At 37.5% G+C, this 144,179-nt stretch overlaps 2 protein-coding genes across 15 annotated transcripts in view; both read right to left on the bottom strand.

Annotated features, from left to right (window-relative positions):
* Positions 1–71,379, bottom strand: part of GRIA2 (glutamate ionotropic receptor AMPA type subunit 2) — a 101,924-nt gene extending 30,545 nt beyond the window's left edge. For 9 of the 14 annotated variants that reach the window (XR_010388996.1, XR_010388994.1, XR_010388993.1 and 6 more), the window contains exons 1-11: positions 70,960–71,181; positions 70,485–70,625; positions 31,584–31,823; positions 26,804–27,000; positions 22,765–22,818; positions 20,564–20,725; positions 6,638–6,805; positions 6,252–6,356; positions 5,446–5,556; positions 4,090–4,296; positions 3,215–3,585 (exon numbers count right to left, since the gene is read on the bottom strand). Coding sequence is in view for 10 of the 14 variants with exons in the window: in XM_026120205.2 (XP_025975990.1) it covers positions 3,215–3,585; positions 4,090–4,296; positions 5,446–5,556; positions 6,252–6,356; positions 6,638–6,805; positions 20,564–20,725; positions 22,765–22,818; positions 26,804–27,000; positions 31,584–31,823; positions 70,485–70,625; positions 70,960–71,047 (1,844 nt within the window). In the remaining 4 variants the exon portion in view is untranslated. Of the gene's footprint in view, positions 1–3,214; positions 3,586–4,089; positions 4,297–5,445; positions 5,557–6,251; positions 6,357–6,637; positions 6,806–20,563; positions 20,726–22,764; positions 22,819–26,803; positions 27,001–31,583; positions 31,824–32,948; positions 33,147–70,484; positions 70,626–70,959 lie in introns of those variants that run through there. The other 5 variants (XM_026120209.2, XM_026120212.2, XM_026120207.2 and 2 more) reach the window with 3 other exon arrangements.
* A 16,961-nt stretch (positions 71,380–88,340) lies between these two features.
* On the bottom strand, positions 88,341–143,945 carry GLRB (glycine receptor beta). The gene is made up of 10 exons (XM_064510887.1): positions 143,902–143,945; positions 141,869–142,022; positions 129,810–129,916; positions 127,161–127,228; positions 119,643–119,872; positions 116,648–116,730; positions 113,228–113,368; positions 109,756–109,908; positions 102,487–102,779; positions 88,341–91,240 (listed from the first exon to the last, which is right to left on the bottom strand). Exons 2-10 carry the CDS (start codon positions 141,988–141,990, stop codon positions 90,944–90,946), a joined length of 1,494 nt encoding a protein of 497 aa, XP_064366957.1. The 5' UTR covers positions 141,991–142,022; positions 143,902–143,945; the 3' UTR covers positions 88,341–90,943.
* Between the last annotated feature and the right edge of the window lie 234 nt (positions 143,946–144,179).

Genomic DNA, 144,179 nt, shown 5'->3' with positions numbered 1-144,179 from the left:
TTTAATAATTTTCGATATTGAAAAATTAATAGAAAAAAATCATTGCTACTGCCATCACTGTCAGACTTCTCTTTTTTCAATGATCCTTTAAACTTTGTAATTACTTACTACTTTGCTTCCAAACAGGACATTATAGGAAGGAGTATATAATCTTTGGAGATGTGCTTAATTCTTTGGCAGAAATCTGCATGTAGTTGGAAGTCTAGTACTAACGAACTGCAGTAACTTAGGTATATCCTGACGTGTCTCTTCTATGTATCAAGTAAACAAATTACAAATCACTCACCCAGCCCAATTCACACTCTTGTGAATGAGATTTCAAACTAGTTTTGATGAGATATACATTAGATAGATATGTATCACTATATATATATTTTTAAAGTATTCTTTAATTTTAAACACTGAAGATAATTATGTAAAGCTGATGTATTAAACTGGGAACAAAAATAAATGGAACCAATTCTGGACAAATCATTTTTGCTGATTGTTATTGTGAAAAATCTCCATGGTATTTGAAATATGAAAAGACCTATTCCATGCCACAACAAACTCACTAATTCACTCTACTACATTAAAAATCAACAGTCAGATATGGTCCAGATTATGTTATTAAAAAGGACCATAGACAAGAACTTATTTCCAATTCTTTCTAGATTCAAATATATTCTGCAAACATGTTTTTGGTCACCTTTGAAAGAATACACATTTACTTTGGCATGGAGGTTACCTGAGTACACAGTAAGTACATTCTACTACTAAAAGGCTGAATTATATAATAAATATATTTGCAAGGTAAAATCTCTGACAACGTATATTCAATAATATCAGTACTGATTTTATGGTATTTTATATTGTATTGACAAAATTCACTACAAATGACAATTCATAATCTGCAAAGCACAGGATCTATCAGAAAGCAAAACTGGTACCAACTTTGTAAAAAGGGAGTAAGCTCAGCGCCAGCTGAGACGTTATGGTCCTGCATGACATCTTACAAGCAAAATCTTTTTGGGTGCGATTCATGTTCAGAATTTTCCCATAAGGTCTGTCCCAGTTAAATAAATCATTATTTTTTTACATACATTTTGAAAAATTTCTAAAGATGAGTAATAATTATTATATGCCAATAAGAACCCACATCTGTACAAGCACCTCATACATCAGATCATTAAATACTAAAATAACCCTTTGTGTGCACAAATACCTAAATTTGTGCAACACCCTTTATACTTACGAAGGTAGTATAGGGCAGAACTTAGAGTACACTCACATCTCAAAAAATACCAAGGGAATTTAGCTGTACTTTGCCTCCTTTTGCTATCACTTTTTCAATGTCACCCATCGTGGCATCATTGGGATTGTTATGCAGACTGCTTTCCAGACAGTCTAATATTAATCAGAACCACTTCCATTTCAGAGTCAGGAAGCCCTAGGAGCTTGTTTACTCAAGAATTCTTAGTTGTTCCCACTTCTGTAATAGAAATGGTAGTAGTAATAGCGTGAAATACAATTTCGCGAATATATTTTGCTCTTATATGAAGAGATTCCTTTCCACATTCACTTTAATTCATTTGCAGGGAGTTAAAATACCATGGTGATAACTTTGGTATAAGAACAAAAATAACTGAAGTGTTTTTAGGCTTTTACACTTTTACAATAAACAGAGGTAAAACACAACTAACTACTTTCCTCAGAAGTATGCTTGGAATGTAAAAAAAGTGTTGTTAAACATATCACTGACACTGAATCCGCCACTTTAATCTCCAGAATAATTTGAGTTTCAGGCACCTTCTACAATGGTAATTTACTATCATTACTCTTATACCACCTTTCAAATATTATCAAAACAGCACACAACAAGTGTCATGTTTTAACAGCCAGCAAAATGAAAAAAATGTATGTGATCATTATTCTACTATGACCTTGATTCAATAAAAATAATTTTGTAGCTAAAACAAGCTAAAAGTTTTGCTGACAACTAAACTTTTGAAGTGTGTAATTAATACAAAAAAACCCAAAGGACATTAACACAGTTTCTCATTACCTGAAACAATTTGATCTCTCCTCATTGTCTCATTCTTCATATACATATGCCAAAATTTATCACATCTTTCATCATAAAGGCAGCTATATTTTACTGTGTAAACTCCATGAAAACATACAAGTCCTCACAGAACAAATGCTCTGCTATTTCCATAGTAGAACAACCTGAAAATCTACCCTTGTCTTTTGGGTTACAAGACGCAGATATAAGAAATGCTCCCTTCTTCTGATTTATTCATGCATTTTGCAGGATAACCACTAAACTCACTAGAAATTGACCTGCTCCCTATCTTACTTTGAGATATTTAGAAATAAAGTTAACTTACTTAGTATAATCTGGAAGCTCTTCTGATTTGATTTCCTTAGACCCAATTGCCCTATTTCAGTTGTTACTATAGTTCCTTTAAACAGTGAGTACTTACCTACCTACGTACTTACCGCTTTGCTGAATCAAGGCTAGAACTACTTGCACACAAGGGAAATAGAATATTTAATGAGCTGCAAAGGAATTAACTAAAGCGCTTTACAGTTGTTCCTAATAAAGTAGGTGAAAATCCCTCAAGGAACGAGGCATGAATAAATTGGACCTTCAAATTCATTTTACCAATTTACTTTGTGACTTTTATAAAACTAGGCCATAGAAAAACAGCAGTGTTTTACAAATATTCGCAAGAAATTAGAGCCATCGCATTACTTTTATTTCAGCTCAAGGCTCCCCTGTAGAAAGAGTGGGTTAATCACTGGGTGTTATGGTATGTACTGAGTTTTGGAGAGAATATGCTAGTTGTGTAGTTCATGAGTAGTGTGTTACCCTTTTTTCCCATTACAGTTGTTGTGAAACAGATGCACTGTCAACTGTAAAATGGGAATATGCAGCAAAAACACGGTACCCCTCCAAGAAGGCATGGAATGACCGGAACCTTGTGCATTTTACAGTCTTCGCATGGTGTATATAGGTTCACTTGGCAAATGTATGATCGACGTTAAGACAGTATCGATCGAATACACCATTATCCTATGTCAGTGACAACCGCTTTTATTGCAAGGACTTCTGTGATTTTGGGGAGAAAAAAACCAGCAACTCATTTCATCCTGACAGTGAAAATATATGCACCATGAACCTCCGGCTGAGACCAAAAATGCACAAAGTTGAAATGGGCGAGTAACCAACCTTGGCGAAATATCGCATCCTTGCTGCATAAAGGCACCCAGGGAAAACCAGAGACTATTAAATATCCCAAATTCATTAGTTGATTCGTTAGTTTGCGCTTCTCTTCCATCTTCAAATTCCTCAGTGTGCCACTCGTATGGGCTAAATCTGCTGACCAGGAATAAAACTACACTGACCCCAATGTAGGCAAAAACAATGCACATCCAGATTTCATATGCTAAGGGATCAAGAAATGAAAACACTCCTGGCTTGGACTTCTGAGGCTTCTTGATCATTATTGATATCCCCAGGCTCATAAAGGGCTTTGAGAAGTCAATCACCTCTTCTCTCACCAATGTTATTGTTAATGGAGCAATTGCAATATCGGCTTTCTGTAAAGGAAATAAAGCAAAGTAATAATAACTGATACAATAATCAGAGCAAAGAATGGTTTCATTCCTATTGCATTTCACAAATGAAAAATAGGACAGCAGAGATGCTGGCAATAGTCATTTCACTGAGAATGCACTATGGAGAATTTGAGAAATTTTTAGTTGAAACTCTTTTTTCTGAAATACATATAACCATATGGTTGGCTTATTCCAAGCTTCCCTTTTTACCCATACCCTTTTCAAAGTATATGATATTTAAAAGTGTTAATAAAGCATTTTGTCTTTTGTCTGGGCAGATGGATGAAATATGTACTCTTTCCCCCCAGCTTAGTTTGCATTTAAAACCTAATTCCAAGCTTTTCTTTTAATATTTCTTCATAGTAAGACAAGTTATTAATCATCTACAAAGGAACTGCATCAGCTTCCTCCAGGGAGAAAACTAGAGCAAATCCCACTACTTCCATCAGTCAGCTTTAATGGCTTTATTATAAAAAATGTTCTTACCCCATAAACAAGTTCTCCAACCATCCCATTCCAGATTTTCGTGTCTGCATCCCTGGCCCCATACTTGCCATCCCCAACAATTGTGAGCTTATATTTGAATCCACAGTGTTTAGCAATTTCTGTAGCTAAGTCCACACAATAGCCCTCATATCGATCATTTCCTTCAAGCATTTCATGATTTTTCTTCATCATGACGTATGGGGACTCCTGCACAGAAAGAACTTGCCTTAGCTACTTGATAAAGAGACAGATACATCAGCTGTGTACTTCATAGGTGAGTGTGTTACCTTTTATACATGAAAAAAGAGAAAACATAACATCTGTAACATACATTCTATAGTTTATTATATATGTCAGCTGTTTAATTATCAATGTGACATGTCCTGTAAAACATTTCAAAACTACATTTGCCACAGTCATGTACAAATATCAATACTTACAGGTATAATGACTGCCAGGAGTATGTTAATAATGACCATGAATGTTAACAGGACTTATGCTTTCAGAGAAGAGAGAATAAGTTCCAAAATCTGTTTCTTTCTCTCTTACACTTTGGATGGAAGAAGGCAAAGGTCTTAGTTCCTCTGTTGTTGTCTTAATACAAGAAAATTCTTTCCTACTCCAAAACCACAACCCTCCCTGCAAAGACACTTCAGACTCTCCATGCTATATCTTTACTGAATTATTACACAGGAAAAAAAAAAAAAAGATATCTATAACTATGCAGTAAAGTTCTATCATCAGCAAAACTAGTGATGAGTCATATTAAAGGAATCTATCTGCTCTTTGCTCAATTGTCACCCAACTATCCCTGCAACCAGTGAACTTTCTATGCTAGATTGTGACCTATGCAAAGTGATGAAGAAGCCGTGTAAACAAAAAAAAAAATGCTGCTCTACAACAGTACATGACATTATTCTCTAAATGACTAGAGTATAATTCTTAATGTTTTATTTTACACTTTTGGAGAGAAGTTCACTGTTGCTCCAATTCTGAAGTGTAGAACAGTCTTTTTCCTGTTTAGCAAAATCCATTCTCTAATAAGCACAACTGGTTAAAAAGTAATGCTGTGGTTCTGCTGTTCAGACAGTGCTCTTCTTTGAAAGCAGGTATTTTCCTGCTTTCTACATTTAGCTTTCTAGGATGCTCATTTCCCAGTCAATGACCACTTGTTTTCTACAGAACAAAACCGCATACTGAATCACATGTATTTCCTTAATTTCCAGAAATTTTACTCACGTATCATAATTAGTAATGCATCACTACCTCAAAAAATAAAAAGACAGCACATTTAAACTAATATAATGAGGAGAAACAAATTATTGTTGTCTTCTGACAAAATATGAGGTTAATTACCAAAATAGTGGTGACAATAATAGTCTTATTCTCTAGTCCTGAAGATTCATTTCCAAGAGGGCCATCAAGAGGATTCACAACCATTTTGTCCACTTCACTCCAATATCCAATCTAAAAAGAGTTTATAGGATGCACAGACACTGGTGAACATGAACTTTCATAGAAAAGGCAAAGCATATTGTTATTATGCCTTTGATATATACTCACAGAAAACTATTTCAGCTATGGATTTACCAGTCTAAATACCTACATATTACATAATTAAAAAGACTGAGCAAAGAGTAATAACACAGAAATAATAACATCTGTTGCTGTTACTTTGCCTAATACAGGTGTACCATTTTCATTCACGTATTAACAGATTTTCATATGAACATCACATATGGTAGAATTAAAAGGGTTATGAAATACTCCAAATTAGGAAGACAAGAGAAACTGGCTTTTCCTGAAAGGTTTGAGAGAGATAATCACATTTAAAGAACCACTAGCAAAAAGCTGTATTTTGCATTTGTCATTCAGAAGGATATTGTTAACTTTTCCCCAATTTCTGTCTGTTTAGCAATTCAGATCAGAAAACAAAACATTTAATCCACAAAATTGAAAAGTACTTACCAGAAATAAAAATCCATATTTATTAGAAACAAATAGCACATATTTTTACTTTGTTCAGCAAAACTATCATAAAATACACCTACGAATACTTACCATCACAACTCACTCTTTACTTATCTGTAGTGTTTCATTACCTACCTTAACACGTTGCTTAGCATGGTAAAACCTTTAAAAACACTTAGAATTCAAATTACCTTCCGAGGACCAGTACTTTTGAGCTCCATGACGTTTATGGTAAAATTGATTCTCTTTCCATTCTGATCAAACTTTATATTCCCTGTTAGACCTTCCACCTGAACCTATACAGATGAAGATGAAAGCAGTAACAGAATCAATTTTGCTCCTTTTTACAAAAGGTATTTTATATTTCTGTAACTGAATATTAATTTGTTAAAAACATTCAGTCTAGACTCTTTTCCATACCAAACAGTTTATCTCAGTAAAGAGATACATTTCTGAGGAGTTAACTTCCACATTAATTGCAGTGTGATCCAGGTTAGGAGACTGGAAGGTCCTTTTCAAGCATTTACAGAGCATTTCTCACATGCACTCATCCCAACGTTCATTCTAGGGAGGCTACCTGTTTCAATGCCCTTTCTATTTCTACACCATGACCCCAGGGCACAGCTGGATTTGCAAGACAATCTCCAGCATTTCCTCTTCTGGAGATCTCAATCCTCTGTTTACGTAAATTACGGAAAGCTTCTGTCATCACTTGAACAGCATCATAGGTGAGAGCTGATGTATACTGAAAAGGAATGAAAAGATTTCAGTAAAAAGTAGTTACAGCTTCACCACTCCATTACTGCCTTATTAATCTATTAAAGACAGAAATGCATTAAAAATAAAGAAGACAGTAAAACATTCTTTAAATCAGACCAATCCATCTTTTGTTTCGAGACCACTACCCTCTTAGGGGAGTTCATGCAAATTAACAAAGTGTGCTCTGCATCAGGAGAGTAGAGGACAGCGCTAAACTAAAACTGAAGTCTAAACTAAAAAATTATAGCTGTTTTCATGGTGTGAATGCCTTTCCTTTCTCACTACAATCGTGTAACACTTCTGTGCGCAGATATGGCTGGAAATCCACAGAGGTGAAAGGGGGCAAAGAAATCCTGTTTAAGTCGAGTTAACATCAGTGACTAAGAAAGTGTTCCTCTGATTACACTCTTCATGAAAGTGCAGCTATATACAGATCAAAACCTATATTGCCTCTCTGGATACCCACATCTCCTCACCCATATATATGCACACAAACAAACAATACATATTTGTATATATATGCTCAACTTTTACCCGATAAATAAAAGCTCAATGGTTTTCAAGTATGCACTATCTTAATGACAAAAAGTAAGCAAAAGTGGCAAAAGTAAGTTTTGGGCTGAGAAGTGTGGAGGAAGGAGTAGTGTCCCAAAAGGATAATACAGACTGAGGCCGGAGGGGGGAAAGCTTCCCATGTTTCTAATCTGACGCAGACTAAGGAGCTTTAAACTTTACAACTTTTGAGACACTGAGGAAGAATCCAGCAATCACCTGCATTCAAAACTGGGGCTAAACAGTCACAAGCAGTTATCTTCAGTGACTGAAAAATTTTCCATCTTAACTGAACAAAAACCACACGTGCATATACACTGAGGACTTTGTTGGAGGGGCTTTATGAGTCCGGAACATTGCAGTTATGCCAAATTTAAGGGCCACTTTTGGAAATATGAGGCAAAATATAACTACTTACAGCCTTATGAATGAATGCAACGATCCCTATGAAGGCTATTAGATACTGAAAATATAAACACTGTAAAACAGTGAGAAATGATGTATAGGCTCTCTGCTTCAATTGTTCAGACTTTAATGAGAATTTTAATGAGCTAGCTCAAGTCATGCAGAAGACTGCTGCAATTGTAACCAAGGCAGGCTTCAGAACTGAGGTCATTTTTGTATGCAACAATTAGACCTTGCAGAGGAAGAAAAGGAAGGTGGAACTCTTTCTCCAGATACAAAAACTTACAGGAAGATTAATGTGAATTTTCTCAAGGAATTTCTCTCTGTGACTTTTACTGAAATCTTTAAGTAATCAGGACAACAGAAGAGGGAAGTGAAAGACTGAGTGGAGTTGATATCGCTGTCTACCACTAGAATAGCAGTGATTATATTCTTGTTGGGGGCATGGTTTTGGATTTGGAAGTGAGAAGAAGGTAACAGGGGGAAAAGGCTCCTGACTCATTTTTGTAGGACTGACTGGCAATACTACTTTTACTGTAGCTCTTCAAAGTACAAAAATATGTTTTACTACACTGCAGGATTTTGAAAAACTTCAAATACAACATTGTCATTAAGTACTGACACACAGTTTGGACAGCTGATGACATAAGAGCTTACTGAGAAGCTGTAGTATTATCTAATTCAGTTATCCTATTTGTTTCATTTGATCAGTGGGGTATATTAAAGGTTTTATCTCTAAGAATACAATTCGTATAGTATATAATTACTGAGATGAATATTCAGAACTCGGTAATATTTTTAGTTTGTATAGGGCTTTGCCTATTAAAAGCTGTCTGTGTAGACATGATATCACATACATAAAATCCACATATTTTTATTTAGGTTAAATCAGCTTTAATCTAAGGATCTCAATATGTCTTACAAACATCTTACACTTCCACATTACCATTAAAGCAAACAGCCCATTCATTATTTCTTACTGCTTTATTTTGCATATACTTTCAGCTCCTAATAACCTTCATAAGGTTCCTTACATTCATTCACTAAGCTGTAGGTAGTTTTAATTTTGGCAAACTGAAACAAAGAGAACTTATAACTATAAACTGGAGATGATTGTTAGACAGATAACCTGCTCATGCAGATGGGTGTGGGGGGGGGGGGGGTGAGTGGGTGGGTTTGGGGGTGTACATTCTGCATGAGTTAAAGGGTGCATTAGCTCTGTCCTGATTCACTTTATTTTATACTGGAGCTTCATTCAGGTTGTGATCTGCACTATTAAAATCAATGGAATATTCTTTGCTGGAGGTGGGGTGGGATCTTACAGCCCACTACTTTTACAGCAGTGTGAACCTCCTAACAGCAGCATGTTAGTTATATTTTATTTTAGGTGATAAAATACGCAACTTTAGTATAAAATCTTATTTGTACATGAATGATCTACATTAATTAGAGCGTGGCAAAGAATATGCAAAGAATATACTTTGCTTCATCATAACTCTAGTATATGATAACAATATGATAATATGAATTACAGTATTATGAATTAAAGTACAGAAGGATTTTACGTTATTTGCCATGAAACATGTTTACATGCCTGTGACCTGAATTTTTTTTTCTCCAAATATCATGGTGTAAAACACCCTGTCAAAAAGAGATAACATAAAGACTATATACAATTTTGCTCATCTTAAATTTAGAATGTACTATATAACTGAATAAAACTTGTGAGCTGCAATTACCCAAGGTGAATTCAAAAAATAAAGATAAAACAAAGCCATCTGAGGATAAACAGAAGATATTAATTATGTGCTGTCCAAGAAAAATCAGCAAGTAACCTTTGTAACTTGAATGGCTGTCCAGTCATTCGCAAGATATCAGTAATCCTGATCCAGCATCCTCTTTTGTAGATATTATCAGTGACTGAATTGTCTAAAGCTGATGAGACCTCAGAGAACACCCCATGAAGCACAATAGGGTTTTTTTCCATAGATTTTAAAGGTGTGAGATTTATAAAAAGATTTAGTAAGATCACCTGCATATCACAGGTCACAAAAAGTTAGCATTTCAGACCTGTATTTAACCTAATGTCTGTCCATTTGCTACTTGCTGAAGACACAAAGTTCAGAGGTGTCCTCAGAGATTCGAATTATGACATAAATATAAAAAAAAGGAATATACTTGAGCAGTAGAAAAGAAATGAAAATGTAATAGGCAAATATTCTGAACCACAAGGAGTGGAATTCATGTTCTCTAGATTTGGACATCTGCAACAACTAGATCTACCCTTGATATACTAGTTTTCTTTTATAGTCAGCAGAGAGATACAGGCATTTTTAGGGTGTGATTCTTTTGACCTGTTTTAGACTCTTCCTTTAGGATGAAATTACTTTTGCCTTAGATTCTATTAACTTGATCTCCAGTGACTTCTCCTGTGACTATTAAATGACTTTAGGGAGACAAGCTCAGACACAAATGTCTAAGCTATAGACATCTATACTCAAACAAATGAAACCACTCAAGAGGACTGTGAACTAGTCATTCAGTCCCAGTCTAAGACATCAGTGAGAGACACAAATGAAACAGTAGGATACTTTGGGCAGAGACTTTACCAGCAGAATCAAAGACAGTACTACCTTACAAGACACTAGGGAGACCTCATCTAGAATAGTGTATACAGCTGAAGCAGTGTTCAAGGACCAATTCAGACTGAAACAGATACATAAGAGGGTTCCTTACCAGGTATAGGGGGTGCTACTGGAAAAGCAGGAGAAGGGACATTGCATCAGTAACAGGGGTTAAGAGAAAGAAGGCCTAAAAGCAGATATGAATGTTTTCCTTGAAGGGAGGTAAGATTCAAAGACAGATGGCAAGGGAAATGTTCTTTGTTGTGAGACTAAGAGAATATAATCAATGGGTATAAACAAATGTTCAACATTCTCCCCTATATTTAAACAATTTAGGTACACTGAAATACAAACAAATATGTATGAAAGTAAACAAATATACAACAAAGACTCAGTCTGTGTGTCCCTCATACAGAATCAGACCAAATTTCATTTTAATGATGATTGTTTTTCAAATGCAATTCCAGTGCTGTATGTATACAGAACAGCCAAACAAATAACAAGTATTTTTGCTCTGAAATGCCCACATCTTTTGGGCAGAATGATGGATGCAAAGATCATCTTAAGCAAGTTTTAGATAGATTTAAGTGTTCAGGTCCAAAACGGCTATCCAGAAAAACTGCTGACTGTGCTGTGTTGAAGTTCTTTAGGTACATCCTTGTTTGGTTTAGAAAGTCTGTTTTCTGGACACACCAGAAGAGCTTTGGTTTATATTCTAGTAGCTAGGCACCTGCCTAAGCCTACATCTCTGGAAGTCCAAGCCCGATCTGAAAGGCAGGCTCAGAGCACATCCAGCAGAGACGGACAGCACTGGGGCACTTAAAGAATTGTCCTAACCCCTTCACTGTAGGATATTTACACGGGAAAGCGGCCTTCTTTTTTTCCTTTTAAAACCAAACAAGGCAAAGGTCACAAGATCCACGGCCCCTGAGGCGCCTAACCCTTCCACCTGTTTCATCTACTACTCTAACGGGACAGAGAGATGGAGATTCCACAAGAATTTCCATTATTCACGAGAATCACCTAAGGTGCCAATTCAGTAGAAAAAGAGTGTAGATACCTGCATTTTGGAGGGTTTCGGGGCGGGGGGGGGGGGGAATTTTACACTGGGGTTAAAGTGTTTTTTTTTTATTATTATTAGATCTAATGCAATGGCCAATACAGAAAAGGAAGTGCTACTGTAAAACAGATGTTTCTTCAAAATATTAGGACTATGGCAGAGAAGAAAAAAGGATGGATCTGGGTAAAAAAGTCTTAGCAACAAAGGGAAACCTTTGTCTTCCAAAAGAAAGCAGAACTGTGCTACATCTTATTAGAAATACTGGGATCTGGATTTACAAAAGTTCCAGACCTCTTTCCTTCAAAAGAATAGACAGTTAACATGTGATACTGTTTTATAATTTTTCTAGAGTCAGAACTTAATGCAGAAGTTGTTGGTGGGAATTTATCACTTCCGTTATGCAGAAAAGAGCTGCACCACGTTAGACGTCTTAGAAAACCTCAATCTTTGTCTCAACTGAGCCAGCTCTGCCCACAGGTAGATGAACTGATGTCTTCAGAACTGTGCTGTCACTTATTCCAGGTCCATCATGTTGTTTTGTCTTAACTTTCATTGATCATGCAGAATGGATCTAAAACATACAGCTGGTGAGATGATTTAATATTATTTGCTCAGAGAGCAGTTGGTAACCAAGTTATAATACAATATGCTGCTGTACTAGGTTTTTATTGCTACTATAGTCATTTGTAACCAATTTAGAGTCAAAGAAATATTGAAGCAGGTACTAAGTTCTACAAGATGTTCTCCTAGCCAATGCAGTTAAAACAAAATAGCAGTTTTATGCTGGTATTAAAAAAGTTCATGTCTGTAGCCTGCTTTCTAAATCTATCATGCTAGGCTGCAATACCAAAATATTCACCTGCCTTAAACACTTCTTAATGAAAAAGAATAATTAAACTTTTAAAACAAGGTCTAGAAAAGGAGCACTGTAGTTTTTAATACCTATCTTCTTGCTGCACATTTTTTTCCACCTTCAGCAGGTTTATGAAAACTGCTGCAAATTGAGTCTTCCTCCTCCTTTGAAAAATCCTAAATAATTAAAAAAAACAAATAAAAAAAAGGAGGACACCTAATCTTTTCTTACAGCAAAGGCAGAATCAACTCTACACTATACCTAGTTTACATATTTGTACTAATGCAAATTGTACCTTTATTATATTGTGAAACTTGTTCTTAGAACATCAAATCATGGAGGTTCTTAAAGTCTCCGGTAATTACTCAACGGCTGAAAAGTTTACTATCTAAACTAATTTCCTCTTACTAAGTTCCTTAATAAGCCTATTAATTCTTGCTGTATTCTCTTCTACTTTTCTAAAAGTTTTATATACCTTCCTAATTCTCAAACCAGAAGCACACTCCTGGTGAACTTTCTATCACTAGAAAACATACGGAGCTTGACAGAAAAACTAAAACCAATTATTTGGATGTGAACTCACTGAGCTTGACAGAAAGACTAAAACCAATTATTTGGATTTGAATCTACACCATTTTTCTTATGGAAAAAGATGTTGTTGTCTTCTAATCCATGCCGCTGCCTGTGGAAAATATCCATAATGACAAAATAAGTAAGATTTTACAATTATTTGCATAATCTTACTTCTAAATTTAAATAGAATGCACTTGCAAAAACAGCAATGCTGCTAATGATAAAATCACCTCTAATTTACTGTAAAGCACAAAGAACATCTGCCTTTTTAATCATCGCCACATGAATGCATAAAGCCTTTTTTCTTCACGACTGAGCTACTGAACACTATGTCATTCCTTATACTGTTAAAAAAGGGCATGACCCAACAGCAAGCACTGCAGCCTATGCACGTAACAGTGAAAAACAGACAAAATAGAAACACTTAAAGCAGACGATGAGACTAAAATGTAGAAAGAGAAAGCCAAATTACTTCTCCGAAAAATCATGCTGTAGGAAATGGATTTGAAAGAGCTGACGTGAAGGTTAAAGTGTAAATATAATAAATGGGAAAATTAAAACCAATTGTTCCACATGAGAACAAACTAGATCAATATGCACATGTAAACAACTTTAAATAGGAGCAACAATGAAACTACACTCTATTCCTAAATATGAGCCAGTGCACTCTGAAGTGCCTTTATCTACAGTGACTTTCCTGTTTGTTGGCAGTTAAAGAAATTTTATATGGACTTTAGGCAAGATTAAGTCTAGAAGCAATAGAACACAGAATCAAGCTTTTATTCTATGGAAAGGTCTTTAATTAAGAAACAAAGACTAGTGTAGCACCTTTTTGTCCACTTTTGTCTATCGGTTACAATGAGAACCTCTTTCTAGCCATTCTCAAAGCAAACATATAGTAAGAGGTTTTTATCAGCACTTGCTTTAGCAGAATATTATACTTAAATCTCTCAATTCCTATGTTCTCCCACAAGAATCAACCCCCCCAAAAAATTAACATTAAATTTGCGTTTGTAAATATAAAATGCTCTTTTACTAAAATACAGTCTTCAACCACTGCTCTTTTTATGATAAAAATTACCATCCAAGCATCACTGAATGTGGATCATGTCATTGGTAAGTTAGACTGTTTTTCAAGACAAAGTTATTCAAGTGATCATAAAAATATTTTCTACATCATTTTCTAGAAGAATAATGCATGCTAAGAGCAATTAATGAAGATAGTAGAAGAAAATATAATTTATCATTAGAGAATAGATCAAATATTTTGTCTTATAAAATGGCTGATGCTATGTGAATGATAAGAATCTGTTAAAATTCCATCAGGCTCTTTATTATTTTTACTCACAGTTGATGGCAAGTCCCATATAGATTAATGGGAGCAAGTTCTAGCAATGAGGTACTAGAAGCGAAACAACACTGGAGTAGAAATGATTCTAAAATGGAATTTCATATGAGGATTATTTAGATCAAAATCTTAGATTAAACTATTGAATAATGGCAGAGTAAATGATTTGTAAGTTCAGTTTTAATATATTCTGATTCACCCTCATTCCCTGCAACAATCTATTGGAGGACTGTAGAAGGCACCTCGGCTTCATATTACAATATACCTTCCACACATTCAGTTACCAGGAAAAAAAAACCCCAACAACAACAACAACAACGAGACTTCAAAGTTCTCAACACACACTGCAGTGATCTAAAAATGTCCAAAACCTGCCATTTAATAGTAATAATAATTCAAATATTAAATATATTAAAAAAGCAAAGTCTGCCTATCACCAATTTTCATCCTTTCTACTCCAACAAGTACTGGGTTTTTTTTGTCTATTATCTCCAGTGGAAATACTTTCTTCTGTTTGCTCCAATCTAAATCCAAGTTAAATACTAATAGAATTAATTGTCTTGCCAGATTGCCAATTTTATGAAGAAATCGTTATTGCCAGAGAAAAACAAACACCTAATGATTGCTTTTCCACCACCCCTGGATTCTGGCTAAATACAGGCAGCTACCCACTTTGATTAGTCCTCAGCACCAGGCTGCTGCCTGAAAAAAGTGAGAAACAGTTTCCAGGCAAACTGCATTCTGTTGGCTGAGGATCCTTAAACACCGATAATTATTAAGAATAGGTGGATTCAAAGTCAAAGAAATGGAGCAGCATAGGTACATCAGGAACTGGCTCTGCAATTTTCTTCCGAAGTCTCACAAATACCTCTGCTTTGACACAGTTCAGCTACTTTTGCTAGCAGGATGGAAGGATCTGGGTCAACGGGCCCTTCGTACGCCTGGGACAAATCTACGGATATTGCCTCACCACCCCCCCCCCCCCAATGCTTTCATTGATAATTGTTCCATTTTTTAATTAAGTTTTCTTAAAAAAAAAAACCCTATACTGGAAAGAGTGATTACTTATGGAAGGGAGCCATAAGCTATTAGAAAGAAGCATGTAGTTTGATGCTGAAATTTCTTTAGTATGCATATTTTATGTATGTTTTTGCAAATAGAAAAGCTTCAATGTTTGGGTTCAAAAGCCAATTGTGCAGTAAAATCAGGTAGCTAGACAGCCAACTGCTGGATGTGTATTTTTATGCACAGCAACCTGATTGGGAAACAAAGAGAATGAAAAATATAAGCAAAAAAATCTCACGAATGCAAGACAACAGTTTTACAAGGACATTTCTAAAAAAATATGACTCCAATTTCTGATTAAATCAAATTATAAATACTAAAATTAAGTAATTCATTTTCTTATAGAAACCATTATAATCTCTGTGGAATTACTTGAATTTAGGCACAATCAATCACATTTTTCCATTAAAACTGTAGCAGGTACAACAGAATATCACTTATAATGTTTATTAAAATGCCTGATATTATAAAACCACTTTCCAAGATGGTGAAGCATAAGAAGCACGCCCTAAAATACTGGTGTTGTCTAATTCATAAATTGCACATTCATTTTTGGGCTTAGTAGTTTAAATCTAGACTGAATGCTCTGAACTTCTAGTCTGAAGAAAAGTTTTCGCTGTTCTCTTCTTTGTACCTTCTTATTAGTGAGTTATCTAAATTTTAATTATTTCTGCAAGCTAAAATGTACTTTCATATTTGTCTGCAAGTGTGCTGTGTATTCCATCCTTGAGGCAAACTAGCACTGCTAGAGTTCAAACACCAGCCTTGCATTACAAGCTTCATTCTTCCTAATTTACCAGTTTGAGATTGGCAGTTTTCAATTCTTGTGATTTTATCATAAACAGCACGCTATTTACTACTATATAAACATTCCAAATTGTAAAACCACATGATCATCACAAAATATACATCTCATAATGATTTCTAAGAGGCTAGATGACTTGATTGTAAAAAGCTGTGAAAATGTGAAACTACTAAAGACAAAATCAAGAGGCAAAAACCATTTTGTTATTTTAACTATACATTGACTGGGGGAAGGATTTATGAATCCTGAAATATAATCTTATGAATTCTGAACATCTGAAACGTACCATACTAGCATGAAGCAATTTATGCCATTGACAATGGCTGCAGTGAGTACTGGGTTCTTATCTCCCAACATAATGGTATTCACTGTGCATCTCAACTGCTTTAGTTTTTCAACCAGGCTGCCCCAGATTCCCTTCTACATGCTGCACATAGTTTCTGTACATGTATGATATTTATACCCACTTCTTGCATACACCAAGCTTAGGAAAGCTCATCACAGGCTATGATAGCTTGGTATCTCTCGCCACGTCTCGCTAGCCTTCAAGAAGTATGAACTGGAATTGCACCGAAGGCTGCCCCCAACTGAACAGATTAATCAGATTAGGAAGTCAGAGCAGTTGGCTGTGAATGAATGCATTGCTCTTCAGAGTCCTTTTGCAATAGCAAGAGGTTTGCCTTAAACACAATAGCCTGACACAGTGAGGCTCAGAAGGCCTAGCATATTTGTAAATACACAATAAAGCATCAAAGAGGACTTCAACTTACTGTTATTAGGCCTTAATAAAGTTAAGTGGGGCTTTTGTTTTGCTACGTGGCAAAGAAATTAGCTAGGCTGCTCAGTAGTAGCGTTCAAGTTCTACACATTATTAGCTCTTTAGGATTGTATGCAGACTGAGAAGACCCACAGTTACAACATATAGAGTACACGTTAAACAAGGTAATTCTGGGGTTAACTGAGTATATCAGCTTCACTTCTGAAAGATGAAGTAAAAAGGCAGCAAAGCAGTAGACTAAGTGTCCTACTTAAAAACAACTACAAGATTTAAAGATTATCAGTACAGGTACAGTGCAGTAATAAAATCAGGTGTCATACTCTCATCTACACACTAAGACTGAAAATTCTTTTAATTAATATCTTCATAAATTGTGGAATATACACTTTTAAAACAATTCCATCCAAGTCCTCTTGTGGGCATCTTTGGAACTGGGCTTCAACATCTGTATCTTTTTTTGGCAAGCATGTACCTTTGCAATGCGCATTTTTAGAAAGCTGTGCCTTTATCCACTTTCAAGACTGCACTTGGGTGCTGTGATATGTCATGTCAAATTACGTCAGTTATATTCCATTGCCTTGCATTTTATAGTGTAAAATGAACCTCTATTTCCTTCTGGATTACAAAAGGAAGAGATTACAATGCAGTTTGCAACACTATTGCCTGCAATGAGACAGCATTTGCAATGCCTAGGCCAGGGACACATAACCTCTTTTCAATTGTATAACCATAATACAAACTCCTATCAGTTTTCATGTTGGTTCTGTACAGAATTTGCAGTGATAACTTCGGAATTCTAATTAAATTTTATGATTAAATAACACTCATCCTATCTATCTAGTAGTAAAGGTTCCCTTCTAGGCTCCATGGGAATTAGTGACAAAAGCTCATGTGTAAACAATGACAATTTGGATAACTCCTTCAAAACCAAAGGGGGGAAAGGTTATTTATAAGATTATAGAAGGGACAAATAGGAGAACGGTGGATCAATCTGCTCAAAACTCAGATGTCTAAATACTTTTCCAAGAGGCACAGGACAACTCACATTAATATTAGTATAGAAAGGAACAGCTTGTTCAGGATGGACAGGTAAGGAATGCAATGCAACAAGAATAAATGTAAAACCCCGTACTTTACAAGAATGATTAAGTGCACAGATATGAGATTGGACTGTCTAAATAGGCAGTCCAGGAGAAGCACTGCAGAAAAAGATCTGAAGGTTAGTTAGCGTGTATCTCAGGATAAATATATTTTCAACAGCATTATGATGGTGAGAAAAAGAAGAGTAACATAAAAGGACGTATTGAAAGGAATACTGTCTGCAAGACATGAAGCCATTATTTCCATTTGGACAGCACAGCACTCAGGTAAGGTGCAGGACCCAGTCGGCATTTCAGACAACATAGGTGCCAGTTGGGAAGTTTGTTATTTTCTGGGAAGTTGTACCAGAGTACAATGACTAGTATAATCTGTGAGTAGAAAGTTCAAAGGAAGATGGATTATTTAGTCTATGAAGGAAAAAAGCAAGGAGGAATATGGCAGCAGTCTTCAAATACAGAAGGACAGCTATAAAAGAGAACTTCCTCATATCTATTATAAGCAGCCTAAGAAGTAATGGATTAGGTGATATCAAGGCTGATTTAGGTTAGACAAAAACAGAAAACTAAGACTATTTAAGCTCTGAAATAGATTGCCTGGGGAAGATGTGAAATGACTCTCCATCATTCAGAATTGCACAGGTGGATTTGACCCAGCCTTCAGGCAGGCGAGATGGACTGGATGACCACTCAAGGACCTTTCCTGCACTATTTTCTATGATTCTGCTCTGCCTCTAGCTCCCTCAAGGATGTGAATGAAATACAACATATCTCTGTCCTTACATGTAATGGCAGGCAGAAATAACAAGTAATATGTGAATGAAGTAGAAAGTTACCTGAAGAAATACAGTAACTGACACAAACAATCTCTCCAAACATTGCAATATACATCCACTTTTTCCCCTACCAACACCTCTAGCATGTGTAAATTATCTGATAATTTAAGATATCTGTTAATCTCTTGTATGACTGTTAGCACAATCACGGGTATTCCTTGTACAGACGATATATAAAGGAAGGCAAAAATCAGATCAGGCCTCTTACTGAATTTAAAACTACAGGTACTCTCCAGTTAACATTCAATTCACTTATTTTTCCCATCCACAACAAAATAAACCTCAATAACATAAGTTGTCCCATATGTTCTCCTTCATGTCTTCCAAATTCTAGTATAGCTGGAAGCAGCAATTAGACAGCCTGGAAGAATTAAAGGGAATACCTATGATAAAGTTACAGATTTTAATGCTATAACTGTTACAACCACTTCATCTTACACAACAGGCATGCAATCTCCTCCATACTGTAAGTAATATCAGAGTTCACAGATCCCTCAGCACTGTGTCGCGCTGATTTACTAATCTTTCAAAAAGGAAAACTGCATCTTGGTTTCAGTTAGATTTTTTGGCTTTACTTTTCCATTTCAGTGTGATTATCTCCAAACTAAGATTCTACAACATTAGGAAAGGTAGGTAGATTTGGGTGCTCCAAAGAATCAGGAAGAAAGACACAAGAATTGTATTAATCATCCGCAGTCAAATCATCCCTTCATTTTTTCCTAAATGAGAGCTACACATGCTCTCATTACATATACATGCATGTAATGGCATGATACGGCCTCTAGCTTACTCTGGCAAACATCAGATAAGGAATTGCCATGTTCCGTCTTAAAGATTTTTAAATACAAAATTAACCGCAGAAAAATAATAGCCTTGGCTAAGTCCCCAAAATTTGGCCTCAGAAAAAAAGTAACCTACAACTTTACTTTTTAAAATTTACATTTAGGTCATTGACTTCAGAGAATTTTTGTTCCAGGAATTTACAGAATGGCTCTTCCATTCCTTGCTCAGACATCTTATCCATCTCACTATAAATCAATAGGCTTCATACTCAAATTACACCATAAAAAAAAAAAAAAGTTATGTGAACAACATTTGCCATTCATCTTTTTGTCTTAATACATTTTAGAGTTATTTAAGTATACTCATTCTTAATAATATTTCTGACTATTACTTAAAAGCAAAATTATTTAGTATTAGAATTCCATTATCCTTGTCAATGCCTTGCAAGCATTAGTTGGTCATCATAAAGGTCACATAAGGTAAGAAGATATTATTACTCCAGTTTAAATTGAGGGAAAAACGAGGTAAAGAAGTTTAAGCACTTACTCAATGCCATATCTTGTGCCACTCAAGCCTGAAAGCAGACCATGATTGTGTACCTTAGGTATACTGTTTAATCTTAAAAGTCTTTGTAGGATTTAGGCATCTGTCTCAAAAGAAAATGTCTTACCATTTCTTTGGAAGATTATGTTATACTAGACACTGCTAGATCCGTGCTCCCTGTAAGCATACGTATGACTATATGTCATAGGTTTGCCTTTAAAAGATTTCAAAATATGGAGGAAGAAAAAGCCAACAAATGTCAGTAGCGATATAATATACCATCAAGTCCTAAATAATTGCCTAACAAGCTGCCAGGCACACATGTGGCTGATTTGGTAGGGCTTTCTCTGTCTCCTGGCTTTCTCTTCCAATTCCCTCACTTCCTTTACAGCTGTCACGGTTAAAACAAACGCAAGACATACCTTAATTGTACTGGTGTGTGCACCGGGATATTCTTTTTCCTCCAGTGTTGACCAACGTTGTATAAATTTTGACACCAGAGGATCATCATAGTCAACTATCTGAAATCCTGAGACGTTAGCTCCTCCAAACTGAATTTTTGATAAATCTCCATCAGTAAATCCCTGGGCACAGAAAACAATGTCTGTTATTTCACCAGTTCTGGCAGGTCTCTAAATAGTACATACAAATAAAAAGTTACCTAGGACTTCTACTGCAGAAGTGTAAGCCAACGTTTTCCTCAAACAGGATCCAAGTCTAAATCCTGGACTGAGTCCTCAGCTCTGTGAGCCAGCAATGTCTCTTGTTGCTCACTAGACATACACCTTTAGAGATTAAGGGCTGAAAGGAACTATCCTTGCCATGCTTACTTCCCTAAACAATCCCGTTAACTTCAATGGGACTGCTTAGATGAGAAGGTAAATATTGCCATGAGTAACAGTTAAGCAAGTTTTAGCCAGGAACAGTTACAGCCTCAGTTGCTTCCTCTTTTAATCAGGAACCCTGGAGCATGTGAAAGGACTTACAATTTCCCCTCCCAAATAAAGAAATACTTGTTCTTATGAACAGTTCTCATTCCATCAATTTTGGGAGAGGTAAACATCTGGCTCTTATATCTTAGCTCTTTTTCTTCACCCTAATATTCACTATAAAATGAGAACAGGTTAGAATGAAATAGTTTATTTATCCAAGTTAAATGAGGGACAACCAATTGTGTCAATTACTGTTGACAAATAAGTATCAAATAAACTCATGACTTCAGCGGTCTGATGTTATTGAACATTTTCTCAGCCATTCCACTCAAATCAGCATCATTCTGAACCTTCGCTAAAGATCATTCCGAGGTATTTCCATATATCTACAATGGTATCTGTAACTAAGCTGAAGAGTTGCAGGTTGGTAAACCTCTATCAAGAATCATCTTCAACCATTTTTCCTCTGAAACAGGAATGCCCATCAATTCAGAAAAAGGGAAATAAGAGTTTTGCCAGACTGAGAATAGAGATTCTAACAAAGCCAATGAGCCCAGGATTGGATTTTTATGCCAAGACTGAATGATTTGGTCATATTTCTTGGATAGGTGAATTTTGATGTGGGTTTGCCTTTGTAGCTGCTGACCAGCAGAATATACATTTTCTGTTTCATGTCCTGTATTTAACTTTCCCCAAATAACCACAGTAAGGAATTTAAATGAAATCCTGACTTCAGCTTGAAATACAACCAAAATGAACACTTAGCAGGGGTAAGCAGGGGTTATGCCTTAAGTATGATAGACACACTGTTGCTGTCCTGTTTTCCCAGAGCCCTCAAAGGATCACGGAGAGCAGACTGTAAATTAGGGCACTCTGAGCCCTGCTGAAATTTTTATCAGTCAAACCCTATCACAGGCCAAAAATAGAGGAGAAAAAAATGATTTGAAGATACTTCCACCATGCAACCCTAAACTCTTTTCTGGAACAGCATAAGTGAAAATCAAGCCTGTAGAATTTGGTTTCTTATCTTTACAAAAACATTGGATTAGATTCCCTCACTGCAGTAAATAACTGTTGCTGACCTCAGTAAAATGGCTGTTCACCTCTGGATGCAAGTTCAAAACAAATGACCTTGAAAGAGTTTAGTGAGTTTCCTTAACTTTCTCACTTAGGAACACTATTAGATATACTTTCTGATTACCCATGTTCAAGAAAAGATTAATTCAAACTGACTGCCTAGCCAATCTGAGGAAGGAGGATGTGTAAAGCTGAGACTCGCTGGTCTAGCAGAATGAAGGCTGAGAACTCTAATTTGTAAGTACATCAGAGGTGACAGGGGAAAACATCAGTTACCTGAATGAACAGATTGGTCTATAAGCTGGAACTTTTTTTTTTTCTGATTTCCCTACCTATCCTGACTTTTCTAAAGTATGTAGAAAAAGGGCAGAACATCTGCTGGAGGTGCTGAGCAATCTTCACTGCCATTGACAGGAATGTCACAGGAGGCTTTTAAGCCCTGAAAAGATTCAGCCAAATAAGAACCACAATCTCAACACATGCATTCATTTAGTAAGGATAATGACATTTAGCTTTTATTTTCTAAAATGCATTTAAAACAAAATACCAGTTGGTGTGCTTCCATAAACATTAAAATGAGTAATATGGGTATTTTAAATATTAAATTTGCTTACCAGATTTGCAATGATGTAATGATAACCTTTCACATGTTTACCAATTGTGATAACCTGTAAAAAAAAGAAGAAACATCCCCTTAATTGAGAATGCTGAGCAGATATACGGACTCAGACTAAAAACTACTAAAAGCACTATTTACTCTATGCAATACTGTGTTTGTTCAATGTTTTACTTTTTATTTTACCTAATGCAACACTAACCATACTGTCTGCTTGTGCAAATTAGTCATGTTAGACTCAAGTCTGAGTCACAAGATCTGTCAACAGAGGAGCTACATGCTGATTATGATGCTGTGCATTAAAGGCAAAATCTGGACAGGAGGGAGCGTGTAAGCTGCAGTGGTAGCACCAGAAACACTGTGCCTCAGAGATTTCTGCTTAGATTCTGCTCCTTTCTAACAATCTTTGAACTAGAAAAACAGTTTAAAAGCCCACTGATACTAATGATAACTTCTATGTTATGAAAGAACTTTTTTTAAGTTCAAATTGTTGTTTATTGCACTAAGGCTTCCTTATAATCTTCCCCACAGGCAACTGCTGGTTCTTCAGTTGTCTCCACTGGCAGGCATATACCATGGTCTCTTCTCAGGAATAATCCTAATTAAAAGCTTGGCTGCATGGGGAAGTTTGCATATTGAAGCAAAACACATCTCCATAGAAAGAAGATGGGAGAAAAGAGGACTCTAGAGGTTTCTCCCATCTTTTCAACAGTGAGAACAACTTAAATCAAGCAGGAAGGATACATTTATTCCCTGATTTAACTCATGACATAACTAAAATACTCAGAATAGATATCTTGTAACTTATATCAGGCTAGTAGCTATTGAAATAAGTTCAACATATTACCTTTAATGCAGTCACAGGGATATAACTGAAGGCAGTCTTTAACACTACATATTATATCAATAGAGTTTGAGGCCAAAAGAGATCATATTGAATAAGAACTTACTCGGTTACTCTTGTTTTGAGCTTAATATATACATTATACATGAACTTAATGACTCTAAAACAGCTACTTGGTTTAGACTACTTAAAACTCATTAGTTATTAAATCATTTCGTTATGATGATCATTTCATTATGAGGTTTAAGAACTATGCTGAGATGTATTTCTCATGCAGCTGCTGCTTCCTAACAAATTTTAGTAAACTGAACAGATTAGGTATTCTACCTTAAATGCTTCTTAGTCATTAATATTTGAGAAAACAACCAGTAGCCACAAATCTCTGGATCAATAGTTACTAACTCAGCTGTCAGTGCCATTGGATATTATTTCATTAATCCAGCTTTCTAGAACATTGCCTTGCGCTACTTACCCACATGAACACCAAGGATGCTGCCAGTTAAAACCCTAAGAAGATTCAGTGGTGGTTCCAAAAGGAGCCGGAGGATGGAGGAGCTGTGGATGCAGAGGGTATTCACTGGTCTTCCTAGTTAAGACTAATGACTCAAGCAGGGATAGACAAGAAATGGCAGTACTTGCAGTTGCCTAAATGGTGTTACCAGGAATGAGATTCTGCAAAGGAAGCTAGCTGGCAAGAGATAAAATCTGATAAGAGCTGGTAAACTGAAAATATTTTAAACTTCAGCTTATTTAAATGATTGAAATCTAAAAGAGAAACTCCAACGTGCTCATAGCAGAGACAAGGCCAAGAATGATGATGCAACTTTGCAAACACATTATGTGTCTGCACAAAGATTGAAGGACTACAGAGCATAGCTGGGAGAACCTGAAGTCACCACCATGACTTAGAAAGTTACTGGGATATATTACAGCATTGCAACAAAAGGGTTGTTCAAGAATGAAAATCAAAGAAGAAAATAAAGAAGGTGCTGCTTTATACATCAAGAATACTTTAGTACTGAAGAAAAAATCTGTTCAACAGAAAGCATGTTACATGTCTCTCTGTAAAAATAAATAGAAAAAGAAATGGGACACTGATACAAAGAGCCTACTTCAGGCACCCTCACAAAGAAAAAGAAAATGGATGAGGCTTTTTTGTCAGGAATTAAAATAATTATTTAAAAAATAAATCTGGTAGCAAAGAGCAACTTGAATTATGCATTCTGCTTTTAGAAAAGAAAATCAGAAGAACACACTCAAGAGATACTCACAAGCCAAGAAATCCTTTGTTCAGAATAATGTTTCATTTCAGGAGATGGAGAAAAATTAATGGAGAAACAGCTATTTTAGATTTTTGTTTGGAATTATATTAAATGACCAGTGTGACAGATCCAGCTATCAAGAGTTCTTTGCTGACTTGGAAGTCAAAACAGCAGAAACAAAAGTTTATTCATCTGTTTTAGGAGTTGCACAGGTCTGTGGAGTAAGCTAAGAAAATTTAAGACTCAAAACAAGGTAGACACTATCAATGGGCAACGAGGGCAGCAAACATATTCTAGAGATACAGTCAAAATAGAGGAAGCCAAAGGAAATAAAAGGTCTATTACTAAACGAATAAGGATAGTAAAAATGGGGGGTAACTAAAGTTTAAATAGAGTTTCTATCTTTAAGAAGTGGTAAGAGAAGGTGAAGAAACTCGTAACAGTCAGCCAAATTTTCATATGAGAGATTATAATGAATATTATGTATTTAATTTAAAAGCATCTAGAGGATAATAAGATGATACACAGTCGATATAGACTCACCAAAATCAAAATATGCCAAAACAATTTCTTTCATTTCTCTGACATGAGTACTAGCTTAATAGATAATGAGGGAACAGTGGATATAACATATCTTGACTTTAGTAAGGCTTTTGTCCTGTATAACATCATTACAAGCTCTTAAATGAATCTCAGCAAGACTGAAACCACTGTAAGCTAAGTGAACAACTGTTTGAAAAGCCACACAGAACCAGCTGAAGATGACCTGTAAGCAGTGTTTCCTGCTCTATTCAGTACATTTATTAGTGGCATGAACAGCAGAATTCAGAGAATTTAATTTTAAAAATTGCAGATAGTAACAGAGAGAGGTGGTGAATGCTCTGGAGAACAGAATCAAATTCAAATTGATCTTGAAAATCAGAGAAATGGTTTGTGAATATGAGTTCAGAACAAAATAGAGACAAATATAAAGTACTCTATACTGCTCAGTGCCTGAGCTTCTTCCAAACCACAATCACCTTCATATTGAAGACCAAAATAACAAGCCCTTCAAAAAAGCTTCAAACCAGCACCTGACTAACATAACTCAGCTCACATATCCCTACAGATGCCGCATTGTCTCATGTGGTCAAGCTCCAGCCAGCATGGAGCTATCCTCATAACTTTCTACTGTGCTCTCTAGGCATGAGAAGAGGAAATAAAATACAGAGACAGTATGGAAAATACCCGCCTAGACAGTAGCACTGAAGAAAAGGATTTGGAGATTTTAATAGGCAACACAAGAATTTGAATCAGAACAGTTTGATGCTGTTATAAAAAAAATCATTTTGGAAAATAACTTATTATAATAAAGTTATTAAAAAGGAGGGTTGGAGAAAAGACATTTTCTTGTTCCACTTGAAGTTCAGGAGGCCTCAGCTATGGCAAACAGCATGCAAGGTTGGGTAATGCATTTTACGAAGAAGGCAAACCAAAAGGACATCTGAGGACACTTAAGACTGACAAGCAGGTTAGAAACATGGAACGTAGAAGAGGAGCTGTCAGCACAGCCTTACAATATGAAATTTTTTTTAGCCTAGCTGTAACTATTTATAATGCACTATATATAATAGTATATAAACTATATGTAAGATAATATAATATCCTGACAGGTTGTGAAATAGCCTTAACTAGGAATATTTTTTTTATAATCAGGATAGAAAATAATATGGGATGATCGAGATACAACTATCTTGCCTTTGTGCAGAGAGATGGACTATAGGATTTTTAAACTCTCTTTCTGCCCAATACATATGGGGTCCTCAATACATATCTGTCACTTCCAAATGATGCATAATGATCACAAAAGTAGGATCAAGAGAAATAAACTCGTTATGATTACTTATAGAATATAGCCAACTGCTATCACTGAAAAACTGAGAATAGCAAACCTGATCAACGATGTCATTGACTTTATCTCGCTCGCAGTCCAAAATCACTCGCCTTTCCTTTTTTACCTCTAGATCTTGGAATAGTGAACGGTAAGTTTCATCCTTTCTGTCATTGTTAATATTTCCTACATTGATAGCAGTCACTTGCCATTTCTTTTCAGCCGCAGAATCCAGCACAGCTTGCAATGTTGATAAGCCTAGTGAGTCACAGAGGAAAAAAGAAGGTGTGACTGATAAAGCTTGAGGAATAAAAAGTTTCTAGCATGTGACTTGAGATTACCTATTTAAGATTTCACCATGACTTGTTTGATCTATCACACATTGTTAGGACTCTCCAGAAATGAAGATGTATGTGGGCCCAATCCTGTTCTCATTGCATGAAACTGCTATTTAAACCTCTGCAAGGAATCTGGACAGAGCCTTATTAGGACTATCTTTTGGTTTTGCTTCAGCTTTCTTCAGAAGGGGATGTTATAAGCTTCATTAACCCATTGCTGGAATACTATACACTGGAAAGAGGTCTTTTAGGAGGGGAAAAAAAGAAAAAAAATCCAATTACAGCCACAGGATCAGCTGTTTCTTACTAAATGCTACCAAACTGCTTCTGTTCCCAGTGCTTGAACAGTAACGTATTTAAACCTTGATCCTGATCCCACTGAGATCTCTGGCAAAATTCCCATTTTCTGCAGTGCTGCTAACTGAGCTATTATTTCTTTTGCCTACAATCATATCCCTGATTATGAAAGAAGATGTGCTGAAATATGTTCTTCCATATAGATAAGTAGGCTGAATGCTAACGCCTACAAGTCATCTATAGAAGTTTGCTTTCATTTTACCCTTTTGGCATATTCCTGCCAGGAAGCTGTAATGTCTGCACAGCTGCAACTGCCTACAATACATTGTAAAATCAGTGAAGATTTTACTTGACTGGTTTTCCCTTTTAAGGATTAAATAACAGACTACAGAAACATGAAAATTACTTCTGGAAACGAATTCCTGCCATACAACAAATACCATTTTAACAATTTCCAGCATTACAGGAGTGAGACTCATTATGTTTAAATTCCTTCCAGAGAATTCTAGAGAGAGCAGTTTTGAAGACAGCAGGTAATATTATAAAAAATATTAGATCATTTCTCACAAGCCAATTGATATTTTTGCATAGCTCATCTCCCTTGAAACCACAGAACAAAAGAAGTCATTTCTCTGAATCAGATTTCTGATCTGGTATGAACAGGAAGCTTCATGTATTGCTCTCATGAGAAATAACAGTGATTATACCTATAAACGTAGGAAGAAAACACTAAGAATTTATTTGGCTCATAATTTGTAAATGCCCCATTAAATTAAGATTGGTCAGTGTTTAGCAATTCAGCTTTATCAGTGAAAATGGTAATGACATATAATGATATACAAGATTGGTCACCAGCAAAGGCAGAAAATGGCAGGTTTCCAGAAGCATAAATTCAATGATTATCTCAAACAGTTGTGGATTTCCACATCGCTTATAAAAAGGAATGATAGGAAATTTTATATTTCATGAAATGCGTATTTACTTTAAAACACTAGATAACTATAGTCCAAGGGCAGATATAAACTATTTATAACATGTTAAAGATAGATGGGAAGGATTCCTGTATATATGAATGCGTATGTTTGCACCAGGCTAGTCTGGTGGCTTAGTCTGATATGGGCTGTGTTTTGAAATCTCTTTTTCATTTACATAAGCTAAATGTTACAGTCTTTCATTATACATTAATGTTTGCTTTGCTTCATTTGGATATTCTGCAATGAAATATCAGCTTTCCTACTAGTAGTTCAATACTCGGGACCCTAGAAAAAATCCAATATATTTTGCAGTACATACTATTGCCTCTTCAGTTTGCATTTTGTTCTTTTGTTTAACAATGCTGCTTCTTCCCCCTTCAAAAAAAAAATTTAAAAACCCAAAAAACTAAAATGGATCAGAGCAAAATATTAAACATAAATCTGAATCATTGCTCCAGGTCTCATGTAGTAGATTTCAGGTCCTCCCGTTTGTCTTTATATATTTCCTATGAGCCTAATGGAATCTCAATTAAGACGCGAGTTAATAGAGGCTATTAATGTTAATACTATCCATTGCAAAGGCTTTCTATATTTTTCCTCTCTAATCTCCCAGTTTTCCTGGGGAGTCCCTTTTTTGGAGTGCCCTCTACGGAGATGTCAAACGGCTGCCTGGATCTCTCATTTTATTGGTGGGAGATTTGTCATCCTCATACAACTGAATTTATTCTGACAGCATCACAGTGGAAAAGACTGAAAAAAGCATCCACAGCAATACCTCTGTGCATTTGCAATTATTGGGGCAGTGGTAAAGGTAGCTGGACTCTCCAGTGGAGAAAACTCTAGCAACTCCAATTGCTTTTTTAGAGCAGAATACTTCTGCTTGGGAGTTTCATGTGCCTGAATCACTTGTGGTTATGACCAGACAAACTGTTAATTCAGCGAGCTTTGAAAAGCAGGACTGAATAGAGGCAAGTGAATTAGCAATTCTGTTGCAGACAGAATCCTCCAACAGTGTCATTACTTTTTTCCAAAACTCACTGTTTAGTACTGGCAACACACAGAAGACAAGAAGGGTAAAGGAGGTTAATTCATGTTATATGAGAGCAACTGCCATATTAAGCCAGTAATAGCTTGGATACGCATATACTGAATGGCCTGACTTCTTATAGACAGGAATGAGATATGAAATTGCCCTACACTCCACCCAGTCAGCCCAAACCATAGAGGAACCTTAAAACTAGCAAGAAATGATTCTTTTGGAGTAAGTCATGAAACTGTAATTCCTATTAGCTTTCTCAGCTTCCATGAAGAGTAAGTCTCTCTTTTTCCTCACTCCTGAAAAAGCAAGCTTTTTAAATTATATGACATTCCTTAAAGATATGTTACTGTCACTACACAAACACTTATGCAAAAATGTTTAGAGGAACTGTGGACCCTGTGTATTCAGGGTCCGATGTCCTCAGTGTGGCTGACCATACGCTGCTTGACATTGCTGGTTAACCTTGTGCAGTCAGTGGGAGCACTGAGCAGCAAAGATTTACTCAGCGTAATGGTAAGAGTTTCATGCCTTGGAGCTTGTTATCACTGGGGTGCCTTGCCACAATAAAAACAAAACAAACAAGAAAAAAAGGCATAACCAAAGGGCACCCATCAATAACAATTTCATGACGCTACTCCTGGCCAGATTCAGTCAGTGCAGTTCATGGGAATAGCTAAGGTTTTTTTCTGTATTTCCTAAATATAAATCCTGTGCAGCTCACATAGCGCAGTTCACACTGCTAGCTGATCGATGGGATATTGGCTAAGCAACTAGTTTCACATCTGTCCTTCCTAAAAAGGCAGGCAATGTTTCTGATTCTAATGTGAATTTGAAAAAGATCTGGCAGAGAACTGAGCTTAGGGTTCATCGTTCCACATGACATCAGAGCTACTGTTGGAGGTTGCATGCCAGCATTAGTTTTTCTAACTTTAGGGTATAGACTATTGATGGAGAACTGCTTTGCAGAGGTGCCTTCAGTTTTTGAACAGCATAATGTATTCAATTCAACAAAATATGATGCGATAATATAAAATTAACCTTCCTTTAAATCTAGTGGTATCTCACCATTTAATGTGCATTTTGTATTCAACTCTGACCAATGAACATGTGGATGAGCCACAAAAAAGTCTTTTTAAAGGAAACAGGAGAAGGTGAAAATAGATAAAAGTTAGCTAACAACTAATAGGTGAGGAGAACCTGAAAGCGGAATGAAAGTTATGGAATTCCAATAAGAGCAGTCAAAATAAAACACTGCTTCTTTCCAGAAAACTATTTTAAATACCACAATTTGCAAGTGATTTTTTCCCAGTTTACAAATTGTTACATTATTATTACCATAGCCATAGGTACAGGACTTGTGAAGGCTGTACCCTGGAGTGAGTAGCTTACAGATGGCACATTTTGGTTTATTAACAAAAATCCAAGCTCAACAGCGGGAAGGGTAGATAGGGGAACTTGAGTATCTATCAAAGGCTGCCTCCAAAGGAGCAGGGACTGCATCCAAGATTCTTGTTTGCTTGGTCCCCAACTATGGATTTTGCATTTCTGTGAAGTGAATCTGTGCACCAGTAGACGACCCTTGAAGTTCCTTAACTCTCCCGAAATATAATTGGAACTCTGAGCAGGTGGTATCTGTAGGCTTCCGATAATTGGGCAATTAGTTTAAGAACCCAAAATCTGTAACAAAGAATTCAGGCACTCACTCGTAGAGGTGAAAAAAAAAAACTAGCTGTTTGATAAAAAGAATAGGCTTACTGATGTTTGTGTGTGATCCCGCAATTTTAAATCGTTAGTATGCAAGTCTAAAGCTCAGTGTGGTTGATAAGCAACATGTTACATTAAAAAAAAAGGAAGAGAAAAACTGCTAAGACAAGTTCTTTTTCTCCTTGGATAATTCTTTTTAAAAACAGACTTTTTATGGGAACTGTTTTCCAAAATGTGAGCAATTTTTCATCATTACTTTTCAGCACATGCCTGTAATTCTAGCAATATATACTCCAGTAATTTCACTCTCATTCAAACAATTTTATATCCTTTCCTAAAAAACCATTTCTAAATTTTTAAGTTTATGCTTCTGTAGGTAAGTATTCCTCTCTTTGCTCATACCGATTTGTATCTTTGTTAATACTGATTCAGCATTTCAGTGAGATACACATAGCAAACAGCATACAGATAAAAAATACCATATCTCACCTCTGTCACTGTCATACAAATATGCAAACTTGGTCCACTGATAGTATTCAATCAGGCTAAGAAGAGCTCCCTTGAGGTCAGGTCTCATCTGAATGACAAATGGATGTGTTCCATCTGTTGGGAAGCTGGGAGTTATGAAGGAGACATGAAGAGTCCCACAGAACGATGTTATGGTATTTACAGACTTCTTGTCATAGAATCCAAAAATCGCAAAGACTCCTCTCGAAAACTGGGAGCAGACTAGGAGGGAGAAAGAAAAACAGTTAGGGAGAATTTTTTCCAAGGGTCTATTGAAAATCTATCATGTATGTATTTTTGAGAAATAATTAAATTGTCTAATCACATACCTAACAGAAGAAAAAAGTAATGATAAAGATTATTGTATATTATTACTAATAAAAAAATTCAGAGATGTGATTTATATTCATAGACAATTCATTGAAAATAAAACTCACCAAATTATTCTTAAATTCAATTTATACTTTAAAGGATAGTGGTATAGACATCAGACAGATGCAATTTATAAAATGAGTCATTATGACCACACATAATACTATTTTGTAAACTGATAACTTTTTGTCATGTGAAAAACAATTTGGGTCTGAGGACAAGACTCGTTGAGCTCTTTGCAAAATACCTTAAGCAAATAATTTGCCATTTGAGGAAATAAAAAAATCAAAACTAGCAGCAAATCTACCAACAAAAAAAAAGCAAGTTGATTCACTTAAAATCTTTGAGTTCTGAGGCATTATTTTAATACCTGCTTTGTAGGACTCAGCAAAAGCTGGTCCTTCTGGATGACATTTGCGGTCATGCAGCTGAAAGAATAACCTCATGGGGTAAACTCACATGTAAATAACATGCTGACTCTTCATTTTTTCCCCTCACTGGAGACAATTCAAGCCAACTGATCAACACTGCTGATCACTGCAGCCTCTATGAAACAGCAGGTTTTTCTGGGTTATTTTGTTCGTTGATGCTGCAGGTTATACATATGTCTAACTTCTAAACCAATGGTGGAGTAAGGAAACATTCACCTCATCTCTGATTAATTCCCATTTATCTCCTACGCGTTCTTCGGTTTGTACACAGTCACCTTGAACAACAGACAGGTCCTTCTAGAGAAAACACCTACTCGGCTTGATTACAGTCCCTGCTACACCTGACCCGCTTACATACAACTCAGAATATAACTGAGGATAATTTTGCCTTGCTATTTAGTGCACTAATCTCTGAGTATATTTTAGATATAAGGGCAGAAACAAGTTGACTTATTGAAATTACTCAGATTTGGATTATTACTAAAACAATATTTGCTCTAAATTTACCTCATCTTTAATTTTAAAAAATGACATCTCTTTATACCTGTTATTATTTGTTGTCATCCTCTTTTCATGGCTTTGCCAGTCTATCTTTGCTACCTCAGTCGTCTCTCAGACCCTAATTATTTCTACATTTGAATTAAAAGCATCTAAACAGTATAGGCAAAATCCTGAATCCTCCCACTTCAACAGTTATCTCCTCTTAACTTTAATTAGGTCAGAATTTCACCTCTGGTAAACACTGAAAAAGAAGAGAGAATACAAATGATTAAAGAAAAATTGATGAATAAAATCCATCTACAAAGTAATGCTGCAGGTTTCTCAGGGCTAGAATTTAAGATAGTCAGACCTCCTCTGTTCCAAAGGTACTTCATTACATAAACTTCCAGCATTTATCACCAGGGTATTAAGGGTATAATACTGCTCCTGTTGAGGAAAGGTTTCTTAAAAAGGCTGTGAATTCGCTGAACAGGTTCTCCGCTTCAAGATCCTGAAACTCCTCGTTCTATCCCAAACCACTGTGCTCCTGCAGAGACAAAACCATCTCGCTGCCTCCCCACACACTCACGAACAACTGTTTCTGTTAATTTCTGTTAGTTGTTTCTGCAGCAACAGCTAAATACTTTCTGAACTTATTGCAATAAAGGCATTAATCTCTGGTAATCCACCTTCAAAAAGGCACATTAAAAATTAAGTACCAATTTGAATTTGGATCCCCGGGCAAGAATTTCACAGAAGACTTTGCTACTGGCATGTAATTGTGATCTTCTATATTAAACCATTTTAATGCTACATGTAAGTAAGTGACAGAAACAATGTCACTGTCATCTCATTGAAAAATAAAAAGTGTTATGCCAGTATTGCTGACTCCTAGGATGCCATCACATATCTCTTGTCACAGATACTGCTTTTCTTCAAGCGCTAGCCAGTGGTTTTAGGCACAGATGAAATAAGCAGCTGCCTACAACAGCTAACAACCAAGGCCAGCTGTCCAGGCCAGAAACTTTGAAAACCACCTCTTCCATCTCTGTTGCAGCTGAGGAAGAACTCAAGGTATATTGGTGGTGCCTTTTCAGAAGCACCAGCGGCACCCCTCACAGTAACAAGTCCAGCTCTTTGGAGCTCTGTCCCAGTTCCACTGCCTCCATCCTTCCTACCAAGGAGCCATCCGGCCCTGACGGGCCTCAGCCGTACATTCTTGCCGTAACGAGGCTCCATTTGGCCAAAGTTCTTGGGAAGTTTTAGCCTCTGTCCTAGCTCCTGAGGTTATGTAGTTAGATAGACCTCAAATTCCATTAAAAAAAAACCCAAAAAACCCAAAAACCAAAAACCCAAAAACCAAAAACCCAAAAACCAAAAACACACACACACAGAAAGCCCACCACATTTGAAAAAAAATTTAAACCATCACAAAAAAGATGAGCCCAAAAGAGGCCTTTGGTCTTGGGAGCAGGAGGGAAGGGAAGGGAAGGGAAGGTATTCCCAAATATATAACAATGAACCAAGGATACTGCAGAGAGTGTAATTCTTTTTGGCAGGATTCCCACCGTAGACCAAGTCTACAGCGATGCTGTTATTGCTGGAAGACATTAGTTTTATAATGGTGAATCACAAGCTGTTCACAGTTATTAGGTTAAAAGAATCATGACGATTAGGACTCGTAAGCCATTGAAACATGAAAGATGCATTTTTTTTTAAGACATTAGAAGCAACTGCCAGGATTCATTTCTTTCAAGCTCTTCTATATGAAGTGTTTTTCTTTGGGTTTATGTTGTCCTTCTTCCTAGGAATTGCCAATGACCTACTTAGCAACAAGATGGCAAGAATAAAATAAGCTCGTTTTGTGATCCCTTTTCTAGAGAGCTTCGTCCAGAGCAGCAAATAACTGTATTCCAAGACACAGCAAAAATAACTAATGGTACCTGAGAAATAATAAATCCCAGAAGATTTTGTTACACTTAGGAACTACATATTTTATATTTGAATTCTCCCTGTTCTTCTTTTAATGTAGCTAGGCAAAAACCTATTTTGCCCCTTTTTTTTTTGCAAAACACTGAAAATGTGTCCTATTATTTTCTTCCAAAGACTAAGTTCCTGATTTGTTCAACAAAAAACTTAAGCATATGCCTGCAATGAAAAATTAATGCTTTGTTGAAGGAGGACCAAAATGATTTCCTCAGCTATTAACTCTTGCCTTGATAACTACAACTCCTTCTTAGGCCTTTTTTTTTTTTTTTAACCACAGTGTACTCAAATTTTTATCTCTATCACACTTTTCCACTTCACTATTCTATTTTGTTTATAAACTCTATAGGCAGAATAGCTTGACATTTAACCCTATGGCGACTACCGGTTCTCCAGAAACAAGAAATACAGCTACATTCTTGGCCTCCCATCATTAATGAGCATAATACTATCCCATACCTAGCATCTAAGACTCAAAAAAGTGTCAATTTTAAAGAGTACATATGAAAATTCCTAACATGAAAACATTATAAATATGATCAGTTTTACATTATAAAGTGGTCTCAGTTTAGGAATGATAGAAGTTCATTTCATAATGACTGAAGAAATGAAACTATGAGGCATAAAATGACTTAGAAATAGTTGCATTTAGTTGTATGTTTACATGCAACATTATATTATACATGCAATATTATATGCAATAGTTGTATGTTTAAAACCTATTCTGATCAAGTCTTTCTGAGCAAAGATTTTTTCCTAATGGATGAATAATAACCCTAATCACTGTTTACATTACATGAAATTAGAAGAAGAAAATTAGCAAAACGCTCAGTTAAATTATTAAAACAGATATCCAACAGTACCTGTATATAGCTAAGATTCCAAATTTTTTTTATTATGACTCTTTTGACATTCTTCTAACTTTTCCAATTATTATTTTTTATATGAAAGTTTTCATGCTTGGTCTCTGTGCAAAGGTGAAAATTTTGAATGATGGGGAAAGTATCTGTCTTTCAGTGCTTGGATTTTGAGTGCTGTCAACATTAATGCAGCGTTACCTGTCATTTTATTATGCTAACTCATTTTACTATAGAGCTAATGAAACTATTCCAATATTAACATAGGGAAATAAATCTTCACTACATATTATTTAATCATGCCCAATAGAATAATTATTCTCTTACTTCTAAAGAAAAGAAAATATCACACAAGTGTAAAGAAACAGTCAAGCAGAGCCTCTGCAAAAGATGAACAAAACACAAAGGAAATGCCTGTTGGTCTGAAAAGCTGATAGATGAGTGGGAAGCAGCCAGGAACAAGACAGAGAAACCGAATACCCAGTTATTAATTTCAACAGTCTTCAGCTTCTGAAAGGCAACATTAAGAACAAGCGGATGGTAGAAAAGAATCACAAACAACAATAGACTGAACAAAAGTAGCAAAAAATAAGCAAGAACTACAGCTGCCAAAAGAATTCACATGTGATTGAAGCTCCATCAGAAAACCATTATAAAAAAATATATATATATATGGATTACTTCCAAAGCTATCAAGAAAACTGCAGCATAGCAGAAAGCATGTTGTATACTCTTTTTACAGACCAAAGAAAGCTTTAGTAATAATCTTATATATAATCCGCACGATCTGTTTTACTCTTTGAGATTATATTATTACCTTCTGGATGTGAGGGGTAAATTTCTCTTCAAGAAGAGTGAATACAGCATAGGAAATCACATAAGTCCACTGAAAGTGTTATTTGGAACCATGAAAGAGTACGTATTTAAACATCATAACTTGTGATGCAGATGTTCCTTCTAGGGGTATGACGGACTTACTGAAATCAGGAGTACACAGTTTGCCAAGACTCAAAGAAGAACATAATAACCAACAGATAAAACAATAAACCAAAGCTCGATGCTAGGATTCAGTAAAATACATAAATCAAATAAAGGCTGGCATTTTAAAATGCCAAAATAGCCTTTAACAAAGCTGAGAGGCAAATCAATACCAATCAGAACATCAATGGCAATCAGAAGTGAAAATACGCTGTATTTCCAGTTAGGAAAACATGGAATCACATAGAGAAAACCTTCCTTTATGCCTTTATGTCTGTTTTTTTTTAATTTCAAATTTTCATGCCTGGAATTATAGCCATTCAATATTGATCAAAAATCTGTATTTTCGTATTTGCAGTGTGTGCATATATTTTCCTAGTATTAAAAAAAAAAAAAGGAAAAAGAAGGGGAGAGAGAGAAAAGGAGAAAGCGGGGGGGGGGGGGGGGGGAGAGTGAACAAACCTCCCAGAGACAGATGGATATCAAATACTGAGATCACACACAGAAATAAAGAATGAACTGAACCCCATAAATACTTCAAAGATGATTTCCTCTCCTGTACATTCAGTGTAACACCACAGAACACAACTGAGAGCAACAGCTACGCAGTTAATAAACAAACCATAGTGGAAAGGAGATCTCAGCTTTGCACAGAGACGAGGGAAAGTCTCACAGCCTTATAGAAGGAAGAAAATCAAATTTAGATCCTGAGGCTGAACGTCAGCAGAGGATAACTATGGTGGAGCAGGTACAAAGGATGTTTCTCCACCCTCTCTGGCACAAATGTAGTCTGCAGTTATTGTTGTGACCCCGACTGTTTCTTCAGAGATTATGTGACCCACTGGGTCTTTCCACACCCCGTCATTAGCAAAAAGGGCTTTGATCACTGCGCAGAATTAGAGTCAAAGCCTGGGTTGCTGCAGTGCAAAACCAGACCACAGACCAGAAGAAAGACCTATTAATTTTTTTCAACCAGTCAATCACACTTCATACTGAGGAAAGAAACGTTGTGCCAATATGGGATATTTTAGGCAAGTACAAGAAAACCTCCAAGAAGTTAGTGGCCATCTGTTAGGAAAGTACATGATGATATGGCACAGCTTCTCTATATGCTAATGCTGCAATAATGAAGGTGGTAAATAAACATCACATTCAGATTGAAACAACAGGTCAGAAATACAGTCTGTTTCAATGACAGTTGCATTAAATTACATATTGCTTGGCTGTGTACTGTAAGCACTTTAAAATCTTTTTCATTGTTAGGTCAACTACCCTGGTGCAAAAGAAATCACTGAGAACACTGCTGAAAGAACCATGCTAAAACAACAAAAGAGTAAAGTAAGATTCCTGTGATAAAAATAAAATGCAAATCTTGCCATAGTCTATACAATTCATACACAGCTCTGCCCAGAACTGTCAGGATGCTAGTGTACCTGGCTCCATCTCCATCACTACCAGCTAAAGGAGATGCAATGCTTCCCAAGCCCTGGATCTGATGACCTGGCAACTCTGCTGAATAACAGAAGTATAATTGCATCTGTTCATCAAAAACTACCTGCAGCCACAGTCAATTCCTTGAGTCCAGTTCTCCCCTACACCTGAAGCCATATCTGTGGGCACTGACGAGATATCCTTCAGGAAGTTTCTCTGCTCTGCCTCCCTTCATTCTCACTACACGCACGCACACACCCCCTCAATAACAAACGTGCTATTTACACTTAATTATATTTAATTTAACTTTCATGTATTTGTTTCCTTCAGAACTAAAAATGCACCTCACGAACTGTCTGACTCTCTGGCTTTTTTCACTTTGTTGGTATCTTTGCCAACAATTGCAATCTTGCAGTAACACAACATCTTTCATCTGAAGTGTCTGATAAAATGTTACCTTCTAGATACGGAGGCAGGTAACTGAATCTGAGATGACTGGATGCTGAGAGACACACTGAAGTCATGCAGAAATCTGCTGTTTCTGAGCCAGGTTCTCAGTTTGTGTAATGAGCATTTTAATGGAGCCAGTACAATCTACCACAACTGAAAAATGTGGTTCTCCATTTTTTGCATAACCATTTTCACAAACTTGTCAGACCAGAAACACATTATATACAACAGAAAGCTTATCATCTTCTCTTCCCCTGAGCCAGCATTGTTGGAAGCAGCCTTTTTCTACATTTCATTAAAACAAACATCTTCAAGGTCCCAAGAAATAGTCATTATGTAAAACTGGATATTTGAAAACTTGTAAAAGGATCCGGGATGGGATAAAATTAACTTGGTAGGTACAACCACTTTTTGTTAAAATACTTGTAGAGTAGGGTTCAAATTATGAAAATCCTTTTTCCTTTCTTGAGCTAGAAGGATCAAAAATCACTGCCAAATCAGTTGTTCAACATTGCCTGACAACACTTCATACCTTCTAAAAGTAAACACTGGTTGGTTCAGCCCTAAGTTTCTCTCTTACAAGGATGGGGATAGCTATGGGAAAAGACTCTGAGGCTAACTTGTAAAATTAAGAAAAAAATGGAATCAGTATTAAGCAAACTGTTACAAGGAACGTAGAGGATTTCCAGAAGCAGGGAAGGTATAGCACAAAATACGTAAATGATGTTACTCTCAGAAGACTTTTCACTGTATTTCTAAAGGGACAAATGTTATTTACCAGTTGGTCATTTGTGACCTGCAACACACATTATTCTGAGAAAAAGTCAGAAGCTTAGTCCTAGACATTTACCGCTTACATACCTCTCTCTGACATGATGCAACTGGGAGTCTACTGCACTCACATAACACAACCCAGTCTACGTCCTGTCACTTCAGCACCACGACCACAGCGGCATGCAGCTTTACTGTCACTACGGGTGTATCTATCCTAAAGTCTTGGTCCCTCCAGGTGGCCGAACCTGATTTTAAAGCAAAGTCTCTAACGAAGAGTTTTGGCAGAAAGATACCTTTTCAGAGGAGTATCTTACAGAAACCAATGGTTAATGTAATAATAAACAAGACACCTGAGGCCTTGATTCCCCACCCTCAGCTCCAAAAGCTTTTACCATCTCACAGCAAACACAGTGTGCCTCCTCCACCTGGAAGAACTGTGCTGTTTCAACCTAACCACTGACTCACGGTGAAGGGTACATTATACTTGCCTGTGATTTTTTCATCGCTCTTTAGGCTGTAGTTCCAGACATAAAATCTAATTTTCTGTAATGTCTTATGGATTTATGACATTTACTAGGATAATTAGCCGTTAAACTAATTGCCAGGCTTCATTTGCATTTACAGATGGTATAATACATCATACACCTTCCTATCTGCATGTCCTATTTTTTCCATTTACTGTAGGAATAACACTATTTATTTGTGAAGTACTCAGATACCATTCAATAAACTTTATTAGCAATACAAATCAGAAATACAGTAAAATCCTCTTAATTAGGTCACCCTAGCAAACAGCTTATTGTCCTGATTATATGACTGTTTTAATTAAGACAAGAGGTTATTCAAAAATAAAACAGCATGGAAAGCTTTAAAACGACAAAGTAAAATAAGCATTCATAAGCAAATATAGGAAGAGAATTGATATTCCTTGCACCTCCTTTAGTCTTTAACAACTAGATGAATTTCAAAATGCATTAAGTTTCTAACTTCTTAGTTCTGATTTAGGAAGTTTCAATTTAGCACTGGTGGAATAATTCCTTGTTCACCAAAACTTACAAAGATGTCATAGAGCATATCATTGCCAGTTACTTTAATAAAGCAATGACTTCTGCTTTCAAAGTAGAAAATATTACAATACATTCTCTACTGTGACCGAAATTATAGTTTCAGACTTTCTCCTCCTGTGTTCAGCTCTCACAGGAGCAGGGCTAACTAGCTCAGATGAAGTTTGGCACTGTTTAGCCTCTATGTTTTGCCTCTATTACCTGAGCTAATTTGAGTACCTATATTGTACTGCATGCTATGTATAGACATGCATATATACTACACCTTAAACTAAAATTAAGACCATGTATCGAGGAAGCCCATGCCATGTCCGATACACTTAGTGAAAACGTCTTCCCGTTTAACACTGTGATAGCAGCTGAGGGTCTCAACCTCTGTGACTTTAAATTGTCTGTCAGATGCCATGTAAATGTCAAAAGTCTCAGGTTTTTGCAGTCAACTTCAGTCTCTCGTTTTCCATTACAAGTAAACCATCAATGGCAACAGGCAAGAGGTTTCATTTTGAAAGCTGCCTGGAAAACCGCCTTCAAGCTTCTCTTAGCCACAAGAATCCTGGTGACTCACAGTTGCTATACTTAAAACACTAAAAAAAAAAAAAAAAAAAAAAAAAAAAACACTCCTTTAAAGTAAAGAACAAATCAGTAAGACATAGTAATTATAGCTATCATTCTACCGGACGTGCAGTAACAAGGAGGTCATGGCTGACTTGACCCTACAAATTGCCAATCTAAATAAATCAATAGGAATCACATGAAAAGAAAAATGGGCTACAGATTTTTTTTTTAAATGCACAGGCAGAAACCTCATATAAATACCTATGTTGAATCCTGCACACCTCCAAATTATACCAATCCAACAGCAAACTCTTGTTATATTATGCAAGCTCCCTCTGAGGTATGCAGATTTTGCATATAACATGTTTCCCACTGTCTAAATGTTTTGAAGAGGCTTTCAAGATTTTTTAACAGGACTTCAGAAAAAGATTCGTCCTCCCACCCACCCCAACTGCTAGTTTCTATGATGGGTCTAAAAACTCAGAGAAAAACAGAAATGTATTGTTGTATGACCAGACAGTCTCAAACTATAACCTACTTAGCTGAATAAAGTGGATCTGAATGTCATGAAACTGTCAACTGTGTATACAAGGTAAGTAACTCATTTTTGGAAAATGAGCTTTTTCACCAGAAGCATTTGTTTTCATGCTTTAAAAATTTATCATAATTTAACTGAGATAAACGATCATTAAAATATTTACCAACGGTATTCAGTAAATACCATAATATTTAGAAACTACAAATATAGCTTTGCAATCTCCCTGGCAAATATGCTATGTAGGAACTGATGCTGTTTATTCCACTTTTCTAGGCACAGACTGAGGCAAACCCACAGTCTTGCACAGGCACATTTATATCTGAGATGAAAATCCATTTCACCTTTATATCAAATATCAGCATAAAGTATTTAGTACAGAATATCCTGCTTCCCAAAAACTGTTCATGGAGATGACTTAGAGTGCCCCAGGCACTCTGAAATTTATTCATGGCACATACTGTGCCGTGGTAACTCGTACTGGGCCTTTAGCTGTGCGTACGTTAGCAAGCGATGCACTGCCCTAGGAGCAGTGCTTTCAGAGTGAAAAGTTGGTAGGGAAGATCCAACATACATGTTTCAGGGGTTTTACTTTGGACTAGCTTTAGATCGGTCCTGTGGACTGAAGGCCCACTAACAGTTCGAATGCACTGGCGGAACTCCAGAAACGCATCTAATGAATTCATTTCTTGTGCTCCAAAACCCACTCCATAATAAGAACCAAACAACAATAGAGTGGGCAATGATCAGGAAATTTGTTTCAAAAAAGCATTCCTGATCCAAACAGAAGCACTATGGTGGAAGTACCCCATGCATTCACAGCAGGTATGAAAAAACGTATTTCCGCTTGGCCAAAAGTGGAATTTGATATGGCAGCATATCATTAGACCTGATAATGTTCGACTGCATTAGTTTCATGGTGATTTAACCCCTCAGGTTTTTCACTGATAACACTCTAAAATGGAATTCACTCCAAGAATAAAAGTATCAAGCTTCAAAACTTCTTTAACTCCCCATTCTTAACAGGTATTTGATTCTTCACACTGATTTATGAACAGGTTACATCAGTTCCCACAGAAAAAGACGTTCTGTTTAGCCATGCTGACATCTTTCACAGTCCTTCCATTAGTGCTACAGTATTTTGTGTTTTCTGTTAAGTCCTCATTGATTGAAATAATCCTAAATGTTTCAGTCCGCAAAGAAACAACTACCTCCCTTCGCTGTTGTTATTTTTAAAATCTCAAGACTTTTAAACATGTGTCATGATTTGGGGGCCTGCTTAATGAACTGGAACACCAGGACCGGGCAAAACACAGTCAATCATGTTGTGGACCTCACAGACTAATTTGTTATACTTACAAGAGAGGCCATTTAAAATTTCTAGCACAAGCCAGCTGGAGTGGTTGCAGTGTGGTGCAGACAGTGGCCCACTGTTGAATCATTAGACTTCAGAGCTACAAAACAGGACTGAGCCACCACGATTTAAAAAATTACTGTGCCTCAGCTGTACTAACACGCTGTGCTACTTTTGGCAAATCATGTAGGCTTTCTGTGTCTCAAACTGTTTTTATCTGTAAACTGGAAATACGTCTTCCCTTCCTCACAGAAATATCAGAATGATAAATTCTTGAATGACACACACAGGCATTACTGTTTCATTGATGAAGACCACATAAATTACATAGCCAGGAAACAATAGCTTGACCAGCTGCTGAAGTTGAAGCTAAACAGCTGAATTTTTTGTTCTCTCTAACTAATATTGAATGAAATAATATGCTTACTAGTATTTCCTCGACTTGAAATGAATTCAGTAGCTATTTCAAATGCTGGATAATCTGATCAGGTTTTTTTGTGTTTACTTGTTTTGGTTTTTTCATACTTAGATCAGGATATGACATTTAGATTATTCTAAATGAAGCTTATTAAAAATATTATTTAACTATATAAGCCAAACTTACCATATTTAATGCAAATGCCACCTATAATATGATAATTTTGTTCAGGGGAATCTAGTATCTCATTCTGTTTACCCACACTTACAAGGTTTTGCACGTACAGCACCAGGCTTTTAAAATCGCTTCTATAAATACACCTGATCAGCATGTAATGCAACAAAATGCAGCATTTTGTAGCATATGGCATGCAAAGCTGTGAAGCGAAGGGCATACCTAGATCTCAGCTGTGGCACACCACCTAGTTTGTTCTGTAACACTCATTTAACCATATGGCTCATCGTAGGTGGCAAGCCACCACTAAAGCACAGGTGTGTAGTATTTCACCTAAATTTATGACCCATGCAACAGAAAGCTGCAATCATCTCTTCTAGTTGCATTTTCAATGTCAATTCTGTTGTATAAATTTACTTAGCGTTTACTACAAGAAACAAGTATAAATTCTGCATTATACCTGTGTGTGACAAAATGCTTAATTACATTAAGTACTATTTAAACACAATATTTGGAGAACAAGGCCTGATCTATAGTCCACTGATAGTGATATAAAGCATGGAACAAGAATGGCTCATTTTAAAAGCACAGGTTTACAGTGTCTGACCAATAGCAAATGTATTTCCCAACTTCCTCCGAAACAAACTCGTAGGTATGGAAGGAAAATCTCACCCATTCTGACTTACTTCTTAGTGAAGTAAACGGATATGTTTTCCCCAGACTTGGCTCTCCACAGTTGCTATTTCAGAACTGCTCTGCCCATGAATTAGATCCTCTCCATTAACAGTCTCTCTCACTTGCTTTCCACCTGGCTAGTGTAATGAGCTATCTGTTTCAAAAAGCCCTCAGGGCTTACTAGACTCTTTCCTCTAAAGGACCAGAAATCTACAGAAAGGCTTCTGTATTTCAGACGAAAACTGCCACTTTGTTACAGTATCACAAATACCCTCTAATTCTTCATAACTCAAAAAAGGCCCAAATGCACAAAGATTTCTTTGTTGTTCTCTATATTAAGATACTCAAAAAAAGTTGTAGACCTGCCAGTTTAACTTGTTATATAAACCAGTATTGAGATTACTTTCTCCAGCTCTTTCACCTTTTCAAGCATTCCTTTTTTGGAGATGCTCTGAAATGCCTGGCCCTGAAAACTTGAAATGTCTCAGTTCATCCTCTATGAAATACACAAAACAGATAAAAGCCAATTTCAGAATTGTCGTGAACAAAGCTGGCATTTCAGTATCTGAAATAATCACTGGAAATATTTGCTAGAACCACAAACAATTTTATTAGGCAAACATACAAAATATAGTAACAGCTTAATCTTATTCTCATTGGAGTCACTGGAAGTTTTGCCATTTACTTAAATAGGAAACAGATCAAACACTAGAAAGCTTAATAATCCAAGCTCAGTCACCATTGTGCAAATAGCAGTTGATTAATCTGAGGTATCATTGTAACATACAGAATAGTTCTGTGCAGGAAAAAGTCTCACTCTTCACAGGGATGGAAATCTTTCCTACCCCAGGAACTCTGGGAGCAGGCCATCAGGCTGCAGGAACAGCCTGGGCAGGGGCTCTCTATCCCCCTCACACCCTCACCCTTCTGGGCTCGGGTGCCTCCGGTCAGGTCTCTTTCAGCTCCTCTGAGAGCTCTCCTGTGCATTTGTGATCACCTTGGACGTTGCACAAACAAAACAAGGTCTAAACATAGCAATTGATAAGCACAGCTCCGGGACAGTCTGAGTCCTTGTATAACTGACCACCTCACCCACACCCATTGAAAGTCAGGTTCTTCAGCCAGCTCGCTGAGATCAATGAGTCTATGCAGCTATGAGTTCATAGCATCAGGCAGAGCAATTCTGTGCATATGCACGCTTGCTTTCAGTGAATCCGGAACAAAGTTGCATTTTTACAGTCTTCAGCTTTACTAAGATATTTTTGCAAATAAATTTGCTTTTAGACAATGATAAATAACAGAGGAGATAATGTATATATTGCCACTAACTTCTGTCAAACAAATGCTAGTCAAATACCTCATCGACACTATGTAGACATGGTGCCAGAATGGTACAGAGATTCTGAACCTTTATACGACATTTTAACCATATGTCTTGATCAATTTGTATGCAGATCTCTTCCCTCAGCAGAACTTCTTTGCACCAACTGTTAGCCCATATTGTTGAACTGAATCCAGTATAACAGAAGTGAATAGAAAACTGTTCCTTTTTCATTTGAATAGTGATAAAAACGTAAATCAAATAAAAGTATTATTTTTTAGAGCAGCCTGCAGGTTTTAGATGTAGCTGGCAAGTCATGAAGAGATGTATATTTACAAAAAAGTTTTAAAAAATTTGTAAGAATTACAAACTAAAAACAGTTAACTAAATTAAACTGACCATAAGTGTAAACTTAAATCGTATGATATCTTGAAAGCTGCTGTGAAAAAAAACAAGGGACAAGGGGAAAAAAAAAAAAAGGCTGTGGGAAGTCAGAAATATGGCACATCCTCTCCTCCTTTTCTGTTTAACTCATAATTCTGAGGCTTGAAGTTACTGCACATATCATGTAGATACGGTATCTTAAGAGTCATACAAGTAGAAAACTGTGCAAAGAACAATTATGGACAACATTATTCATCACAATATAAAAACAAGGTTTGTTTTCATGACTATGAAATCTGCATGTAATGCATAAAAATATGCACACATTATATATTTGAAAGACAATTCAAAAATATTTTCAAAGTAAATTAAAAGGACTGTATTTCTTTTTTATTTCTTATGAATGATTTACATAATTGATTTAGGTTGTACATTAAAATACTGCATGTATATGCTCCAATATATGGTTGCTAAAACCAAAAGGAGGTAGGATTTTTCTTTTGCTTAAAAACAAAATATTTTATGTTGATTTTGTTACCAGTTTAAAAGGTAGAATGTGTTGTAAAATATCCTAGTTGGGGAATTGACCTGTCAAATCATACAATTCTAAGATTAATGAATTATTTGCCATAAATAGTCCCAATTACTTGAGCTTTCAGAGAAATATAGTATTACATTCCACATACGACAATGTGGAATTAGATGAATAACCATAAGAAATGTAGAACAAGAGTTCAGAGCAACATGGAGCAGGAATACAACAGAAAAGGTTAAGCAGCTCTTTTGATGGTGAAAGGTTTAACCTGGTTCATCTTCCATTTTTGTCACTCTTAACACACAAATGTGGAAGATAAGTGACCTTGTTTATGTAAATCTAACTATTCACAGCCTTCCTTGACAAATTCAAATGACAACCATGAAAGTCAAACTTTGAATAAGCATGTTCTAACTACCTTAGGCAAAGTATATCTCAAACATTATTCATCCTTTATGTAAAAATGTGGCTTGAGCAGTGTTTATCACACAGACACCATTAAAAACCTTACTCTGCTTCAGGTTTTGGGGGATACTAATTTAGACTGAGAGACTGTATTAAAGTGGCAATTTAAAGAATGATATACTTAAAGAATGGTTTAATGGATGGTTTTCTTTCACTTTCAATCTCTTCCATAGGTTCATTGGCTCTCTTCAATCTTTGAATCCTTCCTACTGTTACCATGTAAGCACTGCACTAAGCGTCGAGTTCTGCCTAAGCTGTCCAAAGGGACAGCTTTTTGACTGGAGCTGCCTACCAGTTTTGTACAAAATCAGGGCAGTAGAGATGAATGAGATTGCAAGATCTTCTAATCTAAGTCACTCTCCTTCCAGAGCAGGACCATGCCTTTGACCCACTGGCATCTTCTGCTAGACACTTTCACCGGTCATGAAGGAGTCTTATGTTTGTGAAGGAAGCTGAGCCCAGATTGTGAAAGCTGTAACATTAAATGACGTAAAGCACATGAAAACTCTCTTAGGCACTAACATACAGAAATGAAGGGTGTTTAGTTTGTTAGAGCATGCGTTTGTTCGGAGGTTTTGAAATGCACATTAACTTTATGCCTTTACCTAAACCATCTTAATTTTCTCCGCATAGACCATCTCAGAGTTCAGTCACTGGAAAAGTCTGAACTTACTCACTGTCATTAACTGATGTTAAGCTGCAGTTACTGCATGGCGCCTGCCATACCTTTTATCAGTTATTTTTTCCTTATGTTTAACCCCCTCAGTATTATATCATAGAGTGATATTTGATAATTGAAAAAATCCCCTTCTCAATATCTTAAAATAATAATATAGTCTTTTATCTAAGAATTTGTATCTAAAGAGATATTACCAGCATATATTATACCAGAATTAATAACACTTTCAGTTATGACAGTATAACTCTCCTGTGGATACTCTTATTCTGCAATTCTCCTTAAGAAATCAAGCCTTTGTCATAAGTAAAAAAAAAAATGGCCAAAATATTAGACTTAGTTTCAAAGGCTGTAATAAAGGCCATGCAGTCACAATGTTAATTAGTGGTCTAAAAGTTAAATCAATACACTATAGCCTAGATCGAAATTAACCCATGTCCTAATGTTCTCATGGCAGACTGTACTGTTTACAGGCTTTTTTCAGTGCCCTTAGACATATTTTATACTTATCTCATTCCACGATGTGAAGATGTTTATGATGAGAATGACTGAGCTACTATGACTTCCTGGAAATAAAGAAAGAGAATGTACAGAAGAAAGGCAAAACTTAATTGCAAATGGAAGATGGAAGCAGATGAAACAGAAAAAAGTGAGAGGAGAATTCCTATGAAAGCTAAAGGCAAAGCTAAGAAAGAACAATTACATAATCATCACTGGAAAAGTGTAATTTATCCAGTTACAAGACTTCACTGCATATTCTTTATTGTTTTCTCATGCTGGACAGCTTAATTGGTGAAGAGGCAAAGAACTCTGACGTGGGGCTAGGCAACCTTCAGTCCCGAAACTGAAAGTGGTTTAGTTCATGCCATATTAAAGGACACAGAAAAACTGTAGTGCTTCCAGTTGAAGAAGACCTCTGAGAACAGCAGCTTCTCAGCAATGACCCAGCATCCTTTCCAGCTGTAATACAGAATGAGGATAAGGACAGCTATAAGGGACTTTATCCTAAATTGTGCAGAAGAAACGCCCATTCTGTTTGATAACAATACACAAGGAAGCAGTGTCTTTGCTTTGCAATACAGGAAAAGACAAGACTAGTCTGCGTCATGATGTCAGCATCATCTAGATGAGTCACGCTAGCAGATTAAGGAGGGCACCCACATCACAGATCATATCACCGACGAATCCCTGCAACAAGTGCATATGTGGTACTAAATGTTCCATCCAGCTACTGGCAGGTCAGTCAGGTCAGTTAAAGGAGAAAAGCAATCTTTTTAAACAGCCCTTTGGGAAGACAGGGCTTGCAGTGAATTTGGTGCTTCTTGATATACTGCCTACATTCCAGAGAAAAGGAGTACGAAATGCTAAAAGGACTGACAGCAGATGAAGTTGTCATGGATGACAATCTAGTGCATGACAGTCTCATAAAGGAACCCATCAAAACTCTTTGAACCCTAGCTCATAAGATGTGGAGTATGCCAGCCTTTACCAAATCAGCAAAATGCAGATCACTTCGGAGCAAGTTAATTACAGGAAGGGGGCAGCAGGTCAGATTCAAATAGTGTGAAAGAGACAAAGCTGGTAAAAAGCATCAGCCTCTTAAACAGCATAGGCAATGCTAAACTCCCTATCAAGGATTTTTTCTGCATTAGCAGAAATTCACAATGAGTTTAGGAAAACTAGGAACTAAGGAAAGGGAAAATGAGGAATGGTCTTCAACAGCGTTCTCAATAAGATCTTTCAAAATATGAAGCCCGTATCACCCTTGAAGTCAAAGTAAAACATTACAATGATAATAAGGAAATCAAATGGTACCTCACAAGCAGGACTTGGGGTAACATGCTTATAGACAGAAACTCCAGTGGTAATATCGACTGAGAAAGCTAATACCGATGCAGCAATATTATGCTCAGATAAAAAATAGAAACAGCCATTGTTTTCTACGTCAGAAATTTCATTAGTATGTAAACAGCAACATTGCAACAGTTCCACAGATCATATTCTTGGCAAACCACTAGCTCCTTCAACGCCGAGACTTTAGTACATGAACTTAGAGATACAAATGTATGACTTGGAAGTGAAATACATTCTGGAGAGAAATTCCTGTCAGAGATCTTCAGTCACTCAATTTTCTAGAAAGATCAAATGCAAAAGAGAAGAAAACTATGGAGAAGAAAGTACTTGATATTATAAAATACCTGCTGGCATCTGCAAATAAGCTAGCAGAAAAACAGAATGAGTGAGACTTGAGGCATACAACCTTTTTGGAAGTGACTACAAAAAACAATACATTTCCAGGCTAAGCAGATACTTCAAAAATAAAAAAGAATTGAGAGTAGAGAATCGACTAATGGAGAAAAGAAGATAAGAATCTTAAGGAAAACCTGCCCAAATATTCTAGAAGAACTCAGCAACTGATCTGTTTGAACCTGGAAGAAATCAATGACTTTCGCTTAGCTGATTAAATCAGTTTAATAGGTGCACCTTCTGCTCCTCTTTCACATGTCACCAACAGAGAGTGAATTCTGACCACCAGGTCAACAATATTTTGGAATATGTTCTAGTATTAGGAGGGAAGTATAGCAATTCAAGCATTCACTACTGATGTGATATCCAGGAACATCGATTTGACAAATTTAAATCAAGCCCAATTACAAGTAGTAATACTAAGGGGATGGGATAGGTCTATTTCATATCTGTTTTACTGCCTGCTCTGTCTCTAGTTATCTTTGTGAAACCTTTTAACTAGCTTCTTTTGAGAAAGGAGGAAGTAAAATTAAATTTCTCCAGGAAGTAAAATTAAATTTCTCCTAGGACAGAATTATTATTGGTCAAGGTTTCATACTGTGTTTGTAGTGTCTAAAAATGGAACTTGAATTAGCAGAAAATACAGCTTGAATTTGTCTATCCATCTTACTCCAGCACTCTTTTCTAGATTGCTAGGTATTTCTTTTCCTTCATCTCTCCACACACAGGAATCATAGCTATCCTGTGCATCACTATCACATCTGAATAAATATAAATTCATTTCAGTATAGACATCAAATACTATATCACACCACGAACATCCTGCTCACCTGAGTCTCATACGAACCCTGACTCATCGTGGTCATTTTCTTTATACAACTAGTCACTCTTGAAGAACTGCTAATCAAATGAGCCCCATTTTTGTACAATAAATGTCTCATGATCATTACACCAGCACACCAGTTTTGAAGTTCATCTAAATTTGCAGAGGCTGCAAAACTATTTTTAATAACTAGTACGTTATCTCACTAACTATAGGCATGCTAGTGCATACTGCAAGCAGATATTCAATACACAGCACACATGCACATGCATGTGTGAGACAGGGTGTCTGTATCAGCAACTGGAGTGAGGCTGAAGGCCTCCGGGGCTGGCATGTTCAGGGCGCAAGCAGCTGGGGAGACTGGGGATCAGGGACCAGCTACTGGGTGTACTGAGTGTCTAAGCCCAGCTGCTGGAGGGATCCACATTGTACATGTATGTCCCACTAAAGGACCTTTCTCCTGATCAGCAAGAGAGGGGAAGAGGTTGAGGCCATTGGTGCTGTCTGTATGAGTGCTGAGTGTCTCTGTTTGTGTTGATCTGTGTGGCCAGCTGTGTGTGTGTGTGTGTGTGTGTGTGTGTGTGTGTGTGTGTGTGTGTGTGTGTGTGTGTTGTATACGTGTGCCCGTGTGGGCGCATACTGGGAACATATTCTCAGCCTTGCGAGTGGTTGGACCGGGGGTGATGGAGCTGCGGCAGCCTCACCCCAGCAGGTGACCAGGTTCTGCCAGTACCTAAAACTCCCACAGTCAGGCCTTTACCAAGTCTGTCAAAGGATACCGCTAAACTGAGGTCAGTGCGAGAAGCCGACAAAAATACCAAACAATAACTTAAATTCTTGCTAGACAATGAGAAATGGAAACAGAACTACCAATCAGTCTACTTGCAACATCCCCCCCAAGACTGTTTTCACCGTAAGCATATTCATAACTGATGTACAGACACTACTGCAACCAGGAAAATAAAAAAGTTATTGATGTCAACAACAGATGATAAAGCACTATTCCCAATTCATCATAAAATAGGCAGTAAATCTGTCATTAAAATGACTCATGATCCAGTTACAGATGGACAACATGTGATTAAAATTAAAATCATTCAAAGCAGAAGTGATATTGGTTAGAAGAGGAAACCAGTTTTAGTTCCTCAAAGTAAAAGGTCATCTTTCATTTGTACGCAAACATACAGGTCTTACCATTCTGAAGTTAAGGGGGCTGTTAGATTATTTAGTTTGATTTTTTTTTCCTGGCAGCATCTCCACATTCAACCATTTATTATTTGTTAGGAGATATTTTTCCACCCTGGTGAGGATCATCTGCCATCTCTGTATAAAAATATTTACACCTAGTAAAAGACACAGAGAAACAATGCCCCCAGCCCAGAAGTTAGCAGGATTTCACACATGCCTTTCTCATTCAGTGCTGCTTTCCTTAAAAGAATTGCACGAAACTAAAGGACTCAGTCTCTGTATCTTCAAACAGAATAATGAGCAGTCACTGAGGCTCAGGATATCTAAGATGATGCAAAATCTGGCAGGAAGCCTTCAGTAAAAACTCCACTCATCATGCACAAAGGTACTACAAGGAGACCATTTGTGAAAGAGAAGGAGCTTTGCTGGTACAATACAAGATTCTGCACAAACCCCTATGAACAACATGGTTTTTATGATACAATATACATTCAATTCCCTTGTTCTTTGCTGCTAGAGACATCTGCTGATAATAATGGAATAAAAATGGTAAAATCCATCAGAAATTTTACCACTGGAAAATAAAGAGTCGTTTTAGCTGAAAAAGTAAAGGGTTGATCGTTACACAGATTGTACATCATAGAACTCGCACTATAACTCATACTCTGGAAGACTTGTATTCCATGGACAGGAAAGGTCTCATATTCCAGATCTATTTTGCAATATTCTTGACTTTATTGATGGCTGCCTGTAGTCAGTTCAAATCCCTTTTTATGTCACCACTTGGAAACTTGGTTTTAAATGGAAGTTAGAAATAATCTTTAAACTAGTTGAAGTTCATACCAGCTCTTAAACATATATATCAGACAAAATGAATGCTCCATGTTTTGTGAATTCTAGTGTGCTCTTCCCCAAAGGAGAATGTTTATAAGAGTTAATCTGTTATTTTGTATTATTCTTAACAGTCACAAGAAATGGCCCTCCCATGCACCACTTCCTATCCATAAGAAATTTCTGAAGGGATGTTTTCCCTCACTTATTAGAAAGGAAACCAGTGTCAAAACAGTGAAATTTTCTGTCAAACCCAATTCTTGTTTTCTCACCAGCCCTCAGGAAATGTAGACTCATTTCCAGTTCTGCTGTAGACATTCATTATGACCTTGAGTAAATAATTTAATCTCCCTCTACCCCCCTTTCACTGCATTTGGAAAAGAGGAAATGAACTTCTTCATCTGTCTCCATTGCATATTTCAGCTGCAAACTTTTTGGGCCAAGGACTGGCACTTACAATACAGCTGTGCAATGCTTAATATAATAAACCTGCAATACCTCCTGGGACATCCAGACACGAATGTAAAGCAAATGATGGTCTGCACTACAAACGAGTTCTTATTTACACTTGCTGAAGAGTTCTACCATGAAATTGTTTGCATAGCAACTAAAAGTGCAGCAATCACTGTTAATATCTGCTTACAAATATAGAAGTATTTACGGGCTTTTGGAACACATGGCAAAGGAGTCTCAAATTAGCAATCCTTCATATTACAGCAATCTGATGCAAAAAGTAATTGATAAAAAAGGCTATGTAGTTCAAATCCCTCAAAATTACTCACAGATGCAGACCAGTCTAAATTTAATGTCTCAAGTGCTCTAAACTGCCTCTCATCATCTTCAACACTCCCATCATCACTAGTGTTTGATACACTTGAGGAAATCGAAATAATTTGGAATCAGTACCAGGACTTCAGAAAAAGCACTGACACACAATCAGATTGTGAGTCTCTTATGTACAGTGACTTATAATGGTGTGATTACTAATGGTGCAATTTATATGAGGTGATTAGGCATATGATTTATATCTCATTGATAATGGTGTGAATTCAAAATCAGGATCCTCAACTTCATAGCTGACTGTTTCATGTTATGCTGCAAGTGGACTGGCAGAAGCTTTTCCTTTTCCATTGTTCTTCGCTAAGGATTAATAGTTAGACTTCACATTTTATCCCAGAGCAAATATACATTGTTAAGCTTGTGCAAAAAGGGAAGTAAATCTTTCAGAAAATAATGTAATGGAAACCAAAACAAACAAACAAAAAAACCCCAAAACACAGAATCACTGAAGTTTGAAGTCAAAGTCCACTTTAAAAATCAGTTCACTTTAAAGCCTAGTTTGAAAAAAGGGCTGTCTTTAAAGTAGTATATGGCCTTGAAACCTACCAAACAGTACAATAAGGGACCGACTGATACTAAAAAAATCCTCAAATGGCAGTTTGGTATCAAAAAGCCTCTCTTCAGTCCAATTTCTGCTTTTCTTGAGGAGAAATATCAAATCCCAGTCTGGAACTATGCACCACTGTCACAATTAACTACCAGAACTCCCAGAAAAATGCAAACACTGCTGTACACATTCAGGATGAAACTAGACCCAGAAAAACAATCAATTTCTTGTATCAAACATTTCACATCTCTTAATGCTACACAAGGTGGAATACAGCAAAGCAAACAACAGAAGAGTGTTCTTAAAATAGCAATGCATTTTTTTCTCCCAGGAAAAGCATCATGTCTATAACTTATACATGGATTGAACTTGGCAGCATGAGCATCTGAAACAGGCTCGAGGGTCTGCAATGCCACCTTAATGCATTGCTAGAAGGTAATGCTAATAAGGATTCCAGAAAAGCACAGGAAGAAACTGCATTCAGTTTCCCTGAAGGATCCATCACAGTACATTCAGAATGCTTTGTCAAAACGTGTATGAGACTTTCTTGATACCATGGCAACTTCTTTTTTCGTTTTAGTGAACTTTCCTTAGAAATTAGCAAAACTGAAAATTAATGCAACATGAAACCATGGAACACTGCAACCAGAAAAAGGATTTTAGCATGCTATTAGGAAAGCAATGTTATGCCTTCCTCTGGAGACTTCTTTCTATTAAACTAAATGCAAAGACAAATCTATTAAATTTACTTTGTGTTTTGTAACTATCTTATTTTGCACACTACCAAAAACATGCACGCACATGCATATTGATTCCTATTTTCAAATATTCCAGAGCAACAGTCAAGTCATACATGGAGAATGGCAAGAGAGATACTTCTGCCACCTCTCTGTACTCGTAATTCCTGAAGTGGATGGCAGTCAATCTGGCACGCTGGCATGAACTCAAGCCTGTCTTTAATTGTGTTGGGTTGATGGCGCTTGCCACCTTGGGGCTGCTAGGCAACAAATTCCAAAGTGGCGCATTCCTGACACGTGTTCCTATCCACTCATGTCTACAATGTACTTCTGACACATCATCTCTTCTAGAAGAGCGATGATACGAGCAGGAGATAAACCAGGAAAGAGTACTTGAAGTCATCTACAATACGCCAGGGGAATCACTAATATCCCAAAATAGTGAATACAATAGTAGTATTTATACTAGTAAACGAGATGGGCCGTTACACGCTCTCCAGGCCCACTGACAACTGGTTGGACAACTTACATCCAAATGGCCAACCACTCTTCCCTTCAAAACAAGGCAGCCTCCTCCAGATTGCCTACTGCAAACAGTTCCTGGCCTGTGCTCTTCCTAAACCATGCCTGGACATTGGCTGAGGGAGTGCTAACTGGCACAGACTGAAACCTGTAGGGCTGAGATAGCTAGAGTAACTTAGGACCTAGTCCACTACATGATAATATCTTGTAAGGCATTACCAGTAGTCAGAGAACACTACTTGCAAGTTGCAAAATAACAACAGAAAAGTTTATCTTAAAGGTGAAATTACTCATGCTAGTCAGATAAATAATCCTGAATGAATACTCATAAAAATTTTAACCATATCCACTCACTATGAATTGTTTAATCATCATCATGTATCCATTCATAACATGTGTTTTTATATGCTATGGAAAGTGATTACATGAGTATTTTAGAGCTTTTATTATTCTTGCAGTTTCAAAAATAACTTTAAACTTACATGATTCCAAACATACACAGTGCAGAGAGAACCATTACAAATCTCCTCAATCCCTCCACACTGTATATGTATGAATTTTTTTAACTGACATATGTTCCTACTTTAAGGTCCAGCCACCTGCAACCTTTCACAATTAGAAGCAAGTCTAAGGTAACACTAGGATGGGATAAACTCTCTTTTCCAATGTTACAGTCTGGTTTTCGGTCCTTCAGTTACAAAAGAACAGGCAGTATGTTATGCTACTAAATGAACTACTATTTTTTTTCTTTTTTTTAACTAAATGCTACTAAACTTCGAGTTTCAGAATATGTACTTCGAAATTAAAAAAACAAACACACATTATAAGCTTATATTGCTATTATAAAAATTCCTTCTTGCATACATTTTCTAGATTATCCACAAAGGGTGAATAAAAAACTCTGTGCTCTACATATTGCTTTAATCTTAAAAATAAAGTCGATTACCATCACTGCAAAATGGTACAGCTGAATGCTCTCTGAAGAGAGAGATCTTGTTTGGTTTTGCTTTTTTGTCAAAGAGTTTGTGAGAAGAACTGCAAAATATTGATAGAAATACCATTAAGGTGTTATGTTTTCGTGGGAACCAATAACTGCTACATGAGCAGAAAACTCAGTCACATTGCTGATGATTTAATTGAAACTATTCCTTAAAAATGGAACTACAGCTTATAATGAATTATAACTAGATGTGATACAAAATTAATGATTTCTCAAAAATGAAACTTCCATGAAATTCACCATGAGGTGAGAGTAATGGGAAGAAAATAGCAATCCTTAAATCCTCTAAGCTTAAAACCTCCCAGAGTATCAAGGGAGTCCTGATGGTTTGGCATGCCTCCACCATAGCTGCAGCTATCTACAATAGTAAATCAGTCTGGACTCAAGGCAATTTGTATACTGAAGAGAAAGGTCAGGAGACATCAAGAAAAAGGAAATGAGGAAGCAAGCAAAACTTGGAAATAGAATATATTGAGAAAGAGAAAAAAACAGTACAGTAAGAAAAGCGGATGGGTACAGAGATATTTTCACACGAGAGAAACAAAGAGTACCTCTGAGGAGATAGAAAAGGTGAGTTATAGACAGAGGTAGGGTTAAAAATTCAAAGATAATGAATTTGAGAAAGAATAGTTTGCAGTAATTTAGTAATGCAGGCGTTCTCCCTAACCTTGTCTGTTCAAGATTTCTCTTGATCAAATCACATTTTCAAATAAGTCTTCAGAAGAATATTTCACTATGTATTGGAGAAAAAGCAACAGTTTAAAGGAATTTTCTATTTTGAAAATACCCAGAATTCCTAGAATTTTTATAAATTATAGCTTGCTTAGACCAACCAGTTTGCATATTCCAAATTAATTATTAAGAACCAGTAATGTTCCTAGCTTAAACACAATACCTAAACAAACGTCAAGATTCTAAACAAGGACCATGGGTTCTGCCTAGTAGTGGCTACATCTAAACAGCAGACCCAGGAGCCCCCCCCCAGAGCAACTTGGGTCTTGGCAAGAGATCCTGTCTATGACCTGGGGGATGACAGGGGCACACACTGTCCCCTCAAATCCACCCTTCTGCATGGGAAGGAAATCCAGACACTCAGCCCAGAGGGAAAGGTTGTGCACTCTGGTACTTCAGCTAAACCATCTAACGATTAGAATTACAGCATCAGTGTTTTAGTAACATAACGCTTATGATTTCATTTAGCCATGTGTGAATTCTCTGTAATGCTTATGTGAAAGCACCTTCTTAATTTAAAACTCCAAATGTTTTCTGTATATTCTGGTTTTCATAATTACACAAGTGGGCTAAAATGGGACAAACTGTTTTCAAATGCACAGGGAATGCTGGGCCAAATCCTGGGGATCACAACCCTGCTGAGCCCTTGCAGTTCAAGATCACTGGTATTGGCATGCTGGGTACTCTGGACTTGTCAGGATGCAGCCCTACGGTAGCTGTCAGAATGAGTTAGATCAACAGAACAGAGACTTTGAAGGAAAACCTAGTAAACTTATTCCTGAGGGCTGCATAAGATTTGGCAATCACTGTTATTTCATTGCCTATAAAGAAGTACAGACACATCAGAAAAAGGCTCTTCTATTTATTTTTGTTTTGATGTGCTTGTTTATTATTCAATAGCATATCACTACGGTTATTCACACGAATTTTCTGACTTCCAGGTTTAGACTGCTCACTTTTCATGCCACATGCAAGGAATCTGATTCTTGACAAGGCTGTTTTACTTGTGTGTAATCTTGTTTTTCCTGGAAAGTTATGCTTACTGTTTTACACAATTAATGGAAAGGTAAGCATACTATATAGAACATATAATGTGCCTCTAAATGGTGATAAAAGCATGGAGTATTATCCTTACATATTTTGCCCTTAAATGGAACTTCCATTCTTTGTGCTCAGTCATCCAGGCCCACCCTACCCCACTCCCCTCAAAAAAACAAAAACAAATAACCTGAGTGCTTTATTGCTATCTCTTATTTTCTCCTTTTTAGAAATGGAGCAAGGAATGAAGTAATCATTCTCTACATGAAGATTATATCCAAACAAACAATGCTGAAAAACTCCTAAAAACAATTCCTGTTCTCCTTTTCCAACAAACTCCCTCAGCAAGGAGTGACTCTGGATAAAATGGACGGATCACTGGATTCTGTCACGAGTGAGAAAAGCACATACAGAGTTGAGGAACATTGATGGAAAATATCCTGTCAGTAGCATCCTAATCTTTAAATTTAATGCCCATTAGCTTAAATGTCCATGTACGTAGCTGCTGTGACAGCTAAACATGAAGAAATCTTTACCTACATAGCAAAAGCTGAACTTACATAGAACCGTACGGATCAAACTCACTATGCCAGATCTAGAATGAAGAACTTCACGCTAATGAGAAACCTGAAGGTTATCATATCCAGGAAAAGGGGAGACTTGATCCTACAACTGATTACCTCTTTTCACCCACAGAAGATTTCCTTCGCATCCTGGACCGAGATGCATGCCATAAAGATAAGGCTAAATGTCAGCCCCTCTCTTCCCCCATCTTTTGAGCTCCCAGACTCCCATTCTATACCATTAGGCTATTTCAACAGAAAGGTGGGAGAACTGCACATCCATACAAACAGTACCATACAAAACAGATGGTTTAAACCCATAGCTGAGAAAGAAGCTTCTAGCCATTACTCCCACTTCCTTCATCTCAGAGCTGTGGTCAGGCACCCAAGAGAGAGGAGGAAGAGTTTCATTTTGAGAGCTTCAGTTAGAAAACTTCAGTTCAGAAGCTTCTCTTTGTCTTTTCTTACCAGATGATTTAATGTCCTTTCTATTAGGTGCTAACTGTTGCTAATTTATTTCCTAGGCATCTGATTCTTCCCATTCAATGCGGGTAACAGATGCCTCCAGCCTTGCTCCATTCGCAGACTCACATAAGTTCCCAACTTCTACATGTGACAGTGCGATGCACCACAGTTTCCAGCTTGCTTTGGAGACTTGTCTGTATTAGCCTACTGCAAGGAGGAGAACCAGAGCTCGGAAGGACCCACAGCAACTATGCGATGCCAGCAAGGGTTACAGAACAAAATTACCAGAATCTGAACCACTATGTGCACATCCTACCTCCAGCTTAAGAGTGTGGAAGGATGCTTAGGACACATTTGAACTGAATGAGAATCCTTTTCTCAAAATTCTCCCATGGTAGCAGTACAGCATACCTCTCCCTTGCTTGTCAAGCTGTTAAAAACATTCAGGGACCTGCTTTGGGAGGTGATGAGATCTCTTGAGCTCTAATACAGAAGACATTCACTTTACACCAAACACCATCATCGCTATCACCCAACTGACCTATATCCTAAACAAAAACAGAGAGCCCCTGAGCAAAGAGTTCTCAACAAGGTTGTACCTGAAGATGTAGAATATAATTCTAATAAGGGATGGACTAGGGTTCCTGAACAGATAATTTTGGTATATTTAGTTGGCTGGTATGGATGAAAGGAAGAAAAGGAAGCTTACGGAACAAAATCTAGAATTTTTCTGAGAGTGGAGAAGGAAAAAAATTCAGATCGAAGCACCCAAAAGACATTTAAACTACAGTGCACGAAAATAAGCACATTGGTAAATGACCTGTAGTGATACAACTAGGCTAACCCTGTTTCTGCACGCACAGCTAGCTTCTCTAGGAATTTTAAAATGACAGGCTTGCAATGAGGTTGAAAATAATTTTCATTTTTTAGTAAATAAAGATCATTTTAAAGGCACAAATTTCTTTCAACAGAACCAGCAATGTGTCAAAATTAAATAATTAGCACAATTACTTTCAGTCTTTTTAATAGGCCAGAAGTAGCAACACTTCTTTCTGAGACCTGTGTAAAACAAAAACTGAAACTTCAGAATTAGAGCTGTTATTAAAGTATGTATTGAAATGAAGAATGAGAAATCCCCCCAAGAACATTTTTTTGCTAATACATCTGTTTTTTAAGGAAGTTGAGATTTAGTTTGGAAAATGGCTTCTGCATGCTGCAAGCTTTATATCTCCAGACATCATATAAGAATGAAATACTGCAAACTATCCAATGCAAGTTTCCAGAGTACAATATAAAGCCAGAAACACAGGCTCAAGATTCCACAGAACAGAAACCAGAAACTAACGTTAGTAGTTGCAGCACCGACTGAACCATTATACTGATGGGTCCAAAAGGAAGTCAGAAATAGCTGTACGTAGAATGGAAAGCAAAAATCTTGCAGTGAAGTGAGCCATTTTTAACATCTCCATAAGGACAACACTAACAGGAAAAGCAGATGTGTAATACTGGAGGCTCTTTAATCTGTTGGAGCCAGCATATACTATCCTTGAAAGTATACATTTATTCAGAATGACTAAATTAGAGTTTATTATGATCCATGCTTTCCACTACAAACAGCAACTAATCACAACAGTACATAATAGTCTAAGAGAGTTTCTCAAAGCTTTTGGGTGTTTACAGACATTCTGTTTTCCCACGAGACTGCGGGAATGATTCGGGTTACTAAGTATATGTACTGAGCACCATTTTGGACACTCTAGAGTATCTCAGGCATCCACATAATAGCCCGCCAGATGTGACAGAGAACTTAGAGGAAACTCACAGCCTTCTGGAACAGCACCTGGAGGTCACCCAGGATAGCCTGAGCACCACAAATTGGGTCTTAAGGTGTATTACTTCTAAGCAAATTTAAAGTGTCTCCAGATATGGAGACCCTGAAGAACACGAATTATTCTGTTTTTATCATACAGAAATAGATGTAAGGAGATAAGTTCAAAGAAACATTCAATGGTCCACTTGTTAGAGATTAAGCATCTGCACTCATATAGCTTACTTCACTTCTACTGTGGAAGTTCACTGCTGAGTTCTGTAAAGTCAAGCCAAACTCATTTTCCTACAAGTAAAAAAAGGAGTTAAGAAAAAATGAATATTTCAAACTTATGCAAAGATGTTACCAAAAAATAACATCTATGATCAAAGAAAGGGAGCAAATATTAAACATTTTTTCTCTTCACCTACGCAAGTAGAGACCAAACTTTTTTTTTTTAAATCTAAGCTAACAGTTCATATTTATATGAAATTAAAACGTTTAAGGTTTCCATACTGAATCTTGTCAAAGTATTTCAGAAATGCAGTGGACTAATTCAAAAATCTGGGTCACATAAATGCTCTAGTATTTTAGCACATTTCCAGAAATGTTTAATCCCCTCTTTCCATAGACAAAAAAAAAGGAAAGAAAAAACAGAAGAAGAAATGGCATGAATTTAGGATCTGATTTTGTTCCCAGTAGAATCAATGGGAGCTTGACCATTTCACTAAGCAAAAACAGTTTGGCCTTATTATTCTGTTTTCCCAAAATATGGGATCAGATTTGCTGCATGGATGAACTAATCTGATTAGTCAACAAAGTGTCCATGTTACAATTTAATTACTATAAACTATTGCACGTTCATGAATTTTCAGGATTTAAGCATGATCACCTCTCACCAAATGAAAGCACCTTAAAATGTGGCAGATGTAAGAATACGACTGAAATCAAAAACATACTTTTACTGCAATTTGTAATATAGAATGACTTGGCTCTCATCTATTTCCTCATCCCTCATATCTCTGTGTGTCTTAACATAATACAATTAACTGATGGTGTTTCCAGGTGTTCATTTAAAATGGTTTCTAAAAAGTTATGCTGTGTATAAATCAGGCCACTTAATAGTTGTTACTGTAATTAATTCAAATAATATATTAGAATTTTCCTAACATTTTTGTTTTATTTTCGGCTATGCTTAATCATAATAAATAGTGATGGCCAGGAAATTGTCTTCCCCCTGGAAACCTAAAAGTTACTTTTGCGCCTTCCTGCATCAGCACAAAAGTTAAGATTACTAAGATTTTTCACCAAAAATAAATAGAGGCAGGAAAAAGGAAGAAGAGTGACAGAAAGAAAGAGAGACAGACAGACCTCAAAATAAAAATTGCACAGAAATCTGGGCATTAAATGGGGAAGTGAAAGACAAAGGGTTAAATTCAGGTTCCCTGCCTGACAAGGACAAGATACGAAATATCTGGGTTACGTCCTGGATGACTCTCCTAACCACTCACTACGATTCTGGTGTGGATCAATCCTGGCTCCTGCTATAAGGAACGTTGCTGTACCTTATGTAAGTATCAGCTTGGTATACACTCACCATGCAGATTATTTACCCAGTTTTTCAAACGTTACAGTTGGAATAAATTCCAGTACCAGTACTTCTGCACAAGGCACAGTCAGCCCTTAACTACAGGAAAAGTTTGCTCCTTGTAGTTTCCCACATTTGTGCCAAGAATTCCCTCTGAGACTATACTATTAAAGTGTTATGAAATTTGCTGCATTCACATGACAGAAAAACAAAACAAATCAACAAAAATCAACATTTTGGCTTGGAAGACATTTTGTCAAAAACACTCACAACTAGTAGCAGTGAGGAACATCCTGAGTAAGCAGACTCTCTGCACCCTCAATTTCAGAGATCTATGAGATTATTGAAGAAACTACTCCAACTTATTCAGAATTGTACAGACTATTTCATTAGCATAGATTTGCAGACATTCTGAGATAGTTCACACATCCAAGAAAATGCAACCTGTTCAAATATTTTAGATTCATACTACATGGGATGGTAAGACCCCATTAGCATTTTCATTTTATGGATATAGACCAGCATCCTGTAATAGTAATATATATTCATAAAAGGCAGAAAACCAAAGAAGAAAAAATGAACCCTTTCTACAGGCTGCAGAGCAGTTGCAAAACCACTCTATGAGCTTTCTAGTCCCGTTGCTGAAAGGACCTCTGAAAGCAGTCTTCTCACAGCATGGACGATGAGAAAATCTCCACGTTACCTATCAGATTGCTGTTTACACTACCTGCCATACTGACTGCTTAGAAAGAATCAGGTGCTTGCAATTTTCAAATTGTGTAAAGAAAATAAGTTCACACCATTTGCAATAAGCAGAGGTATCTTTTCTACCTTTAGTGGTATTTTTAAACTTACCCACATTTATACATTTCTGCTGAGAATAAATTACGCTGGTATGACAGCCCTAACCGCAGCAGTCTAAGAAAATGCAGCATCCTCCTAAGTCAAACACAGTATTACATAACTGAAGCTGAGATTAAACTGAAAAGGTTGGATAGCATAGAAGGCATGCATTCAGATGTCTATTTAATGTTTCATATGATTAACCGTTGTCCCTCATTGAGGTTTCAAACTTTTGTTACCAGTCGTGTGGGTATGCATTCATGAGTCATGGCCAATATGAACAGTTTACCAGAATTCTGTGCTACTCCTGTTTCCTTGGTAAACTATTTAGCAAAAAGATATACATTTAAAATCACAAATGGGAAAGTACTCTTTTTCTCTTGCTTTTCAGCACAGAAAGTGCAAGCACATTTACCTTCTGCAGTTAAACTAATGAAGATACTATTTTGATGTGCAATAAAGCCCAATAAGTCACTCACAGATTAGCTGAAGTGGTTGGTAATTCAGTTACAGACACAAAAACCCAAGCATACAAAGCAATCACACACCGATTTAAGTTAATGAATACAGACTTCAACATTGTTCTCTCATACGGAATAATAGCTTAGTGTTGAAATGAAACATTTCTTGTTCCTGATTCTGTCACCTTCAGATGAACTGCACATAACATTTTTACCCTCAAAAAATCCTATTAATTTCTCTTAATTAGCTTTGGGGGAAGTTGTGGAGGGAGTAACAGTAACTGAAGCTGAACCCTACTTTGCTGTAGAAGGGTAATGAATACCTTTTTATTGCTAATTTTTTTATACTCTCGAGGAACGACTAGCCATAGATATATGTATTAAATATCTGTACATGAGATCAAAATCAGGACAGAAATATTAACTCTTGCATTTTCCAAATGGAAACTTTGGGAGAGAAAAGGTAATCCCCATATAAACTGACCAATTTAGGAATATTTCTTAAAACAATTTAAAAAAAAAGATTTTTTTTTGTTATTTTAAAGGGGGCACAGAAGCGTTGCACTAGAACACCAAAAATGTTCTATTCTGGGCTTAGCTTCAAAAAAATAAATGAAAGTAAATAGTATTTCAAAAAAAAAGTCTACACCACTCTAATTACATATAATAAATGACCGTTTTAAGCAGTCATTGATTTCACAAGGTACAGTATGAATGTTCAACATGTGATGGCTTAAAATACACTTTTACTCCTTACTGTTTATCCATTTTAAAATATGCATTCACTAAGTTCGTCTGATGCTTTTACTCACTTCTTACTGTTCCTCTATACCATAAAGAATTATTTATTGGAATGACTTATTTAAAGAAAAGCCCTTTTTCAAGTTTTAACAAGCTTACATCTAATATGTATTTGTAGTCAATGCAGGCTTTTTAACGAACTCATTATAGAAAAACATGAAGGTTTTAAGATGAAATAATAATGATGCTACGCAAAGCTACTTCTTTCCTATAAAAAGATTCAGACTTTTGTCCTATAACATTTCAGAAATCTATATGACATAAAGGAGTTAATCTCTCACCTGTAGTCTTCTAAAAGCAGATGCCACTGTATTGATGCCACTGTACTCATGTTCTGATAAAGGTCATGATCAGCTACTAAATAATGGAAAAATCTTATTCAATTCAGAAATGGAAGTTCCAGTTAACTGCCATATGAGAAGCCCATTCATTAATATACATATGCATATATATAATCTCATATACGCAAGTAAAATGTTTAGCTATTCAGGTATCTTTTTCACTATTATTTTCAGTCTGACCTGGCATTTCTTGGCTCCAGGTGTAGAGACATTGGTTCCAGAATATGGGCATGAACCATTAATGTAAGAAGTAAGTAATTCATGCACTCAATTCATTCACAGAGGTGAGAACGCTGACTTAGAATGATAAATTATCTTACTAGTAAGAGCTCTGAGATAATCCTCTTCAGAAAATGGATTGTAGGGTTTAATCAATCTCCTGCTTTTTCCTTTATGTGACATCCAAAATGAACTATTGTTCACTATACATATACAGGTTTATACACACTACGGGTTATATCCTCATTTCTCTTTCCTAAAAATTAGTCCTACCAGCAGACATTAGTAAATTGTTAGTTTTTAGTATTTTCCTTGAGCTAATTTTTTTTGACAATTTAAGTATGTTTTAGCAGAAGGTACCTGAAAAATTAATGATACTGATTATCTTAATTTTTCACATAATGGTAATAAAACAGTTTTTGTTTAATATGTTTTTAAAGTAATAACATGTTCCTTCCCCAGTAATTATCAACTGCTCAGGAAGAATTACAGCTGTTAAATATGCCTTAGTTCTCAAAAATATTTTAATAATGAAAAGCTTGATAGAAGAACTAATGAAAATAGCAGTAACAGTATTACTTAAAGCAATGGCCTTTGTTTTCAGCCCTGCTTAGTGCAGTAAGTCTTATGCATGACAGCATTTAAGTACATCCCTAGCTATGTGCACAGTCAATAGTCCTATCAAAGTCACTGTAAGTTTAACCTGTTACTAGCATATGTATAAAATGTAACACTTAATATATTAAATATAAATAAAAGTATATATAAATATATTAAAGAGCTTGACTGATACTTGGTTGACTTATGCGCTTGATTGATATATGCAAGGCTTGATTGATATGCTCCTCACAAATTGCTGTTAAATGTAACTCACTTCAAAGTTTATAAAAATAAAATATGTATTGAAAAATATATTCCAAACAGTATGACAGATACCTATTTCAGATATATGGACAACATTAATACAATAATTGTAGTAAAAATCTGGAAAGTCACGTAGCCAAGCCAAAACTGTCAAATTTATATCTGCCCACATTCTGGAGCATGGCTGTGTGAAAATGCTCTACAAGCCAGGTGTAAAGAGGTACAGCAGTGACAGTGCAATCACACAATAAATCCTCCAGGTTTCTTCATGTATAGCTCTCTGGAGTAGAAAAAAGTTAAAATTTTGCTACAGAGCTTGATTCTGAGGGGAGAAGTGTTTTGAGAGCAGGAAAAGCACATGAGTTCCTGATTTAGGTTATACACTGGTCTTACTGCATCATTTTTGTTATAGAAACCCATTCGATCTTGTCCATTTTAATTATAATACGGTACCAAACCTATTTCACATCTGCTTACTGAGCCTGAGCAATGCTTTATAGTGCAAAGGAAAGGAGAAGGACCAGGAATATAAATGAACCTAAACATAAGCATTTAATAAATTCCTCCTTCCCTTCAAAATCAATTCTAATCATCTATTGTGAAATATATTTGGGCTTAGTCCACAGTAACTTTAATTCAAATAAACAGATCTCAGTCTCTCCTTTATCTACCATTACAGGATACATTTTCTTGAGTTACTATTTAATTATTTTTCTAGTAGTACACCGCACGCTATTCCTTTAAGAAAGCAATCTATAGCATTATATTCCAAAATGGCTGGGAAAACCTTTGTCATGATTCAGAAATTGCAACATGCTAGATATTCATAAGGTTTCAAAGCTGGTAGTTGAAGATATAATGAAAGAATCTAAGGTTTATGCATGAATCAGCATCCCCTTGTCATAATGTCATGGTGCAGTGATCCCTGCAGAGCTGTAAGACTTGATTTAAAATGGAAATGCTCAACACCCTCTTGAGCCAGCAGGATTAAACCTCCAACATCGTGCATATATTCCCTCTGAGCTGAAACTACTATAAGAAAAACTTGTTACAGTTACTGAGGTTTTATAGTACTCCACAGGAAAACTCTCTTTAGGTGACTTCAGTATCCTTTCAGTGCAAAAATAGGTATGCATATATATTTAACACAACTACCCCTGTTTGGGCAGGTGGATTTAAGAGGAAAGGATTTTATCTTCAACAGTCTCCTCTTTGATTGTTTCGATGAAATTAACAGTTTTTTAAAAACTGATGTTGCTGACTGTCAGCAATTCTCCAATTAGACTAGACTCAATTACACTTTGCTGAAGGACAGTACAGTCCAATATTTTGGATAACTTCCAATTCCACCCCATGAATTACCTGCAGTGCTGTACCTTTGCCCCAACTGTTAAAAGTCAAAAGGGTTGTGTTAGAATGAACTGCTTTGTTAACATTTGCCTTTACTACCTAGATTGTAACCCTCTGAGTCACCAAGAATTACCAAAGAGAAATGAGTCTAACACATTTTTCTTGAAGGATGTAATTACAGTCATGGCAGTGAACATCTCACTTAATTGTTCATCAGTCTGCAAAAAGATTGCACCATCTCTCAGTCAAAACCATGAAGCCACCTAATGATACCACCTCAAAAGGTATCAAACTACAGTTAGATTCCAACACTCACTCCTGACGACCTGTCAACACAGCTTTGACCAAGACTTAGATTCACAACCTAAAATGTCATTGGGTATGTTACATGAATTAGTGCAACCTACCAACTACAGCACTATGAAACAGAGCCTCCGACATACATATCATCTGGTCACCCTCAAGTGACTTACTGAGTTATCTCACATTGTTTCAGACATCCCTCAGTAGTAGATGACCATCATTCCCTTCTCTCGTGGAAGTTCAGAAACCTAATCTAAAAGTAATACCAGCAACACAACTTGTTTATCTAAAGACCGCTGTGTAAATGAGCTCAGAGCAAGCGCACATAAGAAGTTTGAACTTTTCCTTAAACAGTCTTACAGGTTGGGGGGTCTTTTTTTTTTTCTTCCCTTTTTTTTTGTTCTTTAAGCAGCCGGAGTTGCACACCCCCGTTTTGCTGCCACCGCTGAAGGCCCGGAGGTGCCCGTCGGGCCCGGGGAGCGCCCCAGGCGGCGGTGGCGGCGGGCTGCCATCTGCTGGCCGCGGGGCTGCCGCCCTCCGCCGGGGCTCCCCCCTGCAAACCGTGCTTCCCAAAGCATGCTGCGCGGTTCGTAGCTGCCAGACAGGATTTTTTTTTTTTTTTTGGTAGATTTTACAAAAATTTTCATTTTGCTCGGAGAGAAGCAGTGGCCTTTTTCTGCTAAGGCCAGTGTCCTATTCAGGTGACTGTCCCTGCTTCTGTTAGAGGAGATCACCTTGCGGGAGTGAAATGCCTGCACAACTACTGAAGCATTTTCAATTTCAATTTTATATTATGCTACATTGCTGTAGTCTTTTATTACACTTCAATTGTTTAACTGTTGATAGTGCTCGTTTTGGACATACGTTCTTCATATACTATTCTGAAATAATAATCTGCAGAATTTTAGTTTTTCAAATAAGAACGAACCCAAAAGAAGATAAAGGGGATGAAAACAGATGGATTGTCCTCATCTGTTTGTGCATGCACCTGCTAAATTTGCCTGTAATGGCAAATATTTGTCTTCAGAATTCCTTGTCCTTGAGTCAAACTTTCTGGCAAGGTAATCAAGGAAATATTACATCTATTTTTGGCATGTGCTTCATTAGTCAATCAAAATTAACTGACAGGATAACTGCAGTGAACCATCAGTGGTAAATGAGGTGTCTTAAAACGAGTACCTGTTCATGTCTCAATTTGGTGCTCTTCAAACTGCTTGAAAATGGAAGCCTTGGACAGGGTTCAAAGGGAAACCCAAAACGTGGGCAGTAACTCCCTTATGCTGGAAATCTCAAAGCCCATCACTGCAGTCTACAGTCTACATGGGTCATCTAAACATTTTAAGACTTCTCCAAAGAAGATAGCTAAGCTCAAGAACGCACACAGGCACACGCACACAGGCACACATACACACAAAACTTGATGGGGCTGCAGAAAAATTCAATTCCTTTACTTTTTCAAAGATCAGGTGGCCCTCTTTGTCTCTAGTACTAGTAGGAAAAATTCTTCTGATGCTTTACATAATTATTTTCAGGATTTCACTGGCTTCACAGAATAGAGAAACACAGAAAGACCTGTCTCACATTTTGAAGAATGCCATCTAGACTGCTAAGCAACACCTTTCTTCACTGAGAGTCCCAGGAGCACATCCTGCAAATGCTAACCACAAACAATTCTGAGTGCTGGAAACCCTCATGACCTAAGGAGGCAAGAACTCCCCAAACAGCTCTCAAAGATTAGGAAAGTAGCCTTACTCTGGCTGGTTACGTGCTCTAACCTTTTTTGCCTTCAGCTATGTATGAACCCCATCGTGTGTGTGAACCTCATCTCCTTGCACCTGCCAGTGAGAGCTCCGCACCAGCCACCCCAGCAGCTGTGCCAAGGCATCCCCTCGGCACCCCCTCACCTGCCCTAAGGTGGATGTGTTCAGAGGGGGGAAAAAAGAGTCGCCAACAGAGGAGAATCGCGCTCGCCGACTGCTAACCTCCAGACTCATCTGTGCTGACGCCCCGGGGAGCCGCCAGAGCGGAGCCCCCCCGGCTCCCCACGCTCGCCGGCCGCGCCCCGCCTGGCGCTAGCTCGACGCCTCGCCCGCCGCGGGGGCGCCGCTCGCCCCGCGCCGCCGAAAGGCGGCCTGACGCCCGCGCCACGGCACGCGCGCACCCGCAACGCCCCCCACACCAAAATGGTGGTGCCCTGGGGCAGCGAGGGCGGAGGCGCTGCGCCCGCTGACCCCTGCCCGGGCTCCCGGCACGCGTGGGGCCGGGCCCCGCCCCGCACGGCGGCAGCCGCGGGCACAGGGGCGGCGCGGAGCGGACGGCGGGGGGGCTCCTGCCGCGCCGCGCCGCCCCCTCCCGGCCGCCAAGCGGGGGGCTGCTGCCGGAGCTCCGGGGCGACGCGCTGCAACATGGAGAGCGGCGCCGGGCAAAATGGCTGATCCACGCGGCGGGCGGGCGCCCGGCGGCCGCTGGCTGCGCCGCCGCGGGGCGGGACCCCCGGCCCGCCCGGGCCACGCACCCCGCCGCTGCGCGGAGGGACGGCGGAGCCCGCCGCCAGCCGTGGCGCGGTGCGGAGAGCCGCGCAGCCTTATGTAACGCGGGGGGCGAGCCGCCAGCGGGGGCGGCGGGAACCATTTTAAGCCTGTGTCGTCTCGGCGAGCGCCGAGGAGGAGCCGGGGGGGCCGCTCGCCCCCCACCACCGCGCACCACCCCGACCCCCGCGGCCGGGCACCAGCTCCGGCACACGCTCGGCAGCGGCGCAGCGCCCATCGCATCCCACCGCGCGCAGGCGCCCCGCTCCCGCCGCCCCCGCCGCCGCCGCGGGGTCCCGGCCGGCCCGCGCAGCGGCGCCCGGTACTCACAGGCGTTGGTGACGGCGAAGCTGTTGGCCACCTCCAGGTTGTCGATGTGGGGAGTGAGCCTGAACTCCGAGGTGGAGAACTGAACCATCCCTACGCGAAAGGCACTGTACTCCTGATCGGCGCCCCTCGGAAACAGCCCCCCTGCAGGGAAACACACGCGCGCGCATCAGAGCCGGCAGCGGCCCCGCCGGGGCAGCGCCGCCGCGTCCCTCCCGCCGCCGCCGCCGCGCTGCGCGAGCCGCGAGCCGCGAGCCTCGGCCGGGGCGAGTCGGGGCGGCGAGTCGGGGCTGCGCGTCCGCCCCGCGCCCGGCTGCCGCGGCGGGACGGGCGGGCACGGCCTGGGGGCTGGCGGGCGGCGGCGGCTTTCGGAGGGGAGCGCCGGCACACACGGCGCGGCCGGCACGGCAGGGGCGCCCCGGCGGCGGGGAGGCGAGGGTGAGCGGCGAGGGGCAGAGCGAGGTCCGCCGGCACCTACCGATTTGTATGCTGTTAGAATTGACCCCCCAGATCAGTCCCCAAAACACAGGCGCCAGGAAGACAGAAATATGCATAATCTTTTGCATTTCCAGGAAAAGCAGAGCATCCACAAAGCCACGGAAATATCCCTCTCTTCTCCCTCTGCCTCCTTCTCCGCGGGGCGCGCTCGTCAGCACATTAGATCCTCTGCGCGTCGGGCGAGCAGCCGGGGGGAGCAAGCCAACCACGGGGGAAAGGGGCGAAAACAACCCGCGGCAGGAGCCTTCGCCCGCGCTGCCGCGGAGAGCTGCCGCCGCTCGGGTCCTCGTCCCGGCTCCGGAAATAACGGGGATGGCCGCGTGCCGCTGGCGGCGCCGCCGCTGTGCTCCCGCCGCCTCAGCGCGCGCCCGCCGCCGCCGCCGCCGCCGCCGCCGGCCCTGCCCTCACACGCGCCGCCCGCGCTCCCTCGCACTCGCACTCGCACTCGCACGGGCCGGCGGCGCGCCTGCGCGAGCGGCGCGGCCCGCGGGAGCGCGCGCCGCGCCCCGCCCCTCGCCGCCCCGCCCCTCGGTGCTCGACCGTTGCGCGGGCCGCCGCCGCCGCCGCCGCCTTCAGCACCGCGGACAGAGGCGCGCGCGCGGCGGCCGCGGGACCCGGCGGGCTCCGGGCCCGCTCTGGTGGGGCCGCGCCTCCCCCCGCCCTGGCGCCGCGGAGGCAGCGGGGGAGGCGGCCCCGGCGCCGCGCGGGGGCGGGGGGCCGCCGTTATTATTATTTTTCCCCCGGAGCAAGAGCATCTCTAGCTGGGTACCTGAGCCCGAACGCCTCCCCGCAGGTGTATTTTCACAGCCCTCTATCAGCGCGGAGGAGCCCCTCGTACTTTTGGACTGCTTAAGGGGATAAAAAATCAGTGACACGAATCCATCACACGCCGATTTCTCTCTGTGACAACGGGGGGCAGAAATGCAAAAAAAAAAAAAAAAAAAAAGAAAGAAAAAAAAAGAAAGCCAGAGCTCTATTTTTTTTACAGAGTCTCTTTTCTCCCCAATTTCACCATTTTCCTCCTAATCCGGGCTTCACCTGAACAAATGTTGGGTCTATCCACCTTTCAGATATATCAGAAAGGCATATTTTAAACTGCTTTGCCCAAAATAGAGAAGTTAATATGCAGGAAGGTTTAAAACTATCCAGATATTTAATTCTCACATCTAGTGAGGATTTATTTTTCAAAATGGATTCCAGCTGCATTAGCTAGACCTCTTAGTTATTGCAAGCTAAATTTAACATTTTTCAGCTTCCGTAAAATCTGTTGCTAGCATGCACCACACACACACAGAAATGTCTTGTAGAAGAGCAAACATTGTAACACAGACTGTGGTGATAAATCTGCTATTAAATGATTATTTGTTGGTATATTTTTCAAAAATTTTATTTTTTTATCTCTGGCAATAGAGAGGAGGAATATCGATATAGCAAGAATACTGATCTCACATTGCATTTCCATTTTTCGTCATTAAATTACATGATTCTCCTTTCCGGAGACAAAGAAAGGTCTCAAAGCTTCAGCTATTCAGATGTCAATATAAGTACATATCCTGAACACACAGAAAGTAGACAGTTTAAGGCCATTTACCCATCACTAATTCATGACAAGCATAGTTTAACTGGAGTCATTTCACCAGAAAATTCTGCACTAGTTTCTGCCTGTTCTGGTGTCATCGCTGAAAACCAGAGAATGAGATGAACCTAAAAAAAAAAAGAAAGAAGGAAAGAAAGAAAAGAGCTTTAACATTAGGAGTTTATAGACCCCATTGTCTTATTGGGGTGGAATGGCTACAGTCCTGCCCTATTCTCTCCCCTTTCCTTAGGTGGCCTCGTCCCTCCCAGGTAGTCAGATTTTGTGCTCCATGACAAAACCGACCACCAGTTCTGTGAAAGGGGCAAACAGTATCAATCACTGTAATGACTGACGGATTAAGATATCTGAGGAGAGCTCGCCATGCATTGGACAATGAGATGTACAGGCATTCACTTTTAATAAATGCTTTAGTGCAATATTGCCAATTTCCATTTAACCTTAGCATCAATAGATCAGTCCTATGCAAATTTTTTCACCCAAGTCTGAGAAAGTAAGTTCCTCATGCTTATTGAAAGAGGTTAAAATGCAGCAAAAAAAATCTCAGGTGGAGGATTATATTCTAATATTAAAGAAAAAAATCCTGTGTGCCAATATACACTACAGCTTCACAATAAAATAAAATATATATTAAAAAAATAAGCATGAGAGTATAAAGACGAAATCTAGAAGAATCCCATTCTTCAAACCAATTGTCTTTACAATTGTGGAAAGGATTCACATCTCTCAGCTGTTTTTTTTCTCTTCGAGAACATTGCTGTTCCATGTGCACATCAAGACCTTTGCCAGAAATGTAATAATTGATGGTGATGCATGCTTCATCTGCTTAGACAGTAAAATGTTATTTTATTATTTACACTGACATCATGTATAAATGCTAAAGTTTGGATCCCACTGTAGTAAGCACTATGCACCAAGCAACCTCACCTGAGTCAAACAGTTTATAGATGAAGGTCTTGAACTCACTTTCTGCTGTGACAGTGTCCTTGTTATATCTTTCAGGTTAAAGATCTACGAGATATAGCATAGCAGGTAAGTAAAATAATAAGTAACTTGAGCAAGAAATTAATTATATATTACAATCACATTTTTAGCATAGAGTACCTTTGTGCACTATTCCTAATTGTTATGGCAAGCTAATAGCAACTGTCATAGCAATCAAAACAGAATACCTCCCTGGTAGTTGATTTTCTAATAGCAATTTTTCCATTAGAGAATTGTGTGTATGTTTTTGTATAGATCATACATGTGTGTGTATGTGCATGCATGTAACGTTTCCAATTTGTATCATTATGTCAGAATATACAGAAAAATATGTCAAATTAGAAGTGACATGGCCATATTCTACTGTTGATGTGCCAGAGAAAAATAGAAGATTTCAATGGAGATGTATAAGTACAAAAGGACAGCATGGGCTAGGGAATGAGAATGAAAACAATTTAATCAGAATTTAGTAACAGGAAAAAATACTGATAATAAAATAAGACCTTCTTTAACTCTCCATTTTTTATAACAGTCCTATGTTAATTGAAAAAATGCAAGCAGGTGAAGGAGAAAAAAGAAATTTATAGGTGATAGTAATTTATGACCACATACTAAGAACAGACATACTCATTAAGACTGTGTATAAAAAAATCAAATTACTGGGAATCACATTTAATACTTTTGCACAAGAAAGGGAAAGACTCTGGCAAGAGGTAAGTAAGGACTGTAATCTTAAAACCAGAAGATTGTATTCTCATGTGCATTCTTCTAAATCCACCATAAACCCTCATATAAAAATGCATTGATTCAGAATCTGAATAAAGCATCAATGGGGGGGGGGGACTGCTAATAATAAGCATCAATCACTTGCTGAAAGGAACATAGCAAAGCAATAATAATGAAAACAAAGATAGATGACAGAAAGCCAGTTATCAAATAATAAGATGTCAAACCCTTAAAAGCTTGAATGCCTAATCCTGATTCCATAAAAGTCAAGGAGAAAGTTGCTACTTATTGGAAAAAATGCAAGATTCAATCATGGATGTATTTGATTTAATAGATCATAATGGATAATATCCTGAAGTAGTTCGTGAGCAAGCCAAAAGGGCTAATATATGTACTATTTAGAAATAAATAGGAGCTTATCAGGAAACACGTTTCCTCACTGTTTCATCCTGGCACAATCCTGGTTGAGACAGTGCCTGCAATTCAACCAAACATGGATATATTCAGTGGGTGCAGAGGAGACATGGAAAGACATAGAAATAACTAAAGAACTGGAATTTTTGCCTTGCAGTCAGAAATATTTAGAGGTCACTCCATGTACTTATGAAAAAGATGGTTCAGGAATGACTTGACAGCATGGAGTACACACTTCAGGAAAATAACCTTGATAATATAAAGCATTTTAATTAAGAAGATAGATGCTGTAAAAAATCCCATAATTGAATGCTGATATTAATCATATTCAGATTAGAAATAAAGCTTATAATTTGTTTTGCTGTTTTAGCTGTGAGTGTGATTAACCATTGCAATCACATGCCAAGGGATGTAGGGAATTCTTCAGCACTGGAAAAATGTTCAGTGAAGATTAGGTTCTTTTCAAAAATTTCCTGTTGAAAAAGTTAAATTCTGAGAACTCTAGCTGGAGCTCCAACAAAATTGTTATAGTGGTCCCTTTTGGCTCTATATACTATCGGTATTTGTTTGTTATATTCAGAATTATTTTCATATGAAAAATATTTATTAGAAGAAATCTTAAAGTATGCCATTTTTGTAGGATGCAAAAAATGCTACACCCAATATTTAAATTTTAAATTTTTGGCTGGTCAGGAAACTCTTCCCTTTAAAAAAGAATTTGTTGTCTTTGGACTTGTGAAATTTGAAGAACCTTCGCAAATATCAGTAAATGTACATAAAGAGGAAATACAAATTAAAATTTCAAGTTCCAAATCTTTCTTAAATTGTTTAGTCTCCTATGTTCATTCTGGATCTTGAGTCTTTTTAAAAATAAAAAGTACATCCTGATCTCCCATGCTCATTCAGCTTCCTCTTCTGATTAACAAACACGTGCTGTTCTCATAAACAGTACATACACCCAGTGATAGGAAATAACTTATGCTAACTTCTGTTACATGATACTGATGGTGAAAAAAGCTACATAATTACCTACTGTTATAAATAAGGTAAAAAAGTACTGTGGTAATCACACTATCATAAGCTTCTTCTGCTGTATGGCAGTGACAGGATAGTTTGTTACTAGTTTAGGTAAAAGATTGTGAGAAATTTATAGTGAAGTTGAATTTAATACATTTATCCAAGCTACTTGCATTCTTGTTATTTGCAAGAAATGTTATATTTATTTTGCAGATAAAATCAGTCAGGTATATGCTGAGCTATCTGTGTGTGTGGAAAACCAAGTTTGCTATAGATTACTTCAATCCTTTCTACTGAGACTACGGCAAATTGTATAATTAAGGCACTGGAAAACAGTAACAGGCACTCTTTCAGGTTAGATTATGCAGCCTAGATCCATGATTCTTGTCTGGGAAGATCTTTCCTTTAGAACGGTCAAGATCTTCCCGTTTCTTCCAATAGGATTGCTTTGTCCCAAGGAATACATTTCTTACTCCTGTCCTAATTATTCTCTATCTGCCTACTACCTCCCTTCTTCCTTCCTGTCTTCTTCCTCACCTGATTTTCCATCTGTTTTTTTTCCAAGCATGGCTGTCAAAACACCTTTTTCTCTGCTGTTAGTTTGATTTCACCGCCCATGTCCCCCCTGTGGAGCACAGATAATTCAACTGTTTTGGTTTTTTGCTTTAGACTGTAACACTCAGCCTTGATCCTCTCTCTTCCAATCTGTCACCTTTCCCATCTGTTCCACTGGCAATGCCAGCGTTGACTTTAGTGACGTTTTTTATCCTCTTCATGTTCTCATGCCTTTTTCCATGCTGATGTCTCTGTTTGAAATATGAACCCTATACCCATTCTTTAGGTCAGTTATTAATCACTGAAATTCTACTTTAAGCCTTGCACCTATTCCATCACCTGTGAGAAACGTATTACGCATTATTCATAAAGAAAAGCCCTTTGGAACTGATGAAGACATAGGATTTCATACACTGGTGGAATATATGCTACTGAGATATGGTAATTGTCAAATAACCTTCTATCAGTCTCAGTTCTCTTAATTTTCAAACGCCATGCTAAAGTGCTAAAAGGCTGCCAGGAATGACAAGCTGACAAGAATGTCACAGTCCACTCTGTTGACACCTGGGGTGTGCGTTTGTGGTTAATCATCCTCTGATTTCCACTCAGCTGTCACTTGGGCCTTTTCTCTGTACACCAGAAGTAATTTCCTGAAACCTAGGTGTTTTTTCCCCAGTAATCATAGCATCAAACATAGATCACATATCTAGTGAGGAGCAGATCCAGATCCGTAGATTATAGGGAGATTAGGAAAGAAGGCTAATACATGCCATTGACAATAACATCTTTGGGTATGCATGCTGTAACTGTCCTTTAGAACTGCACTTAACAGTATGAATAGTAGGAAGCCGTTTCTGTCATTACTGTGAGAGAGAGTGCTGAGGTAATACTTTGAACAATGGTGCTGGACAAATACTGGTCCATGGGAAATGGACCATGTAATGATCATTTTTAAAATGGAGAAGGCACGTTCTTGGTTTAATGTTTCATTCATAAAAACAATCCATAAAATATATACCTACCCTGCCTGTCATAGAAACATGAAGGAATCAGCTGACCTTTTCAGAATATGAACCTGTTAGACACCTGATATGTTCACAAGGTCAAAGAATATCAGTGGCTTGACTTCTTTTTATATACGGACAAGGTAAAGTTGCTTCATGAATACTGAACTATTATAACAAATTAAAGCTCTAACGATGGTATTACACTATTAGTCAATACGATGTCATCTGTTATATGTCCTTACACAGGATTCAAGATAGCATTCAAATAAGCTTTTCAAAGATGCTTTGAACAATAGCAGGACTAATGAATTGCTAAGTCTTAATGTTAAACTCCTTAATCCAAGTAAGAGAGCTTCTCATAATATTGCACGGTAGATCTCTTTTCCTGTGCTTCTTGTCTGAAATAATGTGTGCGCAATCTCGTTCACATCCTTTGAAGTGATATCTCAAGGCCAAGAGCTCTTCTGAGCCACAGGGAAGGCTGCAACGACAACACTGGTGTTAACCCTGCTTTTTGGCAGTGAGGCCACACTCGTCAGCAAGAGAGCTGGTGGGGTGGGACCACATGGTGTGCCACCCCTGGCGCGCCGGGTCGGGGTGCCCAGCTGCTCACCGGAGCTAGCATAACTTGATGTATCATGAGAACAGGGAGCTTTTCTGCTCCCTCCACAGTACAAGCCAAACAAAATCCAGTGCGGTTGCTAAGGGAGTCAATGAAAGCTCCGTTTTCCATCTTCTACAAGGGCATTTCCCTTCTGGATACTATAGACGTGTCAAAGGATACACAGGCTTCAGTCTCTATCTATACCAAGACCACTAGTCACAGGCACACCCCCTTGACGTTGAACTGGCAGTGTAATGTGGCTTTACGTGTCCTTCAATACCTGATAATTAGGTCATTGATTCACTTATGAACAATTTTTGTAAAGCTAGGTATTCTTTGTTGTGAATTTTAACACATAAAAAACTGCCTGCTTTTAAAAACAGCAGTGTTCATACTATAGATTGAGTTTAAATGTTGCTCAGGTTATTGCGGTATGTTTAACTGACATTGTATCGTAGCTTTATAGTGTTGTCATAGATATGCATGTGGAAAATGAGGAGAAATTAAAGTTACAGTGACTAAGATTAAATATGGCTCAGTCAAACATTTCTGGTTATTTTTCATAAAAATCGTAGAAAATGGAGAGCGATCATCCAAAAACATTCAAGCAAACGTTAAATAATGTATTTCACAAAACATAAATAAAAGACAGATTGCACTGTTGCAGAAATTATACTATGGAGATCAAGTACTTAGCAATATTAAAAATAAATTAAACCAGAGGAATAGATAGAATTGCATTAGACAAGATAATAATTCCTTTCTTCATGAAATAGCCAACAGATAGAAAGATATTTTTGGTTAATTACCTGCTACTAGCATTTTACACTGTTCTTGAAAAATTCCATCAAAACGAGATATGAGATTAAAAGGACTGTTTTGACTTGAAACATCAGCTCTCTTGTTCTTATTGTTATGATCTTGAAGCAATAGAAACATCTTTTGGGTTCACTGTTTACTTTTTTGGCATCAGTGATTTTTATTCTGAGAAAAACCTTTTGTCAAGAAGCATCTCACTTGAGTTATCACTGAAATGTATAGAATTGTGCTCAACAGAAATTTATTTTTAATTCTGAAAAATCACTGCAGTGATTCAGTCCCGGCACTAGTTCCCAGCATAAATAAGAGGTATTTTTACTTTCACCTCTGCATGGACATATCTTTCTAGAGGTTAATTATGATGCAATGTAGTGTTAATGACAAAAAAAACAGATAAACAGAAAAAAACAGATGTGTAAAAAAAAGGCAATTCTTTTGTGGCACTTAATTACGTACTTAGTACTTCAGATACATCTCCACCACAGTAAATACACAGAAAACTGCATTCTTCCACTTTCATAATTGCTTTAAATATAGGATTTAATAGCAGAGCTTATGGTACAGAGTGTTCTGCTTATAATATTTGTGGCATTAAAGACCACACGAATGATTCTGTTTTTCTTTGCTGAAACTCCATTCTCGTTACAAAGGAAAATGAGTAACTAACTGCTAGCCAATTATTAGTGTCTATGCAGTTGTCATTTAACCTAACAGCAGCCTTATTCCTTGCTAATTGCATTGCGCTAATGAGACATATGTGCAAAAATGATGTGCACAGATAGCTGGATTCTGAACAATTTTAAATTTAGTTTCCTTTCATTACAAGTCAATGTACATCGGGCAGTAAAGGCTTAGAGAGAACAAATGTAAGAGACAAGCTGTTGAAACATAAACTAGCAGAAGTTTCAAGGGCAGTTCAAAGACAGTAGTTAGAGTATACCACCAAAACCCAACCTTGAGATTAGAAAGATCACTGTCATAAGTCTAAACCAGATACAAAGAAAAACTACCTACAGATGGAAAAGGGATTTATGAGCATGGACCGTATGCTGCCACAACGATGAGTATGTGGACCAGCTTCAGGCACTCAGTCCTACAGGGATCAGTGAGTTGTCCACAGCTCTAGTTGTCCCCTGCCTATCGGTACCAGTTGTAGCTACTCTGCACTTACTTTCACTGTAATACAGCATTTATGCCTTTCAGTTAAATCAGTCAGATCTGCCAATCTGATGTGCTTGTCTCAGTTTCTGTAACTAAAACTATAAAAGGTGGTCACTGATGGTATCTGAAGAAAATATTACTATTGAAAGGCACTTTCCGAAGGAGAACCCTCCCCACAGTTGCCTGAATTCTGCTGGGCTCTTTGTGGTTTTAGTACTACTAATTGAAGAGCACCTTGATTTTAGAGGATGGTCAGTAATAATGAATAAATGTCAAAGGCAATGAAAGGAGTTTACTCAAAACACACAGGATCTCCCTTAGAAAAACCAAGGGAAACTTAAAGACATAAGAAACTTCTAGCCTCAAATGTGTATCCAAATTCATCGGATTCTGACTAATTTTTTCTTTCCAGAATAATAGTAGTCGTTTAAACTTTCTTTACAGTGCAAAGAGTTCAGTTATTTGAGGTCGTTAAGGAAAATCACAGATCTCCCAAGCACTCTGAGCCCTACTGCAGAACAAGGTAGCAGAATGGAATGTTACTTCTTCACAGCTATCGCAGCACTGTACATAAAAGTTGTCTGTAGTATAAATGTTATACTTTGCAGTGGAATTTTCTCCATTCATTGTATGATTAATTTATTATTTTGTTAACTACAGCTCATCTCAATGCAGTGTCTCATTAGGACTATAGAAGATTTGGTGTTATTGAGAAACAGCTGTCTGACACCTGTGGATAAAATATTTGAAGTAATAGCCCATGAACAATGGCGAAGTTAAGTGGATTGAAAGTATCACCCTTCATGGGCACCTGAAATCTTTTGCCTTTGAATGTCAATGATGAAAGTAACTTCTGCTTTCTGACAAGAATAGCACTCAACTTTCACTTATCTTGGAGAAGGTAGTAAGTTATCTATGATTAAGACAAAAGTATGGATTTTTTACTTTTAATTTCCTGCATAGAAACTAGTTCCCAAACTATCAATAGGCTGTTTGGAAAATAGATGCTTATATCTGCACCAGTATTGGATTATTGTCCTACAAATGAAAGATTATTGTCCTATAAATAAAAAATAGTATCATCTAATGTGAGCTTCCTACCTCAAGGATTTAGCTAACAAACCTCAGGTAACATATCATTACTTTTTTAGTATCACTTTTTTTAGGGTAATTTATTTACTAATAATGAACTCAGTCATATACTGATTAATTATGATATAGCATTGCTAATATTAACATTCTATTAAAATATTAGATAACAGCTGATGGCTATTTTCCTTTAAAAATGAGTGCTTATTGATTCTATTCTATGTGACAATACTTGTTCTGAACTTGCAATTGAAGGATTTACTCCTTAATGTGATGCATGTGGTTTAATATCCAATGGCATGCATAACTAACTCTATGCCATATACTCTACATTTCATGGCAGGGGATGATTTATTCTATATGGAGAACTAAAAAAATGAATGCACTGTATGATATTGATGTACATTAAAAATTTATGCCAAATAATAATAATAATAATAATAATAAAAATAATAAAAAGAAGGTGAAAATACTGGTAAGTCAGTAAATCCTGACAAGCTATGTTTTCACGTAGGCTTAGTCCTAAGCATGCCATTTCATTAAATATGAATATTTACTCATATGCACACTAAATCATAAATAAATGTATCATTGTAAAAGATATAGCATTTTCCTTAGTTATTTTGAAGATTCTTTTGCAGAACTTGGATCAGAGGAAGGACCTGCTCAGTTATTTTAAGAATTCTATTTAGACATCATAAAGGAGTAATATCAAAGAAAAGAAGGTATAAATACAGTGGGTTCCATTCTCCTCTAAAAGTAAATCAGAAACAACTGTACTACAAAACCAGTGTAAATGAGGGGGAATATCATGTATTTGAAATCAGAGCCAGACTACTACTAGACATGTTAAGTTTGGGGGAAGACAAATGTAGATATCACTACTGTATATCCCTGAATCTACTATTGCTAATGACTGCAATAATTATAATTGTGTGCCTTGGAGGCACAGAGTGCGTTAAGGCAGTGTACAATATACAGCAACAGATTATATTCATTGCAGTCACGTCCAATCTAAAGAAAAGAGGTCTAGCTCAAAGGAAGGTAGCATGGTTCTCGTTCTCCTGTGATGCAGAAGAGCAGAAGAAACTAGAAGTATCTTGCCAAACTTGCACAAAAAATCTGAGGAAGAGACACCTGGGTCTCTAATTACCAGATACTGACCATCACTTCTTACTTATGGTGTTCAAACTTAGGTTGAGTATGGAGCCCATGCCTTCAATCATGCATCATGCATCAGGCAGCTAACAGCAATCATGCCATTGCTTGATCAGAGAAGAAATTGTTCCATCCATTGAATTCTTTCAGCATGAACTAGTAGAAAAAACATATTGCAGGAAACCATGCTAGTAAGGCAAAGAAATCAGGCCACTATGGGCTAGACTACCTGTTCTTTTCTAAAAAGCTGTGTTTTTCTTCAGCTGAGAAATGAAAACTGTTGAAAGATTCCACATTGTCCTGTGTTTTAAGGATGGAAGCTCCTTTCTGCCAAAAAAATTTATTTCAATTGTCAGCGCTCATCAGACTCTCAGCATGAGTCTTGCATAAATGGATTTCTTCCTGACTGTTTCATTTACACACTCCATGAAATTTTTTCCACCTATTTAATTTCATCAAGACTTTCTTCATGGAGACTAGCAAACTAACTGCAAGAACACTGTAATGTAAAAGATACCATCTCTTCCTGATATTCCTGTGGAAAAAATAAGGTAAATCATAACATGTTTTAATAACTCATATACTTAGAAAAATTTCCAATTCAAAATGCTGTTCCCGAAATGGGAACAATATGGAAGTGCATGATAAAGCAATACAGCATGGTTATGGGTAGCAGATGAGATAAAGTGCTGCCAACTTGGATAGGCATTTTCTGTTTAAAACATCCCAGGGTGAAATTCATAACATTCAGTATTCTACAGTAGTGATATAAAATACTCCCATGAAACTGTAGTGTCTGGGAATATTACTATGGTATTGTTGTTGTTATTTTTCTAAATAAAGTGCCTCTGTGTTGCAAAGAAGTGTGAAGTGGAGAGTGTGAAAAACATGTTACTGCTAAGACACAGGGTTTGGGAAATCTAGCTGAATTTTCCTTTGTATTTGTTTTGTATTTCCTCTATAGCTGTATTTTAGTTTGTATTGAATGCAACCATATAGGGCAAGTACATAATGAGAATTTGTACATACTTTTGTATGGCAGTAAATAATGATTTAGGCAGCAGTAGATCCTTCAAAGCTTTTCTGGCTTGTAAGGCCCCAAGAAGGGAAGAGCTTTAAGTCCAGAGAAAATAAGCAGGAATTTTTTCAACCATGGTGAGCCAGGGGAATCCTCTCCTGTTGTTTCTGACAGCTGTTATATATGTTGGTTTATTCATTTAAGTAATGTATTTATTTAACGAATGTTCATCTCAGTGAAACAGCCAACTAGAAAACATGAAGCACTAATAACCTAAATAAAAATATGGAAATAAATAATAATTTTCTATTTGTTAATTGTTAAACACATTTATAAATAACTGATTAATAAATTAGTAATAAATTAATAAAACAATGACTTAATAAATAAACTAAAGTTTAATTCCATGAAGTAGATTACAGCTCACAATGGATAATGTATATTATTTTGTATTAGCTTGAAAATATAAGATTGTTTCTGTACTAGCTTGATCCTGAAGCAGATCCAGGAGGAGAAAGGAAGCAGAGATGATTCAGAAACTGGCACAATCAGACAGATATTTTAATAGGCCTTCTAGCATTTTTCACCCTCCAGAATGGGCCGAAGCAAAACAGGATTTGTCAGAAGCAGGAGCAGGTAGCAAGACAGGCTTTGTCAAAAGCAAAAACAGATGTCAGTGTGGTATTGGTCAAAAGCATCAGTCTTTACAGTCGGTTCCTGTCAGTGTTATGCCTTTGAAATAACCAGTCTTCAAATTAATGTTTTCCAATGAGCTGGCCTTTGGGAGTCAAAGAAACAAACAAATTAATCTGCAAGAACGAGCCTGCCTGAGATACTGATAAATCTGTTATGACAATGTAAGGCTTATTAAACACTGAGAAATATATTTCTCCAGCCTCTGGGTCAAACGTAAGCTTAGAGGTTAATAGAGAAAATCAACATTTTATGAAATGTCACGTGAGAACTACTTGTTTCTTCATGTTCTGCTTTCAACAAAAAAATTCATTATTCAATACATTTAGCTTGAAAGTATAATACATGTAGTAGGTTTTTATCCAAATAACACAAAATTCAGAGTGGTAGGAATGTAACTAACAATGGGATAATGTAGCTGCCATCAAAATTTGAGAAACCAAGAGAGTCCCAGCTCTCCTCACGTATTACTCTTCGTCCATACTTGAACAACAGAACTGACATTTGTTCATGAACTCTACCAGATTCACACATACAAAATTTCCTCTGACTATACCAGATGAAAGGTAGGACAGCTGAAGCGTATTGTTGAGGAAATAACTCGGTCTTGATAAAAGGAGTGGTCCTTAGAACAGAAAAGCTAAACAGTGCTGTTGATTATCATGATGAATGCTGCAGAGAAGGAAGGTGGAAACACAGGGGCTGCCTACACACAGCTTTTCTTCTGAGCAGCAGTAGCAGCTTCAGCAGGGATTTTCTTCCAAATTCTGGCATTAGAGAAGGATTCCTCCAAGCTGAAAAGTTTTTGCTGGGGGCAGTGGTACAACTTGACCTGCTATACTAAGGAGGGTTTCTTGGGTGCAGAGAACAAGTGAAAAATGAGTCCCTCTGTGGATGTTTGTAGAGAGATACTAAAATATACAGATGCATATGAACAAACACGTTATCTAATGCCGCAGCCCGAAGAACGGATTGGGTGGCAAAGAGTTATACCAAAACCTTATTGTCTCTACTCCACAATCTTTATATTTGTTCTTGTCAAAACATGTTATATGGCTTAAGCAATTGCCCAGGGGGACAGCAACTCCTAGTAAACCTCATTGTCTCATTAGCTGTTTTCTGTCACTGCAAAACATACTTTCAGGCAGGAAGGGGGGAGAAAGGTCATTAATATTCTAGTATTAAAAGACATGCATTTTATATACCTGCTGTTTCTGTGTGATAGTTAGGTAATGGTGCAAAGCAAACTTTAGATCTATCTCAATACTCCGAAGAAGATTTGACTAACCCGCTTGAAGCACCTTCAGATATCTTCCTTGTTTTTAGGGAGTCGTTCACTGCCATTCTCCATAATTCTGAATAGGTTTTAGAAACACTATTCTGAAAAACAATCAGGGTGCCCCAGAAACCATGGTTGACCTCCATGGACAACCTAGAAGCCAAAAAAGACTGTTACAGTCTAAGTCTCATTATTCATTTAAACGGTTATGATCCAGTATTCACTATTACAGTTAGGGACTTTAAATAGAATGGCTCTTTTAATGTGTAAAAGAGGGATGGTCTTCATGACTTAGGCTCCATTGGCAACCTGGTGCATGCTCAGACGGGTAAATCTAGCTCATTCTTTTATACTTGTGCTGGTTCAGATAAGGAATTTCATTTTTGGAACTACAGGTACACATTTTTGTCAGCACAAAATTAAATGTACAGCAGATACGCTGTATGACATCAAGACACAAAGAAAGACTATTTCACAGTAGCATCTTTTGCATCATCAGTGGGAAAAAATAATTCAATTCTAGCATACAATACGTCATATAGAGTGCATCTGCCCTTCAGAGAGACATGAGCTGATAAACACCCACGTGAGCTAACTTTAAACCAACTGTTCGAGCAGAATAGCCACGGCAGGGGGCTAACTTGTGGGGGTTAACACCCAAGTATCTTTTTTAATTTCCTACGCAAGCAGGTAGGCTTCCCAGCCTGAGCTCACTGTTACCATGGCTACACTGCTAGCAGTCCCCAAGTCAGCTAGTTTGGATAAGTCTGCGTTAGCTGCAGACATTTTCGTGACTGCTGTGTGGACATATTCATAGCAAGGCAGAATTTTCAAAAAGATTTAGAAATAGCCATGTTAGTTTTTCTAATGTCTACTGACACTATTACCACTGATGCAATGAGGACATGTTCTGGTAGGCAGGTAGGTAGGCAAGTAAGTTTCTGAATTAAGTCCAAATGTAAGCAGCCCAGAGAGTGTGTGTTATATTTGATACAATGGTAAAAACAAAACTGTAACAATGGGAATTTTATGTGTTTAAAACTGAATTTTGTTTCCTGTAAATTCCATTGTATCTCTTGAATTCAAGAGTAGAGTTTTCTACAAAAAGAATTAGGTTCTGTATCTTTCTGGCACTACAGAGGAACATAATTTTTCTCTTTTTTGGGAATTCTTTATATTTATTTAAAAAGAAGGTAGCTGCTATAGCTTATTATTTATATAGTTAGCGAATTAAATTGTAGACACAAACAAAACCATTATCAATCTCTCTGTACCCAAATTTCTTTTTTTCAACATTCTCTTCTGTAATCCCAGAATTAGTATACCGAAGCATCAAGCAACAGTGTCCTATTATTCCTTTATCCACTATACACCATATTTGTATTCATTTCAGCACTAGGTTATCTCTGTAGCCTGAAAAATCACTTGACATAGCATTTATTCAGGTTTCACTCTCTTAGGAATAAATAATACATAGTTATCTATTCTATAAATATCCTCAGCCCAAGCCATCTGGTAACTGTAATGGTAAACTGTTTGAATTGAAGAAAAGACCAATGGTCTCAACTGTATTATAATGTCTCTTAATAATTACCTAGATAGCTATGACAGATTGCTTAAGTATGTTATTGTCTCTCTTCGAAGTGAAATATTTTCAAAGCAAGTAAAATAACTGGTAAGTGCATTTTGTTCTGAGTATACAGACAGATCAGTTTTTGTGGGTCATCTCATTGAAACTACCCCAAAAGGTGGTGTTAGTGCCTTCTCTTTAATGTATAGTAGGGCATTGAAGAAGCTCTCTCTTTACCCATACATTTCCTGTTACCAAGTCCAAATTAATCTGAAGACACTGAAGAGGTCAGACTTGTTTGCCCATATTTCTAAGTGGCCAATCTTCTCTAAGTTGCACTTGCAGAAAATGAGCTCTCTTTCTCACTCTGAAGGCAAACCATTCACGTATCTCATCTCAACTAAAATTAACAACCTTAAATGAGACTGAAAAAAAAGAGGAGGTGCCAAATAACACTACAGAACTGCTCTTAAAGATGGGCATCAAAGTGTGAGAAAGAAAGGTGTGACTTTACATTGCACTCTGAGAACAAAACAAAATACCCACACTGTACATTTCACACATCTAAACAGGGAATTAACACAGAGCAGCTGGTATACTTCTAAGTCACCTCTTCATTTATTGTATAACTTGTGTTTGTGGATGCAGCTAAACAATAAATTAATTCACCTCCACAGAAATTCCTGATGAAGTGTTTGAATGCGTTCTAGGATCCTGAAATAGAAAAATACTTGAAAGGTCATAATACTTTGAAGCAAAAAATGAACATTTAGATGCTCCCTCAAGGAGATGTATTTTATGGGCTCTACAAAAAGATGGTTGTGCCAGGTACCACAGTGAGAAAAACCCTTTTCCTTGCTGCAGATGCTTAAAAGCCAAGATACTGAAGTCTATATTAAGGACAGAACAGAAATTTTAACTCTTACCAATAAACAGGAGAACTTAAAATAAATGTCAGCTGAAACACAGATGGTCCCTTCCTTAGAAACAGATTCTGCTATCATGCAGTTCGTGCAGATATCATGATTAGTTAATCTAATTACTAATATGTTCTTTATAGGTCTTGTTTTTACTATTACTTGAATGCCTTATTTCAACAATTCTAAGTTCATATTTCAAGTTGCTAGAGTTGCCCATTTATTTTATGCATTGAACTTATTAACACTGTTTTGCTTCACAGTATCACTATAAAGTAACATCCTGTACCACCCATACAGTTTTACATTTGCACCTCATTCTAGAAATGCCAATGGACAGAATTTTACAACTAGAGGGTGCTGAAGGACCATAATGTGCTATGAGGATATGCAAAACTCTGAATGATCTTTAGTGGAAAGAAGAAAAATAAATCAATTACTACTGCTCAGTAGAACAAGTTAATATATTCTGAGGTAACACAAATATTGCAATATTGTCTAAGTGAAAAAATTTATTAATACTTTGTAGCTGATATTACGTTTTATTTTAAATTTTGTTTCAAATTTGCTGTTAAACTTTGCTTCTGTCCTTTGTTTTGTACTATAATGACGGAAAAGCATTTATCTTAATAGTACACATTCCTTTTGCTGCCTTTTGTGTGACTTGGAAAGCAATTATGATGTACTATTGATTAAATGTTTTATGATAAACACAAAGTCACCGAGTAAGCGCAGAAAAGCAAGAAGGAACAGACATTAATTTAACAATAAAATCTATAATTGAAATTATACAGATAAAATGTGGACATTAATTACAGATAAATCATCTTATAAGAGTTCTAACAAGCAAATCATATTCCAAAAGTCATATAATTTCCAACACAAGGTAATTATTTTCTTGTCCTCTAATACCATAAGAAAAAATACAAGTATGAGAATAAATAATGTCTATAAATATAGGACTCTGATTGTATGTAAAAAGTTATGCCTCCCTTACTTCCTCTCTTTGAATGATCCTTATTGTTTCTTACAGGCTCTAACAATTCCCCCGATACCTTCAATAGAAAAAATATGGAAACTTTGAACCAGACCTCAATAGTACTGTCTTTTGCCCCCAGCAATCTTTTCAGTTCAACACAGCTCAGTAACAATTGGGATTCCTATAATCAGAAAGAAATCCAAAGGCTAATCTGTGACTGCCTACTGAAGCGGTACCCTGAAATGTCCCTAAGTAAACGGCAAGGAAGCAGGCTGAAAATGAGTTAACCATATTCTAAACAATAGCTCTTTTCAAACCAGGTGTGACTTGCTGCTTCTATAATCAGGAATGACAGGCATCTGCAGGAATTTGTATCATAAGACTTGCCAAAATTATTAGACCAATAACTATAGAGAACCTCAAACATGGCAAGCCAACCATGTTTTTAAGTGGTAGTAGACCTGAAATACAGTCTTTGCACAGATTTCATCTAAAACCAGTATTCAGCTGTTGATCACAAAGTAGCAATGGTTAATAGAAACGTGTGTGTGTACAGATCTGTCAAATGCCCAGTGAATCCAGTGTGATTTCTTTCTTTCTTTTTATTCAGACTTTTGAGCTTCTGATCCTGCATGCTCACCACATACGGCCAATGTTCACTTGGCAGACTGCAATATAGAAGTGATATGATAGTCCACTTATGGTGGGCACTTGCTAAGCACACCCCGTGTGAGCTAGAAATGCAGCACAACAGAAGTGATTTTACCTGTTCTTACCTTAGAGACTTTCAGTTATTCAATTCAGTTCCTTCCTCTCTTATGAGGAGACGATAGTTCCTATCTCCTTCTGTGAGTTTCCAAGTTTGTGAAAACTGTCTTATTTTAATATTTCAACCAAATGTTATGCCCTAATTCTACAAGTAGAAAAATGTGTCTCTATGGTACGTTCATAAGGGCTGAGGCACAACCCCTGTGTATTCCTGGAGAACATACACTACTTGGACACCATACATACAAGCTTTCATTTTACTGCTTCACCTCATGACTTAGTATTACAAAGGGGCACATCCTAGCATCCACTAGAGACCACAAGTACTGATTCCTGTCCTACACATACTACGGAATTTCTATGGTCCTAATGTCACGCGATTTCCTCTGGAAAACAGAGAGCAGTCTCTCAGAACTGCTTAACGTTTAGGGCCTTATTTTCCAAAAAGTGGCAACCAAATAAATTGAGTTGGTGAAACAAGCCATTATTAACACCACTCTGGTATATGGACAAGGATTCTTTACATACTTAAGAGCCTCAGCCCCTCAGGTCCTTCAGCAATTCTTCCCTTCTACTAGTGGTGTGAGCTTGGTCATCTGTGCTACAATAGGCAAACAAAAAAGTATAACTGGTGATAAAAATGTGTTTTAACCATGGGAAAAACTGGTTTCTTTAAACTGAGGGCTTTCAAACTTCAAGGGGATAAACAAGACAAAATGAGTAGGACATACCAAATTCAACAGGAAAGAAATTGTGACTTATATACTGCAGGCTTGCAAGATGCTAAAGAAGATAAGCTAGAGGACAGAGTCATGTAAAAATATATAATATATCCTGATCCTTAACTATGTCTTGTGATGTTTCTCCAAAACATTTTCTTTAGTCTAGGAAGTGGCCTGTTTGTTTTTGACATATTAGGTCTAGCTTGTGCCTAAGGAAACAGCAAATAAAAATTTGGCCCAATATTTTATTATCAGCACATTCTCACACACTTCTGAAGTGTGCTTGCTGGATGGATATGATTGAATATTTCTAAATAAGCTGATTTTACAAAATTAGTAATTCTCGGATCTTTATTTTTCCACATAGACGAGATCAGCTTATTCAATACTGTCCTCACTTACAAAGCCTAAATCATATGAATTACAACTTAGCTTTTTCTTCAACAATGCCATCTAAATTATATAGGAACAGTATGTTTTTTCTCTGAAAGTTATCAGAAAAGCTGTTAAATACTACATATACTAGAATACTGATTTTAATAATACTCAACGTGCACATCAGTTTCATTGTCAGAAACACTTTAAATCTCTGTAGGTTACTAATAACTGAAGAGTTATTCAACTTCATAATGCAGTATGTGTTATCCTTCATATATTCCTAAAGCAGGATGTATGCTGTACATTTATATACAACATTGGTTGGAGCACAGACATTGCGTTGTCATGCTTTCATTCAAATTTTAGATGCCATATTTTCAGTACAATCACATGGCATCAAAAATGCAACATATTGCTTTGCAAATGCAAATAATTTCACACAGTGGCCTTCATGACTGGGAAGGGGTAATGAGATGAGATATATTTTACACATATGAAAAAAGAAAGATTCATCATAAATATATGGACCAGTATATGACGTTGAAGAACAAGAAGCAAAAAGGAAACAGTGCTCTTGCATAAAGATCAATTCGCTTTGCTGCTGATGGAATGACAGGCTTGGGAGGAGGAGGCTTCTTGTTGTTCTTGGCTTGAGATTTCCCGAGCCCATTGTTGACTTCAATGGGCTTCCCATAACAGTCATAATTTGATAATTCAAAATCTCTTGGCAAGCTTCCAACAATGCTGAAATCATTGGATCTCAGATCAGATTTCGAAGTGCAAACTTTTTTGCATCTGGTCTCACCAACCTATGAAATAAAGAGTGAGGGGAATCATGATCTACTCACCATATTTCATTGACAAACAATGCAGTTGCTAGAGAACACCACAAACAAACATGTAGGAAATTACTTGCTGATAGAGATTCACTACCTCAGCTTAATTTGCTGAATGATTGCATTATGAGGTACTTAAGGATGACCAGTCAATCATATAAACTAATCTAAACATTCATAATTGTGTAATTTTTCACACACAAGGTACCTTATGCTGTGCAACCTGCTATAGTTAGACTCCTCCATTTTAAGACAATACAAGGGGAGAAAATATTTTTGCAGAAAACATATTTGAAAATAGATTCTGTGTTGATGAATACTGCAAGACAGATGCTATTCAATACTTACATTTTTCTGAGGCCTCGAAGCTCCAATCAGAATTAACCCCCAAGTTCAGTGTTTGGTCCAACAAATGAAGTTGGAACTACATATTAGTTCTACATATTAGTCAGCTTAAGATCATAAATATCATCTTAAATTACCACCTTGCATGGTGAGAAGGCACCTTCTTTGTATCTACAGTCCTTGATGCCTCTCTAAAGACAGCTAACAAAGATGCTACACCATCCTCAGAGCCTCCCACTGGTACACTGGAGAATTATATAACTGGGAAATATAAATTGAGCAGCTGAACACCTGTCTTTCTTACAGCTTGGCCAAGCTTTCCCCAGTGCTCTTGGAGTTAAGGAATAACCCCAGGTGAATCACTCTCTTTTATAGATAAGACAATCTTGCTGGCACACACAATGAATATTTAAAAGAAAAAAGATATTTGGTGTCCTTCAGACTGAAGTGTTTTGAAAAAAATTGTTCCTACATTCCCTTCTTTGGGTTTTAGAAAGCTTTATTTCAGATGCAACAAATCTCTAAGAGGACGACTCCACATTGTTTAGGGAGCTTGAAGGGATTTGGAGTCCACTTACAAGGCACCAGTAATAGTAACGGTGCTTTGTGACTTTGGTAAATCTCTCCCAGTGTTTCATTTCATTTGGACTACACAGAAGGACAGCAAAAAAGAGAAGAAAAAAAAAGTGAGAAAACAGAAAAAGAAAGAGAATACAGGTTATGAAATATAACTGCATTTTTAACAATGCCATTTGTTCACAAATATAACCTGAAAGGTAGGTGGAAAAATGCTGGTTAACAAATCTGCATATACATGCTGACAAATATCATTAAGTTTAGCCTAGGGCTTCTTGGAGCCACTGATCCACTAAAACTTGATTCTTCCAAAAGCTCCCCTATTCCTTGTTCCCAATAGCCTCTCTCTCAAACACAGTGCCTTCAGGCATTCTACTTTCACAGCTCTTCACCTCTGTTTTTCTGCAGTTCTAGGTTGATGGTTCGGGATATTTGCATCATCACATATTGTAACTAATTAAAATAATTATGGTGAAATACAGTACCAGACTTATGGATATATTAAAAATATTCTGGAGCATATTTTTACCACTTCTATGACAATTAACAAGATATTCTGGACAAAAAGAACTGTGGTAGAAATCAAAATTATGACTGGGGCTTTTACTTCCACTACTGATAATGGTGATTCTGGTGTAACGTGAAAGAGAAGCATGGCTATATTCCCTCAGCCAAGAGTGATTACACCTCCTCAGGTCTGTCAGACCTCAATTTCTCAGGAAAACAGTAAATTTCAAAACAGATACACTGTAACTGAGGTGCAAGATACCCAACAATGACAAGATTATAGGTTATATATATGTATATAAAAAAAAGGGGGTTCCATGACTGTAAGACAAAACCACATACATAAAGTTTCTGCAGTTGTTTCCCAATTATCAGAGAGAAGACACCCTGGAACAGTGTTCAATAGGAGTAGCAGGGGCAAACTGTCTAATTAAGGTGGTGGTTGAGGCATTTATGAACATGACTATGTGATTCTATGTGACGTGGTTGCTGGGGATTAGACTTAGTGGTCTGAGAGGTTCTTTCCAACCTTAACTATGTGTAATTGAGATGTGGAGCATACCCCTGTGTAACAGAAGGGTAACGTGCATGACTTCAGCGCAAGTTAAGTAAAGAGTAACAAGATTATTACTCTTCATTACTTATTTATCAAATTCCTACTTGTTTCCATGCTCAAAACTAGTAAGATTTAATAGGCCTGTTATAGGAAATAGAAACATTTATGAAATTATAGGCCTCCTTTTGGGTTTGCAAACTTTAATACATTTCTCATACTATCAAAGATGTATTGTAAAACCCAGTGATACTAATTCCAGTTCAAGTGCTCTCATTACACAATACAGTATGTTCTAGTTCCAGTATTTAGAGAGTGTTCTTGTAAAGGCTTTTACAGATTTCTTCTCATTCACTTGCAGGAAGCAGAATTTAGGGAATAGCTTCCATGTCACCTACTCCTTACAAATAGAGCATTACTCACAGTATGTTCACGCAGAGCTGTGGTTAGTTTAGTATCAACTGCAGTGCTGATTTATCAGGGTGATACCATTTTCCTTATAAGAGCAACCTGGCCCCAATTTTTTCTTTTTTAAGTGTATGTTACTCTTAATTATGCTCTGTGGAAAAATAATTCCTTTAGTTTCCCTGGGTTTACACATCTAATATGTTTCTGTTTTCTATATTCAGTTGCTGCCTAGACCTATTTTTAATTTCGTCTAACACATCTCTTCAACGCTCAAATATTTACGTTGTTTTTACCTGAATTCTCTTCAGTTTGCCAACAGCTTTCCAGAAACAAAGTGAAAAAATGTAAATGAAATGTAGTTTATCTGCTTTTTATTAATCCTGGTAAGCTTGGTTTGTGCTAGAAACATAACAATATTCCTGACATCTATCAAAGGCTACAAAGACAATTCTGTGCAAAATTAAATGATATCATAGGACTTGATTTTAGAGCAATATGCTGAAGACTTGTAAAGAGAGTAAAGCATTGTTAAAGGCTTTTCATACTTCTCATATCATTTCTACTTTATCGTGACATACAACTTGGCCATGAAAAATATTTCATACCATTTGCTTTATCCTGCCTCAGCATCGTCCAACAGTGACCCATGGGCCAAATGCTTCCATCAGATCTACTGCTTTTTCCCTGCAGGGGATGGGGAACAGCTGTTTGGGAAGTGAATGTTGTTCGAATAGCAAACGGCCTCCCCTTGTCCTAGATACAACCTGTCAGAGGGAGCCAGGCAGCTGCTCCTGTTCCCACCAGTACGGAGGATGGTGATGGGGGAAGCTGAGAAGAGCACAAAAAGGCAATATGGCTCTCAGGGCTTGTCCCAAAACACAGATCTAGTTCCAGTTTCTTCCAGGACTAGGCCACCTTGCCTAGGCTTTATATGTCAGATAGGATACCTGCTTTTTAATTAACAGTTCAAAAATGCCTAAAAACGACTCCAAGAAGCCAGAAGGTCAGTTGTAATCATCCATTCTCACCTTTCACATAACTGAGGCTGTCAGATTTTCATTGTCAACCCAGACTCAGCACCTGCCCTTGACATGGTCCTCATGCTCCAGAGCTGTGGTGCACGTATCACAGGCATGCTGCGCGCCACACCAAGGCCATACCCAGCTCAGTCTGGAACTGGCTTCCCAAACCCCGGCTGTGGCCTGTGCAGAGGCAATTAGGACACCACTCTGCAGAGGCAGAATGGGCCCTTGCTTCCAGATCATTTAAGTGCTGCAAACACCCAGGCAAAGTGGGCAGCTTGCAACTTAGCACAGGAACAAAGGCAGGTGTGCCTGGCTTTAGTGTTTCACTGAAATATGAAAAAAAATCAGACTGGCTTAATTTCTGAATTGGAATCCTGAAGCAGGGAGTACATGGCAGAGGAGAAAGGAGCACATGTATATGAGGAAGGGCATGCATGAAAACCTTCGTCTGTAGAGTCAGAGAATGTGTTAGTAGAGTGGGGAAAGAGAAGAAAGAAGTACTATAGCTACACTTGAACTGGCACTGTGGCAGAACTTCCTATTGCTGCCTCTGCTGCTTCTGGTGGTCCTCATAACTGCCACCATCGCTGTCCAAATTACTTATATTAGATTTTCCTTTAAAAATATCCAGATGGAGAATTTTCTCCATGGCCTTGTTCCCCACAAACATGTGTACCTTATTTCTAACCTGAATTTATTTGGCTTCATCTTTCATGACTATACTTACCTTGATTAACTGCTGATACTTACAGACTATAACAAATCTAACCTTGACTCTGCATAATTCCGATGACCTAATCAGTCTGGTATATGAAGCCAAGTCAAATGTTCTTCAGAACATCTTACCTCAACACCATTGCCATTGTCAATCTGATTGATAAGCCTTATAAAAATTATATTCAATTTGATTAAATCAATAAACATGCAGATCAGATTTAATTTCACTGACCCATTCAAATTTATTAGATAACATAGGCTGAATTATGAATAATATTAATACTAATTAATAATTATAAATAATTATTATTCAGCCCCATGTTAGCTATTCAATATTTTCCCCAGACCGATGTCAGGCTTATAATTATTCATGTTATCCCATTTAGCTTTTAAAAGAACTGGCACAAAGTTAGCTCCTTGCAGTCTTTTGGAATTCTCCCAATTTTAAAGCATTTATTAAAAAAATCAACATTAATGTTCCACAGCGCTCACAGACCAGCTCTTTAAAAAATCTTAAGACGAAAGTTAAACTGACATCCTGATTTTAAAGCATCTAACTTTAATAGCTACTGTTTAACATCCTCATTAGCTACTGTCAATGGAAACTACTGCATCATTATCTGATCTGAATATATCTGGCTTTTTCCCACAGACCAGCATATTTGTCCAACACTTGCTTTTACTCTGTCTAGTATTGGACCAACACCCTTGTTACTGATTATGTATTCTTGCTATAGTAAAATAACTTCTTAATGCCCGCATATATGCTAACCATAGATTCCTTCATGTCCATTTGTTCTCTACACCTATTTCCTACATTTTCTCGATTTCAATTTATATTAATTGCTATCAACTTCTCCTTTTGCCAGTAGAGAGAAAAAGCAAATGCTCAAAGCTGAGTTGGTTTTCAATCTTTTTTTTTTTTTAAATTAGTATAGCTTCCCTTTTGGCCTGAAGCTTTTCTGAACATTCTTAAACAGCTCACCAGAATCATTCCTGATTTTTTTGTTTAAATTATTCCTCCCAGATGATTCAAAATACTTTTCAGATTTGCAAAATACATCCTTTCAAAGCACCACAATACTGGAACTTGACAACATTTGTTTTGCGCAGATAGAATACAGATCCCTTTCAACTGTTCATTCTGCGAGAAATTCCTCTTATCTGGCAGGATGAAATGTAATATAAAATTCCATCCTTCTGGATGCAGGAATTTCTGAGATCAGAAATGTGTTGTCTATAATTTCTAGCAAAGTTTTAAACATGTTATAGCACTGGCAGCCTCTCAGCCTCAGCATGAGTCCCTCAGGCTAAAATCCCTCCTTACTGTAATGCAGCACTCTCTGCCCCGTGCAGCAAGTCTCCTCTGCCATAAAATTACCTCTTCTGTAGCACCCAACCTGTTTTGCGGGGCAAATCTGCCACCAGTTCTCCCAGTTCTGTACGAGTCTTTCATATAATATGAAGAAGTAGTTCTAACAGAATCTGTTCATTAATCTTTCTTGCACTTTTCCTGCAGAAATATTGATTTACTGAACTTTGCTCTTACCGTAATGATAGATGTAAGGCTAATCAACAAAGCGACGATTGTATAGCATTAGCAACTACTCAGACTGACAATATTTTCTGGTGCATTCAGCAGGAATTTGGTATCACATTCCAAACATTATATCCCTTGCAAATTCTCAACACCTTTGCAGCATTCTCAACTGCAAAGTGCACCAGAAATAATATATAGACACAAAATATAATAGAATTATAGAATAGTTGAGGTTGGAAAGGACCTCTGGAGATCATCTAGTCCAACCTCCCTGCTCAAAGCAGGGTCAACTAGAGCAGGTTGCTCAGGGCTTTTTTACAGTCATGTTCTGAAGGTATCCAAGGATGAATACGCGAGTCACTGGAGCAGAAAGTACCTATCCTGTACCTGAACTCCTGTCAGCAATTATCAAAATATACTTTAGCCTGTGTTTTTGTGTACAAGACAAAATGAAAACTGGACTTCTGATGGTTCTACATGAAAGTCTGGAGTATCAGTTGAGGGGAAAACACAATACAGGAAGATCAGGTCACCACAGTTCACCATCAGTGGTCAGGTATATTATAAATCAATAGAGATGAACATAACACATATCAGGTTTCAGAGCTTGGATGAAGCTCTGACAAGATGAGGCAAGCACAATTTCTCTTTACAAATAACTGGGTTTAGGGTTATTATCATCACTTGTACAGAACTATTCATCATCCATCAGAGTCATTCTTTTAGCAAATGTTCACTTCAGTCATCAGCACATTATCTGTGTGGGACAGTTCCTATAAATGGGCTTGACGAAAATGTGACTTTTCAAATTGAGGGGTGCTGTTATAGTTAAGAGTGCAATCTCTCCTTGTAATCCCGCCACCAGTGACAGAAAAGAGAAACTGATTCATCTCCAAAATATTTCCCTTTTTGCTTGTTTTTCTCGCTGCATGATGTTACATTGCTAGGAGACACACTCAAACTCCTACTGAGGATTTCCAATAAAAAGCAGTGCCCATGGTTACCACCAGGTTGCATAATTTTCTTCTCTGCTATGAACAGCAGCTACTTGCAGCCACTATGAGCTAAGAGCCAAACAGTTCTTTTTAATGGCTTCTTGTCTGTCATTACAGCTTCTAGCAAAAATAGCGGAAGTGTCTATTTTGAATTTTCTCTTCTTTCTATAGATGCAGGATGATTTTCTTTCAACAGATTTCTGGTGATTTTGGCAGATGTATCATTTGACTTTACTGAGACCGACATATTTATGAACCTGTTGACTTAAAATGGCATTGACCTTTCGAGTTGGGGGGAGGAGGGGCATCATAAAGCATGGACTCTTGGGTTCAGTATATGCTGACAACACAGAGCTTTGACCTCAGCCAATTCCCAGGATTTGCATCCATGCATCTATGTGCCCATTCCATGCATCCATTGAAGGTTTTCTCCATCTTTGACTGATTCTCAAATTGTGAGCATTACAATACATACATATATATACATATGCATATCTTGCCATCTTTACTATCACTATTGGTGACTGTCAGTCATGATCACTGTGCCAAAAGTGCTTTCATTTGAGAATTTGTAGCTAAATGCTTGCAGGTTCTGTTACAAGGAAACTCTTCTCCTCATCTTCAATTACAAAAGGCATCAAGCTTTTAGTTTTTAGGACTTACTGGAAAGTTTATCCCTTCATCCAATTTCTTGCGATAAAAAGGGACAATAGCTGATTGTATTTTTAAGTATCATTAATTATTAGGAATTGTTTTTTAACAATATTAAAGATGCCAAGTCTCCAGGCCAGATGCCATTTTTCTATTTCATAAATGGTCTGAGCCAATGAAAACAAGTTGTTCCATGAGGACTGGAAAAAATGAAATCTGACATTGTACATGCTTGCGTGCCCCACAGACAACCATTTCGTAATCCTAGTTGACTCTAATCGTCCCCATGCTTGTCACCTTCCCACCCCAACACCCAGCTATGCCCTCCATTGCTTTTTCCTTAGTATCAACTCCCATGTTTCAGGGCTTAGTTTAGTTAGATTTCTGTATTCCTCTTAAGACAAAAGAATTAGGACAGCATCATAACAGCCCTCAAACATTTCTGAGGGAAGCACACTCACTTCAGGGATGGAGTTCCAAATTGTCCTCCTTTTCTCCTAGAGCTATACGTAGATTCACCTAAGTCCACCATCTTTCGTGATATTTAGTCCAATATTTGCTCTCTCCTCACACACAATCCTACATGACCCTGACGAACAACACTGCCTGAAGCTCTGGGATTACACTCTGGCCTCTTTTTATTTCATACTCTTTATGCCTTACAACGCACACTTTTTTCCATTATCTGTTTCTTTGATGTTTCCTCCCCTTACATTCTTGCCATATGACAAATGCATTCTTTACTTCACCATTACTAGTCCTGTATCACTGCGATCCAGATTTTGTGGTGTGGGCCTCCTGGATGAGGAGTTAGAGCTACTGAATGATTCAGACATATTCTGGCTGAGGAGTTTAGTATAGACTTCTTCAGGATTAAGAGCTTTCAAAGTACTCCAAAGTGGTAGCTAGTTCAGAGAGGGAGTTTCTATCTAGGCATATTTATAGTGTTCAGATATATAAAATATATTCTGCCTGTAGATGCACATAAAGGCCTAAAGTCAAGCTTAGCTATTTAAATGTCATTCTTCTGAAAGGTGCTGAGCACCTGTTCCTGTAGATGCTCAACACCTCTAAAAATCATACTGCTTATTTGAAATACCCAGATATAGAATCAGTTTACCAAGTATACAACTTTGAAAACTTTGTTATAGCCTTGGCCTAAAATAAAATGAACTTCTTTCAGCTTGAGGGATAAATGCTCAATACGTGGTTGTAAGCTATTTAGCCTACTCAGGAATACACCAAATTGCAAGTATATGAGTAATTCCATGACAGTCAAAGGAAATATATTAGTGTATACACCCAAGGATAATTTTTACATGAATTATTCCCACATCACCTATAACTGCTTTTGATTCATGCTGTCTTTCATGTTGCTGTGATATACTGAAAAATACGTAATCTGTTGATCTTTCCTAACTGCTAATCTGGACTCCTTTATCTTCAGCCAAATTTTGCTCTTCTAACTGAAAGGGGACACTTCAGGAACAATATACTGGCAGCCACTCTGTCTGTTAATCACTCTGCTCCACTAGTCCTCAGATTGTCAATTACTTATCATGTACCTCAAACTTTTAAAACCATTGCCTTTGGAACCAAACTCTGCTTTATTATCACACAATGAATAGAAAGTTCCTCAGAATTCTTCTTCAATGCAAAGCAATTCATCTTTTCTTAGTTATGGAAATCCAACACCCTTTTTTCAGGTCTCTCCTTGACTCCCAAGTGACCTGAGAAGCCAGCTACTGTCCTCCTATTTCTTTTGAGTTTCCGTAAACTTTCAGCTCAGCTAAATTATCACTAGCGTTATCCTTAACCTCAATGCACCACCTCCACAGTGTGCTAATGACATTGTCACTTTGCATCCTGATTGCCATATGATTCAGCAGTCTGGGCTCTCTTTCCACCTCAGCCTGGTGATCTTCCCAGGAATTATCAAGACAGAACATCTGTTCTGAAGTAGGCTGTACTTCAGAACAGGTGACTGGACACAAGCAATCACCAGCCATAAAGGGAGGAGACCACTCCACACGGACAACCACATGGACAGCTTTTAGGGCAATGAATACATCTTTCCAACAGGCCTCATCAAATAAATGTTTAATAATTATCTGTATAATCATCATCAGAAGCTACAAATGCCCAAGATTGTATATATATCCAGCACAGATGACTGTTGCAGAGATTATAGATATCTGAAAGTTAAAGGTCTCTGACAGAAAATAGGGAACACACTGAAATATGCAGGTCGAACAAGAGACATGCTGACACCACAAAATCTTGGAGGAGAGACTGAGGACTGAATCCCCAAAATCTTCAGCTGAAGACACCATTCATGGGAAATGTTGCATAATTTTCTATGGACAATAATTCCTCTTCCTCTAAGCCTTCAAATGCAGTGTGTACCCAACCTTAACTTTTAGGAAATATTTATTAAAAAATGTCAGAGTAGCACAGATGACAGAAGTTTGGGGTTTTTTTTCCTCCTTATGGCTATGACTCCGGCAAGCACCCTGTACACCTTCTAAAGCATACACAATCAGGACAGTCAGTAATTTAGCAACATGTTTTTGTTCACAGTACAGAAAACTTGTAATTCTTTATCAATATTTTCACTGATCAAGCTGTATCTTTAAACTTTTAAAGTACTGAAAAAAGGAATAAATAGATCTTATGCTGCTCTGTTGGATTGTTGCAACTAAACTATTTTGTCACAAGAAACAGCTGAAGTTGGGAGCCCTCATATTGTTAAACATGAGCATAATTATCGCACTCTGTTCAGTGGAAGCCAATCTGTAGCTGTGCCATCTTTCTTTCTACTCTCGATTCCCATGTTGCCTGGGGTTAAGGAATTGCTTGTGACACAAGTCAAAGCAGGCATGGGGTTATTCCAAGCCGAGCCTGGTTGTCTGCCAAAACAGTTCTCAGGAGACTCTCCTATAAGCTGAGAATTATGGTAGTCAAGTACACTGTTTTGTGATATCAGCAAGTCCTCCGGATAATGCCAACTTTATTCTAGGGCAGGGTTTCCACCATTCTGGGACAAACTTCTATTCCCTCCCTAAAGAAGCTTTAAAGTCACATTGTACTCCACAGATGTTATCACTTGGATTGGGCCTAATACCTTCATTTTACATATTTAATTCATTGAAAACTATATGCCAAATTCATATTCCACATATTGTAGCATAATGTATTTTCTGCTGCAGAATAAATGTCAACTAAGTATCACTCAGGACTGGTGGAGGTTGGCTTGGGATGTTTGATACTTCCTGGAACACAAATGTTCCAAGTTTTAGTACACTAGGAAGCTAGTATCTTTATGGAAAACCTTGGCCTGATCTCTCGCCATGAGAACTGACTGATTTACCCATACACTCAATCTGGCAACACAACAAATACAGGAACTGTTTGACAGGCAAAAAGATCTGTCTTATATTTGCAAATGCCAGAACTTCTGGATCCCTGGATTTAGAAATTCTTCACATGTAATGCAGTGCAGCTGTGGCCATTCCAAGAGAAGCAATGAGACGAGTGTTATTTGAGTATGCTCTCAACAAATGCTGACTGGAAGTCCTTTCCTCTGAATACTTACACTTCGACAGCTGATATTTATTAGATGTAAAAAATTAGCATGTGTAAAGCTACTTGCTACTTGATTTACCTGAAGCTCAGCAACAACCATGATACTAGGATATTAAAAGACAAATTTTTCATTTAGTAGCATCTGACCCCAAATCACTAGGGACCAATTGCTCAAACTGCCAGCCATTAATTACCAGCATGTTCTTAGCGTCTTGGCCACTTCTAAGATTAAACACTATCCAAACAACAGTATATTTCTGGAATGATGTTAATAGAGGATAATGCTGATTTTGCTAACATAACTTCACAGCTCTTACCTGTAAAGTGCTGATGTGGACAGGAGTTCCTGTACCATTCACAGTGTTCTTTTTGGCTGCATTTCCACCTTTCCCTTCTGCTTGTTCTGCCTTGGCAATCTTTGCTTTTTCAGCTTCAATTCTCTTTGGATTGTTTAGCATTACCTGAACCACTGCATATTCAACCAGCGATGCAAACCCAAAAAGAAGGCAAACAATCAGCCAGACATCTAAAGCCTTCACGTAAGACACTTTGGGAAGTTCAGCAGCAAGAGTAGTACATTCAGATGCCAAGCTGAGCACTGAGAAAATACCTACAAACAGAAAAACAGCATTTTAGTTAAAGAAATCCTACCCTCCTTGGCACTTTCTGTGCACTTCCTCTGGAACAGACAAGACTGAATGATGATATTTTGTAACAGTGAATGGGACTTCACAATGCGGTAGGTATATTTCGCAACAGGTACACAAAGTGCACATGCCATCTGTTAATGAACAAGTTAAACTGAACACTTATGAAGGATATTACAGTTAATGATGAATTATTAATAATGAGTACCTTCATAGTATAAATGGAGAAACAGATAAGTGAAGCTAAACTGGTTGCTGTGGTTTTCCTGCCCCATCACACATTATACAATTGGGAAATGGACTTTCCAGAGACTTATCTTACAATGTGCACCTAATTCTGGGAAGGTAGAAGAAAAATATATGCTACTTAAATCAAAAGACTCTAAGTTCCTTAAATTAGACTCGAGGAGCTACAATTGTCCCAGAAATCTGAACTGTGCTATAGGAGGAGCAAATCTTTAAATGACCAGTCCATCCATGTAATACGTAAGCCTTAGGTGAAAGAGAAGTTTTTGCTAAAGAGCAAAACTGTCTTGGCACATTAAAAGCTGTGTTCACAATTCACTGTGAAGAGGAAAACACTGAAGTGACTGAGGGACTATGATCATTCAGTATCTGAGCTTTCAATATCTAGAGGAAGTTTTCTAGACAAAGAGCTTTTGAGGAAACCCTTATCACGAAAAAAAAATACACCTGTAAAGGCTGCTGAAAGGTCACACTCATCATCAAACTAGGTTTCAACAAGCACTGCTCCTTGTAAGGCTCCCAAACATCATTTTCAACACAGGGTTTACATCACAAGAGACAAAATGCAAGTATAGTCTCAAGGAAAGATTTCTCTCGGGTATATATGAAAAGGGAATAGTAGCATAAACAGCTACATTCGGAAAAAGCTGGCTTTAGAAATGATCGTCACATGGGGGAAACTTATTTCAACCTCCTAGTTAAGAATTTCCAATTTTGATTTTGTGAATACTAATGATAAAAATGTCCATTAGTTATATGTGGGCAGCCTGATGAAATGTAATTGAGCTCTATAGAATATGTTGGCCAAAAAGCAGATATTCAGTTAGCCTTAACTACGCTTCTTATATTGGTCACATGTTACCCAAAGCATGAAAAAAATTGTAATTCATAGGCAATTTTCTTCAGATCTATGAAAATGTTAATAAAACTGAAAGTATCTGTTTTGTCCCATGAAAATATTAAATTCTAGCTGATTACAAATGTCACAGCATTCTTTTGCTACTCTCCCTGTTTGGATTTTAATAGGATTGATATGATACTTTATTTGATATTAATCTAAGATGGGCCACTTACTAGCTGCTAAAACACTAAAGAGGAGGTATAATAAAATGATTACATTCATATAATTTTAAAATACAAAATCTTACAGTGCTTTATCTAGAAATGCTTAATATCAACATACCATTGCAAAGCTGGATTTTGTTTTCCATTGGGATAGTAAACGGTATGGCTAGTTGTGCTATGTCAGACTAGAATCACCTGGCAAATATTGAACAAACAAACCTCAGTGTCTGCTCTGGCTTATTTTATATCTGTTATAGCTGAAGCATTCAAGCATAAACATATACGTATGGATAGAAAGTGAGCATAGAACAGTCCCCTTTTTTCTTTATTTTCACTGACCACCACCAGCCCCCTTGGGCTGAACCCTGACTATGGATCATTATGAAATGTAATAACAAGTACAAATAAGTCTGTACTGCTTTAAAGCATCTAAAGAACATCTCTGTCCAGCTTTCTGTTCATTTTATAAAAATGTACTGTAGCATGTACCATGCCCATCTATTGTAGACTTTTGAAAGGCAACCTCTACCCTGACTTTGAATAACCAAATTAGCCAATAATATGGACAGGCTGAACATCTTGGATATTGTAATATTTTTTCTACTAATTTTAGAAGTGTTTGTTGTCTTAACACTTGTATTACTACTTTGCCTGGTGTTGAAACATTTGTATAACCACTACGTAAAGCTTAAAATACTAGAGCTTACAATCTTGGATTTAATTCTAGAAAACTAACTTATAAATTCTACTGGCTGAAAGGATTATAGTGGAGCTTTCATCAGTTTGTTCTGTGCGGCAGCTGAGGTCACGGTGACCTGCTGCTAGTTTCCATTTGTCTGGATTTCTAGGGTGAAAAGTTCAGTCTCAGAGTCAGAGAAACTGAATAAAATCTTCTAGGTTTTCAAGGAAACAATAAAGTGAGATAGAAATATTCCATTAAGCAACCATTTGCTGCCAAATCAGAATTGGCACAGCATCAGAGACCCTAGCACCAGAGTGGTAAGTTGCTGTTGTTTTAGGTACCTGTCTAACCCAGCCCAAAGCATGGGGCTCAGGTATGAGTGAGGAGAATGAATAAACTCCAAGATAACTTACTAAAAAAATTTTTTTAAATTCCTCTCTTTTCTTTTCAGGGAGCACTAAAGGAAAGGGACGTGAGCTCTTTCCTCCAGACTTGCTAAGCTACGGAAATGTTGGCCTTGCCAGGAAATGTCTGCTTTTTTTTCCCCCTTGTGGTGGGGTCTCTCTGAGCAGTAGAGTTTAGTTGTTTGAAAGAACTGCACAAAGGCAAAAGCTATACGACCTCCTCCTTTCTTTCAATAGGTTTAATGTTATACTTCTATTCCCAGCACTTACATCCAGTGTCTCCCTTCAGTGACCTCCTCAAGTATAATTATTCTCTCTCTCTTGCACATGTGCATATATATAGGGACCTACAAACTACTGCCAGATTAATTCTCCTTGCGCACACAGAATTTTTGACAAACTTTTTTCATAGCTGCTCCATCAACACAGAATCTTTTTCTACCTGAAACATTTAGGAACACTATCTTTCTACACTACTCTTGCAGCTCATATTCCCTTTCTAATTCCTCTTCCTCACAGCCATTCCTTATTCCAGTTTTGCCCTCTCCATGCTGAAGAGTCTTTTGATGAATCTGGCTAGGCAAAAGTTTCCTAAGCATGAACTCAGAGTACTGTCTGGATAAACTGTTTAAGTTCACAGGATCTGTAGTTCTGGATGAGACCTACTACCAACATCCAATTCCCGTTTCAGTGGCGTGTGAAAGACCTCGTTAATACCCTAATAATGAAATTACCAGCTCACAGAATTTTCTTCTCAATCCCTATCAGTAAGTTCAGTTTACAGCCTAACAAACAATGTTGAAGAGCTATTATTTTTAAAATATTATCTAACATTACGTGTGGATAATATCATGAGGAGCTGACCCAGTAAAGCACTTCAGCACGTGCAGCCAAATAAATAAATCACCCTTTTTTGAATTCATCAGACTTACTGGCCGCAGCACTATCTCCTGGCAATGAATTCTTCAGGTTAATCATATGCCATATAAAATAGTATTTCCTGTTTTATATTACTGGTTTAAAAACGTCTGTCTTCTTCTTGCTAATGTTACTGAAAAAGGTAGCACTCTGTCTTGCCTTCCTTATTAGCTGGTCTCCAATACATTCTCTTCTCTCACTAAACTTTGTAACCTGAAAGACATAATCTTGCCAATCCTTCTTCATACCACAGCTTTTACAACCATCTTTATGGCTTTCCTTTGAGACCTATTTTTGTTACAATTTTGTAAAATGAAATGACTAGAATTAAGACAGTGGTGGGCAGGAGTGATGGCCTCAAATCTAGCAGTCCTTTAAACATAAGGAATACATAGACGCAACTGCAAGGTCGTAAAACAGGGGCGCTTTTTCCCCTTCACTCCCTCACTATGCCTGTACTTGTATGAATGATTAACAAATACAACAGCATTAAAATAATTTCATCATTAGCTTCTGTCTCCTATCACATACCTTCTTCACTTTGAATGGCTTCTTTGAAATGTCAACAAAAGCGACGTCTCATCTCTTCAGAGCATTCATTCAGAACACAGGATTTTTTTTCCAGGACTTATTTTTAAGATTTCTCACATTAAAAAAATCATCTTTCATTGCTTTCCTATTTTATGTGCCTCTGCCATTCTTCAGCCTTATCTTCTTTAGACTATCTTAAATAAACGTGGGCAATCCAAAAGCATTCAGTTGTACTGAGATCCAACAAAGAACCTGGTATGCTTCTGAAACCTTGAATGTGGTTATACCACTCCAAGCTTTCAGTTACTCAACTGTATCCCAAGCGTGCTTATAGGAGGTAGCACATGGTGTGTGGCTGCTTACACTCCATAGTGCTCCATTCTTTTAGGCAAGTGTGGGTGGATGGGAGTCAGAAGTCCCCCAGACTCCTACAGCATGAGGGAAGACCTTACTCCCCTTGGGGATCATATGGCAAAGAAGGAAAGAAAGGAATTTTTTTAACAGACACACTTTCCACCCATAAAGAACTGGAGAATCCTCTGTAGGACTCACTAAAACTGCAACACCAGCATTTAATTACAAAGAACCATTCAATGATATTAGCTTTTATATCGCCTAGCCATAACTGTCAAGATAAAACTCTTTTGTAGATTTTGCTACCACCAGATGATCTAGTTGGATGCAATGTTATACGTATAAACAGGGCCCACAATTAATTTAGCTCCTAGATGGACACCGTTTTTTCCTTCAATCATATGTCCCTTTTTCAGAACATTAATCAATATACAAAAACACATTCTGCTTACTGGTTTGCAAAGTATGCTGTATTCCTAAATCACATGGAAACTTCTGCAATTCCTAGCCATGGGGATCAGTAGTCCACTATGCATAATTCCAAGGCCAACTGTATTAAGATACTCAGAAGTAAATCAGTAGTAGTTTCTCCTCTGATGAGATCCGTATCTAGCTGTTAGAAGTGTAATGGCCATTAGCAACACTTTCTTTCATTCACTTGACACAGAAATGTTAATCTTGTTAGATTTCAAGGTCAACCTTCTTCAAGGATGTAGCTATAAGAGTTAGTTTGTTGCCATCTTGCAAATTGGAGAAAGGGAAAGTCTTACCTCACCACACTATTACCAACTCTCATTACTGAATGCTGACTCATGACTAAAGGATGGTCAGATTTACTGCTTGTTGCTTCTCTAGGGATTCAGGAAAAGTCACATAACCAGGCCAACGGTTAATATCTCTGAAAATGCATTAATTCAGAAATGCTAATACATAAGAGAAAACATTAAACACTTATAACAAATTAAAACAAATTAGAAAAGCATGTATGTATAGACAAACACATCAATGTTAAATAAATCAGCACTGTGCCTCTTACAAACATTATATACAATTAGTCAAACCTTTCTGGTTACCTATTTGATGTGCAGCATTATAGAACTATAAAAGTAGAAATATAGTTCAGAGTTTGGTCATATTGGAGCTCACTAAATGAAAAATATATCTGGTTCTTGTTTCTATTTCCTTAATTTAAGACATACTGTATTTTCCCCACACTTTCCTTCTTGAAATGTCTTGTTTCATGTTATGAAACACATTCTTACTTCTTTCCAAGGTAAGAAACAATATTTGTTACCTGCTATAAAACTAATAAAGATTGTTACTCCTCCCTAAATAACTATCAGTACTTTTAAAGGGCCAAGAAAAATAACAGTGATTTGTATTCTAAAATGGTCCCATGGAAAAAATATTAACAGTAAATATACTGAAATCATGTTTTATTTTGATTTAATTAGAGGAGGGTAGTCAGCTGTGACTTGGAAACCAAAAATAGCACTCCAGCCACGGTTTTCCAGATTTTGTGCGGCTCTTAATTTATTTTGCCTGTCATATCACTGGAAAAGGAAGAGGCACGCTAGATGACTTGAGAGAGGAGCAGTGGAGCTCAGGCCTGGGGTGTGTGGGCACCTTTCCACCTAGAGTAACTTGGCAGGCACCCTTCCTACTCCAGCTTGCTCTACACAGGAATTTCGGCTCCCCACTGCTGCAAGACTCTGCTGATCAGACACAGAGATTGGTAAGGTGATATGGCAGGTTCTGGCTCTGAGGGTCTTTAGTGCATATTGACACACATCCAGGCACATGAGGCCACACAGGATTTAAGTTTGGGTTACAGGTTTCTTAGGAAGGCAGGAGACTGAAAGGATTCTGCAGCCGAACCCTCGGGGTCTCGAAAACAGGTGCAGCCTACCTCCCGGGAACACGGAGAAAGGCAGGCTTGGAAAATAGGGGGTGAGAACGTGTGGAGGTGGGAGTGCAGCAGAAAAGGGGAGTGCGGGGACGTCACAGCATGAGGAAGGAGAGCGCTGGTCACGGCCAGCATGGGGACTGGAATCCAAATAGGAGAAATTTCAGGATGCAAGAGCCTGGCTCCACATCCGATTGAGCTCTTGGGGTCTGCAGGTTTAGCCACCTCAGAGCTGGAGTATCACCTACAGTCCAATTAGTCAAGATGATATTGTTTTGATTCACTCGATGTCCCACTATCTGATAATACATGAAGGGCCTGCCTACTGTGTTTTGCTGAGCGGTATGAAAGCACAAGGCTAAAGTACTCTCATGGGCCAAGTCCCTAATGAGAATAAAACCAATCAGGTAGAAAGGATGCTAATTCTCTTCCAAACATTACTCAGTTTTTATTAATCTTCAGACAAACTGCTACAGGAGGTAGCAATTTAGAGCCTTAATCATCATCCTGCTTTCTTACTACTTTTTCAAATGTTCAAATTCATACAAACTGCATATTGCTACAGCATCTGTAAATGGATAAAATCAGATTTGTCCAGGTAGAGAAAAGCAGAGACAGTGTGCCCATCGCATAAGCATTGGAACCAATATCAACCAAAGTCTCAATGTGGAGGTGAATTTTACAGGACTAGAAATGAGGAGGTTTCAGTGAAAATGAAAAGTGGGTAATGGAAGTGAAGTTGCTTTCAGTGTTTAGTGTCATGTTGTCAAAGCAACTGCGAATGGCTCAATGGCATTAAGTGGATTGTGACAGTATGTGTAAATGCAGGTTACCCAGTGGGACTCTTGCAGCACTTGCATCAGGATTGATCCAAAATGACAGCCAGGATAGAACAACAATTAGCAGTGTAGGAGCATAAACACCCATCATGTAAAATCCAACTTGTCTTCTTAAAGTGAAGATTACTTCTACACAAGTATAATAACCTTTAAAGAAATAAATGTATTAATGTTTAACATGATTTACAGGTCAGCCTCTTCAGATTAGTATCTTTTAGGCTTGCTTCCACTTAGGTTTAACAGCAAAGGCTCAGTGATTTGATTTTCTTTAAAAAGGCAAAGATTTCAATTTGGAGAAAGTGTTCAAAATACAGATCTATATAACCTCCAAGTGTGTTCAGGCATGTGGGACTCTGTGCTCTAAAAGGCACCCTCCATTTTTCACAAGGGAGCAGTAACAGGCAGGTGAACAGAAAGTGAGATTGGTCTTGATGCTGGCTTCAAGACAAAGTGCAGATATGCTACTTAGCATTCATTTGTGGAAAAAAAAAACATAATAAAAAATAGTGAGTTAGATTAGAATGGAAAGAGTTGATCTGAATGTTACTCTAAGCAGAGATCCCAAGTACTGAAAATTGATACAGGTAACTTCTAAAATCAGTATAAACTTTTTTCAAAAGCAACAAACACTCTAAACTTTGAAAACAAGGAACATTGGCTCAAAGTTTTTAAAATGAGGAGGTAAATCACACAAACATTTCAGAATCTATCTGTTAAGATGAGCTGAATACAGAAAAACCCTGCAGGTACTAAAGGTTTTGCTGGATATAACAAAAGAATCAGAAATTCTCATAACCAGAAAACAAATTCTGTTCTAATTTTCAATTGTTTAGTAGCACTGGCATTTTAATGTGAATATTAACATAATGGCATTGTAAAAAACATCTTAAATTATTCTTTCACAAGAACAAGGCATTCCTAAATTATATTACAACAATACCGAAATTCAGTTTTAGTCTATCTCTGTAAATAAACATAGTTGGTGCAAAGCTAATACAGAATATGGCAAAAATATATCTATTCATCTTCTGTCATATTTCATTAAGTATCCTAGAATAATAAGTCAACTTCAAAGTGCTGATTGAGCATACAATAATCAAAACAATAAAACATTAAGGAAAAATTTCCTTGCTGCGTGGAAAACACTATATGGTATTTTACAGTTCATTCTACCCTCTTCGATGATCAACTGTCTGAGGAATTCTCTCTGTAAAATTTGTGAATACTTTTCAGATATTTTTAGGTTTTATTTTCATATGAAGTATAACCTTTAAAATGATCATTTGTTTGCTTTATGCCAGAAATACATTCTGTATGGCTTTGTATCATCTTTTATCAGGCAGAGAATAGTATCTGTTGCCCTTACCATTCAGCTGCTTAGGACCTATTTGGATCTGTCACACATTTTGACAAACAAAGAGTAGGCAATATGCAAATTTAAACAGTCAATTGATTGCCAAAAAAAGTCACCCTAAATTTGCTGACCTTCTTTCAATTTAAAAAGGGAAACACCAGTTGACATAAACAGATGGAAAAGATCCAGTCCTTTGCAATTGGCAAGAATCTCCTGCATAAGCCATAATTTTGAAAACTTGTGTGTACATGCAACACTGCCTCTTGGTTACTCTCCACAGTCCTTAACTGAATTAGTTTTAATTACATGTGCAAAATCTGCTTCCTGAAACTCCTTCAAAATAAGAATTTAACGTAAATCAAACAGCTACTGATTCCTGAAAACAGCCTATAAAAATACTTCAGAGTACTGAAACATTCCCATTCACATTAATTCCAAATCTTGATGATAAGATTAACATGGATGATGTTCATTTTTAAACAAAAATGATCAGCAAAAAAGGAATTATGAAAACTTCTAAGAACTCCATGTTGTAATTCCACCCGATACAATGATTCTCTAAGGTTCTTTCTTTAATGATCAAATCATAAAAAAAAAAAGTGACCATTTTGCTGAGCACTTTTGCACAGTAAATAATTTTAATTTGTGGTCACAAGGTGGTGAAACTTGAAAGAATGCTACTATTTTTTCTTCTGAGTTTAATGGTAGAGCACACAATGATTAATTTTTAGATTTTTCTTTGAAGCCCTAAAGATACTCAACAATATCTTTAGGATTTTTTTTAGATTTTTAACTTTAGATTCAGGGAAAAATGCAAAATGATCATGCTAACTCTAATAACAAAATTACAAGTACAAGATAGCAATCTGTCATAAGTATACTCTTTTTCCCTCAAATAAAATGTAAGTCTCTAAGTATTAGCTTCAATTTCCCCATTTTGTATGAATTTTATTTGGGAATTGCACACATAATCCATTTAATTATTCACTACTTCATAGCCTAATTGTTATTTTTTTGTCAGTAAGTTCATTATTTAATTAAGAATAAAATAATATTCTCACTGCTAAAGAAATTTCTGTCTCATCCAGATTTAGATTTGCATGCAATCACCACCAGTTGTTCACTGTGCTTTCACCAACGTATAATTTTCCTGAGGAGAGGTAATTTCATATTACTTACAAATGGTAAATCACCTGAGGTACTGAATTACTTAGATAATAGGCTAAGAACTCAGGCCTTATGTAGTTAAAAAATTAACTACATTTCAGTTTCCATTGCCTTTTCCAAGTTAAATTCTTTAACTCTGAGATCTATTAAGGTTACATAAGATCTCTTAAAATTGGGGATCTAGCTCAAGAACAACTGCAAGTAACAGACCCTAAACTTCAGTTGAATAGGCACTAAGAAACTTGCAAAAGATCCTCAGAAACTTCAGTGCCTCAGCCATCCTCTTTGAGTTTTTAATGGGAGATTTATGCATATTATGCAAAAGCACTGACTAAAATATACCCTGTTAAGTTCTGTTGTTAAGGAAAAGCTTGTGGTTTCCACTGTATGTGAGCAGTTTAAATATAATTATAGGCAGGAATCAATCAAAAAGATAAAACATTAGAAGCCAGAGTACAGAAACCATTGTATAAATTAGTGCCAACACTCAGGAAATAATCATGAGATTGAATAAATACAGAGCCAAGGATTGTAAACAGCTTTCTATAATGACATACTTTCAAGAGCACTTAAAGAAAGGAAGAACCTGCAGGAAAAAGCATTTGACGTTACTACTCCAATTCTATCTGCATCTGGAATAGAAGTTGAACCAGAAAATCAAAATTACCCTACTCTGTTGTAACTGACAATTCTACACGAATAGCCTATCAGAAAAGTTAGACATTATTCTAATCCTTAACCTAGATGTTTCTCTATTTGAATTAGTTTGTGGTTACTAGATGTGATTGTTACTATGTCACTAGTGATATGAACTACTGGTTAGTAAAAATAATTTATTTCCTCTCATGAAATATAAGCCATGAACTAGAGCAATAATCATTAAACATAAACAGTAATTGAAGGAAGCTTTAGGTTTTTAACAAAGACATTGCTTATATTACCTACCTGTGCCTTTATAGTATTTGGTACAGTTACCATATTCAATATCCTCCTTTTTAATGTCAAACTGAGGCAGAGCAATTTTCTCCAACTGCACAGGATCTCCAGATTGCCAGATGAAGCGTAAGTCATCGGTTGTGTAACCAACTACAAGAAAAAGTAATATTAATTGTTTAAAGTATAAATTATTTAAAGAACCGCCTTAATAAGAGTAAATTCAGCAAGAAAATCTAGCATATATATACTGAATTCCTTTCACTTTTTCACTGTTCCCTGTTGAAAGCAAGAAATACAAAAATGAAAAAATTCACAAATTAATTTTTACGTAGCTCTAAAATTAAGACTTAGTGGAGCTTTATATTATCAGCAACATTACACTGATGAAGAGGCATTTGTTTCAGTGCTCACTGTTTAAACAAAAAAAGCAAAAGCTCCACTGAATTTTCAATTTTATTGAAGTGTTATTTTGATCTCCTCTCTATACTATCCTTTCAATTTCTCTGCAGATCATACTGTAAACCTCCTTTCTTTCTTTTCTTATCTTGGCAAGACAAGTGCTTTGGGGGTTGTAGGAAGTAAAACAAGGATTTTACTTTGCTAGCTGAGTGTCAGTGTATCTAGATGTTATTGGAACATGGGAAATATAGATTTTTTCATACTAGAAGACAGACCAGTGGAAAAGGAACAGGAACTTTGGAGCTAGTGGCTATAATGATGCCACAGAATGGCTACAGAATAGATATAACTTTCATCTTGAACAGCTGCTAACCAGTAACGTGAAGAGTAAATAAACAGCTTGGTAAGTGAAGGCTTCTAGTGCCTTTGAATATTGTGAAATGATAAAACCATACTATGATTAATAGACTGGCAAAGAAGTATGTTCTGACTTCAAAGGGCAGTTATTTCTTTAATGTTACTGTTTATTATTGATATGTTTATTATGATTATTGTTCTATCTGATCCTTCAGGTATCAGCCAGAAATAAAGTCATAACAAATGTAAATTGCTAAAAAAGAAACAGCCAAATATCTTGATCCTGCAAAATCCAGAGTGCCCAAAACTTCCACTGAATTCATTACAGGCTATTAAGGCATTTCTGATACTTCAAATTAAATAGGAACTATCTGACTCTGAAATGAGAGAAAGAATTTGCAAAATTCTTCCAGAGAACTGGAGGAATGGAGCTTCACTCTATCCTTCCATGTTGTACCTTTTTTTTTCCTCTCTACATTTGTAAAAAGGAGGTTTACCTGTTGGATTTATACCAGATAGGAGCTCCTCCCATTTTGTTGGAAATGCTGGAATCCTGTAAGTCATCATTATTGTTAAAACATTACCTGTCTTGATTTCTATGATGAAAAGTAAAGCCAAAAAAGTTTGTCAAAAAGTTTGGAATGTAATGCACATAAGATGACATCCATTTAGCCTTTGAAGATATCAGGGGTCTAAAGATTTCTGCTCATCTAGCAGGTCTTTACTATAATCCTTCTCCATTTAGTAGGAATTCCCCTTTTGCTACAAAGATATAGTATGTATTTGTTGAAGCAAAGACTTTTGGTGGGATTCCTGTTTTATGGATGGCATACACTGAATTAATATACTGCTGTTAGTTATCTACGTCATATCAGCATCTCTAAGTACAGTTTGGAAGGCATGTACAGTTGTTGTTCTTGTGCACACAATAACTTAGCATGACAGTATAACTGAGCAGAACTATTTATCATGTCAAAAAATTATTTTCAGGACTTTGTGATATGCGCGTAAGTGTATGCAATTAAAATAATATTGTAAATACACAATTCAGAAAATGTACGCAGAAACTTCCTGTCAAAGATATAAGAATATAAGTACTACTCAATTGAAGCGAATAAGCACTTTAACTTAATCCATTAATACAGTTCTTCAGTAACTGTAGTACAGCTGTTGGCCTTTATAGTTTTTGAAATCTAACAACCAGAAAGAAAAAAAAATGATGTTAAAAAATTCAGTAGAATAAAACTGCTAATGGCTAAGAGGGAAAGCAAGCCAAATGCTCACACTGCAGGGGCAGACTGGAGTCATGGAAGCCATGAGTACAATTCTTTCTTTTGATAATTGAATAATAAGGCACAAGGAAGTTTAATGCACACTATCATTCCAAAGTGGCAGATAATCCACTCCTCCTCCTGAATTTGAATATATCACGCTTAGCAGGGAGAAAGAAAATAAGCTTGTTTAAATAAAGTACTGAGAATTTTTTCATGAACAGTTCTTCCTTGAAAAAATGTACCTCGTCACGCTTGTAAAGCAATCCATACTGAGAAAGCTCTAATAAACTTCCATTAATATCACTATAGGATTCCAGTTTATCCACAAATGGATTTGAGTTTACCGTAAGAGTTTACTTCAGCTGATGTATACACATATTAGCAATGGGCAAAACATGGATAATATGGATGTATTACAATTTCAAAGGTAAATGCTACTAATCAAAAACTAAATTGTAAAGCTCTGATATCATTATTACCCTTGTGCCCACTGTGATGCCCTGCTCAGCTTTGATTAGCCTTGTCGTTCCTTTGCTTTTGTCTTCCCTTCCCCAATTTCATCCTCTTCACCAGATTCGGTGTGGTAACAACTGAACAAAGGTTTTGTATTCGTAGAACGAACAGGTTGGAGGCAAGCTAACTTCCTTCTCTCTGCTTTACTCAGCGAAACAGAATTGTTATCAATGTGGGATCAACAGGAATCTGAGCACTGGGGAAAGAGTGTATTGGAGCAGGGACTCTTGTACTTCAGAGTGAGGGAAGAAGATGGATTTCACAAACATTTTGGCTGCAAGTTCCAGCATGGCATGAAGTCCTTCAGCAATGAGATCTGGCTGCCCGTTCATACAACCAAATTACTTAGAGACCAAGGATTAGAAACGGAGAGATGCCTGCCTACATCCACAACACATCTTGAAACCACTTTCACAGTGCATGCACTCTGCGTATTGGCGTCACATACCTTTCCTTTGGTATATTATCACAAGAGATTCAAATCGTGCTGTCCATCATCAATGCAATGGAATAAATTGGACCACAATGATCATGTTCCAAAGAAGCATATATTATGGAGGTTAAAACTACCATTGGTTCCTTTTTTCCAAAAAGAATCTTCCTATTATAAAGTGTCTTCATTATACTACGTTTATCATAGATGCTTTTATAAATACTAATCAGTTGCCATTGCGTTCGATAGCAAAAGCTAAAAATAGAGTGCACGGTTCCATAACTGTAAGAAACATTTTTGATAGACAAATGTATATTGGTGGGAATCAGTGAATGTTAATTTCAAGACTCATTACAAAATGCTGACACAAACAATACAGAACTGATCATTTTGGTCTCATTCTCAGGCATGTCTAGAAGACAACTGTTTATATGCACAGACTGATTTACATACAGCTTTCCAATTGCATCTTGCAGCGCTGTGTATCCATAGGAAACAGGGTCAAGTCCAAAGGGCATGACAGAGTAATAGATAATCTGAAAATACAAAAATGGCATTTAGAAACAATGTGAACTGTCTTGTAAGTAATAGAGTGCAATAAGAGAAAAATCATAGGTATTTGATTTTCAGATTCTAAAATAGCAGAAAAATATAACAAAGTATAAAATTTAGGTATCTCCAATAATCTCTAATAAAATTTTATGTATAGTTGTAAACACAGTATTTCATAAATTGGAGAACTACTAATAGATGACAAAATGCACATAAGTCATAACAATAACCAAACCAAAGCCCCATACAGAACAGAAATCCTGTCAGCAGCAGGAGCCAATGGCAGACCTCTGAAGAAGAATATAAGACTAGAGCAATCAGGAAATGATATTTCACCATATATCCTACAGGCTCCTAGAAGTGGCACCTGAAGGACTTTTTAAGCCAGAAGTGATGTTTTAGTATTTAAGAGATCTGAAGAGATTTTTTTCCTCCAAGAATTGTCCAAATTGCTTTCTGAATTCTGCATAAACTTTTAGCATACACAACATCCTGCAGCAAGAAAAGCCATAGCTAAGCTACACACATTCTGTCTCCTTTTATTTGTCCTGATCTTGTCCCATAGTTCTTATATTGGAAAAGAAGGTGAATAATCAATGTCCATCCATTCTCTCTGTGCCATTCATGATTGAGAGACCTCTGTGCCACCACCTCAGATCTTGTTTTTTCCAGCATGAAAAGTCCTACTTTACTTAGCTTTTTTCTTCTTTTTTTTAAATAAAGTATGCTGTTTCATACCTTTCATGCTTGTCTCCCTTCTTGCAGTGGGAAGACCAGAACTGCATCTAGTATTCAAGATGTGAGGATATCATGAATTTATAAGGTGGCTTGACATTGTTTTTATTCCCTAATACTTCCCAACATTCAATTCACTTTCTCAGCTACTACTGAGCAGTTAGCAAACACTTTCAGAGAATTAGCCACTATCACCCAAAGGTAATGTGTGGTAAAAATCTCCTCAGAACCCCTAAGTTTACATGTGAAGTTAGAATAATTTTTTCCTACATGCATCATTTTACAGTTATCTACATTTAATTTCATCTCTCACTTTATTGCCTCATTGTTAGATTTTTTTTATAATTCTCACTGTTGCCCCCTATCTTTACTACCTTGAATATCTAACTACCTTAGTATCATCAAAAACCCTGCCAAATCACAATCTACCCCCTTTTCCAGATGATTCATGTTGAACAGCACAGGCCACAGGGCAGAGTTCTGTGGGACTCCACTGCTCTCTTCCTCCACGTGAACATTGACTGCTTATTCCTACATTCAGTTTCCTGTTCCTTAACTAACTATTTATCCAGGCAAGGACTTACTCTCACATGAGTTTGTCATTCATGTATTTTGATAAGTGGAGATTAATTCATTTATACATGATATTTCATTGTAAGTTAAAAATACAAGCCACAGCAACATATATTTAAATAACAAAACCTTAGTAACATGTCTCCAAACTACAGTACCTCAAAAATTAATCTTAACTTCATACATATCATTTATGAACATACTGTATTACTAATATTAACAGAATATTTATAGAGGAAGACATTAATTTAAGACCATACTGAGTTTGGTTTTGTTATATGGAAGTTTTTAGAAAAATGTTTTTCCACCAGAAAAGTTTCTATTAGTGGAATAGTCACTATTCACTGACCTAAACTATTCACTGAAATAAGCTGATTTATATATAGCTCCAACTTGGGAAAATATCTGAAAAAAATTTCAGTGTTTCCTTTAACATTTTATATTTTAAAAGAGAAGTTCCTTTTATAGACGAAAGTGGTTTTCCACTTCGAAATATTAATTCTTACAGACTCCAAAAACTGCTACCAAAACAATTGAAATCAAAACCAGGACCTTCATAGTGAGCCAGATGAAATGTTTTGATTGCCCAATTCATTTTTTTCTGATTGCTAGTTTGCAAAAGTCTTGAGATTGAGATTTTTCATCCTGATTTAGAATGTGAAAAAAAATCTCCCATCTTTCCCTTTTCTAGCTACTTCTACTCCAGGAATAAAAAGCTCATACTATTATAATTTTAGAAGTGGTTCCCTCTTAACAGCAAGAAAGTTGCAGTATATTTAGGTAACTATTTTTCCTATATCAGAGCATTGTGATCCAGTTCACTCTGGGAAAAGAATTCACTCACTGTTAGGAAATTGAATCCAATCTCTACAAATCATTGTGTCTATAAATACTACAAATCTTTAATTTATCATGACACTCTTTTCAACCAAAGTGCTGCTTTTGGTGAATGACTGTTTTTATGGCATAATGTATACCTTTAATTAACTAAGCCAAACCACAAAATAGTATGCATTAATTGCAACAAAATTAAACAATATTTTTGGGTCCTCTGAAAAATCTCTATCTAGTAAGGCATGAATTCTAATTAGGATTATGTCTTATTAGTTTTACAAAACAATTATATTCACCATTTTTGTAATTTCTGCCTTTCACTGTTTCATTAGTAACTAATTACCATTTTCTTTAACTTACATAGGAATTCAAGTGGTGTGAAAATTATATTGCTTTGCTGAAGGCTTTTACTTCAGATATCTTATCCATTTTAGTATGCTTCCAGGAATCTAGACAATAATTAAAAGGATTTAAATGCTGTTTCCCATAATACTAGTTTACTTAAAGTGATATCTTAATATGACATACAAATGTACACCTCAAACTTCTAGTACTTGCTGAGATATTAACTGATACACTTTAAAACATTTTCTTCTGGTTTATTTACATGCATATGATTTAGTGAAATATTGTTTATGAATTGTCATATAAATATTAGTCAAAAACTCTACTAAGTCTAACACAGCACATACATTCTATCAATTCATTTACAGACTTTAAAATAAAATAAGGATAGAAATAAATAAATAAATACCTCATGCTGACTAGGACATCTCCATCCCGAAATATAAAAAGAAGGATATTTTCTTGAGTGACATCATGGAAGTTAGCATTTTTTTCATTTGCAAAGAACAAGTCCGGTTTCCAAAGACATTTAAACATTGTTGGGTCCACTGTCAGTGTGTCTGAACCCCTCCAATCATTGGGCAATTTGAGTCTGGGGTCATTCCACTTCTGTCTTAGAAAGATGTTGACTCTATAATCCTGATGGGAAGAACATGTAAGTATTAGACTAGCCAAAAGTCTAGCCAAAGCACATGGAGCAAGAACAATTCTATGAGAATCTAAAGAAAAAAAGCAATTTACGTTCTGATTTTTCTATCACAAGGACAGTAATCACTCCTCAAACGACATTAATAAGTGTTGATTTTAATAGAATTTACTACATGTAGGTAGATTGTGTCAAACTTGAAATTAAAAAAAGAAAAAGGACCAAATTCTACCCCCAGTATCATTTTTTTCGTCTCCTCTGATAGCAGCCATGTTTTATAGGTATGAAGAAAAGCGTGCAGCAAGGCAGATGGAGGCCACAGCTTAACAGTACTAATACACTACAGGCAGCAGGCAGGATATCACTTCTATCAGGACATCCTGTAAGTTTAAATGCCAGTCTACTCTCAGTTGGTTAAGTGGCACACTGATAGCAAAATGTCACACTATAAAAGCAGGAAACAGCGCAGGAAGATAACAGATTTTAAACTACATACCCAGAAAACAGCTTTGGGACACATAAGAGTGATTTGGGGACATTTTGATAGTGGAGGGTTACTGGTGACAGCTTGCAACATAAGTAATGAGGTAGCATTACTAAAGCAGAAACAGAATTGGTCTCAAAGAGACAAAATCAAGACTTTATAGAGAGGAAACTTTCCTCTGAATTCAGCTGGAGTTTTGCTCAAGCATGGACAGTGGGAGAACCATGCTTATTGAGAACCAAATTTTGCCTTTGGGAAAACTGATTGAGCAGCAAGTGTCTCAGGGCAAAACAGTACCCACATGCATTCTGTCCTTAGTGAAAGCTGTGTGCATCCAAAGGAAAAATCTGACCCAGTATGTCAGTTATGATTTTTCAGTCTTATCTCTAAGTCTTTTTGCTTATTTCATTTACATTGAAGCCAACGCCCTTTGTTATGAATATGTAAACTAGACAGATCACATATAGAAAAATAATAAAGACACTGTTAAAATAAAACAAGCTAAAAAAGAAAATTCTGTATTTAGGGTAAGTTCTCTGGCCTTCCTAGTTGTCTTTTATGGTATGTATTTCTTTCTTTCTTTTTTTTTTTTTTAATAATTGTCTCTTGGGCACAAAGCATCCTGGGATACAGGCCATGTCTTTTATAGCACTGAAAAAACTTAGTGCTTTGCAATAATAACAACATACCACAGGTGAACTATCTGTGAGTGAAAGTTCTTGATATATTTTTGATTTGTGAATTTATTCACTATAACAATCTAATTTTATAAAAGATGTGTATTGTACAAATTAATGTCTTGTTGCACATTTTTCTGTTGAAAACAGAACTTACATTGTAAGTACTCTTCCAAGTGCTGTATTTACTAGAATGTATATATGTCCAATCCAAAGCAAGTGCCATGTTGAGATACTCATGCTAACTCCAACAGGAAGGCATTCACTGGGTTAGGACCTCATGCAGATTAATTTGCCCTACTGATTGATGCTGTTAATTGGAACACAGTGCCCACTTTCTCAGGTCCAGTAAACCAGCCAGATCAGCACAGGTACTTCTGTACCACACTGCACTCTGTAATGTAGCCATTTTCCCCATTGCATTGTAAAAAAGCAGCAGAATTATCCAGAGAGAACTGAAGCTTTATTTATTAGTATGTGTAGTTCTGAGGGAATTGTGACTTTTTGACAGTCTGCTTTTGAAAAAATACATGGAGTCTGATTTTTATTTATATGAAGACCTAAACTATTATAAAGTGACTTTATACTGGAAAGATTTTATAAAGAACCTTCAGAATATGGGGGAGTTCAGTTCGTTATCTCAGAATGGATCTTTTCAATTATATGTATATAATTGAATATTTACTTTGTATTGCTGAAATTCCCATTCAATATGGTCTCAGTGAAAACAACTATTTTAAACTATATGAGATAAATACTCATTGTATTTATATATTGCTCATGCTCACACACATTCAACTCTTCATTACACTAAAATTAATCTCCCTATAAACAACTGCATTACTCTAATTTTAACAAAATAAAATGCTTTCTCAAAGTCACAGGCAAAAGATAAGCAGTATGCAACATTTGCCTTCAGCTTACTCATTCAGAAGATGTTTAAATCACTGAAAAGAAGAATGCACTGCCAAAATAAGAATTGGAAATAAGATCAGATGGGCACAGTTTTATTTCCTTCCTTGCTTTACTACAAAGTCAATTCTTAAATATACCAAACAATGGGATGCAGTCAGATTTTAAGAACTTGATCTGGCTCCCATTTAAGTGAATGGAAGAAAAATCCCATTAACTTAAAATAGGTAGGTTCAGACCTACCTAAATGACTAGGAACTATTGGCCTCCCTCTCCACGCCATCACCATTTGAGGCAGTACAGAAAATGGCAAAGGAAACAAAAATGTCATGACACAAAACTTTGCCTAGCCTAAACAATGAAGTATAGAGGGGCTTCTTTTTAGCAGAGTATAAAATACTGCAGCATCTGGCAACACTACAGGCCCTGATCTGACAGCATTTCTGGTAAAAAATCTAATTTGAGAGAAGTTTGCAACCAGTTATCTCAAATTTGGGCAATGAAGTTTAAGATTCAGTATATGCCCTGTAATTAGGCTCAGTGTGGCCTGAAGAAGTGGTCTGCATGAGGCACATTGTCTTCCTCCTACATATTTGATAAACATGCTTTGAATGAGCAGCATTTTCTAATAAAAAGAAAGTCAATTATTAAAAAGCCTGAAACTAGGGGGAAAAAAGTGCTGCTCATCAGCATTGGAACCAGGAGGAACTAGTAGGTAAAAAGAACCACAGAAGTATTCATTCCACGGGGCTTTGTTTTTCCATGAAATTCCAACAGAAGGTAAGTGGTTTTCAGGCAGGTTGAAAGGGGAGGCATTCTAGGAAACATTTGAAATGCAACCTGCTAAACAGCGGGCATGTGGCCAAAAAAACTCCTCAGGCCAGAAGTGAGCATAGCCAATACTTTTCTCCCCGCAAACTGGAGCACACTGTATATCATGAAAGGCCACTTCTACACGAACTATGATGACACAGAAAAAGGAAAGGTAATAGCACTGTCTTTTAATCAATTAGAAAAGGACATTTTTAAGATTAAAAGAAGAAAACTGAATTTTATTTTAAACACATGAATATTAAAAAGACTTTTTGTGCAAAGCTTTAAAGCAAAGGTAAATGAGGAAGTGGTGTTTTGCCATTTTAGTCAGTAGGATTGCACTGTGACTACAAAACCCGAATATAGTCTCTGCAGACACAGGGTCAGATCATTATCCTAAGCAAGTGGGCTAATGAGCTAGAAGAAAACAAGTTACAGGAGTTCAGAGAAAGGGAGCTTACTGGAAGGTAGCACCTGTGGTATAAGCTTTCCTCTGTTTTATCTGTACAAATTTTTATTCTTTCTGTAGTTAACTGATTTTTTGTTTAGCCTTTCCAGGTAACTTGTCCAGTATATGTGTGAAACTGTGGCAACTCTCCCAAATACTCAAAAACATACCACGAAGTCCACATTTTCCATACACATAGCAAACATGTTTGCCCTTTAGTTTCTTCAGAAGGGTTTGATTAAAGCAATCCAGGATTCTGGGCACAGGAAATATGCCATGCCTCCACCAATCTTGCTTCAAACCTGTCTGTGTTTTTCTATAATGAAAACCCCTTTTCTCTTACAACTAAGTAGACTCTCCCTCAGTGGGAAGCAATCTCCACTCTTTTTTGTGGATGATGAGCCAACTGCATAGCTATGAACACAACTGTCATGGGACCAAAAGGACAGGAAGCAAAAGATTATTTGATTGTCACTGCAGAAGGAGCAGAACAGGGAACTGGACATTAAGTCATAATAGCATTTCCTCTGTCCTTGGCCAGGCAGGGTTGGCAGCAGAGATCAGATCTCCATCAACAGGGTATATTTGTCTGAATAGACAGACTCTGTGCCTCTCTGATACTGACAAACCAATCTTACATGCAGCCTTGTGTCCAGTGGGGACAGGCTTCCAGGGTCCTTGTCTCAGCAAAACATTTTCCTGCCTTCCTTGCTTTCAGGCTACCAACACTTTTCTTCTTTATTCTAACCCTGAATGAGTAGCGTGCCTTCCTCAACACCCACCTCAGCCTCCCACTCCATCTCTGGTTTGACATTTTGGCTCCCTGCTTTAATCTCACGATGTTTTGAGCTGAAACAGACTGTGCAACCTGTCCAAACACAGAGTCTTTAGTAGTATGAACCATTCTGGACACTTCTGAGAATTCCTATGATCAAACCCAGATGATGGAGATACATTATTATTACATGGGGTAAAGCAAGGAAATATAAAGTCCAGAAAACACACCAGTGCTTTTGCCAAAGACCAGTTGCATCAAACCGTTCTTCAACAGATTTTCTCCTAAGAGCTCCAAAGAGCTCCAATCTGGAACTATTACATACGTTTAAAGATGCTTTTAAGGTTTTCTAATACATGCTATCTATGAATCAATGATTTTGGGGATTTTTGGCCTGGCTAAAGTTGGTGTAAAGATGCTATAAACGGTTAACCTCCTTTGCAGGTTCAGCCCTGCCTGCTAAATTCTGTAGGATTCCTAAAATATGTGAGGAATGATCAGAACCAGACACCATCATGATGAACCAGGTGCCTTGTGAGATTCTGTTGACTAGCTAGAAATTAAACATTAGACATTAAACCCCTGCCCAGAGCTGGCTATTTTGGAGAGGGGTCTTAGAAGGTGAGGTCCAGGACATCTCAGATCTTGATGAAGATATTTCCTTTTGCACCCCTCTTAATATTCTCCAGAGCAAAAAAAGGAAATCTATGTGCCTAATGGCTTTTTCTTACTGACATTCCACCCAGTAGTTTGCTGGGCCTTCCATCACCTGACTTTCAATCACCTGGCACCCAGGGAAAAAATATAGTATCTGTTATTTTTCCCTTCCTTCTATCACCCAAGACAAGAATCTTGACATGGAACAGGGCGTGTTTTTAGCATTGCCAAACAGGATGCTTTACCTCCACATGTTTACCTAAATGCTACATTTTGCAAAAAGCTACAAATTTAGCTATTTCAGTCAGCCTACAGAGGTTATGGCAGAGCCAAGAATCACCAGGATACATCATCCACTGAATACCTAGAAATGTATTATTTCATACCTTTTGGTATCAGTAATCATATCAGTCCAACCAGTTTAGTAGCTTCTGATAATTTTAGAGATACAGTCAAGAAATCAATATTCCTCACAAGTCAAAACCAACACCTGACACAGTAGAGATACAGACAGTTACTCTCTTCTGCAAATCTGAGGAACCTTCTGCAGCAAGTTGTGTGCAAATGTTTCTCCTTTCTGAACCCAGGAAGTAAACCAACTTTCTTGATCTTATGTCATCTCATTAGTCCTTCTATATCCCTGTAATAAATTCCCTCCCAGAGCTGGTGCCTGAGAGATCCAGCAAACAATTTTCCTGTGATGCTGGAGGAACAAGGTGTTTCCTAGATTAAGAGACTTGCTTCTACTGTTCAGTGCATTTTCTAGATCATCCCAAGAAAAGTACCAGACTACTCCCTACAGAGCAGCAATTCTTGTATGTCCACAGGACCTTGTGCCCACTGGAGCAGGAAGGGTTTCCCAAGTGATATATGTAAGATAAAACATGGCATTCTTTTCTCAGTGCTTCATGTGATACCTGAAGGGAACCAAAGAGCAATCCAAACTTCACATAAATATGCTTATATATCATGGTGATGGGCTGGACATAAAAATCTAAAAAAAGGATAAATTCCAGTGAGGAAGGTGCCCCAGTTTCTGAAATACGAAGGAGATTTTGACCTATTTTACAGAACATCTCAGTAAACTTGTAGGCAACCAGATCAGGAACTCACAGGGAGGCTTACATGCACTGCTGCAGAGAGCATACTTAATTCTTTTTTTTTTGGTGGCACACCCATTACATCCATGTTTTGTTACTTTTGGATTTGGGTGAATTGGAAAAAAGCCTCTGCAAAAGTCACTCTTTAAAGCATGCAATAAATTTCAGAAACTTGAAAGGGCCATCTGGCCTAATATACCTGCCATCTTAGACACTTATCTCACTCCTACTTTCCTGCTCTTCCTCCCTGCCCCGTTTTAAACTTCAGTTCCTTTTTTATTTTCAGGAAATAAATCTTGGGATATCTTCAGCATACTTACATTCTTTGTTTTAATGTCATCTCCCTCTAATGTCATTAGTTGACTTATCATTTGCAATCAGATCTAAATCCTTTATTCACTCCTAGTTAAACAAACAGAAATTTCTGGCCAACCTCCTCAAAAGCTGTTACAGCCATTGCTATAGCCACAGCTAAAGCTATTTCTAAATTGTATGATCAGGGAGTACCTCAGAACTCCCAAGTTCAAGTGCTTGCCCTGGCTTTGGCTTTCTACATACTGGCAAGACATGGTGCACTCTTCTCTTTTACACGAAAGAAAAACCCAGGTCAGGTCAGGAAATCTTCAACAATATAATTTTTTGCAATATTTTTGTCAGTATTTATCAGAAAGAAAACTGCAAAAAAATCTTTAAGGCTCAAAATATTGGAAATAGCTTTGCTGAAATGACTTTTTATTTTGAAATTAATTGTATTTCATATAAAAAAGTCAAAATTGTAATGAGGATTACTTGGTGTTATTAACATTTTGAAATATTTTGACTGAGCTGGAAAAATATTTTTTAGAGACTTTAATCCTCAGTTCATCTTCTCTCACATTGGTAAATAAACAGGAGTAAGAGTACACACTGATACTTTAGCCCTTTACTCCTTTTCCTTCTATTCCTCCATGATCTACTCCTATCCTCATATATGTATAAAACATAGAAGGCCTATGCTTCAGCCTTCTTTATGTATGTTCTTTTCTGTTTCATCTACAATCCAAGTATTTTCTGTAATAATATACCAAGCAACCTACATATTAGCTCTCATGAAGATCAATTAATTCATACAACCAAATATGATTTTCCCCTGAACTAAATATCTTATGCAAAGGACTGTATTTCATGCTTAGAAATCACAGATTTGCCTTCATGTACATCAGATTCTAAATGCTATAACAATCTGTGGACAAAAAGATAGTAAAGCAGATTAACAGGCCTATGGCGGAAAGCCTATCAGTAAGCCTATTAACTCAATTCTCAATCTGTACAATCAAAACAATCATTTATACTTTATAGTTCACAATCCTCAGCCTGAAGTTTGACTTAATACGAAAATCTGCATGTGTGCTAAATTCATTTAATTTCAGTCTTACCATGGTTGTCTCTTGAATTGACCCAAAGCTGTTAATGAAGATGTTGACTGCAACATCAACAGGAATTCCTTAAAAAAAAAAAAAAATTCTTGTGAACTGCGCAATCCAATAAAGGTAAGTTATCCTTCATTTGAGGCTCCTTTACACTAGTATCACAATGTGAAATGTTTTTTTATGTAATTCAGACTCAAACAACTTTATCTTCTCACATGGATATAGACCTGTTGTTCTCGAAAGGTGAGGTTTAATCTGTTCACATTGAAAGTCAAAGGAAATTATGAAAATTCTTTTCATCCTAGTGATAACAGAAAAACTCCTCAGTCCAGAGCACTAAGCTTAAAGCATGTCACAGATCATAAATTTGAATCATTTGCAAATTCCATGATTTTCTATTATCACAGGATTCACAATCTAGTGAACCCAATTAGTTTTGCATACTATACAATGTAAAGAAGCAATTTGCTTTCCTAGTGGCAGACACTTTTTACCCTCAAAGTCATGATGATGACCTATCATTCTAAATTACCTGTTTATGAGTTATGATTATATATTTACTTATAAGAACATACTTCTTTGTGCAAATCAGGTACACAAATGCACAAGTATTCATACAGGCAGATAAAAATTGTTTCATGCATCTTTCACAGCTACCTAGCCCTTGACGCAAGACAAGAGAGTTGCAAAGCTGCTCCATTTTACAATGATTAACAATTGGCCAAGAAATATTCTGGAAGCCAGCAACTGTGAAGATGGACTGGATTTTTTCCTCTTTTGCACAGCCAGGGTTCCTGTAGTTGAAAAGGGATTGTGTGACAGCTGCTACATCCTCCCTGTGTCACCCTGCGGGAACTGATTGGCAGTCATTTAATCTGGTGTTAACAGAGAGTTACCGTGAAGAGGGAAGTGGCCTGATGGTCGTGAGAACTAATTTATTTAGTAGCTATATGTTGACAGTGTCAGTGTGCACACTATGTGCATGTATCTGATCTCACTTACGCTGCTGCTAGTACTTAATTCAGTGGAATTCTTCCTATTTTTAGCAATAAAAGAGATATAAGAATATAACAAGAATATACTGACTCAGTAAACAAATACATTATAAAGTGATATATGCCTAATCTAATGGTTTACTTGTCTACATACAATATTTCAGTATACATTTAATGCATAAATTCAAACTCAGGTAAGCTTTCTTGCAAGCTTTCTTGCTTTACCAAAAAATCACTAAGATAAAATTTCACTTTATTCAGTTAAATCAATTTGCATTTTTAAATCAGATCAGGTAACAAATGTGGCTTTTGCTAATGTAATAAGCATAATACTTTGTTTAGTGCCTGATGCCTGCGACAGAGCACCCTCCACAGCAATACTAGATAAGGGTGCTCTGTCCCTACCAGATTTAAATAAGATGTGTAATCCAAGAAAATCAGTCATGCGTGAGGAACGTTTTAACATGGGTAAATCACTTGTCAGAAAATGTTCTTTTCCTTCCACCTTCCTATGAGTTAAGATTACACGTTCTTCCTCCCTTTTCCTTCCATCTTGATTTTTACCAGACCGCCAGCAGGGATATCAGAAATATAAAAATATCTGCAGTATGCCTTCTGATTATATGCTTATCTTTTTTTGAAGAACAGGTAGAATGAGGGTTGGACATGTATCCTTTGTGACAATGCCTGGTGCTGTAAACATACAAATATTCTTCTACAGAGAATGAGAAAATAGTAGGAACCTTCCTGAGAACTGACTTTAATACATTTATAACAGTTGGTTAAATAGAACACTGGAAAATGGTCTCTTCAAAAGCACAATGAAGATTACAGGTTTCCAAATTTCTCATATTATTGATATGCATGTTATAATAATACATCTCCTAATGTACATATAATTAAATTTAACTTTTAAAACAAAAGAAGTGACTTAGATAAACTGCAGTGTATATATACAGGTAATAAAATTGTCTATGTCTTTCACCAGCAAGGAAATAATCTAATTCTGGGAAAGTATAACTTGCAGCTGTATGAGTTGTTAGAGGTTTTGCAGTGAATGTATATTCCAATCTTTTCTGTATATGTAAGTAAATCACATTTACCTAAATGTGAGATTCTCTTGTTTTAAAAAACACAAAATATACTTAAATTCATAACCTATTTTAAATCCCAAGATGTCAGCTGCATTAGTAACACATCTTTGAAGTAATTAATTTCTGTATGATTTCAAAATATTGATACTGAAGATCCCAAATTTTATAAAGTCATCTTAAAGGACCTCTGTAGAGAAGTTTAGTGTTTTAAGATACTCTAAAGCAAAGATAATACTAAAGCCTAACTTAAAAGTATGTATTAAAAGATATTTTAAAGACTTATTCTATAAAATCTAATTCTACTTTTTAAATATATTTTTATAAAAATATTATAATAATAATGACAACAACCTTAAAGCATCAGGCACTAACATGATCACAAAATCCTAATATACTATCTTTCAGCTAAAAAGGGTAAATATCTCCTGCAGTTTGACACTATTTTGGGAAATTGTTATTCTTTTTTAGAAATATATGTTGCAAATATTATCTATAGCTGCATTTTCCGTGTTTGAAAAGAGCAGAAGTTAAATTCCAAAGATAAAAGTCTGAAATATCTGACAAACCTTTGAAGTTTGGTCTTATCCTGGGGTCATAACTGAGCAATAGCCTATTCAAGATGTTGCTGGTAGAATTAACAGGTACTCTTGCAAGGTCCTCAGCAGACTGCTGGCTGTAAAAATAAGTCCATTAGTTACTATTAAGACAGAAAGAACTGTGTGCTTAAACTTCAGTCATTTTAAAGGCATGCCATAAATGTCATTTTATAAGCAAGGGAGGTTTACTATTTTCAGTGCCATAGTGTACGCTCTCCCTTTACTAGAGACATTTTAGGATTTTTCAAGAAACCATAGCCAATGTGAATCTAACTGTAAAACCGAGAAAGTGAATAAACTGAAATCGCTAATTGTTCCCTTCCCTCATAATATAAATATCCAGAAGGACATGATTTCTTCACTAGCAGAAAACAGCCACCTGAACTATTTTTAGTGACCATCAGATTAGGAACATAAGTAAACTGACAAGCACTTCTTAGGTGCCAAAACATGCAGAGGCTTTTGGCAGTCTCTTGCTTTCATGCGCCAGTGCCAGCTATTTCACAAAGAGCTAGAGCCATTGCATAATCTCATTGTCATGTACTAATAAAAGCTTTGCTATGGAAAAGGAGGCCTCTGACTCCTTCGATTTTGCAGGGGAATTGCAAACGTTTCTGTTTACCTTGCTGTTACTGTTTAGGGTGTTAAATTAAAAGAATCACTAAAATTAAAAAGTCAACCTGTGACAGGCAAATGTACCTACAAGAGTAACATGAAACCAAGTGTAACATGAAGCAAGATGAAGGGTGTGCCAGTCCCTACCGCACATACTCTGAACACGTAGCAGGCTGATAATGTCATGTAAATGAATTTATGTCATCTGTAGAACCTGTTCAGTGATGATTTCCACTTTTGTATCCTGTCTCATAATCACCTTTCCATCCATTTTATGACTACTCTGAAGATGTTGTGTCATTCTAATTTTATAATCAAGATGCCATTTAAAAATAAGTCAAACACCCTACAGAGATGTAAGTCATTTGCTTCAACACTATTACCGCTAGCAACCAAATGTATGAACACATTTTAAAAAATGATCCAGCTAATTGCCTAAATGTTTTCCATAGCTCAGTATCGGTTGCCATTGCCTGTACTATCCTGCTTCTTTTTTTCATTATTCTTTCCCATATCAATGTCAGCTCGACAGGCTTATGGGTTAGTCTAGGTTAGTCTTTTTAATGTCTTGGCTCCCTGCTAGTTTTCTTCTCACCTTTCAGTCTCCTTCAAGTCCTCTGGGACTTCGGCAGTATTCAAAGATTTATTGGAGATAATATTAACTCTCCAAAATGCTTTGGGCTAGTTTTAAAAAATCTTGGATGAATGTATTAGCCCTACTAATTTTAAGATGTCCAATTTTAGCACCTTTTGTTTAGCAACTTCCTTATGGACTGCTAGAAAATTAATTAATTATTAACTGTCACAATTGTATGATGTCACTATTTCATTGAAAACTGGAGATATGACCAGATCCTAGCCCTTGCAGATCTTTTATGAATCAGCTGATTTTAAAAGGTGAGCTTATTTAATTCAACACACTGGTGAAACAGCAGGAACAATTGGACGGGATCTGCTATAGCTAATATGTTTATAAATTTTTACTAAATGTATTTATTGAGGTTTAAATAGTCCATTAACAAAACTAACATTTTGTTAGTTTTAATAACAAATATTAGCTTCCACTGGGACGTGCTTATTGTAAGAACAATAAGCCGCTTCCAATTTGACATTAGCAGCTGCTACAGGAATATCACAAACCAGCTTTGGACACTCTTTTTGCAGTTACCACTGACTGGACAATAGGAAAATACAAAGTTAAACATTAAGATTATCTTCCATTTTGTGGCAAGAACAAGACAGCAATATATACTCTGTACCACAGTATTATACCTGATACTGAAAGTTTCGTGGCATTGCTGAGTACTAGGCTTCCTTCTAAGTCACAGATCTTAACACCTAGGTACAACTTAGGTGCCTACTGGAATATTTATAAAAGGCGAGTCTTCTTAGCACAAGCAATAGGATTTCTTGCTAAATCACAAATGCCTAGTATTAATGAAAACATCAAAACTAAACCACAAAAAAACTAACAAACCCACCTAATGCTCATGTTTTAAATTTCTGTTACAGACTATATAAAGAAGTTCATTAAATAGTGATGATGGTAATCTGAAACATGTAAGATAACATGGACACATAAATTAAGTACAGATGCTTTCAAAGTGCAAGAAGGAGAAGAGAAAAAGAGAATCCGAGAAATTAAGAGGGAACATCAAACAGCAAGCAAAAGCCAAATACAGTTTACATTCTGACAGGTTTATCTGTCTCTTCAAGTAAGAGGAATAAGGCTGTACTTCTGTGAGATGAGAGTTGCCCTGCAGATGTACGTTAATACAAATACCTGTTTAGGCTGTTTATTCATAGATCATCCAAGAAACAGGCAAAGGAGAACTACTGCCCTGAGAAGACTGATGGGATGAAGAAAGGATTTCTGCTAAAGAGCACCCTGATCACATTTTCAGCAAGTTGTTGAGCAGTGTTTTGAAGTTATACTGGTGTCATGTGCACACATTTATCCTCATTTATATAAGAACCAAGTGAAATGCAACAGTATCAGCTGTTTCATGTTGGGAGTAGAAGCACACAGAGTCAGTAATCTTTATCTTGTAAAGGTGACTTTGAATGAAGTGGTTGGAACAGCTACTGGAAAAAAGCTCTGCTGAATATCATTTATACTTTCACTACAGCCTTTCACAGTATGCCATCTTTAAATTACCACCACTGAGTAGGATGCATACTATTAAACATGTTCTACAGGTCTGGATCTCCTTGAGAAAACCTAACTGATCAAAACACATAAATTTTCATCTGTAAGTTAATAAATCGTATGTGGAGCTTCTGGCAAGCTGAGAAGTTAAGCCACTCTCAGAGTCACAGTTTAGCAGAGTGACTTAACTAAACACTGAACAGGATGGGTTAGGTGCTTGAAAAACCAGGCTGAGGCAATACATGCCACTGAGGTATTTATCTAAAGCAGCTACCCCTGCTTAATCATCTGTCTGGAATGGTAAGCTTTGAATCAAGCATAGGCATAGGTGTAGACTGCATTATAGGAAAAGAATTTGAATTAAGCTGTTTCTTCCTGAAAGACGCAGTACTTCTGTTTTATAAAGGCTGTCTGATTCCCTGGTAACAATGCTGACACTAACTGAAAGTTACGGTTGCCACCTTTACCTAAACAACCTAGAATTTTCACGCTTGTGAAAAGCTGATAACTAAATTAAGATTTCTCTTAAATTTCCACCGGCTGCAGCGTGTGTTGCAATTTTAATATGTTTATTTCAACTTGTGTGGAATGTTTGCGTAGCTGCTAGAAAGCATTAGGAAATGGATGTGTAGCAACATTCTTCACAGTAATTTATGAGTACTAATTAAGATAAAGTGAATCTCAAACAAAGGGTAATGCAACAAAAAGCTCACAGTTGCTTTTAAAGGGAATTTAAAAGTAAGTAATAGTAAAGCTAGAAATTGCCTTAGTAAGAATTTTGCCTGAATAACAATTTTGAATAAACAAAGCATGTTTCTTCTTTTTCTTCATAAAAGCATGCGATAAGAAGGCATAATTATAAAACCCTCAATAACTGTCATAACAATCCTACCATTTTTATTATGGACATCTGAACTAATTATAAGCCTAAATATTTTGTCATACAGTTTGTTTGAAGAAATCATGTTCTAACTTTTACTGTTTGCAGTCTACTAGCAGCATTCCTTCAACTGTTGACTTTGATGGAGTGAATAAAAACATTATTTCTAATTTTGCCTTTCTGCAGTACATCTGGGCTCATATGCGTACTCTTGTACCTGACTCGTAGCATCTTTGAGTTAACTATCAAAATCCTTGGGTCATAGCAGAGGGGAAGTAGAAAACCTACCAAAAATAAAAATGTAAAGCATTCTTATTTGGACAATGCTACATTGTGATTATGGGGGCCAAAGCCTTGTGTAAAGTGGGAGAGCTACTGCAGAAATGATTTAAAAGTATGAAGTCTGACATAAGAAGCAGTGTTCACAAAAGCCAGAAGGAAGACAGAGCACGTTAGTCTACAAGGATGATGTCTTGGTGGAATATGACTGGCCTCTCTCCAGTCTTTGGGAAGTTACTTTTAGTATTGCTGATGAACCTAAGAATGAATTTAAATACTGTATTTCATAGGATATGTGGTATGATGTGCATCTCGTCTTTCTTCCATACGCAGCTGTATACATTTGACCACAGACTTTGGAGAACATGATTAACATTTTAAATTGATGACAACGGAGAATTATCTTGATAATTCATTGATCAAAATCCAGAAGTTTAAATCAGCAGATATACATGCTTAAAGGAAACATATATTACTCTTGGTTTGAAATATATATAGTGTCCTCACATTTGTGTTAAGCAAAAGTGTAAGAGTCATTTTATCTCTTTATTTTGGGTTATCACTAGATTCAGTCTCCTAGACACCACTGAATTACAAGAAGTCCTTATCACAGGCAACGCTATGTAAGGGTAATGATTGGAGAAAGGAATATAAATGTTCTGCACAAGCGGGAACAAGATACTTTGCTGTTCTTGTTTTAATTCATTACTTATTGCCCTGATCCCCTTTTCAAGATCCCATTACATAAAGAATCTTTCATTTTAGAAGGGAACATGAATATACTTTTTACTTGTGGCAGGATTATCAGGAAAAAAATAGGCATGTCACAGTGACATGCCATCTTACAATACACTGTGGTCCAGATAACGATGTAGCATACATATTCTACTGTCAGCTTTTGCTTAGAGCTCATAGCCTGGATGATCCTGTACCAAGTTTCGCTTTTGCATAGTTCTAAATTAGTGTCTGATAAAAATATATATTCCAACTCACACTGTTCAGTTATTTCCAAGACAATTTCATATATAATGCTAAAACAACAGATTTTAGTACAGTTTATCTAATCTGTGTGATAGAAATCGACATTTTAGTCATATAACATGGCAGGATATATCTGAGAATGATAAAAATAAGTGTTGGGAAATGCAGTATCTGCCGTCTCACCATATATTGTAAGTACGATATACCTGATATAAACTATCAGTGTTCTCAGTTACAGACATCTGATTTTCTGAGTGTATATCTCAAAGTATAAAACCAGATTAATACAAATCAAAGAGAAATCATACAATTCCTCTGAGTGACCTCTGTGACTACTAGTATGCTTAATATCTACAATTTCAAACTGTACAAGGTGACATGTCTATTACTAGGGAGAATAATAATGATGATCAAAAGCAAAATGCTATCACTCAAATTACACTAAAACTCATGGAACTCTGAATAAATGTCTGTGAGTGCTCACAAATGCAGTTGACAACTAAATACCTAAGATTAGACATGTAACTTTGGTACCCAAACTTGGAGGTAATGCAGTGTGGTGAACAGAGAGAAAGGTTCCTTCATGGTATGATTTGAAGAAGAAACCCACCTTGGGTACCCCGAATTGCAGTCCGAATCTCATCTTTCACTTCTTAATGTAGAAAGATCAATGAGAATAGTGTCCTAGTGTGGGCATGTAAGCAAGCTTCCAGAAGCTATCCTGAACCGCTCGCTTAAGTGTCACTCCTTCTGATCTTGCATATCACAGCCTAAGCTCAGCCTCAGTTTCACTTTCAACATCTGCAGGATTGGGCACTCCAAGGAGTATCTGTGTGGTGTTCTGAAGTGCCTTGTTATCGTTCCTTAAGCCTGAGAAAAACAAGCTGATTCATCTACCCGACACAGAGATTACAGTCCCAAAATCAGTAGAACCAGGTTAGCGTGGTGTTTCATCCAACCTAACTAGTACTGCCTATAGCAAACTAACAGTGCTTGCATTTCTAAAATTAGGACGTATGCTATAAGCTTAGAGATCTCTGCGTCCAAGCGAAGAGACCATCCAAGTGATTTTTGCGCATAAACTGGCATTCTGGTTTGCTCTGATATTGCATGCAGACATGAAACATGATCAGCATCTACATGTTTAAGCAGATTACATATATTTTAAAATAATTTGCCTACATTTGTCCCTTCATCACAACCTTTTTTCCAAACAGGTAAGTACTCAGACAGATAATACAGGGATCTTTGTAAGAGTACCAGCTTGGTTAGAAAGTACAAGTGGGGGTACGTTTTATAAAACTTGTCTTTCAAAGATCTTCTTGGTGGATCTGAGAGCAGAATTTAGACCTATGGTTTTCCTTATGGTTTAGTGGATGTAATTTTACCTGTAGATCCAAGTTTTGCTCAGTCCGGAGGCTGTACATGAAATATAGGTCTAGAGTCTGTAACTCTTCCTCACAGTCATATTGTCTCCTCACTACACTGTTCAGAATGGAGTAAACATTACTGCAAGAGACCCAGACTACCACATTTAATTATTGTTTTACAAGAGAACTTAAGTATTGCTTATACAGCTTTATCTTTTTACTCCTCAGCATGTTTATCCACTCTGAATACAAATTCCAAAACCTACTGGAATGTGGTCCTATCTGTCTGAGATCATTGCTTTCCATGAGAGCTACATGGTACAAAACAATTAAACCATTGACCAATTGCTGTTACTGTGGGACAAAAGAATTTTTATAGGAACCATATCTGGACTCTGCAATTTACTTATCTTCCGAATGACTGTGAAATTTAACTGCCTCCACAACTAAATTCAGGTTTTTGTTTCAACTTCATGCTGTCTTCTCAACCCATTCATCATACCTACAAATGAAAATGTTCACAAACTATCAACTATGCCTTCTACAAGACTGGAATGAATACAGAGGTGGTTCCACTTCCCAACCATTTACATTTTGGAGATGAACGCATACTACAGATAGAGAGGCCACGTGCTCCCAAACACTTGGTAAGAAAAATAATTCCTTGTCCACAGGAAGGTGTTCAGACCCAAGACACACTTTGAACTTCTACTTTAGTCTTTACGGAAAGAGCATGTCAGAAGCTAGCAGTTAACCATGGGAAATTTTAGGACAGTCTTTCATAGAATTCTATAAGTTAACAAATTAAAGGGTTTTTTTCCCCCCAAGTTCCACTGTCCTCTGTTGTGTTTTAGAAAAAGCTGCTTATTGAACCTTGGCATCTGTGACCTTTCTAAGCTTCTGCCCTGGCAGATGGCACAAACCATGTTTTCTGGAGGGCTTAGAGGGCCATTTCACAGTTTCTGAAGTAGCTGATATGCTTTATTGAATACAAGCCAAAAGGCAAATTGTACTTCTGCTTTGTGTGCAAAAAAGTCTCTATAAAAATCATGCAGTATTTATTTAATCATCTACATGGATAAAATGTACCTTATATGAAAAGCTTATATGAAAAAATGCATAAAGGTGAGAAGGTATGCCATTTTAAAAGCAGAGTCTTAAGATTAAGACACTGGAACGTGATTCAGTGATTGAGGTTATACTCAGCATTGCATTAGCATTAGACTCTCTGTGGGATCTTCAGCAATTAACAGTGTATGAGTGAACAGCTGAGTTGTATTATAACTATAGTTAGCAGGGATAACAGTTGTGATTGTGAGCACAGTAGTAACTGATTTTGTTAGCTGCTATTTGACCCTCTCACATAACAAAACTTCCCTTTTCTTCTAATTTGTCTAGAGATCTTGCAAATATTTTTGAGGAAAGACACTATAGGCTACCAAGGATCTTGGCAGCAGCTGGAACACTATCATAAAAACCAGAAGTATTTCTTATGACATAAGATAAGGAAAAGCATTTTTCAGCAGTGCTCTTAGAAAAAGTTATAGTTGAGTGTCTAACATGTTTACCAAAAGCAGGTATTATAAGGAATTATGAAGAATTTATTCTAGGAAAAACAGTAGCATTAGACAAACTTTGTTTTGACCACATCTTCTACCCCAAACATACCAATCTATGTAGTTTTAAGCTCAACACTCACAGTGTACTTACCACCATGACTAAAATGGGGTAGTTTTTTGAACTTACACTGCCACTGGGCCACTTTTACAAAATAATGCCAGTACTGGAAGGCAGGTAATTACACACCTATTCAAAAAGTTGTCTGTGCCTGGGATAATTGTTTAAAGTAAATATTCACCTTTGTCTGATAAAAGCTGCCTGAAACATTCACATAGGTCACACTTGTGCTTAATCTACATGACAGAGTCCTTTTAAGAGTTCTAATACTTAGAAACAATTGTCTGTTTCATATTCTTTTCCAGACCTGAGACCTTTACCAAACTTTTACTGGTAACAGCAATGTCACTTCACTGCTCATATTTTCCATTCCTTCATGACTGGTAAATTACAGCAGAAATGCCACAACATGTATTGACCTCCAACTGGAAAATAACAGAGGCAACAGGGCTTATGGACAGTCTGTGATTGAGAACCAGATCAAGCCACTAAATACATCTGTATCTATATCAAAACCATCTGTAATCAGTATAGTGAATTTCAAAATCAAGTTTTTAAAGAGAAGGCAGTAATCCCTAAAATTTTTTTGAGGAGGCTGATTTATTTTTTGGTCCATGGAGACAAAGGCAAGAATTCTGTTGCCGTAAAGGTTTATATTTTATCACACTATGCATCTGTGGCAACCAGCTTCTCAGATTTATGCAGCAGAACTCCCTATTACTGCCTATAGGGCCAATATATCAATTTGTTTGTTAATCAATAAACACTCAAGAATCAGACACTAGTATAAACATTTTATGTTTCATTTGGAAAGCCTGGGGTACAAAGAAAGCAGATTTAAATTTACTATGTGCAATCTTACATCTATCTATGTAAGCATTAAACCAGAATAATAACAAATGATTAAGTATCAGCTTCATGAATACCCTCAATAAAAAAAAAAATTGGTTGTTGGGTTGGTTGGAAAAAACCTGTTTCAGAAACAAATGAAAACAGTATGGCCAATCCAGCCACTACCACAAAATACACATAGAAATACAGGGTTATGAATAATCACAACTAACAGTTTTTCTCTATGAAACAAAACAGAATTTTCCTAATTGTAGGAAAGCAAACATCTGTTTATGAGACAATAACAAACTCTTTATGAGGGTTCTAATCAGCTTGTTTTCAGCTTATTCCAGTAGTAGTTAATTTCATGCCAGAGGGGCAAGTTTGGCTAAAAGCTTGTATTCTGGATATGCATAAAAGTAAACATTCAGGTACGCTTAGTTTTCATACAGACAAATCCAAGCTAAAGTCTGAAAACCAAACCAGTCTTACAACCATCCATTCCATAGTGTCAAACTATCTGTATACATTTTCTCCAACCAAGGAAGCCATGCAGTAATATCAGATTCAAAGCTTTCCTGGTAAATCAGCTGCATACATTTGAATTTCATTATAAAGTTTGTAAAGAGAAATCTGTTCCTTATATAATTCCCACTTTGTTTGTTTGTTTCTTGAAGGGGCAGATTTTAGCTTTACACATTTTATAAGGAAACAAAAGGCAATAATTTGTGACAATAAAGCTTTGAATTTTATTGCACTAGTAACTAGTGTAATGTAAAGGTAGATTAACATTTCAACTTATAAACATGATTTCATTAGGTATTTGTAGCATTCAGCTTATAATTGATGTAAAACGCTACCTACTGTCTTCAAAAAAGATACAATCTATTCTTTTAAAAGATGTCATTTGCATACTAGTAAAATTCTCTTTCAACCACTTCCTTTGAGACCAATTTTGGACAGCCCTTATATTGTCATTTAATTCTCACTCCACTAAGCTGCATTTTGGTTTGTTGCTGAGGAAAGATTTCTTACATTTTTCACAGGAAAAAAACATTAAGAGTAGAAAGCCTTTCCTACAATGTACAGTGGCATCAGATAAAGAAGTTTTGTGAATCTATAGTGCACTTTAAAGATTCTAAAACCAAAAGGGAATGCTGTGAGTTTTTTGTTGGATTGTATGTTTTTTTTTAATCTAGGACTGTACAAGCAGTCTGCAATACTCTCAGTTTCAATTTTCACAGGTGTGTTAGTTCAACAAATATATGCATTTTATAGGATTTAGTAACTGTCAGCAACCGGTTTATGCTCATGATTAGAAGTCTGTCATTTCCCATCAGCAGCCTGAGCAAAGAAAGCATTAGGCAATTTCTGTGCAAGATACAACTCACTTTCACTGTTCATTCGCACCACAGTCTTCTAGATGCCGGCCACAAAAATAGCTATCCTGCAACTCCACTATTACTGATTGTCTCTCAAGCTGTGAATTTCAGCCAAGTAAGATATAATTTGTTCACTATTCAAAAATAAATCTGATAGGCCATAATGCTATGGTAATTATTTATAACTGAAAACACTGCAAACATCAAACAAATACTGGATTCTGCTAATATTTCTGCAGATAGCTTCAACTGGCTGCAATTTAAAATATCACCTAGAGAATTATCGCATTTATTTAATGCTTTTCAAGTATAGTGGTGACAAATAACATCATATCCAATGGTCTTAAAATTAACTGGTACAAATGGGTAGGTATCAGGAACAGAGGACTAGGAAATACTGCACTTAGGAAGGAAAAAAAAAAGCTCATCAAGATGAAATGACATTAATGTTTTGAATTCTGATTAAGATCAAGTCAAGAACAGGGGAAAATGCTGACTACCTGGATGGGAACATGGAAGACCTGGATTTTGTTCCCAGTTGGGTGACTTTGGGTAACTCACTTTCTAAGTACTCAGTGTCTATTCTGTCCTGGGAATCATGACACTTTTTTCCTTGTTAGAAATCCTTAGGATAGCTCAGAAAGAAAGCTTCATGCATAAGTCTGCTTACCTATTCTAAGCAGACAGAACGGATATGGGACATTTCAGATGAATTACTACCACATTTAAGACTTGTATCCTAAGGTTTTCAAATCCAAAGATAAATATCATTCTTTGGGGTTGATACAAAAAAAGACCAAAAACGTTCACCCCCAGTAGAAAATTTCTAAAAATTTTGGTTTATAAATCACTGTCACTATTTAAAAAGAGTCGGAACTTTAAAAAGTATCATTTAAACGTTGCTTGAATATGGTTATTCTGCTTTTTTTTTCTATTCCTTGGAAAAAGTCAACTAATGCCAAATAGCTGGTCTCATCTTACAGTCCTTACATTTTGTGGTTAAAAAAGAAATGTTTTAAATGTGTCTAAACCATTTTATCATTTAAGGCATAGTGCTTTTCTATGCTTATTGTCAACTCATTACATTCCATCAATCTTTTTCCTGGGTATTTACACCATAACACTAAAAAGATGACCAAGGCTGGCCATAAAAATGATAACAAATAAAACTTTTGCATCATCCTTTGGATTACAACATAAAATATGGTGGACATCAGTGAGAGGAAATCTTTTCAACGTAAACACATCATAGGTGTCCTGAATATGTTCCCTATTCAGTTGGGCAATCAGAGGTTGTAATTTCTGTATTTTTACAGAGAGATTGTTCCATAAGGGAATGTTTTATGGCAACTATCAATCCACCTCTATACAAGTTATAGTACTATAAATTATCAATGGAAGATGCTGAAGACATTAGTTGAAGATGTAATAAGAATAGGAGTAGGACAAGTTCTCTCTCTTACGGAACTAAGCTAACCAGAAACTGAATTTCAGTATCAGAGCTGTGGATCTTCTCTGTTTTACTGGTATACTTGTAGTAAGATGCTAGAGATACCATTATAAGGCCACTCTATTATGTCCATAAAAATAGCAAGATACTGGGTTGGAATCACTGATGGTAATTTTTAACTGTTTACTATTGCTTAGATTTTCCTTTTCATGAAAACAAAAGACCTGCTGCAGAATAAACATGCTCATCAACCAAACTTGCAGACATGACACTGGTCAAACCCCCTTCCTCTCATTCCCACCCCCAAAAATTGTTCTTTCAGTGGAAAGCATCACATTCCACTTCAATTGTCATGTAATCCCCATGGCTAAAATATGGCAAGATCACGAAAACATAAAAGAAACAAGGAACATACGATGGGCATAGGTACTGCTTCTTTTTTCCCTTTCCTTTCTTTGAAGATTTCTCTTTGGAACAGACTTCTTCAACCCATAAGGAGAACAAGACAAAAAAGAAGGCCACTAGTAAGAACTTCATCTTGGGGATTAAGCTTCAGAGAAACCTTCCGTCTATGGCAAAACAAAAGAAAGAGGTTTATGTTAGCAGGGCTAAATAAGACAAATGGGAAGACATAAATGCAAAAAGTAAGCAAAAGTTTTACTTTTGTACAATGGCCATAAAAAAATGATCTTTATTATCTTGGGAAAGTCAGCTTCTTGAGGTATAAATCTGATAGGGAACCAATTTGGGCATTTTTCAGTGAGTTAAGTAACTGCTCGATGTGAAGAGAATTACAGTGAGGAATGGATATACGTGCAAGTTTGCCTCAGCACGTTTAAGAAATAAATGTGATGTCCTTCACCTATGTACCGAACTCAAATCCTCAGAAACTTGGAAATAGAATTCCTCACCAAAAATATCATACATCACACTACATTTAATATGGTTAAATGTGACCAGCCAGTCACACAACAAGGCCTAATAAGGCCATCTAACTGTCATCTAACTGCAGGCCCTCTGTGACCTCTGTTCACCCAGGTAATACCAATAATTTCAATGTTAATTATGAGAAAGGGTTGCATATTTAATTTCAGGTACAGAATTTGAACCTGAATGACTATTTTGCAAGATACCATATGTATTCTAGACACTACAGCCAGTAGTAAAAGAGAACTGCAAAGATGACTAAACACAACCTGGAAAGCTATGCTTGGTAGCATCATATTTAGTTCAATATTTTAACTTCTCATAGGCAAAAGCACTTATTCCAAAGGCCACAAGCTAAGTCTGCGTTAATTCTCAGATCACCCCGCGTGCTCGTAGTCGCAGCTCTGTGACACTCCGGACATTTTTTGTTTTCCATTCCACAGATATTCCCCTGCTCCTGCTTTCCTGGGCCAGCAGAAACATTCCACAGATACCCCAGCACCAGCTGCATTTTATTTTATTTATTATTTATTTTTTAAGGAGCAGTAGCTTCCCCTCTGACTCTCTCCTCACCGTCCTGGAAGCACCAGGGCATTTATATCCCGCCGGAGAGCACGGCCAAGAGGCCCCGGCCGCCCGCAGCCGGCGCCCCCGCGGCTTCCCGCCAAGCCCGGCACGCGCCCCTCCCCCGCCGCGGCGGGTAACGGTCGCCGCCGCGGCAGGTAACGGTCGCCGCCGCGCGCGGGCAGCCCGCCCGCCCCTACCGCTCTCCCCGGCCACCCGGCCACAACCAGCCCCGCCGGCGCCCCTCGCCTCCCTCCGGCGGAGCCCCGGGACCGCGGGGGGCAAGGGGGTCTGGGCACCTCCGAGCCCGGCAACAGGTCCCCTTGCGCCTCCCCCCAGCACGGCGAAGGCCCTCCAGCCCCCCGTCCCCCCCGCCCGGGGCCGCGGCGTCTCCGGCCCCCGCGAGGCGCAGCCCGGCCCCCAGCGTCCCCACCGCGCCGCGGGGAGCGCAGGGCGCGGAGGTAAGAAGGGCGGCGGGGGAGCCCCCGCTTCTCCCCTCAGCGGCGAGACAGGCCCTGCCCCTCGGCAGCGGCCCCGCCGCCCTCCGCAGGGGGAAGGCCGGGCGCCTCCCGCCCCGCCGCGGCCCGGCACGGCCCGGCGCGGCCGCCGCCGCCGGCGCGCGGCGCTGGCCGAGGTGCTGATGGGGCCTGGCGATGGCACCGCGCGGCACGGGGCCCGGGGTCGGGAGGCACGAAGGCAGCCCCTTCCTCGCCGCCGCCCCCCGCCCGCCGTGCCCCGGTGGGGGCTCAGGCCCCGCGCATGCACCCGCTGACCCGCCACGGCCCGCTCCGCCGCTGCCCAGCGCTCACCGCCGGGCGCGCCCGCGCAGCGCCGGGGCGGCGCGCAGCAGGCTGCCGCGGCTAGGGCCGGCGGCGGCCGGGGAGCCGCGGTCGGGCCATGGGCGCGGGGAGAGAGCGGCTCCCCCGGCGGCCGCCGCGGCAGCAGAGCGAGCCCTACCTCCGACGGCGCCCTCCGCGGCCAGTGAGCATGTGCGGCGGCGCGGCGCGCTCCCAGTGAGCATGTCCCGGCCGCCCGCACATGGGCACTGGGCGAGCGGCGCCTCGCCCGCGGCGGCGCCGGGCCCCAGCGCCGGGCGGGCGGGCGGCGGGGGCGCCGTCGGCGGGCAGCGCTCTCGCAGCGCGGCACCTGGTCGGCGGGAGCGCGGCGCTTCAGCCGGGGACACCTGGGATGGGAGGGGGGCACCAGCGTTCAGCTTCGGAAGGGAGGGGAAAGAA

The sequence above is a fragment of the Dromaius novaehollandiae genome, chromosome 4 (genome assembly GCF_036370855.1).
Source record: "Dromaius novaehollandiae isolate bDroNov1 chromosome 4, bDroNov1.hap1, whole genome shotgun sequence".
Lineage (NCBI taxonomy): Eukaryota > Metazoa > Chordata > Aves > Casuariiformes > Dromaiidae > Dromaius > Dromaius novaehollandiae.
The sequence above is the reverse complement of the archived record's forward strand: the minus strand, read 5'-3'. Positions and strand labels throughout refer to the sequence as shown.

Excerpts from the sequence above, each read along its gene's own strand:
- GLRB (XM_064510887.1), bottom strand. The coding sequence starts at position 141,990 with ATGAAGTTCTTACTAGTGGCCTTCTTTTTTGTCTTGTTCTCCTTATGG. Across the intron at positions 116,731-119,642 it reads GATGTCCTAGTCAGCATGAG|ATTATCTATTACTCTGTCAT; the intron begins GTATTTATTTAT and ends TTGTATTTTCAG. Across the intron at positions 102,780-109,755 it reads TGCTGCAAGAGTCCCACTGG|GTATTTTCTCAGTGCTCAGC; the intron begins GTAACCTGCATT and ends TTCTGTTTGTAG.